Source organism: Schistocerca americana, chromosome 2, assembly GCF_021461395.2.
Source record: "Schistocerca americana isolate TAMUIC-IGC-003095 chromosome 2, iqSchAmer2.1, whole genome shotgun sequence".
In the NCBI taxonomy this organism is placed as follows: Eukaryota; Metazoa; Arthropoda; class Insecta; order Orthoptera; family Acrididae; genus Schistocerca; species Schistocerca americana.
The window spans coordinates 980,872,600-981,016,778 of record NC_060120.1 but is presented as its reverse complement, the minus strand read 5'-3'; the positions used below and the strand labels follow the sequence as shown (position 1 = coordinate 981,016,778).

The window sequence follows — 144,179 nt, the reverse complement described above, 5'->3', positions numbered from 1 at the left end:
AGTATTCATCAGAGTCCAGCTGCATGGTATGAACAGATGCAGAATGAAGGCCAATGACCTCGGTAATCCAGTCGTGTATTTCAAGTGCAGAGGGCTGTACTCGACGGGTGTACTTGTCGAAGGTGAAAATCACGGTGTTTTTTCTCACGGAGTTTGCCATGGTGTTCTGCAGCGAAGAAATCTCGGACAACGTCGAAATCCCAACGGCACTACGTAGAAAGACGAAACGAACGAAGACCAAATGCTCAATTGATAACGCTTAATTCACGTGCGAAACGCCAATAAACGACCACGAAACACGAAAACACTGGCGTAAACACTGAACGTTCACGGAGCAATCTTGAGGAGCGTGCGACCGCTGCGACAGCTAAAGCCAGACCGAGCTACCGTGTCGACACCATTCAGCTATCGTGGCGGACAAGGAACGCTCTGCCGCTGCAGCAGTATCCAATGCAGGTGATCACGTGCCCATTACAGTTGTAGTTGCCGATGTCGTGGTGTTAAGATTGGCACATGAAAGGGTCGTCGGCTGCAGGTGCCCATCGTTAGGTGTGTTCTGTGCACTGTGAGTTTCGACACATTTGTACTCTGTCCAGATTAAAAGTCTGATGTTAGTTCCGCCACAATTCCCCGCCCGTCCTGTTTTACCATTCTGCCCAACCTGGGACGTCCCATATCCATAATGAGGAGTAGCCGCCCAAAGCCATGATGTTAGCTCCGCCACAATTCGCCGTCCATTCTGTTTTACCGGTCTGTCCAGCCTACGACGTAAAGAGGAGTGACTGTCCAACGCCACGACATCTGAACGTGGTTTCACCCTGGTTCCGTCACATGTTCAAGACACCACAGAACTCCTTGAACACCTGTGAAGTCGTGCAGTTTCCGAAACGCTCTTGCCGAGCCTTGGGGCCATCACAATCTGGTCTCGGTCAAACTCAGCTATATCGCGCGCCTTCCCCATTTTACACACGGACAGCACGCTCTCTGATAGTACATGCACCTTGCGTGTGTCTGATTAGCAGTCATCCGAAGCCAGGTGCCGCTGCTATCGGCTGGACGGGCTTATATGGTTAGTAGGTCGGTGGTCATAATGTCTTGTCTGATCAGTGTATATTCAGATTTCCTTAGTGTGTTCGTTTACTGACCAGCCGTGACGTTTCTCCCTTTTAGGCGAACTGGAGGAAAATAGATTATTATAATGTGGATCATTATGAATAAAGACTGTAGTTATAGAAGATAGCCTCCCTGCAATAAACTGAAGAGCTACCTTTTTTAGAAAATTTCTGTGTTGTCACCGCCAGACACCACACTTGCTAGGTGGTAGCCTTTAAATCGGCCGCGGTCCGGTAGTATACGTCAGACCCGCGTGTCGCCACTATCAGTGATTGCAGACCGAGCGCCGCCACACGGCAGGTCTAGAGAGACGTCCTAGCACTCGCCCCAGTTGTACAGCCGACTTTGCCACCGATGGTTCACTGACAAATTACGCTGTCATTTGCCGAGACGATAGTTAGCATAGCCTTCAGCTACGTCATTTGCTACGACCTAGCAAGGCGCCATTATCATTTGCTATTTACCTTGTGATGCATGTACCGTCAGACCGATGTTCACCAATTATGGATTAAAGTGAAGTATTCCAGAAGCTATGTACTATTTTTGCTACTATGAAGACCTTGTCCTGTTCCAGACCTCACGCCATCCTGCGTGAGCTTAAACGCGTGCCTATCGGCTTCCCGTCATAGTGGATTGGCTGTCTTGCCAGTCCACAACAATTTCTGTTCATTTCTGAACCACATTCTGATCATTTGCTTTTTGAGTCATACATGAGAAGCGTACTCTAAACGAAATCTATATCACCACCTTCATGCAGAACAGTTAAACCTTAGCAAAGTACTCACTATAGTAGCAATAAGATAACTAATAGATACACGCTGAGCAAATGTGTATTACCTTTCCTTTCCTTTGACTAATATTATTACACGACAACAGGTCAATAATTAAAGGCAGTTTTTTTTCTACTCCATAAGACTGACGCAACAACGACATGCTTTAACCTTACCGTTAGTCATATGAGTTTCTGAATTGGTCCACTGAACAGATTTATTCTTAGTGATCTCATGGTTATTTTATTGTCAGTGCTCCTTTATCCGCATGCACATGTGAACAAATGAGGGAAATGATTAGTTTTTTATCTTCTATAGGAACTAAACCTGTGGAGATCACCCGCAGAGTACTGGTAAATGGAAATGAGCGTTTGGCTTCATTGGCCGGGAGGCTGCCTTAGTGCAGATCTTATTACATTCACGCCACTTTGGGCGACCTGCGCGGCGGGTGGGTATGAAATGACGATGAAGACAACCCAACACTCAGGCCCTGAGCGGAGAAAATCTCCGACCCAGCCGGGAATCGAACCCGGGTCCCTTAGGACTGTAGTCCGTCAAGCGGATCATTCAGCGGCGGACAGAATGCTGCTGAAATATGGTGATTAGTATCTTGCTTAACGAAAAATTTGTGAGTGAACGAATAGCTTCAAACCTGAACTTCTATCTGTCTGTGGGGAAGAGCGTTTGATACCGTATACCATCCACTTTGAAACGATGATCGTGAGTTGAACTTCAGGCACGGTTCAGCATTTGTAATTGTCCATGGATCTCTAAACTATGACTACGTCTCCTGGATACCACGTCAACTGACACACACAAACAGCGGAACATTTGGAAACGTCGAAATCAGATTTATGTCATTTTGAAGAGGAAGGAGAACAGTTTCGCAGTAGACACTTGAGGCTATTATTGTGAAACACTGGCTCAGGAGCAGAGAATAACGTGGAAACATCCGTCTTAGCCTGCAGAAAAATATTTCAAGCTGATGATGAAAGTGTTTTGTCGTACGACAAGGTCACTGCTGATTCACCATGAAAGCTACTGTAAGCTACTATTAGATCTCAAACTCAAAATCTAAATGAAGAGGACAGACGAATTTGCTTCAGGATAATGTCCTCCCTCACACCGGGAGAACAAGAACCCAGAGCATTCTGAATACTGGTGTTGAGCTGCTTTAGAACCCGCCGTATAGACCTGACCTGATTTCCAGCTTTTTGGTCGGATGGTGAAGCATATGTGTGACTCCAAGTTTTCGTCAGATGGCCAGGTTGTAGAGGCGATGCAAGAATGAATGTGATCGATGCCACAAAACATCTTCAGTGATGGACGTAGGTAGCTTGTGAAGAGATGGACTCAAACGGAGCTTGTCAGGAGATGGCACAAGAGAATACAAGTTACGGGATATCGTGTAAAGAAATCGCGGTACTTGCAACGTTATTTTATCACTGAAAAGATTCTACTACAAATTTCTTCCCCTTGGCACATTATGTTGATTATCCAGTAAGAAGCTATAGATTCTCTCCACAGCTGAAAAAAATTGCATAGTCTTGCACTGATATTACGCGTCGCTGCGATATTGTCTTTGATGTGTAGAGAGCAGAAATTAATCCCGAATACTCTTTATTACCCGGCGGGGTCAGGGATTTTCTCTGCCTCATGATGACTGGGTGTTGTGTGCTGTTCTTAGGTTAGTTAGGTTTAAGTAGTTCTAAGTTCTAGGGGACTGATGACCATAGATGTTAAGTCCCATAGTGCTCAGAGCCATTTGAACTCTTTATTACCTTAATTGATGAGGGGCAAATGAAAACACCTAGCCGTCATTTACTGAACAATTTTCTTTCACCTACTTATTGAAACTTTTACCTGTCGAACAACTTTTGTATGTATTTTTCTTCTACAATATGGAATTATCATTCCAAGTTTCTTTGAAATAAATTTGAGGAGACTTTTGACCTCAGATGTTAAGTCTCATAGTGCTCAGAGCCATTTGAACCATTTGAAATAAAGTTGGTGATATGATGATGAGTCCCCTAAGTGCTCACAAGGAAGTTTACGATGGGCTGATTGATGACGTACCCTAATTGTAGAGTACGGCTTTTGACTTGGACCAAAACCGAAATATATTGCAGGAAAATTAACAGATCCCTAGAAACACAATGTTTGTTAAACTGATCCTCTTTGATAGTGTAACATGCATGATCATCCCTTTGAAAGAAAGCAAGGTCAGTGCATCATACAGTATCACGTTGATCCAACTCAGAGACCATAATTTACATTACAGATCATGACTTGTAGCCGTGAAACTTTTCTGAACTCGATTTGAATTAATCAATATAAGCACATACCTGCAATATTCGACGTTAGTAATTCTTCGGCGATGCTGATTGTCCTGTTCGCTTCTGCAGAAGCCGACTGACAGGCGATAACTAGTGCCGTTATTTGCAGAAATAGCAGTACAATGCAACATATGCTAGCTGCCTTTTCTGTCGATGTGTCCATATCCTGGTACAATAAAAGCGCAAAGTAAAAAAATACTAACTGGATGGATGTCATCAGATTCTGTACCACATGCATAGCGATGACGACGCCGTATACGTCGTTCAAAGAGGACATCACTTTTCTTAATTTCATGTGACAAATTTGAATCTTCGGTATTTGCCTGCAAGGCAGCTTTAAAAGTCTCGGTGTGAGACGTAATTGGTTGACGTCGGGAACGCAACGAACTGCAAATCTCTGGAACACAACTGGTCTGACCCGTGTGGCTTGCTGCATGAATTCGTAAGCGATGTCTGCTATGAGCAAGTTGTTGAGTGATCTGAACTTTTGGCACAGAATCGTACAAAGCGCTAGAAACTGGAGCAGTACTAGTGATATTATGAGATTGTCTATTAGGATAGCCATGGAGAAATACCGCCCTGTACTGATGTAAAGGCTGATGTTGACAGTGTTTGCTAAGGAAATGACAGATGACACGTAAACCAATGTGAATGTCAGTTTTTTTCCTGCTTGTGTAGTGGCGGGTAAAGGAAAATGATCTGCGAGTTGAATGTCCTCCACTAGTTCCATAAAAGTTTTGCAAGAACTGCGAAAGAAGGGTAAGAGGGAAGCTGCCGCCATAGCGGTGCTTAGCGTACAAATGATTGAACCCGCTACTGACCAGCGTTGCCAAAACTGTTCGCCCTTCAAAACCTGTGCCCTTTCTACCCCTTTGAAGCCCGTGTAGAAGACTGCAGTTAACACAGCGCAACTGTAGACACGGGAGCATGTAGCTAGAACACTACTTCGAGGTCGACCCAAGGGGACCCCAGATACGGCAGAGAGGAACAAAACCGGGCGCAAGCCGTTTATTGCGTTCGCCATAGTTCTTTGTGGACGACTACAGACTGCCTGGTCACCAGATGCGATGGGCTCTGCAGTTGGATGGATACTCCAATCGCTTCACGATATGACAATCTTCATCAAAAATGGATTACAAGCAACTGTCGATACAGGCTCAGATGAGTATTATATCCGACGACTATATATATACAGTTCTCCAAACCTCCACTGTTCCTGCCTCTCTTCGTGGTGCTGCCATTTCATTATTGCTTTGTAAGTAAATATAAAGAGAAATATACCGGTCTCGCAATGCTCTTAAAGTTTTTCTTACGTCAAACGTGTCACTTCATTCACTGCGCTTGAAATAACTGTAGTGGCAGCTGAGGAACATTGTTTGCGTAACAATGAGGAGTCAGCTATCAGTTCTTTTCATTTATTTTTTCATTAATTTAGAGGACGTATGCTAGCAGTGTTGGCCTGATAAATAATCGAATCGTTCATTAGTAGGAATGACTCTAAACACAAGATAATTCGTAAATAATGCTCCAGTGCTTTATTAGCAGCTAAACAACCTGTATCTTGGTGATGTTAACAGTTCAGGTGCACTACTGGCCATTAAAATTGCTACACCAAGAAAAAATGCAGATGATAAACGGGTATTCATTGGACAGATATATTATATTAGAACTGACATGTGATTACATTTTCACGCAATTTCGGTACATAGATCCTGAGAAATCAGTACCCAGAACAACCACCTGTAGCCGTAGTAACGGCCTTGATACGCCCGGGCAGTGAGTCAAACAGAGCTTGAATGGCGAGTACAGGTACAGCTGCCCATGCAGCTTCAAGACGATAAAACAGCTCATCAAGAGTAGTAATTGGCGTATTTTGATGAGCCAGTTGCTCGGCCACCATTGACCAGACGTTTTCAATTGGTGAGAGATCTGGAGAATGTGCTGGCTAGGGCAGCAGTCCAACATTTTCTGTATCCAGAAAGGCCTGTACAGGACCTGCAACATGTGGTCGTGCATTATCCTGCTGAAATGTAGGATTTCGCAGGGATCGAATGAAGGGTAAAGCCACGGGTCGTAACCCATCTGAAATGTAACGTCCGCTGTTCAAAGTGCCGTCAATACGAACAAGAGGTGACCGAGACGTGTAACCAATGGCACCCCATACCATCACGGCGGGTGATACGCCAGTATGGCGATGACAAATACACGCTTCCAACGTGCGTTCACCGCGATGTCGCCAAACACGGATGCGACCATCATGATGCTGTAAACAGAACCTGGATTCATCCGAAAAAATGACGTTTTGCCAATTGTGCACCCAGGTTCGTCGTTGAGTACACCATCGCAGGCGCTCCTGTCTGTGATGCAGCGTCAAGGGTAACCGCAGCTATGGTCTCCGAGCTGATAGTCCATGCTGCTGCAAACGTCGTCGAACTTTTAGTGCAGATGATTGTCGTCTTGCAAACGTCCCCATCTGTTGACTCAGGGATCGAGACGTGGCTGCACGATCCGTTACAGTCATGCGGATAAGAAGCCTGTCATCTCGACTGCTAGCGATATGAGGCCGTTGGGAACCAGCACGACGTTCCGTATTACCCTCTTGAGCCCACCGATTCAATATTCTGCTAACAGTCATTGGATCTCGACCAATGCGAGCAGCAATGTCGGATACGATAAACCGCGATCGCGATAGGCTACAATCCGACCTTTATCAAAGTCGGAAACGTGATGGTACGCATTTCTCCTCCTTACACGAGGCAACGCAACAACGTTTCACCAAGCAACGCCGGTTAACTGCTGTCTGTGTATGAGAAATCGGTAGGAAACTTTCCTCATGTCAGCACGTTGTAGATGTCGCCACCGGCGCCAATCTGTGTGAATGCTCTGAAAAGCTAATCATTTGCATATCATAGCATCTTCTTCCTGTCGGTTAAATTTCGCGTCTGTAGCACTTCATCTTCGTGGTGTAGCAATTTTAATGGCCAGTAGAGTACACTGGTAGCGCATCGTTCTTGTAGAATCTTCGGATGCGACGTTTCGGCATTCTTGCTGAGGGCTTTCTCCAGACGCTGATTGCATACAGTGTATGCTACACAGAGTGGCCATCCAGAAACCGCAAGACGACATCAGCAAGACGATCGAAACGTGGAACCCAAATATTGTAGATGAATGATGCGCTAACAACACACATGAACCAATGAAACTTTTCTAGGTATGTGAGGGTATTTTCAATGTGCCAAATTCTCAGACGTTTCGGTCACTGTTGCAAATGGCCTTCCTCAGAGAATCTTTGCTAAATAAAAAATACGCTGAGGAAAGTCATTCTAAAGCAAAAATGCTTTGGGGAAGGCCATTTGCAGCAGTGGCCGAAACATCTGAGAATTTTACGGGTTGACAATACAATCACCTACCCAAAAAGTTTTATTGACTGTGACAACGGCCGCGTGAGTCAATGCTTGCAATACATAAATACCCATGAAGTTTTAAATCCATCGACGACAACAACAAACATTGCGGAAGCCCGTGTTCTTACGTCTTCACTTTGTAATTAGATAGCGTTTCTCACTCCATTCATTCACTCATTCATGCAGACATTGTGATCTGTAAATTCCAACCCTACAGAGATGTGGATCGAGTCACGTTATACATTACCAGGCAGAAGGTAGCACTGCTAACATAACATACACTAACAACAAATTATGAGCAGCGCTAATCTGATCAAACAGATAATCATGGTAATTTCTTGTAGATGATGGCATACATGTACTTCAGCAGCATAACAGCTACTTAAAAGAAAGCCACTCCACGATCATGTTCAACAATATTCCTATGTTGCTGAGTGTTTTACGTGTTCCCATCTCTCGGCATACGCGGAGACGCGCAGTATTGTCGAATGAGATCGTGTTGGTGGTCCAGACGTTATGGCGTGAGGTGACGTAACGTCGCACGGGCGTACTGACTTCCAAATCATTCAACACAGAACACTTACCGGTCAACGTCAATGTGACAATCTACGCCTTCCCATTGTAAGACGTGTATACTTCTATTGTCTATTGTCAAACCACAATTTATGAAAGATGTTTATATTTTATTAATAGGATTAAGTAGGAATAATTAATACTTGTCATTTTGGAAATAATTGTGGTAGCAGGGAATGTCTCCACCAAAGTATTGTTGGCGGGAGAGATCGCTCATTGATACAATTTTAAAAAGGGTGGGAGAGACCGCGTATGGATACATTTTAAGAAAAGAGCGGGAAAGACCGCGCATTGATACTTGGTAGTAGGGATTGTCTGCATCAGAAAGCATTGTTGGCGGGAGAGACCGCACTTTCGCGTTCGTAGGAAGTCAGTAGTAAGCGAGAAGTGAAGCGAGTCGGTAGCAGGTCTGCAGCGAGAGGTTGAGAGGAGCGGTGCCTGCCAGCCACCAACTATGACTTACAAGAGATTATAAACGGATGCACAGAGTCATCAGCTAACTATTATCATAAGAGGAACTAATATTATTGAATAATTTTTTTATTTTTTTTATTTTTATTTATTTATTTATTTATTTTATTTTATTTTATTATTTTTTTTTTAGAATCTCAAGAATAATGAAGGTATGTTTGCGCAATGCTAGTTGTAAGATTATTGTAAAAAGTAAGTCCCATTTGAACGTTTGTAAAATCATTTCATTACCAACAGTAAATATATGAAGAATCGTTTTCAGAATATAATTAATTTTTGGCAGCAATATTGCATTACTGATTATAATCCATCCCAAAAACCATCAGCGTAAAACTTTGCAAAATTTTATTGTTGTGAAGAAAAAGTTTAACTATCAATTACGTAACTTTAGTCAGATTAATTAAAGAATAACGTCAGCTTTGCTATTATGAATAACGTCGGCTTTAGTAATAAATACCGCCACTTATTATGACAGCCCACCCAGCAGCTAATAGAGTATACGAAAACAGAGTAAGTATATTCATGTTGCAGTTCGACGTAGCAGTCAGATGGCGATCGAGTAACAGTTAAAAAGGTAAGGAACAATTTTGGGTTATTGCAGGTAACGACTGAGGGCCTCGACGGCGACACATTCTACGTTTCGTCAAAATAATCAGCAGATCACTTTTAATAACCAGCATTTAAATTTGTATGCGAAGATTTCACTTATTATTATGTAGAAAGGGAATTAATTTCAAAGGGAAGATTTCATTTGTTATTATTAAACAAGAGGTAGAAATACTAAGGGAAGGTTTCATAGGTTATTGTAGAAGGGAAGGTTGCGTAGCAAAAGAGATTAGAGGAGACGGGAAGGTTTCACCATGTGCATCTTTTCAGGACTACATTCAATTGTGGTGTCATTTTTATGATTGACAAGGAGCGTCTTCATCGAGCAGTGCAGGTGGAACAGCTCTTGGAACGAGAAGTTATTAGAGGAATGGACTTTTTGGAAGACGTGTTACAGCACGTCCATATGCATCAACGCCATTGTCAATTGCGCTGGTAGAGGAATGGATCGCTCTACCACAAGTGCTCCTTACCAACACTGTGGTCAGCAAGCAAGCACCTTGAGAGCATGCATCGCCGTCCGTGGTGACCACACACCCTGTTAAGCACCCTCTACCGCCTTTTGTAGTCTGCAGAGGGGCCATTATGAAACGCAGTGACTTCAGTGTAACTATTATCTTTGAATAAATGTGTCAGTTTCGTTTATCTCATTACGTACTTCGTCCAGGCCATTTCTGTAATATGCTGTAGTAGTTCTTTCTATGTGTGGTCCAAATTTTACCTAATTATGTTAGTTTGCCGTGACACATCATGCTAAAGTTTCTTTCGTACTTACGTTTTGCACACCAGTGTACATGGTTCAGTCCCATCAATGTAACCATCTGTCAAAAGCACTTTTACAGTGCGGCTTGCAGGAAAAAATGAGTCAGGTTCTGTATGGTACCAACATGAATATGGAGCCATGCTGACTCCAGTACCGTGGCCAGCCACGCTAGGTTTCTCGGTTGAGGATCCATGGCGCGAACAGCTCGAAAGAGGTGGTCCTACGGATTTGCGATTGGATTCAAGTTGGGGTTGGTTTGGTGGTCAGCGAAATACGGTAAACTCATCATTGTGCTCTCCGAACCACGCATGTACACTGCGAGCTGTGTGATATGTTGCATTGTCCTGCTCGTAAATGCCATTGTTCCGGGGAAAACAAACTGCCTGTGAAGCTGGACATGGTCCCCAAGAACAGACACATACTGGTAGTTGATCCATTGTGCCTTGCACAACGACTAAATCACTTAGGGAATACCACGAAAACATTTCCCAGACCATATCGCTCCCTACTCTGTCTTTGACCATCCTGACGATTGCTGCGCGGCCGTATACACCAAAGGCCATCTCTCCGATGGTGTATAACAAGTGATTCGACTGGAATGGACACCCCTCACGACCCATTGGACGTCCAGTTGCGGTACTGGAGTATAAATTCCAGCCTTCGTCACCGATGAACAGCAGTTAGCATGGGTGCATGATCCACACACCTGGTGTGGAGGCTCATACACAGCAAAGTTCCCTGAACGGTCGTTGACGAGACACTGTCGGTAGCCCCTTGGTTCTTAAGTTTCTCAACAGCTGCATGTCTATTAGAACGTAAAGGTCTCTTCAGCTGTCGTTCACCCCAGTGACCTATGGCCCAAGGACACTGAATTAACCTCAGCACGGTTTTGGATAGCACAGTTTGCCCACACACGGAATACTTTAACCATGCCAACACACGAACAGTTTACAAACTTAGCTGTTCTGTAGATGCTACCATCTTTGGCTCGAAAGCGAATGATCATACCCTTTCAGATAAGCCACTTTGCTTCCGCATTACGACAACGACTGCTCTGTGTATCCCCATCCCCTCCGACACGCCTTATACACCATCCACTATTAATGCCGCCCCCTGGCGTCTGGAAGTGGTTATTGTAGGTTGACGTCGAACATAGGCTGTGGTCACATTAGTGTGACTGGACCGTGTATAAGACCACCTTTTGTACCTGAGTGGTCAGTGTGATTGACTGCCAAGCAGAGAACCTGGGTTTGGTTCCCGGTACTGCCGTGGATGTTTCCTCGGCGGGAGGACGGGAAGGAGGGTGCATTCAGCATCGATTGCCAGCTGAGGAGCTGCTTGGATGAACAGTAGTGTTTCCAGTTTGTGTAAAGACGACAACGGCTGGGAGAGTGGTGTGCTGACTCCCTCCCCTCCATATCGCATCGATATAATGGCGCTGGCTGATTGATGACACGACAGTCGATTGGGTCTGGTTGCCCGTATGTCGTCAGAACGGCGGTGCTTATGTTTTGTTATCTATAAAAGTGAATCATGTAAAACTTTCGGAAATGGACAGTGCTATTGATGTGTGGTTTTCAAAGAATGGATTGATAGTCTTGGGCTCGTATTGTTAGCTAATAAACAGACTGTAATAATAGTTAGGAAGTGTATTTTTTTTTTTTTTGCAAAAGTACACATTTTTAAATGGAACAATCCCAATTGACATGAAAAAACTGAAAGTAGAGTAAATTAGAATACTGGTGCAGGACGCTAGTGTGAGGCGTTTGCGAAATATCGTATTTTGAAAAATTTTCACACCGACACTTGTTTGTGCCATTCAACCCACGTAGTTGTTGGGTACGATGTTGTTACGTTTTCTTATAGTGTTCTTGTGTGTTCCTCGAATGCACTGCGACTTGCTTATCAGTTAGTGTGTGACAATCCAAGCCGTAGGTCGTGAGAAGACGATGAGATTTATCAATGTAGAGAAAACCAACTTGCTCATGATGTCTAGAGAGAGTAGGAAGATTGCAGTTCGTTCTTGTACGGTGTATGCGGCAAGATATTCCAAAGTCTGTCAACCATCTCGGCATTTATTTATTAACCTTTTCAAATAGTTATGTGAAAGTGTTAGTGTACCACCTTGACAATGTAATAGAAGTACACAAAAGACGACAGAAGAGGAGGAAATTAATATTCTTGGCGCTGTCGCAGTTGATCCACACTTTAGCCCCCGCTTAATCGCACGAGGAAATAGCGTGAGTCAGACAAATGTGTTACGCATTGTCCATCGACATAGGTTTCACCCCTATCACATCTGTCTCCATCAGGAGCTACATGGAACAATTCTGAGAATCATGTTAACTTCTGCACCTGGGCTTTAAGAGAGGATACTACAGACATGTCATGTGTTTTGTATAGTGATGAAGCTACACTTACTTATCACGCCACCGCCGAAACATGCGCTGCTCGTGTGTTGACGATACCCATTTGCGTCGTCAGGTAGAACGTCAGCGTCCATGGAGTGTAAACGTGTGGTGTGGGATAGTGAACCATCGGCTCATCCGTCCGTTTTTCATAGAAGGAACACGTGCAGGGGTATCGCAACCTCGTAACAGAGTACAAACCACGGAGTGGTAGAACACGTTCGCCTGCAGACTAGAAGGAACATGTGGTACCAATATGATGGCTGTCTAGCCCATAGTGGGCAAAACACTGTAGCATGTCTTCACGAACTGTTCATAAATCGTTGGAGTGGACCTGTACCTTGGATAGCTCATTCCCCGGATTTGACGCCTGCAGAATTTTTTTCTGTGGGAAAAGCTGAATGACGCTGTCTACAAGGACATACCAACTACACTCGATGGTACTGAACGACGTAACAGTGCAGCCTGCTCGGATATCGTCACTGAAATGGTAGCATATGTGGAGCACACTGGAAAAGTGTACTGCCACTGCCGGCCATCATTTTGAACACAACATATAAAGATCAGTTGTCTCCTTACCGGTCAAAATCAACATAACTAGTGTATGCACTTCTTTAGTGTGCGCTACCACGGGTATTATACAAATGACGGTTTGGGAACTTTTCGAAACGACCCGCAGTAGAATCCTGGTACAAAAACCACTGACATTCTAATTTAATCGACTTTTAATTTGTTATTGTCAATAGGCAATTTTCCATTTAGAAAAGGCGTGTGTTTGCACAAAAATTATACTGTCTAAGTAATATTACAACCTGTTGATTGGCTTAAAAAAACAAGTCTCTGACTACCAATCCATCATGCAAAAACCGCACATCAGTAGCATTTTCCATTTCCACAATATTTTCGGTGCAAGTTGTAACTGATGCAATCTGTGTAAGTCCCTCAAGAAGCATCTGTAAGATCTTCAATTACCAACTTTACCGATATTCTTATTACACGCTTCTGTAGGATAAATACTGGTTTCAACTTAGTCGCAATGTCCCAGAGGATTATGCCATGGGACAGAACTGAGTCAAAGAATGCAAAATATGCTAGCAAACCCGTCAACCGGTCAACACTGTGAGAGAGGCTTCTGAGTGCAAACCAGGCAGTGCTGAGCTTTTTGGGTAACTTACCCACATGCTGGAGTTACTCCAGTTCATTATCCATCTGGATGCCAGAAACCTATGAAGCATCATCCAGTGTACGTCCATTGGTCTCTGCCTCTAGTATCTCTAAATCACTTTTATTTTTTGTAATTCCACAATGTGACTTTTGGAAAGACTATGGGTTAAGCTATTGGTCGAGAGCAGTTTGAGGCCTGTTCCATTAATCTTCTGGCTGCGAATGGTATGGGCGTGTTTGGGTACATTCTAGTTTTTGAAGAATCCTGAAATGTTCCAAGTAAATTGTTTATGTAGACCAAGAACATAAGTGGCCCAAGTACCGAACCGTGTGGCACACTACATTTCATGTTTCCACATTCTGAATTTAATGTTGTTCCTTTCGTATCATTTCGTAACGTTACACTTTTTCTGTTGTTAAGATACGACTCTATTCAAGCAAGGGGAAGACTTTTAATGGCACCCTGTTTCAGTTTTCATACAAGATGTTTTAATCTACACAGATTCCTTTACGAGACAACATAAAACACCAACAGGACAATTTTTATTGTTTAGTTGTTGTAGAATTGTTTTTGTGAGATCATATATTACTTTCTCAGTAGAGAAGCCTTTAAGGAAGGCAAACTGATGTATTCTTAAGTTGTTATTCTCAGAAAGGTGGTTCAATAATCTGTTGTAAGCTGTTTTCTGAAAACTGTTTGAAAACATTGGCAGGAAGGGGATCTATTTATAATTAGAGGTCAGATGCTTATCTTCAATTTTGCATATTGGTGCATATGTCAATCTTCAATATACACCTTGACTCATCGCCTAGTAACAAACTTAACTGAAGGGTGGCGCTGCTAACTCAGCACAGTAATTTTCTTTTTAGGCTGAGATAACATCATAGTCAGAAAAGTAACAAATTTTTAGTGTCATAATGATCTTTGTAAGGCCTCTAACGGATGACTTACCAAAACTGAACTCCGATGGTGGAATACGTATTCCCTGTCTGCATCTTTTACTGCATCTTGTTTCCGTAGAAAATTTTTTTGCCACTCCATTTTCGAATGCTATTGGGAGGGGTCACTGAATTTGGTAGCCAACGATTTCAATTTTATGTCATCTGTCTCTCTTCTGATTTCATCTGGGAGTTCAACATGATTTGCCGAGTTTATTCGGCTCATTGATAATAATGCATCAAGTTTTCCACATCTTGACCTTTCTTTCTGTTTGTTTGGATCATTAATTTCAGTAGCATTATAGACAGAAAAGTGGAGATAATGGAGCTGTACCACTACTGAAATAAAATAAATTGAACATTGTGTATAAACCTGTTAATTCTTTTATGGCAAATAATTTTATTGCAGTTTTAATGTACACCTTCTTATTGAATTCTATGTGCCTCCTGGAAATTGAAATAAGAACACCGTGAATTCATTGTCCCAGGAAGGGGAAACTTTATTGACACATTCCTGGGGTCAGATACATCACATGATCACACTGACAGAACCACAGGCACATAGACACAGGCAACAGAGCATGCACAATGTCGGCACTAGTACGGTGTATATCCACCTTTCGCAGCAATGCAGGCTGCTATTCTCCCATGGAGACGATCGTAGAGATGCTGGATGTAGTCCTGTGGAACGGCTTGCCATGCCATTTCCACCTGGCGCCTCAGTTGGACCAGCGTTCGTGCTGGACGTGCAGACCGCGTGAGACGACGCTTCATCCAGTCCCAAACATGCTCAATGGGGGACAGATCCGGAGATCTTGCTGGCCAGGGTAGTTGACTTACACCTTCTAGAGCACGTTGGGTGGCACGGGATACATGCGGACGTGCATTGTCCTGTTGGAACAGCAAGTTCCCTTGCCGGTCTAGGAATGGTAGAACGATGGGTTCGATGACGGTTTGGCTGTACCGTGCACTATTCAGTGTCCCCTCGACGATCACCAGTGGTGTACGGCCAGTGTAGGAGATCGCTTCCCACACCATGATGCCGGGTGTTGGTCCTGTGTGCCTCGGTCGTATGCAGTCCTGATTGTGGCGCTCACCTGCACGGCGCCAAACACGCATACGACCATCATTGGCACCAAGGCAGAAGCGACGCTCATCGCTGAAGACGACACGTCTCCATTCGTCCCTCCATTCACGCCTGTCGCGACACCACTGGAGGCGGGCTGCACGATGTTGGGGCGTGAGCGGAAGACGGCTTAACGGTGTGCGGGACCGTAGCCCAGCTTTATGGAGACGGTTGCGAATGGTCCTCGCCGATACCCCAGGAGCAACAGTGTCCCTAATTTGCTGGGAAGTGGCGGTGCGGTCCCCTACGGCACTGCGTAGGATCCTACGGTCTTGGGGTGCATCCGTGCGTCGCTGCGGTCCGGTCCCAGGTCGACGGGCACGTGCACCTTCCGCCGACCACTGGCGACAACATCGATGTACTGTGGAGACCTCACGCCCCACGTGTTGAGCAATTCGGCGGTACGTCCACCCGGCCTCCCGCATGCCCACTATACGCCCTCGCTCAAAGTCCGTCAACTGCACATACGGTTCACGTCCACGCTGTCGCGGCATGCTACCAGTGTTAAAGACTGCGATGGAGCTCCGTATGCCACGGCAAACTGGCTGACACTGACGGCGGCGGTGCACAAATGCTGCGCAGCTAGCGCCATTCGACGGCCAACACCGCGGTTCCTGGTGTGTCCGCTGTGCCGTGCGTGTGATCATTGCTTGTACAGCCCTCTCGCAGTGTCCGGAGCAAGAATGGTGGGTCTGACACACCGGTGTCAATGTGTTCTTTTTTCCATTTCCAGGAGTGTATAATTAAACTACACAGTCAGATATGTTTCATGTCAATTGGATTCTCTAAAACTGAAGATTACATTCTTCTTCACCTTCTTCTTCTTCTTCTTCATGTTCCAGGCCTCTGTCTTCTGTTTGTAGAGCAAGGAAATAACTATGTTTGATAGCTGGAATATAAGACAGCAAATGAAGCATATCCTGCTTTTTCTTTTTCAGCACTTTACCCGAGTGTGGGTAAATTTGTGAAACTGCAACACTACCATAAGCGTGTGGTCTCCCTCTACCACGTTTGGGAGCGAAGTTTACGACGTGGAAGTCAATGCAATCATTCAGTGTTTCCTTGAAGAACATATTGTATGGCTTCCACCATTTTATTTTCAGCCAATTACATGAAACATAGTCCTCATTTTGCTTCCTTCTTACCAATGCATTTTGCAACTGTTTCATTGCTAAAAAGTCAGTATGCTTCATTTCTGTGCGTACAAATTTATTTTTTTCGCCAGTTTTCCTCATTGTTTCAAAAATATCATCTGTGGAGTACAGAAACTATTTCTTATTTAATTGTTCTTCTATGTGGGCAAAATCCCTGTCATTTGGCAGGTATGAGTGACCTGGGAGCAGGAATTTTAAATCATTGATGTTGACATGAAATTAAGGAGACTGTGTCACTTTCATTAGTGTTAGGCCAATGTTTATGTTCCTATTTTGCCCACCTCACGTGTCACTGTACGCAACTACCTGTTTTTGAGAAGTAACATGCTTTTCAGTATATTTCAATAAACAGGTACCAGTACCAATTTCTGTGAACCCCTTGATTCAGATGTTTCATCCCAAAAATACACATCGATTTTGCAGGCAGTTAAATTGTGGCAGCCAAAATTATACATGTTCATGTTTCTTTTGTAGTACAATATCGATGTTGTCAGTTTAGGAAATGCAAGTGGTTTTTGCAGGTCAAAGGTAAACACGAACATCTGGGAATCTGCCTCTTTGCTATATGCCGTGTCTGTAGCCACTGCCGTTCTTGCAGCTTCAGCCCTCCTAAGGTGAAGCTCCTTTTCATTTTAAAGCTTTCTTTTTTTCTTCTGCATTGGTAGCAGCCTCTATTTCAAAGCTCAATTTGTCACAAAAAGAACAAAGGTCTTCACGTGGTGGTCGAAATGACAGGCTGAATGCTTTGTTAAAGATTTTTCGATAGATGTACTCCCCCACAATTCCTTTATTCTGAGATGTGCATTTATCTTTGTACAAATCGTACATTTTGGCCCCACGCAGCTCAGTATTTAAAAACCTTTTTTGGGGATTATCATTCTTTGCATAATGGCTCTCGGAAATTGGAAAGCTTTTGATGTGTTTCTTTACGTCAATGATCAACCCTTCCGGTACAGAGAATTTGTTCTGATGTCTGCCCCTTCAATCAAGGTGAGATGTACCTTCTTCCTTGCTTTTTGTTAAAAGACTGGAGAGTCCTCCATTAGAAATGTCAGTAGTAGTCAAGAAAAACTTCTTGCATACTATTGCACGGTTTCCATTCACATGTAATCAATATTCATAAATCTAGCTTTTCTGAGAACCAGAGCCATCTCTTGGTCATCGACGGTTAACTGAATGATACGTGCATAAACCATTCAGATAACTATTTTGCACTTAATGTCACCCATACCCCAGAAATTGTCAAATAACGTCTTCCCCTCACCCTCCGAAATTTTATTGAAACATTTACGTGCACACCTGCAGTCCACACTGCAAAATGTTTTTGGAGGAATTATTTTACCAGTTGCCGTGACGTATAACTTCCCAGTGTTCCCTTTTTTCTTTAGAATGTGTTTTACATATGTGTCCGGTTTCCTTGCACCCTTCATGCTCCGAGCACGCTTCCTTTTTGTCTGCATATCTGCGGCTGCACCATTTGCTCAGGCATCAGTGACAGTGTCTCCTGTTTCGTCATTTTTTGCACTTTCATTGGAAGTTTCGTCGTCAAGTACTGGTATCTATATTGAAAGTAACACAAGTTATGATTTGTACAGCACCAGATGATTGAAAACATACGTTTATGTGAAATACATTAAGATGGGCACCCTCAGTTTCCACTGTTATTGTCAACATAACCTTCATTCTCGCATGTTTCTTTTTCGGAACAAAATGTCTATAATACTCAGAGAAAAGTAAGTAAATTCTTTTTACCTGCAATCGTTTGGAAATCTGGATCATTAATCGTATCACAGTCACTTGATAATGCTCCTAAATCCATCATCTCCGCAAGAAATAGCAACACGATGCAATGCACAAAAGAAAACGGACTTGTACCACTACCGAAATAAATTCCTGCTTGCTTTCTCTAATGCGTCAGCATTGAGGTGCACTCTGTTGGCAGCTGGAAAAAGCTGGAGCTGTCCCACTATGCAAATAAATTAGAAGCGACTTTTGTGAGTACGTACGTGAGGTTAACTCAAATTTTTTGAAAAGTGGACTTGTACTACTATTGAAATAAGCCGTTCGTATTAGCGCTGAATGAAATAACAGTCTGAAAGTAGGTTGTAATTGAACCAGTTTGGGTCCATAAGAAGCACTTAAATTTTGCTGTGTGAGCCCTGATTTCTTTTATTTTATCGTGATGATCGTTTCTCCCTATGTAGGTGGGTGCCAACAGAATGTTTTCCCAATCGGAGCAGAAAACTGCTGATTGGAATTTCATGAGAAGATCCCGTCGCAACAAAAAACGCCTTTGTTTTCATGATTGCCACTCCAATTCAGGTATCATTTCCGTGACACTATCTCCCCTATTTCGTGATAATACATAACGAGCTTTTGACCTTTTCGATGTCATCTGTCAGTCCCACCTGATGCGGATCCCACACGGCACAGCAGTAATCCAGAATAGGGGGGACAAGCGCGGTGTAAGCAGCCTCTTTAGTAGACCTGTTGCACCTTTGAAGTGTTCCGCCAGTGAATCGAAGTCTTTGGTTTACTCTAGCACAACACTATCTATGTGATCGTTCCAATTTAGTAATTGTAAACCTTAAGTATTTAATTGAATTTACAGCCTTCAGGTTTTTGAGACTTACCGGATAATCGAAATTTAGCGGATTTACTGTAGTACTTCACACTTTTCTTTATTCATGGTCATTCGCCACTTTTCGCACCATACAGATATCGTAACAAAGGATACGTTTTGCAGAGTCTGCTTTGAGTAAAACACAACTTCTTGTTTCCATTTAAACAGGGAAACAGCTTTACGGCTTGTAATGTCTCATTTGCTAATTTTACTTCGACTGTACCACTTTATTCAATTCGACTATACTCTGTTACTCTTCTGTTGACGTACATCATATGATCTATTTTCAAAACATGATTCACTCCGTTCAACTGATTTTACAATGTCATCGGTAAACCTTAAAATGTTATTGCTTTACTTCGAATTTTGTTTCCGTTAGGGCTCCAAGTTATCATTAATATGTGGGTTCCAAATTATCATTCATACGTGAGAAATACCAGCCCCTGTGCTGCGTGTTGTGCTTTGCGGGACACTTTATGACCCTTCCAAATGTTCACTATGCACCAAAGCATATGAAGACTGATTTACTCTTAGAAGCAACTGAGTCATAGATACATACACAGTACAATTAAATAAACCTAATTTGCTTCCTCAGTTAAAACTTAAGTTGTAATGCAGCATTTCCGTACGAAATTACGAGCACTTTAAATTGACTTTACAACAAAACATAAATTTAGAACGAAAACTTAAAGAACAGACATCTCACAAGGGGACATTTATAAGTGGCATTAACGACCTATATGAAACTTTACATGTGTGCAGAAGGAGCAAAATAGTGCAATAATTACTATTTGGTATGCGTCCAGTTTCGCTTTTAACGGGTAAAACACTCCAAAAGGTAGGTTGGGTTTTTGGGGTTATAGGGGATATCTTCGAAACGATGCCTTTGACATAAATGTTGATGGGTAAATTCATACTCTTGAAAACTATGTAATCAACTTCTGTAATAATGTAAAATTTTGTAAAATATCACACCATCATGGATAATTTTGAATAATGAAATCTTTTATTATAATACAAATTAAGGAATACTTAAAGCCACACACATCTCTGTGTAATGAAACTGGTTTCTGAGATACAATTTTTGGAAAATAAGCTGTACACAATGTGCTGTTGGAATTTTTTCGACGTACCTCATTAAAATATCTAAAAAATTCATTGTTATTCAAATTATTTACTTACTTTTATTTTTTATGTTTTAAATTGTTAATTTACGTTTCACATTCGTAGTTTCTTATTTTTTATTTTATTTTTTAGTTTACCATTTCACGTATGCGTCATTTGTTAATTGAAAATGATACATAACTTATTATCATGATAGAAAACGATTACAATAATGATAATAGGTAACGAAACGCATAAGTTAACGAAACGCATAAGTTAACGAAACGCTTAAAACATAAAATTTTTTGTACTATGCACACAAAATGAACGAAACTTCTTCACGTAATATACATGACAGAGAAGACAATATAGTACAAAATTCAGCAGGATTTCAAATTGCACGGTATAAGCTCATTCTGTGTGATGTGCATTTACTGACTGGAATAGAAAAATTGTTGACTGGTTGGTGAGAGAAAAATAATTTAATAATTCTGAAAAACAGATACGCCCGCAATTTGAGGATGATTCTCGATGGAATGTTATAAGCAGCACTCGAAAGGGATTTACGTTAGCGAGAGTTAAGAATAGGTTGTTTTCTAGTGTCATACTTCATTATTATGGTTAGTTTTACGATCTAGAAAAAATACCTGTCTAGCTTTAGATCGGTATGCAGGAGGCGGAGGGCTTCTCTGTTGAGCTGACCTGGAGGAAAGTATTGTTCCTTTTATGTTTTGACCGTGAAATCGGAAAGTTAAGACTGCAAGCTGTTGACAGTGGTGTCAATTATACTCGATTCATTTTTACTTACCGCGCAAGTGGTCATATTAACACTGTCCCAGCCACCCAGGAATTAAACCGCTTCCCCTTTCCGCCTTTTACAGCCTCGAAGAACAGCCAAACTCCTCCGGCTTCTCTACAGTAAAAAGTGCTACAGGACAGCAATAATTTCGTACACCAATTTGCTCACTTGAATCGTTATTATTAAATAACAAACGGAAATATTCCCATCAGTCTAAACTCTCTTCGCCACTAAAGTGTAAAGACACCAGAATGCGACAAAACAAGATCAATCTTAGTATATATACTATTTTTCTGCAGAGATCATAGTACTCCATCTGGCACAGAAATTATTTATTGCAGCTTTTCATCGAGTGATCCTCTAAATTGATTTGTATCAGGCATATTTCAGTACACTGCTAAGCCTTGGCGAAGAAAATTGATTATGTACTAGTGACAGCATCTTGATTGTATTGTTCGTCAAGTGGAGACTAACTTCACAATCATTCAACACAACTAAATCTGCAGACTTTCTCACAAAGTTCTTCCAACACATACTATGAGGTAGGGTCTCCGGGATTCCTATGTTTCAACCGAGATTTAAGGGAGAAATCGTTTGAAATTTTAATTTGCGTCACACAACATTTATTTTTACAATTATTTAAATGTTATTCATACGCTCCCTGTTTATTTTATTGCATTAAGTAAAGCCTGTGGCGTTTTACTGTTTATCACACAAAATCACACACTTTTGTGTGGTCTTTACAAACAGTAAACATAAATGGACTCTTAGAGAACCGAAATTTACGTTATAAAAAAATTATACTCCCTCTGTAGCAAGTAAATTTCCACATAAAACAAAACTGCATTGTTTAAATTAACACACAAAATTTGCACTCGAGAGATAAAAAATAAAGTGTGCAAAATTGTTGCTGGGGTCTATATTATTTTTAACAGACAAATCCCCATCACAGGTGCCCTGAAGTTGTTCCTCTGAATGATGCTCTTGTCTGATAGCAGAATTGTAATCACTCGCTATTTTAAATCCGTCGTATTTTTTTGTCTATTTCTTGATTACGTAACTGACACCTTACTCCGTCCACTGACTAACGATTTCATCAAACTTTGGAAAGTTAAAACTCTCACATCGATCAAAGTTAAAACTCTCACATCAATGAAAGTTAAAACTCTCACATCGATGCGAACACATTTTGTACTATACATTACCGTACTGAAGAAAACATGTGCAGAGTTCACGAGGCACTGTCTAGGAGATCCTAACAAATATCAGTAACACGCGTCAACAACAAACAAAGGTGGTGATAATGCAACCGACAGCAAACCATTTTAAGGTGGGCAGGTTAAGGAGGACAGGGGGGGGGGGGAGAGTATAGAAGCATTCCGCCACAACTGACCTTGGAGAGCGAGGTCGAACATTTTTTTTCCCAGCAGTGTGAGATGCCACACACTGCGAGTTATGGGTTCAAGTCTCACGAAGACTTGTACCCGTTATTTAATACTGAGTGGTTATAATTAAAGAGCAGCTACTAACGGAGGTCCTGTGTGGCTGTAATTATCATATAGCAGCCAAACTTGAGAGATATTCTGATGCACTGAAGAGGAACCGAATTGCGCTGGAAAAAAGTTAGTTCCAATTTTGGCCACCAGGTGCAAATTTGGCGCTGTCAATAGAAAAAGACGTATAGAAATGTTTCCATTGTAATGGATTAGGAACGAGACGTGGGAAGAAATGCCAAACAAGTGAGAAAAGCATAAGGACCTGTGCACAAAAGGTCAAACAACTGAGAAAGGCATAATATTGATTCTGTTAGTAACTGCCTAGTAATCAGTTTGTTCAGTATGAGCAACGGAAACGTTGATGAGATGCTGCATCCTTAAAGTGACTTGATCAACAATTGCTCACGGCAATTCCAGTGAAATTTTAGTAATGTGTTCCTGTATATTGGCTCTCAGATCAGGAAGAAACTGAAAGTGTCCCTGGTAAATGCATTCTTTTAGACACCCCCAGAGCCAAAAGTTACACAGATTAAAGTCAGTTTATTCTGCAGGAGATGCAACTGGCAAACCTCTGGAGATAGCACCTTTGTGGAAGACTGCATGTAAGCAGATCTTTCACTGGGCGGGGAACATGATACGTTGCCCCATCTCGCATGAAAACAATGGCTTCACACAGCTGCGCTCTTGCAAAACAGGAGTCACCTACTCTACAAGAAGGACTTGATTACTAGAAGACGTGACGATTCACTTGACAGGCCTTCTAGTTGTATTCTCTTCAAAGACGAACGTGCCAAGTATGAAAATGCTTGTAAATCCACACCACACAGTCAGATACGACGAGCGTCTCTTTCTGCACAACAAGCGTTTTAACAGGACCCCAAATTTGGCAGCTAAGTGTTTTCACTGTACCCTGTAGTGTAAACTGTCCCTCGTCACGCCACGGAATATGGCCTGGCCACATGTCATCAACCTATACCCGTGCCAGAAAGCGAAGAGCAAACTCAGTGCGTTCCTTCAGACTCTGTGCTTTCAGTTGCTGCACCGTCTGATCTAGTATGGGTACCAGTGAAAAACAGACAATACAACGAAACTTCCTGGCAGATTAAAACTGTGTGCCCTACCGAGACTCGAACTCGGGACCTTTGCCTTTCGCGGGCAAGTGCTCTACCATCTGAGCTACCGAAGCTGTGAGACCGGGCGTGAGTCGTGCTTCGGTAGCTCAGATGGTAGAGCACTTGCCCGCGAAAGGCAAAGGTCCCGAGTTCGAGTCTCGGTCGGGCACACAGTTTTAATCTGCCAGGAAGTTTCATATCAGCGCACACTCCGCTGCAGAGTGAAAATATCATTCTGGAGACAGTACAACCTTCCTTACTATTGACCACTGGATGGACAATTCTCGTGACACTGCTCCAGCACTTGCACTAAACGGGGCACATGTGCATGGCCAGTTACAGCAACAGCAACTTCGTCAGGAACTTCCATCGGCAAAGAACCTCTTCCTTTGCAGGTGCCAAACCAAGCTCTCCTGTGTTTTCAGAATTTCATTATCATGTTCTTTGAACTATTTAATGGTATGGAGCATGTCCTCAAACCACTCATTCGGCGACACTCTCTCAGTGCAGCACTGTATTGCTGCCTTTCGCATAAAACACTTTCACTTACAGAGCACGGTCTATTTCTCGACATTGATACCGTCCGTTCACATTATGGCTTGTCTAACGACAGCGTGGAAGTCGTACCGTCATACAAACACTGTACGGCGTCAGATTTGCACCAGGCGGCCAAAACTGGAACTAATCTTTTTCCAGCGTAAATCAGTTCCAGATTAATCCATCAGCACATCTACTAAGTCCCGCTGCCGTACAATAATTACAGTCCATACTCTACCACCGTCAGTACCTGCACTTTAATTGTAACCACCCGATTTTACGAAAGGATACACTCAGGTCTCTGTGTGCGATCCCTAAAATTTGACAAGTTAACTTAGAACCACTACGCAAAGCAGTCAGTAATTGTTACGAGTTGTTACATATGCTGACGATTTGTTACTTTTAATGCACGCCGACAGCCGAGATATGCCCGAAAATTAATGTGCAAACTACTTGGAATGTTGCGTGAGTGGTGCTCGTAGGTGTACTTCAAGATGGTTGCAGAGTAGTCGACATATATTTTACTGAAAGGGATACCTTTCAGAGATCCTTCGATTAAAATAAACCTGGAGATAACTGGAAGACGTACCGTCAGCCGATATTTGAGTGTACCCCAGGATAAACACTGTACACCATGCCTACATAGAAATTACAGCAAGGAAACGGGAATTCTATAATGAAAAAAATTATTAATAGGGGACACAGGAAGTTCCGTTTGCCCCTGAGTGTTAATAGACTGTTTCATGAGTCTATATCAGCTGCAATTGTGGACTATGCTGCCAGTATTTGGGAGTATAACGTACGACTAGTCAAACTTGTCGCCGCAGTGAGAAAAGTGGAGCGAGAAATTATGCTTTGATGCTGTGGAGCATTCAGCAGCATGTCTACAGAAGTCCTAACTACATCAATAGGGTTATATGCCCTGGACGCACAATGCAAAAATAAGAAAAAAGGCTGTCCTCTAATGGCTTAAGAATAAACAATATGAAAAAATCCATGGAGTTCTCGGAGAACCAGCAACAAGCCCAATAGTAATAAAGACTTTAATGTTCGCAGAATGACAGCAGAGATTGAGCCTCATCAGACTCAGGAAGGAGGATATCTCACTTTCTTCCTGGCGTAGAAGAATGGCTTCAGATGACACATTTTGAACCAAGTAGGGGCTAGTCCACTACCTTACTGGACGTGGTCCGTATCCCTCATAGCTGAACAGAACTGGTAGAAGGGCAACGACCTGCAGTGACTGTGTCGAAATCGCCGCACCAGATCATTTTCTATGGGAAGGTTCCATAGCTGATGACATACCAAAGACTGCTAGGCATCCTTTAAGAGGTAAGACGGTTTATGACATAATTAGAGTAAAAGAAGGCTCTGATACCTAGAATGTTGTAGATGATGCTGTCGCAGGCAAAGCAGGGCATAACAGAAGTCAACAGACACCACAACTGTGACGAATAAGGACTGTATGCGATCCGAGGGAATGCAGACGAAGTCAGATTTCTCTGTCCTCACTTGGCCCTGGAACGGAATAAATGAAGGGAGGTGGTCACAAGTGTATACAAGAAGGCCGAGACGAATCAGTGAAATGTAAGTAATATGCTTTGATCCGTTAGTATGTCGTCCGCAGAAAGCAAAATTTTGCTGGACGCGACAGCATCGCCGATACGCTATGGAATGTACCGAGAAAGTAGATACATTTCGACAGAACTAAATTCTATGCGTGTATTTATATACGTTTCAGACCACGATACAGACAAATAGTGATCATTTGTAATCACAGTAGAAATGTCGGAATACTGGTATTAGTAATAGCAGCATTTTTTCCAGTTATAGTAATAGCATTTGCTGAAAAATAAATAAATAAAAATGTAGGTGGTGGTAGAACCATTAGCCACATTTTTGTAATTGCAATAGTTCTATTATTTGTTATTATATAAGTAGTATATGGTGTTGTAACAGCAGTAATATCCGTAGGTATAATGGTAATTGTAAATTAGTCGAGATAATTTGAAATAACAAAAACCTATGACTCTCTATCACAGTAAGGGAAGACCGAACTGAAGGTGGACAGAGGTGCCGTAGGAAAACAATTGATAGCCATTTAAATGTTAGAGTGATAGTAGTAGAGATAACTAAATAGAAGGAAAGACAGTATTATAAACAATGAAACCCTAAGTTACGTTAATAAATGATTTAAAAAACTATGTTGATTTTCCTTAAAATTCACACCTGCAATTCTGTACGTAACGTAATCAAGGAAGTAGACTATTATAAACACATTAAAAAAATTCTCACAGTCCCTATTAATAAATATAAATAGAACAAATGGTTCAAATGGCTCTGAGCACTATGGGACTCAACTGCTGAGGTCATTAGTCCCCTAGAACTTAGAACTAGTTAAACCTAACTAACCTAAGGACATCACAAACATCCATGCCCGAGGCAGGATTCGAACCTGCGACCGTAGCGGTCTTGCGGTTCCAGACTGCAGCGCCTTTAACCGCACGGCCACTTCGGCCGGCCAATAGAACAAATATCGTACTAGACTAATACGAGAACTCGCTGTCGAATGAGCACATGTCATTCCGCTTTTTTGGCCAAATCATTTTGTTGGAATAGGACGCAAATCGACGTTTCCGTCGATACTGGACTTCGCATGAAAGACTCGATGAGTAGTATTAGTCAGCGATGAATCCAGCTAAACATTGGAAAATACAAATTATAAATATCTGCCTAAACATCAGAGGAAATGCGCTAGACACTTGTAGGAGAGACTCTTGGTATACAGATACAGTGTGTAAACTTTTAGATGGCAGACCTCTCCCTAGTCCTGAATCGGTAGAAGTCGGTAATCGTCGGGAGGCTTCGGTAGGCACGCAGTTTCAACTGCTGCCAACATTACGTAGCTTACTGTGTTGTTCAAGGTAGCCATTGTCGTCTGCTTCGTTATTGTTTTGCGCTGTACTGTTCTGCGTGTTTTTATTGTGAAGTTGTGCTAAACATTATCAAAATGAGTGAAGAGGCAGTTGCTGGCCCATCTCGGGAGATTTTTTTTAGTTATACGCCCGTGGTTTTATATACTTTTTTTAACACGTTTGCGAAACGTGTTGCAAATAGTGTTAGTAGTGAAGAAATAATAGAACAAAACGTCATGCCTGACGCGGCACTTTTTCACGCATCTCGATGTTTACCACGTCATACCTCCTGAATTATATGTCGTAAAGAGACATAAATTTGCCGGCGCATTTATTGATATATGTGGATACTGTATGCGAAATTTGTTGCGATTAGAGTTAATAGTAACGAAATAATACATTGAAACGTCATGCCTACTGCGGCAGATTTACGGTATGTACTGAGAAAATGTAGTAAGGGCCAACCTTTTTTCCTTTCATTATTTTGTGGGAGGTGTCAGCGAGAAAAATTTTCGTCAACGTTTGAAATTGTATGTAACGTTTGTTGCTAGCCGCTAAGTGCTCTCATTCTCAAATAGTGGATGCATAAATCTGGGCATTTTCCCGCGGTGGCATCTCATTGTTTATGACGTCATATCTCCTCAAGAATGTGTCTTATTTCTTTTTTTTTCGGCTAGGAACCTTCGTGGGCGTACGGACAACAAATCACAAACATTTCATCGCAATCGGATGAATGGTTTGGGAACGCACAGAGGACAGACATACATACATTCATTTTTATATATAGAGATTGATAGTTACTTTATACTATATGACCTGTTTAAGTATATTTAAATTTTATAATTAATAGTTTAACATTGCGGGGAATGAAATAAAATCAAAAAGAAATAGCGAACCTGGGTCCTCTGCTTGACAAACCTTTACCTAATCAATTGCGCTACGCATGCTACAGTGACATATTTGTTGAAACATTGTCCATTACGCTTTTAGGGGGTTCGGAGAACAACTCACCAAAGTTTCATTGCAATCGGATGAATGGTTTGTGACCGCATAGTAGACAAACATACATACATTCATATATATACACTCCTGGAAATGGAAAAAAGAACACATTGACACCGGTGTGTCAGACCCACCATACTTGCTCCGGACACTACGAGAGGGCTGTACAAGCAATGATCACACGCACGGCACAGCGGACACACCAGGAACCGCGGTGTTGGCCGTCGAATGGCGCTAGCTGCGCAGCATTTGTGCACCGCCGCCGTCAGTGTCAGCCAGTTTGCCGTGGCATACGGAGCTCCATCGCAGTCTTTAACACTGGTAGCATGCCGCGGCAGCGTGGACGTGAACCGTATGTGCAGTTGACGTACTTTGAGCGAGGGCGTACAGTGGGCATGCGGGAGGCCGGGTGGACGTACCACCGAATTGCTCAACACGTGGGGCGTGAGGTCTCCACAGTACATCGATGTTGTCGCCAGTGGTCGGCGGAAGGTGCACGTGCCCGTCGACCTGGGACCGGTCCGCAGCGACGCACGGATGCACGCCGAGACCGTAGGATCCTACGCAGTGCCGTAGGGGACCGCACCGCCACTTCCCAGCAAATTAGGGACACTGTTGCTCCTGGGGTATCGGCGAGGACCATTCGCAACCGTCTCCATGAAGCTGGGCTACGGTCCCGCACACCGTTAGGCCGTCTTCCGCTCACGCCCCAACATCGTGCAGCCCGCCTCCAGTGGTGTCGCGACAAGCGTGAATGGAGGGACGAATGGAGACGTGTCGTCTTCAGCGATGAGAGTCGCTTCTGCCTTGGTGCCAATGATGGTCGTATGCGTGTTTGGCGCCGTGCAGGTGAGCGCCACAATCAGGACTGCATACGACCGAGGCACACAGGGCCAACACCCGGCATCATGGTGTGGGGAGCGATCTCCTACACTGGCCGTACACCACTGGTGATCGTCGAGGGGACACTGAATAGTGCACGGTACATCCAAACCGTCATCGAACCCATCGTTCTACCATTCCTAGACCGGCAAGGGAACTTGCTGTTCCAACAGGACAATGCACGTCCGCATGTATCCCGTGCCACCCAACGTGCTCTAGAAGGTGTAAGTCAACTACCCTGGCCAGCAAGATCTCCGGATCTGTCCCCCATTGAGCATGTTTGGGACTGGATGAAGCGTCGTCTCACACGGTCTGCGCGTCCAGCACGAACGCTGGTCCAACTGAGGCGCCAGGTGGAAATGGCATGGCAAGCTGTTCCACAGGACTACATCCAGCATCTCTACGATCGTCTCCATGGGAGAATAGCAGCCTGCATTGCTGCGAAAGGTGGATATACACTGTACTAGTGCCGACATTGTGCATGCTCTGTTGCCTGTGTCTATGTGCCTGTGGTTCTGTCAGTGTGATCATGTGATGTATCTGACCCCAGGAATGTGTCAATAAAGTTTCCCCTTCCTGGGACAATGAATTCACGGTGTTCTTATTTCAATTTCCAGGAGTGTATATACCATGATGCCGGGTGTTGGCCCTGTGTGCCTCGGTCGTATGCAGTCCTGATTGTGGCGCTCACCTGCACGGCGCCAAACACGCATACGACCGTCATTGGAACCAAGGCAGAAGCGACACTCGTCGTTGAAGACGACACGTCTCCATTCGTCCCTCCATTCACGCCTGTCGCGACACCACTGGAGGCGGGCTGCACGATGTTGGGGCGTGAGCGGAAGACGGCCTAACGGTGTGCGGGACTGTAGCCCAGCTTCATGGAGACGGTTGCGAATGGTCCTCGCCGATACCCCAGGAGCAACAGTGTCCCTAATTTGCTGGGAAGTGGCGGTGCGGTCCCCTACGGCACTGCGTAGGATCCTACGGTCTTGGCGTGCATCCGTGCATCGCTGCGGTCCGTTCCCAGGTCGACGGGCACGTGCACCTTCCGCCGACCACTGGCGACAACATCGATGTACTGTGGAGACCTCACGCCCCACGTGTTGAGCAATTCGGCGGTACGTCCACCCGGCCTCCCGCATGCCCACTATACGCCCTCGCTCAAAGTCCGTCAACTGCACATACGGTTCACGTCCACGCTGTCGCGGCATGCTACCAGTGTTAAAGACTGCGATGGAGCTCCGTATGCCACGGCAAACTGGCTGACACTGACGGCGGCGGTGCACAAATGCTGCGCAGCTAGCGCCATTCGACGGCCAACACCGCGGTTCCTGGTGTGTCCGCTGTGCCGTGCGTGTGATCATTGCTTGTACAGCCCTCTCGCAGTGTCCGGAGCAAGTATGGTGGGTCTGACACACCGGTGTCAATGTGTTCTTTTTTCCATTTCCAGGAGTGTATATGGGGATAGTATCAGCCCACTTATCCACCTTGCTCTGCGGTACAGACTACACATCAGGAACATGACACAGTTTTCCAGTCCTCAATGTGTATGTAGGTTGCCCTGCATGACACCTGTGTTTGAGAGTATCATCAGCCTACTTTGTCGACATCTTTTGCAGAGGCCACCTGTGCAGATGGACACATCTGACCAGGGATTGGAGAGAAGATGGATAGTCAAAGAGGGGATGGATGAGGTGCTTGGAGAAAAGGGGAAGGAAAGATGAACAGAGAGGAGATGGAGGGGGTTGTGCTGACAGAAAAGGGGGGGAGAATTAAATGGAGAGGAAAGAGATAGAAAGAAGGAAGGAGGTTTTTTTTTTTTTTTGCTGATAGCAGGAGCTGCACCTGTGGACAGACATGGCTGCATACAAAGAGAGGATAGGGAAGAAATGGATAGTGAGAGAGTAGATGTATGTGCTGGACATAGAAATGGGATAGCAGGAGATGGAAGGGGTGGATGAAAGAGATGGACAGAGAGTTGGATGAGGTCAGAATCGACAGTGAGAGTTGGAGGAGGAGATATACGATGAGAGTGGAGATATTCTTGAGGCAGGTGGAAGATATAATGGGGTAGTGTGGAGATGGGAAAGGAAGGGAGCGGGAGGATATGGACAGAGGAAGGGGAAGAGGATGTGGAAAGAGGGAGAGGGAAGAAGATGTAGCAAGAGAAAGCGGCATGGGAGATGGACAGAGAGAAGGCGAGGTGTAGAAGGAGAGAGAGAATGGGAAGGAGGGAAGGACAAATGGGAGGATGAGGTGGGCAGAGATATGGGAGAGAGAAAGAGGTGAACACAGAGATGGGGGTGGAAGAGATGCCTGCAATATAAAGGGTGAAGAAAAAATGCCATAGACAGAGGTCAGCATGCGACTCCTCATCCAAATATAAGATAAAAGTTTATGTAACAAAATCAGCTCAGGTGCATTTTGAAACCGCATTTGCGAAAACGAGGAGCTGTCAACAGGGTCGCATAGGGCAGTGCTTCAGAATGTATAGAAGAATGTATATCACCCCACACTACTGTACGAGCTGTCGTAGCTCTCTGGCTAGACTGCTGGGACCTCAAACTCACATCCACCGTGGAGATAAGGTTCGAATCCTCTTCAGGTTCCATTTTTATTTTTTAGACCCCCATTTCCTACTTCTCGTCGTTTATAAGCAGGACATAAATTTTTCACATGGTAATAGCCCATCACATGACAGTGGGTCCATTAAACTGCATGTATGTTTGTACTTACATCGCTGTGCACAACCATGACTGGTCGTATCAGGTTCATACATGGCGACTTCCCAATGGAATACACAGATGATGTGCATCTAACAACCAAGTTTCCATTGTTGCGCATGTGTATTCTGCTCAGTACCCTCAAAGACACCATCCCGATAAGAGTGTTTTCGTTGCCCCGAACAATGCCTTCACGAAACTTGTAACTTTCGTCTAAAAGGAATTGACAGAAGTGGTCGAAGAACTAAATGTACTCCACAGAAAGAGGACGAGATTCCTGATACAGTTCACCAATCACCTCACAAAAGTACCCATGATATTGCAAGACAGTTCAGATATCTCAAAGACTGGTTGCTGAAGTGTTGCACGGTGAAGAACGGCATCTATATCACTAAATGTTAACTCTGTACCAACGGCTAGAAGACAATAGTCGATAAGCACAGTATTGTGAATGGCTTTTGCAACAAGTGGTAGATAACGAACATTTTGTAAATAATGTGATATCGAGTGACGGATCTAGCATCACTAGTGATTGCATTTTCAAACTCCACAACTGCCATTATTGGTCATAACGGTACCCACATGTCGCCCATAAACATAGCTTTCAAGCACGCTATGGCATAAATTGTGGGCTGTAATCGTGCAGTGAGTACTTTGACCCCTTATCTCTTGCTGGACAAGTTGAATGCTCCCCTGTATCGTACATTTATTTCCATTACTTTGCCTGATGCATGTGAAAACGGTCTACTTGGTGTTCAGCGACAGCTGTAGTTTCAGCATGATGGTGCACCGTCAAACTTTAGAATGAATGTATGTAATCATTTAAATGAAGCGTTTCCAGGGAAATGGATTGATTGCAGAGGTCAAATTTTCTGGTCTCCACCTTCCCCGGACTTTAATCTATTAGATTTTTATTTGTGAGGACACTTATAGGAATAAGTTTGCTCACTCTGCCCACGGATGTACACAACCTAACAGTATGGGATCATGCCGCTTTGGCAGTGGTGGATGCATGTGTGTTGCGTAGGGCCCGGCAAAGTATAATCCAGCAAGGGGTGAAGTGTTTGCAAGTGCAAGGTGGTCACTTTGAATAGCTTTTCTAAAGTGAACGCTGCTCTTACGTGTATGTAATGGTTGTGTGGAGGTAAGCTTGGACGTCAGACATACAGAGCGGACTCATTGTGTGTAATATAAAGCGCAATCTAGTGTGGCCTGCCTACTGTGTTTCCTGTACCTCACTGAATACAGACGATACTACTGTATCCACTGTTATTTTCTGTTAGCTTTATTTGTTGGCCTTATTGGTGTCATGGACGAAACAAATCGGTCGTTTACATCTGTAAGAAGTTCATGTTATGTCTTAAACGAACACTTCTGTCCCGAACTATGATGAGAAGTCGAATGCCAGCTGCCAAGTGCGGCATTTCTTCCTCACCCTGAAAATGTTGAAACATTGTTAGTAAAAATCAAGAAAAGTGCTTCACTGGTTATCTTCAGATTTTTACACGATACTCTAATGAACATTTGTACAGTCTTGGGCTATATATTTGTGTACACACGGTAATTTTTCCACCGTGTACAAACTCTAGGGATTCATCAGTGGGAGGATACGGAACAAAAAAGGTCTAATGAACTTATGTCCAGAAATGCATGGTTTCCATGCTAACTTATTCAATCATACATTGTTACAGATACTGCCGTCTAATAGATGCTGTACCATGCAGGGGCAGCTACAGTATGTGTTGGAAATGATTTGCTTGTGCCTCAACTCACACTTTTACGCGTCGTAGCATGTTCTGTCTCACTCGTTCACATCGGCCAGGCTGCATCCGAACAGTGTCAAAGGCAACATGAATACACTGCTCCGGTGTCTACACATCTGTAAGGGGCTCTGCATACACGGAACTTTTGAGATGGTCCCATAACCAGAAAGCGCACGGGTTGAGATCCGGTGAGCGAGCAGGTCATGCCACTGGAAGCCTCGTCCGATTCATCGACTTGGGAAGACACGACTGAGATGCGTCCGGACGTTAATGCCGATATGGGCGGGAGCACCGTCATGTAGCAGCCACATAATGCTTCCAGTCATCGATGGCACTTTTTCCAGCAGGGGAGACAAAGTCACCCAGAAGAAAAGCCGATAGTTCCTGCCTGTCAGGCGACCTGGGAGGAAGCCTGGCGCCAAAATACGCTCGCCAGTTATCCAGGCCTACACATTCCATGCAGCTCTACTGTACGATTAAATGATGATGGCGTCCTCTTGGGAAAAATATTCCGGAGGTAAAATAGTCCCCCATTCGGATCTCCGGGCGGGGACTACTCAGGAGGACGTCGTTATCAGGAGAAAGAAAACTGGCGTTCTACGGATCGGAGCGTGGAATGTCAGATCCCTTAATCGGGCAGGTAGGTTAGAAAATTTAAAAAGGGAAATGGATAGGTTAAAGTTAGATATAGTGGGAATTAGTGACGTTCGGTGGCAGGAAGAACAAGACTTTTGGTCAGGTGATTACAGGGCTATAAATACAAAATCAAATAGGGGTAAAGCAGGAGTAGGTTTAATAATGAATAAAAAAATAGGAGTGCGGGTTAGCTACTACAAACAGCATAGTGAACGCATTATTGTGGCCAAGATAGACACAAAGCCCATGCCTACTACAGTAGTACAAGTTTATATGCCAACTAGCTCTGCAGATGATGAAGAAATAGATGAAATGTATGACGAGATAAAAGAAATTATTCAGGTAGCGAAGGGAGACGAAAATTTAATAGTCATGGGTGACTGGAATTCGTCAGTAGGAAAAGGGAGAGAAGGAAACATAGTGGGTGAATATGGATTGGGGGGAAGGAATGAAAGAGGAAGCTGCCTTGTAGAATTTTGCACAGAGCATAACTTAATGATAGCTAACACTTGGTTCAAGAATCATAAAAGAAGGTTGTATACCTGGAAGAATCCTGGAGATACTAAAAGGTATCAGATAGATTATATAATGGCAAGACAGACATTTAGGAACCAGGTTTTAAATTGTAAGACATTTCCTGGAGCAGATGTGGATTCTGACCACAATCTATTGGTTATGAACTGCAGATTGAAACTGAAGAAACTGCAAAAATGGGGGAATTTAAGGAGATGGTACATGGATAAACTGAAAGAACCAGATGTTGTATAGAGTTTCAGGGAGAGCATATGGGAACAATTGACAGGAATGGGGGAAGGAAATACATTAGAAGAAGAATGGGTAGCTCTGAGGGATGAAGTAGTGAAGGCAGCAGACGATCAAGTAGGTAAAAAGACAAGGGCTAATAGAAATCCTTGGGTAACAGAAGAAATATTGAATTTAATTGATGAAAGGAGAAAATATAAAAATGCAGTAAATGAAGCAGGCAAATAGGAGTACAAACGACTCAAAAATGATATCGACAGGAAGTGCAAAATGGCTAAGCAGGGATGGCTAGAGGACAAATGTAAGGATGTAGAGGCTTATCTCACTAGGGGTATGATAGATACGGCCTACAGGAAAATTAAAGAGACCTTTGGAGAGAAGAGAACCACTTGTATGAATATCAAGAGCTCAGATGGCAACCCAGTTCTAAACAAAGAAGGGAAGGCAGAAAGGTGGAAGGAGTATATAGAGGGTTTATACAAGGGCGATGTACTTGAGGACAATATTATGGAAATGGAAGAGGATGTAGATGAAGACGAAATGGGAGATAAGATACTGCGTGAAGAGTTTGACAGAGCACTGAAAGACCTGAGTCGAAACAAGGCCGCGGGAGTAGACAACATTCCATTAGAACTACTGATGGCCTCGGGAGAGCCAGTCATGACAAAACTCTACCATCTGGTGAGCACGATGTATGAGACAGGCGAAATACCCACAGACTTCAAGAAGAATATAATAATTCCAATCCCAAAGAAAGCAGGTGTTGACAGATGTGAAAATTACCGAACTATCAGTTTAATAAGTCACAGCTGCAAAATACTAACGCGAATTCTTTACAGACGAATGGAAAAACTGGTAGAAGCCTACCTCGGGGAAGATCAGTTTGGATTCCGTAGAAATGTTGGAACACGTGAGGCAATACTGACCTTACGACTTATCTTAGAAGAAAGATTAAGAAAAGGCAAACCTACGTTTCTAGTATTTGTAGACTTAGAGAAAGCTTTTGACAATGTTAATTGGAATACTCTCTTTCAAATTCTGAAGGTGGCAGGGGTAAAATACAGGGAGCGAAAGGCTATTTACAATTTGTACAGAAACCAGATGGCAGTTATAAGAGTCGAGGGAAATGAAAGGGAAGCAGTGGTTGGGAAAGGAGTGAGACAGGGTTGTAGCCTCTCCCCGATGTTATTCAATCTGTATATTGAGCAAGCAGTAAAGGAAACAAAAGAAAAATTCGGAATAGGTATTAAAATTCATGGAGAAGAAGTAAAAACTTTGAGGTTCGCCGATGACATTGTAATTCTGTCAAAGACAGCAAAGGACTTGGAAGAGCAGTTGAACGGAATGGACAGTGTCTTGAAAGGAGGCTATAAGATGAACATCAACAAAAGCAAAACGAGGATAATGAAATGTAGTCAAATTAAGTCGGGTGATGCTGAGGGAATTAGATTAGGAAATGAGACACTTTAAGTAGTAAAGGAGTTTTGCTATTTAGGGAGTAAAATAACCGATGATGGTCGAAGTAGGGAGGATATAAAATGTAGACTGGCAATGGCAAGGAAAGCGTTTCTCAAGGAGAGAAATTTGTTAACATCGAGTATAGATTTAAGTGTCAGGAAGTCGTTTCTGAAAGTATTTGTATGGAGTGTAGCCATGTATGGAAGTGAAACATGGACGATAAATAGTTTGGACAAGAAGAGAATAGAAGCTTTCGAAATGTGGTGCTACAGAAGAATGCTGAAGATAAGGTGGGTAGATCACGTAACTAATGAGGAGCTATTGAATAGGATTGGGGAGAAGAGAAGTTTGTGGCACAACTTGACTAGAAGAAGGGATCGGTTGGTGGGACATGTTTTGATGCATCAAGGGATCACAAATTTAGCATTGGAGGGCAGCGTGGAGGGTAAAAATCGTAGAGGGAGACCAAGAGATGAATACACTAAGCAGATTCAGAAGGATGTAGGTTGCAGTGGGTACTGGGAGATGAAGAAGCTTGCACAGGATAGAGTAGCATGGAGAGCTGCATCAAACCAGTCTCAGGACTGAAGACCACAACAACAACAACACATTCCAGATGCACCCATGCTGATGATTCTCTGTCACCGTACCATGAGGGTTCTGCATAGTGTCCCACATACAACTGTTATCAAAGTTGAAGATATGACTCGGCGTAAAGGTGGCCTCACCTATGAATTGAACGGATGACACAAATCCCGGAAACGTTGTTGCCTGTGAAGAAATCAGAGACAAAACTACTTCCGATTTGGAAAGTCTGCCGCAGTACTTGATAAGGATAGCAACAATTGCCATGGGAAATGTTCCGATCGCTCGTCTAGCGTACCCTATACTGCAGGGCCAACTGCCTCGTACTGACATGGCTGTCGTCTTCCACAGTGTTATTCACATTTTGTACTAAGTCTGGGTGTCCAAACGTTTCAGGTACGTCCTCCATGATTTCCTGCTTTTTGAAACTACCCGCTCTCACACAAACGGCCAAACCCTGTTGCAAACACTGAATGCTGTGGATGCTGTCGCCGGGGATAGGTCTCCTGACACAACCTTGCTCCCCGCCGCCCGTTGCAATTCGCCTTTCCGTGAGTAAATACCGTGTCGGAAAGCCCTCTATTCGAATACGGAACCGCTATGTACAACGCCTTATCACATCGACTAAAAGGTGAATCAGCAACAGAAGTGAATCGGACACAACATTACCAATTACTATGGCAGTAGAGGGCGCTAGGACGTGAGGTACGAGGCACAATACCACTCTGTACGAGGAAAACATGCATACTGTAACTGTTGCTGCATGGTAGAGCGCGCATTAGACCACGGTCCCTGTGACAAAATACACTGCTGGCCATTAAAATTGCTACAGCAAGAAGAAATGCAGAAGATAAATGGGTATTCATTGGACTAATATATTATACTAAAACTGACATGTGATTACATTTTCACGCAATTTGGGTGCATAGATCCTGAGAAATCAGTACCCAGAACAACGACCACTGGCCGTAATAACGACCTTAATAGGCCTGGGCATTGAGTCAAACGGAACTTGGATGGCGTGTACAGGTACAGCTGCCCATGCAACTTCAACACGATACCACAGTTCATCAAGAGTAGTGACTGGGGTATTGTGACGAGCCAGTTGATCGGCTACCATTGACCAGACATTTTCAGTTGTGAGACATCTGGAGAATGTGCTGCCCAGGGCAGCAGTCGAACATTTTCTGTATCCAGAAAGGCCCGTACAGGACCTCCAACATGCGGTCGTGCATTATCCTGCTGAAATGTAGGATTTCGCTGGGATCGAATGAAGGGTAGAGCCACGGGTCGTAACACATCTGAAATGTAACGTCCACTGTTCAAACTGCAGTCAATTCGAACAAGAGGTGACCGAAACGTGTAACCAATGGCACCCCGTACCATCACGCAGGGTGATACGCCAGTATGGCGATGACAAATACACGCTTCCAACGTGCGTTCACCGCGATGTCGCCAAACACGGATGCGACCATCATGATGCTGTAAACAGAACCTGGATTCATCCGAAAAAATGACGTTTTGCCAATCGTGCACCCAGGTTCGTCGTTGAGTACACCATCGCAGGCGCTCCTGTCTGTGATGCAGCGTCAAGGGTAACCGCAGCCATGGTCTCCGAGCTGATAGTCCACGCTGCTGCAGACGCCGTCGAACTATTCGTGCAGATGGTTGTTGTCTTGCAAACGTCCCCATCTGTTGACTCAGGGATCGAGCGTGGCTGCACGATCCGTTAGAGCCATGCGGATAAGAAGCCTGTCATCTCGACTGCTAGTGATACGAGGGGTTGGGATCCAGCACGGCGTTCCGTATTACCCTCCTGAACCCACCGATTACATATTCTGCTAACAGTCATTGGGTCTCGACCAACGCGAGCAGCAATGTCGAGATACGATAAAACGTAATCGCGATAGGCTACAATCCTACCTCTATCAAAGTCGGAAACGTGATGGTACGCATTTCTCCTTACACGAGGCATCACAACAACGTTTCACCAGGCAATGCCGGTCAACTGCTGTTTGTGTATGATAAATCGTTTGGAAACTTTCCTCATGTCAGCACGTTGTAGGTGTCGCCACCGGCGCCAACCTTGTGTGAATGCTCTGAAAAGCTAATCATTTGCATATCACATTATCTTCTTCCTGTCGGTTAAATTTCGCGTCTGTAGCACTTTATCGTCGTGGTGTAGCAAATTTAATGGCCAGTAGTGTACAAGGGAAACTAGATGATTAAAAAATGGTCTCTTGCACGGAAACCAAGTATTTCCGGACATAAATTTATTATACCTTTACCCTTTAATCGATGAGTCCCTAGAGTTTGTACATGGTGGAAAAAAATTACCCTTGCATATTTCAGGGAAACATCGTTAGAAAAAATCTTTAAAGTTTCTTGACCGATTTGCTTCAGGTATATATGAGGTTGCAATTAATGTTTGGATGGGTTCAAACTATATATATTTGTTACGGGATATTTGTTACTGGCATAGATATTGTTTCTCCTTGTAAATAATTTGGGGAGAGGGTGGTGAACAGAGACGGGGGAAGGAGGAGGAGATGGACAAACAGGGGGGGAAGATGAAGATGGATAGAGAGAGGGGGCATGAGGACGTTCGGACACATATCCAATTCCGATACATATTTCGCAATTGTCAAGCAGTACTAGCTTCACTGGTGTATTAAAAGCATGATTTGCATGCAGACTGTCTCTTCATGAGGGTCCACGATTCTTGTTATGATACTTTGAATCTTAAAAAAAATTGACCTTCAGGTCGATGTAAAGTCATATAAAAAAAACACATCAAAAAAAGTTTTGTATCCCCCCAGTTCCCTGAACTCCTGAAGACAGACGTTGACTGTGGATATTGTATCACAGACACAATCCCTTTGACTGTTCAGAGATGTTACTAAACTCGCACAAAGATGTAAACAACTATGCATGAGCAGCGCCTATTAGACGCAGGGGGTCCGACAGCCGATCAGTTCCAGTCGTTCCACCAGGACGGAGGTCCACGGCTCGTGTTGTCTTTAGTCCAACCATGACTAGACGGTCAACACCGCGTTTCGATCGCGTGCGCATTGTTACTTTGTGCCAGGAATTGCTCTCAACAAGGGAAGTGTCCAGGAGTCTTGGAGTGAACCAAAGCGATGTTGTTCGGACATGGAAGAGAAACAGGAACTGTCGATGACATGCCTTACTCAGGCCGCCCAAGGGCTACTATTGCAGTGGATGACCGATACCTACGGATTATGCCTCGGAGGAACCCTGACAGCAACGCCACCATGTTGAATAACGCTTATCGTGCAGCCACAGAACGTCGTGTTACGATTCAAACAGTGCGCAACAGGCTACATGATGCGCAACTTCACTCCCGACGTCCATGGTGAGGTTCGTCTTTGCAACCACGACACCAGACAGCGCGGTACAGATGGGCCCATCAACATGCCGAATGGACCGCTCAGGATTGGCATCACGTTCTCTTCACCGATGAGTGTCGCATATGCCTTCAACTAGACAATGGTCGGAGACGTGTTTGGAGGCAACCCGATCAGGCTGAACGCGCTTAGACACACTGTCCAGCGAGTGCAGTCAGGTGGAGGTTTCTTGCTGTTTTGGGATGGCGTTATGTGGGGCCGACGTTCGCAGGTGGTGGTCTTGGAAGGCGCCGTAACGGCTGTACGACGCGTGAAAGCCATCCTTCGACCGATAGTGCAACCATATCGGCAGCATGTTGGCGAGGCATTCGTCTTCATGGACGACAATACGCGTCCCGCATATCTTGTTAACGACTTCATTCAGGAAAACGACATCGCTTGACTACAGTGGCCAGCTTGTTCTTCAGACTCGAAGCCTAACGAACATGCCTGGGATAGATTGAAAAGGTCTGTTTATGGACGACTTGACTCACCAACATCTCTGAGGGAGCTACGCGGAATCGATGTGAGGAGTGGGATAATCTGGACCAATAGTGCCTTCATGCCACGGCGAATACAGGCATGCATCAATGAAAGAGGACGTTCTACTGGTTATTAGAGGTACCGGTGTGTACAGCAATCTAGACCACCACCTGTGAAGGTCTCGCTGTATGATGGTAGGTTCCGGAACTCTCGGAACCGAGGTGATGCAAAACTTTTTTATGTGTGTATAATATGCACTAATAGTCATATCGCAAATACGACGAATGGGTTGGTTAATTCCGTAGCAGTGACATCACAATACATTCATTTCTGCCAGCCAATGTCGAACTGACAGCAGGTTGACATGTGCTGTTTGTCACCGTCGAGCAGGAACAGCATTTGCGCGTCTCATGTTATTTGGATTGTCAATGAAAAAAAATAATAATTGCGTAACGTTATTCTTTTCATTCGATATTAGAATTAAAACATCCATAGACATAATGAGAAGACGTTCAAAGGGAACTCGTTAATTTGATAAAAGTAAACATTAAGCAGATCTCAGCGGTGAGGAGATAAGGAAGAAATGATTTGTTCTTTGAATCGTAATTCTGTTCATTGAAGGGTTAGTATTCACACGTACATTACAAGATTAGGAAATCAATTTACCTGAAATGTCCCAAGGGGCTGCTTCTTCGTCTTACGCAAACGAAGTTATCCATAAACTGATATACACCATCTTGATGTTAAAGCGTTTGTCTTACGACCACTACACACGCAAATTACAAATTTATGAAATTAATTTACCTGAAAACTCCCAAGTGCCCGCTTGTTATTAGATAAACAAACTCATCCACAAAGTGACGTACGTCAGCCGCCATACCTGTTGTTCCAACGGTTCTGCCGCAAGTGACATCATAAGGCAATTGTTCTCCGTAGGCAGCAAATGTATAAAAGCGTTACCAGAAACGTATCTGCCAGAATCGATTTAACTATCAGGCAATTGAGAAAACGTGCCCGTGCGTTGTGTTACGGCAGTCGTATCCTTCATGTGCTGCGTGTTACTATTCAAATTCCTTCAATTAGCCGAGCTCTTTCGGACTGATATGGTTAATACATCTTTGAAGAGTAAGCGTTCGATAGAGTACTTTTAGTTCCCCGGGAGGATCAAACACAAGGCAGTACAGCCTCAGTCTGTACTCGTCCACAGAGAGCTATGGCGCCACTCCTGCAGACCGGAAGACGTGCGGGTGTAGTTAAGATCCTGCAGCCGCTAATTTTACTGACTGCGCTCTCTGGAGTACCTCTGTGTCGACCACGTGGCGTTTTTCTAGCTTCCTGCTCCCGTGTCTACACTATCACTGTGTTAACAATAGTGTTGTACTTAGGTTACAACAGGATACAAGAAGCGTATTTTTTACTGGAAGAGCAGTTTTGGCACAAATGGGCCATACCAGGTTTAGTTATTTGCACATTAAGCACCACTATGTCAGCTTCTTCTATACTGCTCTTCTCGTGTAACCGCAAAAAAACGTTCTTGGAATTTACCGAGAACATCCACTTCATTGACATCCTTGTTGGATTCACTGCAGTGCAAAGAGACGACAGATTAACATTACCTCTGGTTTGTATGTCATCTTTCATTCTCTCAGGTTCTGTTGCCACCATCTGTTTTTACGTCGTAGCACGACGACACTTTCTTGCATCTGTCGTTGTTAACAATTTTGTGACATTTCTGATCGTAATCCAGTTTGCAGTAGTTTCTTCATTCCTCTGTCTAAGATTCAGGACACTCAATGCTGCACTCAAGGAATGCTTTCAGTATGAACTCCAGGACTGTCGGTCACGTGATACGTCATCTGTGTTTAAGAGAACCGCAGTCCGCTGTATTCCTTCTATGCACCAATTACACGTTACTCAGAGGCGCCTGCCACAAGCGAGAAAGCGCGTACTGGAGATTCAGGTTTGCCATATGAAACTAAGGAAACTGGTTTCCTCTGTGACTGACACATACGCTGCCATCATCGCTATACATCTAGTACAGAATCTAATTACAAGCATCCAGTATGTATTCTTCGCCATTGTATGTTTATTATATTGTCCGACAGAGACTACGGCAGAGAACGTAATCTTCATATGTTATAGTGTTATATTGTTTCTACAAATAGCAACGTTAGTAGTTATCTGCCAAGCGACATCTGCGGAAGCGAACAGCACAATCACAATCTCAGAAGAATTACTGACTTTGACTATCGCAGGTTTGTACCCGTATGATTTACTTTTCTGGCTTAGATAAAACTCATTGTTTTGTCGAGGTATAGTGGGAGTGGTTTTGGTCGGGGGAGGGGAGGGGGCGGTATGGTTGATGGCGAGGCGGGTCGTGGGAGATAGAGCAAGAATTCAAATATTTTCAGTCATAATTTTTTCTCTAGATGGAATGAAATAAAATTGTTGAGCACAAAATGTTTCGGAGGTACTATTCCATTTTCGAAGACTACAGCGGACGTTTTTGGGTGTTACATCCGTGACAGTTTATTTCAGAACAGTAAAAGCAGGACAGAGTTGATAGTTCTATGAGAGAAGCTTTTCAGACGAGATGAAGAAACAAACTTGTGGTTTCTTTCATTTGACTATAATCACTTTTTCGCAGTTGGGCATTTCACTTCTCTTCTCTTCACCTCTTTCTAAAACTTATTTAGTATGCTAACATTGCTTGATTCATATTCGAATGTTGAACTATATACTTCTCAAAGAAAGTATTAAACTGAGACGAGTAATTTAAATCACTCAGTATGCTAATAAATTTGTCAAACCTCGTGTTATGTAAGCAAAAACATAAAAGTGTCACACCTACAAAAATCATTTTATAACTTCATCCGTTGATGTCTCAGAATGTGTCCTCTCAACCGATCCCTTCTTTTAGTCAAGTTGCACCATAAATTTCTGTTCTCTTCATTTCTATTCAATATCTCTCCAGAAGTTACTTGATCTACCCGTCTAATCTTCATCATTCTTCTACAGCGCCACATTTCAAAGGTTTCTGTAACCTTTTTGTTCAAATTGTTTGTCGTCCACGTTTCACTTCCACATAAGGCTACGCTCCAGACAAATGCTTGCACAAGGGTCTACATCTACATCTACATACATATTCCTTAGGCCACCGTGCGATGCGTGGTGGAGGGTACCCTGTACCACTAATTGTCATTTCCTCTGCTGTTTACTCGCAAATAGAGCGATGGAAAAAGACTGTTTGGACGCCTCCATATACGCCCTAATTTCTCGTATCTTATCTTCGTGGTCCTGACGTGTGATGTAAGTTGGCGGCAGCAGAATCGTGACAGTCAGCTTCAGATGTCGGTTCTCTAAATTTTCTCAATACTGTTTCTCGGAAAGAACGTCGCCTTCCCTCCAGGAATTCTCAGTTGAGTTCCCGAAGCTTCTCCATAACACTTACGTGTTGTTCGAATCTACCGGTAATAAATCTAGCTGCCCGCCTCTGGATTGCTTCGATGTCTTCCTTCAGTCCGACCTGTTACAGATCACAAACACTGGAGCAGTGCGTCCTACATGCGGTCTCCTTTACAGATGAACAACTTTTTCCTAAAATTCTCCCAATAAACAGAAGTCGACTGTTTGCCTTATTTGCCACAATTCTCACATGCCCTGACCATTTCATATCGCTATGCAACGTTACGCCCAGATATTTAAAGGACTTGACTGCGTCAGGCAGGACACTAGTAATACTGTATCCGAACATTACAGTTAATTGAATGAGATTTTCACTTTGCAGCGGAATGTGTGCTGAAATGAAACTTCCTGGCAGAGCAAGACCGTGTCACGCCCGGGTTCCAGGGTTCGATTCCCGGCGGGGTCAGGGATTTTCTCTGCCTCGTGATGACTGGGTGTTGTGTGCTGTCCTTAAGTTAGTTAGGTTTAAGTAGTTCTAAGTTCTAGGGGACTGATGACCATAGATATTAAGTCCCATAGTGCTCAGAGCCATTTGAACCAAGACCGTGTGCCGGACCGAGACTCGAAATCGGGAGCTTTACCTTTCGCAGATAAGTGCTCTACCATCTGAGCTACCGAAGCACGACTCACGCCCCGTCCTCACAGTTGTGCTTCCGCCAGTACCTAGTCTCCTGCCTTCCAAACTTCACAGAAGCTCTCCTGCGTGTAGCTAAGCCATATCTCCGCAATATCCTTTCTTCCAGGTGTACTAGTTCTACAAGGTTCGCAGGAGAGCTTCTGTGAAGTTCGGAAGGTAGGAGACTAGGTACTGGCAGAAGTAAAGCTGTGAGGACGGGGCATGAGTCGTGCATAGGTAGCTCATATGGAAGAGCACTTACCCGCGAAATGCGGAGGTCCCGAGTTCGAGTCGCGGTCCGGTACGCGGTTTAGATCTGCCAGGAAGTTTCATTACAAGTTTATTCTTCCTACTCAACCGCATTAACTTACATTTTCTCGCATTTAGGGCTAGATGCCATTCATCATACCAACTAGAAATTTTGTCTAAGTCGTCTTGTATATTCCTACAGTCACTCAACTTCGACACCTTACTGTACAACACAGCATCATGAGCAAACAGCCGAAGATTGGTACCCACTCTATCCTCCAAACCATTAACGTATATAGAGAATAATAGCGGTCCCATCACACTTCCCTGGGGCCCTCCTGACGATACCCTTGTCTCTGATGAACACTCGCCGTCGAATTATTTAAGAAGTCTTCTAGCCACTCACATATCTGTGAACTTATTCCACATGCTGGTACCTTCGTTAATAGTCAACAACGGGGCACAGTGACAAACGCTATCCGTAAATCTAGAAATATGGAATCTGCCTGTTGTCCTTCATCCATGGTTCTCAGTATACCACGTGAGAAAAGGACAAGCTGAGTTTCGCACGAGCGGTGCTTTCTAAAAACCATGCTGATTCGTGGATATAAGATTCTTAGCATCAAGAAAGTTTATTGTAGTCGAACTGACAATATTTTTTAAGGTTTCTACAGCAAACAGAAGTTGGGGATATGTCTGTAATTTTGCGGGTCCGTTCTTTTACATTTCTTATATATTGGACTCACCTGAGCTTTTTTCCAGTCGCTTGGGACTTTGTGCTGCGTGAGAAATTCACGTTAAATGCAAGCCTGATAAGGGCCTAATCCCGTAGAGCACTCTTTGTAAAAACCAATTTGGATTCCATCCAGACGTGGTGATTTATTTGCTTTCAAATCTTTCAGTTGTTTCTCTACGCCAGGAATGCTTATTACTACGTCGTCCATGCAGGAGTCTGTCCGATGGTCAAATGATGACATATTCGTACAGTTCTCCTGTGCGAACGATTTCTTGAACATGAAATTTTAAATCTCAGCTTTCGTTTTGCTATCCTCAGCTGCTGCAGCAGACTGGTCAACAAGAGACCGAATGGAATCCTAAGGCCCGCTTAGCGAATTTACGTACGGCCAGACTTTTCTCGGATTCTCTGCCAAATTTTTTTGCTAAGGTGTGAAGGTGGTAGTTGTACTCTTCGCGCATAGATGTTTTCACAGATGCACGAATCTTCACTAACCTTCGCTTGACGTCATTTGTGCGTCCCCTTTTGAACCAAGAATGCAACAGCCTCTGCTTCCTCAGCATCTTACGAATTTCGTTATTAAACCATGGTGGGTCTTTTCTATCCTTTATCCACTTACTAGGCACGTAACTCTCCAGACCACGATTTACAATCTGCTTAAACTTTGCCCATCATTCCTCTACATCTATCTTAGTGGACCTAAGTGATGCTAAATTTAGAAATTTTTGGTAATATTTTATGGGACCAAACTGCTGTCGTCGGTCCCTAAGCTTACACACTACTTAATGTAACTTGAACTAACTTATGCTAGGGACACTGCACATACCCACGTCCGAGGGAGGACTCGAGCCTCCGACGGGTGGGGGGGGGGGGGGCGACGGGGGGGGGGGGGCAGCTGCGCGAACCTTGACAAGACGCCTTAGACCACGCAGCTACTCAGCCGGCTAAGTGATGCCAAATCACTGTCTAAGTGAGATATTAACAACTGCTTATCTGCTCTATCTACCAGAAATACTTTCATAGCCTCCTTAACTGATTTGCTAACTTTAGTAATCATAGTTGTTATAGTGACATCATGATCCCTAATCCCCGTTTCTATACTGACATTTTCGATACGGTAGCTACAGGGTCTTGCAGACGCTTCATTATGTATTCGATGTTAACAAATTTCTCTTCTTCAGAACCACTTTTCTTGTAATTGTCAGTTTATATTTTATACCTTCCTTACTTCAGCTGTCATAATTTATTTTACTGCCCAAATAGAAAAACTCATCTAGAATTTTAGTGTTTCCTCTAATTTCCTCAGTATCATCTGATTTAATTCGACTACATTTCATTACCTTTATTTTGCTTTTGTCGGCGTTATCTTATGTCGTCCTTTCAAGACACTGTTCATTCCGTTCCATTGCTCTTCCAAGGTCTTTGCTGTCTCTGGCAGAATTACAATGTCACTGACAAACTTCAAACTTTTTATTTCTTCCAACTGAACTTTGATTACATCTCCTAATATTGCTTTGGCTAACTTTACTGCTTGCTCAATGTGCAGGTTGACTAACATAGCTTACAATGCTGTCTCACTCCCTTGCCAGACACTACTTTCCTTTCATGATTATCGACTCTTGTAACTGCCTATGGTTTCTGTGCAAATTGTAAATAGTCTTTCGCTCCCTGTATTTTACCCCTGCTACCATCGGAATCTCAAAGTCCAAGTCTACAAATGCAATAAACGTATGTTTGTCTTTCCTTAACACATCTTCTAAGAAAAATCGTAGGGTCAACGTTGCCTCTCGTGTCTCTACACATCTCCGGAATCCGAACTGGTATTCTCTGCTGAGGTCAGGTTCTACCAGCTATTCCATTCTTCTGCAAAGCATCAGCTTTAGTGTTTGTCAATTAAGATTTATTAAAACTGATAGATCGGCAATATTCACTCTTGTCATCACCTCCTTTGTTTGGAAACGGAAGTATTACATTCTTCTTGAGGTGTGAGGTATTTTATCTGTCTGATACATCTAGCGCACCAGAGGGAATAGTTTTGTCCTGATGGGCTCTCCCAATGCTGTCAGTAGTGCTGACGGTTTGTCGTCTACTCTAGGCGCCTTGTTTCGACTTAAGTCTTTCAGTAGTCTGCCAAATTTTACTCGCACTTCATATTTCCCAACTCATCTTCATCCACGTCCTCTTCTCTTTCTACAATATTGTCTTCAAGTTCATCTCCCCTGTACAGGCCCTCTATATACTCTTTCCACCTATCAGTTTCCCTTCTCTACTTGGTACTGGTGTTCCATCTGAGCTCTTGACCTTCGTACAGCTGTTCTTCTTTTGTCCGAAGACCTCTTTAATTTTCATGCAGGCTGAATCTCTCTTTCCCGTAGTTATATAGGTTTCTGTGTATTCTTACATTTATCATCTAGTGATTCCTGCTACGTTGTTTCTTTTCTTTTACTTCCCGTCACATTCATTTTTAAGGCTTTCTTATTCCTTTTTTCCTCTTTCATTTTCTGGCTGCATTTTTACATCCAACGATTTCTATTAGGCCTTGTCTTTTTACCTATTTGGTCCCCTGCTGTCTTTACTGTTCCATCTCTCAAAGCCACCAATATTCGCCTTCCATGTATACCTTTCCCCTGGTGTAATCAATCGTTGCTTAATACTCCCTCTGAAACTTTCACCAAGTTCTTATTCTTTTAAACTGCCCAGGTCCTACGTCCATAATTTCCTAGCTTGTTGCAGTTTCTGCAGTTTTAATGCACAGTTAATACCGAACAAATTATGGTAAGAGGCCAAAAGTGCCACTGGCAAGGTCTTACAGTTTAAAATATGGTTCCAAAATCTCTCTTACAATTGTATAGTCAGTCTGAAACCCACTGGTGTCTCGAGGTCCCTCTCAAGTATACGACTTTCTTTCATGGTTCTTAAACCATATGTTAGCAATGATTAAATTGTGCTCTGTGCAACATCATACCACGTGCCATCCTCTTTCATTCCTTTCTCCTAGTCCATATTCGCCTACCGTTTTTTCTTGTCTTCCTTTTCCCAATGTCAAATTCAGGTCTCTGATCACACTTAAATTTTCGTCTCTCTTAACTATATGAGTAATTTCTTGACTCATCACATATTTCTTCTGTCTCCCCATCATATGCGCAGCTAGTTGGCATATAAAGTTGTACTACTGTGCTGGGTGTGGGCTTTGTGTCTATCTCGGCTACGATAATGCGTTCACTATGTTGTTCATAGTAGCTTACCCGCCTTCCCATTTTCTTATTCATTATTAAACCTACTCCTGCATCACCCCTATGTGCTATCGTATTTATAACTATGAACTCACCAGACCAAAAGTCCAGTTCCTCCTACAACCGAACTTCGCTAGTTCCCACTGTATCTTACTTTAAACTGTCCACTTCCCTTCTTAAATTTTCTAACCTACCTCCCCATTTAAGAGATACAAAATTCCATGCTGCGTCAGGTACAATGCCAGTTTTATTTTTCCCGATGGCGACCTTCTCCTGGGTAGTCTTCGCTCGGAGATCAGAAAGGGGGAACTAAATTACCTTCGGAATACTTTACCCAAGAGGATGGCTCTGAGCATTATGGGACTTAACTGCTGAGGTCATCAGTGCCCTAGAACTTAGAACTACTTAAACCTAACCAACCTAAGGACATCACACACATCCATGCCCGTGGCAGGATTCGAACCTGCGACCGTAGCGGTTGCGCGGTTTCATACTGTAGCGCCTAGAACCGCTCGGCCACTCCGGCCGGCCCCAAGAGGATGACACCATCATTTAACCGGCATTAGAGCTGTATGCCCTCGGGAAGAAGCAGATAATAATACCTATAACCGTCAATGTAGGTCTTGAAAACGGAACTATAGCTGCTAAACACATTGAATTTAGACAAAAAGAGAAAAGTATTGTTACTGAAGGCGGTATGTTGCTAGTTAAAGTAGTCCTAATTTATAACGTACAGAAATTAATATCCTATGGTAGTATGTTGTTCATAAGTAACGATTTCACTTATTTTGCAAAATGGCGCAGTTGTAATTGTAGCAATAAATAAATCACTTTCTTTGCTCACTGACGAACATTCACTTTATGACGCGTTTCCTAATACGAGGCCTGTTCAGAAAGTAAGCTCCGATTGATTGCCAAATTGAAACCACAGTGAACATCAGAAATGTTTTACTTGTAACAATTAGCTACACCTTTCAGCTACTTCTCTACGTAGTCGCCGTTCTGACTTAGACTTTTGTCATAGCGTTGTACCAACTTTTCAATAGCCTCATCATAGAAGGCAGCCGCCAATGCTTTCCGCCAATTCTCCACGCTGGCCTACACCTCGTTGTCTGTGTCAAAATGTTGTCTTCTAAGACAGCGGTTCATGTGACCAGAGATGAAACTCAGGGGGAGACAATTGCGGACTGTATTGTGGGTAATCTCACATTTCCATTTGAAAACGATGCAGGAGCATCTTCATTGCCCCTGCAGAATGCGGCTGAGAATTGTCTTGAAGAAGAAACAGCACGACAGTTATGTAATGTTTGCTGCATAGCTTCAGGCGAAATTTCTCACCAGGCCCTCGTACTTGGCGGCAGACACTATTTGATAGACATCTTTACGCACTCACTGCGAGCTCAGAAATGAGAAGAGCGACGTGATGCTAACTGGGGTTATACTAGAGACACTACCCAACACATCTGTGCAAGGTTTATCGGATTTTCATAGTCGTTTCCATTTCGCGACCGATCGGAGCTTACTTTCTGAACGCCCCTCGTATATACGTCATCAAATCTATGGTGCAAAAGAAAAAACATTTACACCTTGGACAAGAGAGATAACTAACTGTCAAACGAAAAGGAACACTTCATGCACATACCACTAAAATTAATACAGACTATCTCGTTAAACTATGCTCAGTGTGTACATAGCCGTAAGATTTACGGAGAAGATAAAAACTTGTAACACTACATGCTGATGGGCAACTACGCTGCTACTTGAAGAAACAACAGGACCTTAAGGATGATCTAGTTCTGCACAAAAGATAAAAATCTCAGTATTTTAATATTCAGAAACTACTTTTTTTTAAATTCGTGATTCATTTATGCCACCAGCTGACGTTACTACCAATTAACGCTCAACAGCGTGAAGGAAAACACAAATATTCACAAAAGCTAGAAAGTTAAATATACGAATTTATCAGAAAAACATGTAATTTTTTTACAAAAATGGGAAACGTACATGAACGATGTGCACAATCCAGTACTCATATTAGTGGTATGCTCAGGAAGAGGTCTATCTAGCCTTATAGACAAGGTTCAGTCACATTAACGTGACCCCGCCTACGTTTCGATTCAGTGTGCAATAACCACTAACATATGGTATATGACAGCACTAGCAGTGGAGCGTACGTAAAGCGAGTCACAGAGAGAGAGAGAGAGAGAGAGAGAGAGAGAGAGAGACGGAAAACTGCAGTCGTTGTCGTTATACGGAAACTGAGTGATTTATCTGACATCTAAAACAGCAGAACCCCTGGGTTTCGGGCCAACGCTACGTTTGTAAACTGTTCATGTGCTGCCGTGGTTAAAGTGCACCGTGCATGGCAGAATGGCGCTAGAGAAAACTGACGCTGAGGCAACAGTGGTCCACCATGGGCCACAGAAGACAGGGGTGAACGACAGCTGCTGAGATGTGTACCGGCGAATAGCAAATGACAAACGAAGTGAACCAAACGGCTGCCTACAGTGTCTCCTAACGACCGTCCAGCTAACGCTGCTGCATACGTGCCTCCACAGCAGGCATCCTGTCCATGCGCCCCTGCTGACTGCTGTTCGCAGCCCAGCTGTACGTCCACTGAGGTGCGACAGATGGCCTTTTCACACGAATCACGTTTTTTTGCTCCACTGGATAAACGGCCGTTGACGGACACGGCGGAGAACGTCTGAAAGCACACGTTTTGTGACCAGGAGGGAGCGTTATAGTCTGGAGAATCTTTTCGCTGCATTTCCTGGGTGGTCTCGTCATTCTGGAAGGACAATAAATCAACACACGTGTGCATCTATTCTTGGGGCAGTGTCTACCCCCACATGTAGTTTGCTCTTTCTCGGCACGATGGCGCCTACCGGCTGGACAATGGAACGGGTCACACACCTTGCAATGTATGTGAGTGGTTCGGGAAGCACCAGAATGTGTTTTCTGTACTCTTCTGGCCAACAAACCCCTCGGATTAAAAACCTACTCGAGAATCTGTGTGACCACGTCCATCAGCCTGTTCACGCCGTGGGTCCTCAACCGACAAGCCTAATGCAGCTGGTCGCATTATTTCCAGAAACTCATTGACTCCCTTGCAGGACATCTCACAGTAGTTCGCGCTGCAAACGGTGGTTATTCAGGCTTTTGACAGATGGTCAAATTAATGTGAATGGAAAGTGTACCTAAATCGCTCATATCTATGTGAAAATGTTTCTGCTCTTGCACCATAGATGTGATGTTGGAGGTATTTCTAAGTAAAGGCTGCAGCCGTTAAGACAGTTAATTTATCTTATAACCTAAATGAAATTGTCAGAGACCTCTTAACACGCTTCAGATCTCTAGCGAACAAAAAGCTTTATTTACCGTTCTAATCAGATGTCCGTTGTAGGTAGATACGAACCAAGTGTCGCTATTTAACCATTTCTAAATTTCTTTTATTGTGACGCCAGTAAAGAAGGGAAGGGTTGAAGAGTACAGATTGATGTCCAATTGACAACGAGTTCATTAGAGATAGAGCACAAGCCCAAATTGGGCAACAATGGGCAAGGCATCAGCCGTATCTTTTTCATAGTAACCATCGAGACATTCACCTGAAGCGGAATAGAAGAAAACCAAAACCTGTATTACTGGACGGGTATTTGGACCGTACTCTTCATGAGCACGAACCCACTGTCTTAGCACTGCGCCACGTCGCTCCTTAGCATAACTGGGGATGATTACTGCTCCGCTAAACGCTAGTCTTTTCACAAATGGCTCTTCTGTTTTACCGTCATAACTACACCGGGCCTTGAGATAAAATCTCTTCTTCTTAGAAAGGCAGCGCATTGCAAATTTGTTGGCTCAGTCTGGAGTGCTTATTGAAACGGTTTGCTTGCTGGCAGTAAGTAAATTACTCAAAATTTTGACATAACTTGTACAATAGCTACCGAAAAAACGCAGTACTTTAGACTTTTTCATAATCTATTGTCACAATGAAGCAACCCGAAATGTCCAGTGTGACGTTTTTGGAATAACTATGTAAATATGCTACCTAACTCTTGTGAATGTGGTACTAAAAAAAACCGAAATATGTAATGTAATATTTCATTAAGGCACTGGTTGCAGCTATTTCCAGCTATAGCTGATTTTAGGTACTGTAATGACTTCCAGAAACGTCCACTGGAAATAGGGCTAAATTAATTAACACATATTAACCATATGTGTGTTTAAACGCTGTTGACTAAACTTTACACAGACCTTTCTAGAAATATCTACATCAGTAACAGTCATCATTAGAACTGCGCAGTTTCAGAAAGAATAATGAACTGTCATATGCTGTAACGTGGCTGATTTCCCATTTCAATAATTTGGTATAGCAAACATAGGATGTTCCAAAGCTTTAACCATGTCTATGTCTCGCATTTCTCAACACGGTGCTGCTTTTTAATTATAGGGGCATTCCGATAACTTTATATTCTGTGAGATCTGGTAGTTAATACTAGTGTACCCTTGTCCCCTAATTTCACTCTGAAATATTTGTCTTTCAGTTGTGCTTAAGTAAATGTAAGTCTTTGACACACACAATATTTCAGTTATCGAGTAAACGTTTTGGTCGTTGTAGAGTTGTGGGTATTGTGCTGGCCATCCAATTCACCGACAGTCCCGTTATTAATGCTGACTGATTAATATAATAACTCAAGGCATGATTCATTCCTGTAAAGAAAAATCACGATGGTAGCTATTGTTCCGTGCATTTCGAACACTTCGACTGAATTTTGCCGCAGCCCCATCTTAAATATACTACACTCGTTCTCTTATGTGCAACGAACTTTTTGTGTGCGAAATTTCCGCACCAGAAGTTTGTAAAATTACTTCTGATGCTCCATATATAAGTTTTTAAGAGAAGGAGGATGTTAAAATCCTGATATTGTTTTGTAGTTAACCTCAGCAGTAAAGAGATTTGCACGTACAAACATATATTCGTCTATGTATTGCAGTTTTGTTTTGTTTTCCCTTTGACAGTTCCCGCGAAATCGTCGGTGAATTTTTGCTATCGAACAAGCGAAGGCATATGCTCAAGACCGGAGCAACAAGTTCGCAAGCGGTATCTGCATCTAGTATCCCATGTAGTCCGGCGGATGGCAGTGTTGTCTTACACTTGGTCTACATCGTAGTTGACAATAGGGAAGTTCTGTGCTCCGATTGAAAATGCTACTTGCATCAACAAGGCACAGAAGTCAAATGAAATCACGATGTAACTGCAAGACTGAATCTGCATTAGTTAAGTGAGAAACTTGTGTACACCACATTCTAGAATAACCGTCGTGTCATGTACAAATACAAAATATTCTCAAAAGAATCCTATGCTTGCTACTTTTAACGGCAATGCACTACCTCATCGAAAATTTTGTTGCGCAGTTATTACAGCGGAAACAAAATATCAGTTTTGGTAGCACTAAAAACTATTATTCTAATTATTGTAGTATTTCCTGTCGATATCTCGGTACGAAGCAATATTTTAATAATGTTTCAAAGATAATGAATTTTAATGGCCACCCGCACTTTATGTGTACATCCCCACTAAACAGAAGCTGTACTTGCTCCATTACAAAGTTAGCGGAAATTACTGTCGAAGAACTAACCTCTATTAACATCTTCAACTCGATGACTGTAAATACCTTAAATAAAGGACTCCGGTAGGATTGAGTCGGTTTAGTACTATTGGGAATAACACCGATGAAACTTAATAAATAACATTGGTATATTCTGAAAACACTTGCTCTGTCTAGAGCGACAAACATTTTACTCAATAGACTGTCTTTAGCGAATGGCACAATGTTTCCCAGCTAACACCCGTTCACATTCAATAGGCATGAAAAGCGGCGGTCGTTACTGTTCAGTTTACTCAGCATAAGTACAATCGAATCGTCAACACCTCACTCACCACACGGTACCTCTGTATATCAGCCAGCAACACACAAAAATGAGAATTGAATACCAAGTCAAAGTTCTCGGAAACAGTCTTCCGAAACTTTCATAAAACAGGTAAAAATCTAGCCTCACTTTACTTCAGTGCTAAATAATTGGTTTACATACCGCGCTGTATACAATATGAAGTGCTCGCACATCAGAAGCCAATCAAAGCGGAATAAGCTCTGTACAAAATTCCAGGTGTGATCGCTCAAAACAGACAACAAAGGGGCGCTCCATAGTTATCGGCGCAGTTGACAACCGCAGACTGACAGCTGCACTGCGTCCAAACTTTAAACAATTTCGCTGTTGCTCGCTCGATTGTAGTTTTTTATTAATGCGCCAATCAGCGAGAAACATTCGCAGCAGACCGTCTTATAGTGCAACAGTTATAAATTATGTGCCCATGTGGTTACTGTAAAATAATCTTATGTTATCTTGTAGAGTCTTTCTACTATATATAAGATAAAACTACTACCAGGCCAACATCGGGAATTACATCCCTCCGCTATTCTCCACATCTGCTACACCCAGATCCGACCCAACCTCTGTTACATGGATTTCCACCCCACCAAATCCTCGAAAGTCATGCAGTCCGTCTCGCTTTCCACATCCGTTTATCTTCCCCCACCTGGATCCTGCTGTATACCATGTCATCAAATTCCAGCCCTCCTCATCGAACACCTCTGCATCTCCTATACTATCTGCAAACTAGATTTCAGCCACCCCATTGTCTCTTCTGATCGCCAACCCTGGTATGATACCGTGCCATCACAAACACATCCCTCCATCAATAGACCTACACTCATTCCATATTGTACTGCAATGCAACTTCAACGGAGTCCCTCTCCAAGACGATGACACACTCTTCCCCACGTATCCAACTCCACATCAGTGATCTCCTTTTCCCTCTCCATCCATCTCCATCCCTTTCCTCTCATAACCACTGCCCCGCTCACATAACACACTACTCCTCACCCTCTGTCTATCTCATCGACTGTATTTCACACTTCACCTTTACTCCTACCTCTCATCTCTATAGTTTTCCTATCTATGGAACCCCTATCTTTCTGTGGATCCCTCAATCCCACGGAATATACACCCTCCTCCGGCAATACTTCTCACCCTAGCGCAAGTCCTTTAGATTTTAAGTGAATGTGCAGTGCTTCAGTACTTTTATCAGAATTTCATCTTCCTGTGATGTGTTTATAAAAACTATATATTTTCGTTTTATTCTGTCCGCCATTGATTTTTAATTTAACATAAAACAGCCTCAAATTTAATTTCTATTTCTCATTACGAATCTTTTTTAAATTCCTTGGCTGAAGAGCGGAGAATTGTACCTCAGAGACCACCGCAGTCCACCTGGGGGGGGGGGGGGATGAAATAACAATAAATTAAAAAAGTTCTACTATAATATTCCAATGTTAATCATTTTTATTTTTTGTACCACATTTCTGGCAATATGGCTTTAAATTGTTTTGGCAGTATGATTCATAAACCAAGGGAGAAAAAGAACCGTAAGTTTGATCGGCTGCAACTTTCCATTCTGATCGTTACCTTCGTTTCTGTGTATCAGATGCGTCCTATAGAATCACCCCATTTACGACATACACACATATTTACGCCTGGGCAAACATACTTTTTCTTCTACTAGCACTTCCGAAAAAAAGTTGGAAGCACTGACTCATGCATGTGTTCAACACTGTAGACAATTAATGAAGGTCCGATCATGTGGAATATTTTCTCAGATGCGATATTGACTCTAAAGGTTTTGGTAACAAAAACCATTGTTTCGTCCTGGGAGCTGAGTGCATATCAGTGGTAAATATAACATCAGAATTATCACTGGGAAGTGTGGTAAGACCACTACCGTTCTGGATGTTCATAAACGATCTGTGAGAGGACGAGCGCCAATGTGAGACAGTTTTCTCATGTCTCTGCCGAGTACTGACAAGTGTCATCGTTGAGTTTATGTAGAGGAATTTGGAGTGACTAGGGCTGAATTTCTATTTGGTATGAAGTATGTGGTATGTTTTAAATGTGGATAAACCTAGGTCAGTGTGGATGGATAGGACGAACTATCCCGTTATTTTCGAATACCGTATAAATTTTGCCCCAGTAAACTGCGTAACTTAGTCACACCGACGAAGGGTTCATAGTGGTAGACCAACTGACTTGCATGTTGTAGGATCTTTGTCAAATCCTCATCTGCCCATCCAGATTTAGATTTTCTGTAGTTTCCCTAAATGGCTTAAGACAATTGCTCGAATGATTCCTTTGAATAAGATGCTACCAAACTCCTCTCCTTTGTATATGTCTGGTGTTTGTAGTTTTAGACATGTCAGAAAGAACATAAACCATATGATGAAATGAAATGGAAATTCTAACATCACCACAACCGGGCACTGAAATGAATTCAACGGCGGCAAGTGAAAATTTATTACAGAACTCAAAACATGGATATCCCCCTTCACGAAAGTCGTCGCCTTAATCTCATCCAATGTCCGAGCACGGTACACGTCTAGCCAAAATTTACAACTTGTTGCACATTACTTATATAGTTCCCCTTGTCCACTACACTTCTTTTTACTTGCATCCTCGAGCTCATTACCGCAAGAGTTTGGAAGAGAGAGTACATCGGCAAAGAAATGATATTAATAGCCATCAAGTTTGTTTTAGAATATGGGTTGGATGGGAACTGTGCTGACACCACTAAAGTTGTTAAGTAGACTTTTGACTTAAAGCGGAGAATCTGTGTTTGACTTCCAGGCTAGTACAAATTTTCTATGGTTGCCATTGAATTGACTTCAGAGCCCCATTGTGGCCGGTGTCAAAATTTCTGTTTCAGTTCATCTAGTGTATTTATGGCTACTTAATTAAGAATAGTGTCTGTTCTTTAGGACATTATATCATTCCAGGTGGATGGACTCCTCCTACTGAACTCTTGAGGGAAACAACGTGAGGCTGCAAACAATGAGAATAGTGGAGAGAGGGCGCAACGTAAATACTGTGCAACAAGCTAGGATTTTAGGCTGTATGGGATGTGTGTTGGACACCTGAATGTTTAGGGCGACCAGTTACATAAAGTGGCATATATGGGTTCGAATCCCAGTTTAGCTCAAATTTTCACTTGTTGCCATAGAATTCATTTCATGCTTTATTGTGGCCAATGTCAGAATTTTTGTTTCATTTCATCTCCTCGTTTCGTTTGCTACTCTGAACTTGCGGTCTTTCTCAACTAATCTAGTCGCTGATGAAATTATAAACCCTAGTCTAATATCTGGGTTTGTCAATGCAAAATTACATGTGACAGAACGAGAATATTAATTAAGTCAGTTATACCGGAGGCTAATAGATAGTAGCTCTACACTGGAAGAATTCTGGAAAACCATAATGCACATATGAAAGAGACTTTGAGCAGAACGCTTTTCAGTCACCTTTCTTAGATCTGGACGATTGCTTACAATCTGCTCCAGGTAGGATTAAAGGAAAACATCGACACAACTGAGAGGCGCACTTAAAGACTTATTGCTAATCTTTATGATCAGTATGACAGCATCACGGAAATGGCCACTGAATTTCATTGGGAACCCTTGGAGGGAGGACGATATTTTCGCAAAATATGGTTCAAATGGCTCTGAGCACTATGCGACTTAACATCTGAGGTCATCAGTCCCCTTAGAACTACTTAAACCTAACTAGCCTAAGGACATCACACACATCTATGCCCGTAGCAGGATTCGAACCTGCGACCATAGTGGTCACGCAGTTCGAGACTGAAGCGCCTAGAACCGCACAGCCACACCGGCCGGCGCATAATATGGATGAGCATTTGTGACCAATTGCAGAACTATTATACTCTCTCTAGTATTCAACTTCTTTTAAGGGCCATAAGGACGAAAGGCATACTAGCAGTCATTTTTCCCTCACTCTGTTTGGGAGTGAAACAGTTGCATAGTCACCTAGCAATGTAGTGTACAGCGACCTGCAGGGCATGTATGTAGATTCAAACCTAGATCCTGATTGCCAATCATTCTCACATGCTTCCTTCCGCTTCGTCTAATGAGGGCATAACTAGAAATTCTACAAGACAAGTAAAGAATAAGTCATGTCTTTAATTAGTACTTTTATTGTGACCCAGTGACTGCAGTCAGTGACAGGTTACCATCTCGACAGGTGGCGGCAGTGATGAGCTGTCCCAGCAGCTGCGCCAGCTGTCTCACCAGCTGCGCTGCTGCCCTGTCACGTTCAGCGCGTGTTCCCTGTTCAGCGTGGATGGCAGACTGCTGACGGGCTACGTGGCTGCCGTCGTCACGTACGCCATCATTCTGCTGCAGTTCAGCATTCAGCCGGCTGCAGACGATTTGCTGGCCCCATCTGCTTGCACTTGTGCTGGCGAGACATGAAACAGTAACGTTACAGCTCTCAATGAAGTGTTCCAACTGCCTTTCACATACTCAGGATCTCTGTCCCACAACTTGCTGTAGTAACAAACTTCTACTTGTTAAACCACCAAAAAACAAATGTTTCAGATGTGGCACTGTATACAAAAATTGTTGTTTAAATTGATCAAAGTTTCTTTTCTGTACCGTCATCAGTCGTCTGATGGTTGGATGCGGCGTACACAAATATCTCTAGTGTGCACATCCTCCTTATCTCACAAGGAGACCACACCGCATCTGAATTTTGTATTTTTGTATCTTTATGGCATCCAAATTCACAAATCCAGTATCAGTCAGCAGAAGAGCTTCGAAGAAACTCTCAAAAATTCTCAGTGCAATCAATGTTGAAGTTTCCTTAGCATTGTATAAAACATTGTCAGACTTCTTGTCCCGCTAGTTCAGGGTAAAACCTAGAGATTCCGACGATTACCTCCATCGTCTTCGTCTGAAGCAACTGACAGTGAAAACTGCTGCTGTGATGGCATTACATAGCCGGTAGACGGCTTCTGAATGGTCGGTAACTGTGTAAAGCTGTCGCAGATGGTGTCTAAGTCTGCGCTAGTTGCGCCATCACTGCCAGTTTAGCGTAAATATTGCGACGAATGTCTCTGGCTCTTGCCTTCTTCAAGAACTCGCTTCCATGCACTGCTAAGATTACATCCGCTTTCATAACTGAAAGTTTTGTAATACCTTATGATCCCTACAGCCTCTTTAATTACAGAGCCCAAGTGTGTAGGAAACTGGAACAAAAAGCATAAAAAGAAGAATGTGTGAGAAATCCTTCAACCGTGACAGCGGATATAATCTTAGTGGTGCACGGAAGCGAGCTCTCGATGGATTAGAAGACCCAGAGTTATTGGTCGCAATATTCGCGCTAAGGCGACAGTGGTGGCGGGATTAGCGGCAAACGTTGACACCATCTGCGACAGGTTTATGCAATTATCGACCTGTCATAAGCTGTCTACGTGCTATTCTGTATAAGGCCACCACAGAAGCTGTTTTGACAGTCAGTTGCTCCAGACAGAAACGATAGAGGTAATCGGCGAAAGCTGGAGATTTTATCCCAAACTGATGCGGCAAGAAGTCCTTCAATGTTTTGTAGGACAGTACGGTTGCGAAAGGCTTCGTTCTCTTTCCTGAGTATGTTTAATTCTCTGAATTTATTGCGATTTTTCACGAGGTATGTCTTTTCTGTGGCAGAATGCTCGTTAACTATGTTTGCAACTTAAAAATTTAAATCATAGTGCTTGTTCTACAAGCATTTCTATGAAGCGTAATATACATGAAGGTGTAAAAAAATAATCGTAGTGTTCTTTACTTTAAACCGTATTTAATTCTCTTATAAAAGATCAGTAGTTAAAAATTTATATTTGCAATAAAATCTGGAAGTTGTTATGCAATATGTAATTAGAAATATGATGGTGTGCATTTTAATAAAAATTATAGTTAGAAATATATATGTACCATACTTCTGTGAATTTTTTATTCGAATGACGTACGTAGCGAAATGAACGAGAAAAAACAAAAAACAAAAAAATCTGAAGGAATAAACATTGTTGACAGTCCACAACTGCCGTAACTATTACGAAATTTATTCGCTGATTGCGATTTCTTTGGTAACAACTACAGCAGATCTAAGTGTACTAACTATTCGTGACTCGGGAAAAGTTGTGCTGGACCAGGACTAGAAGCCGGATTACCTGCTTCTAATGACCAGTCACATTAGCCATCTCTTTTTTTGTTTTTTATTTTATTTGGTGCAGTGATTTTATTCCTAAATTGAATATATGTCTGTTCATGATACTTACAGTGTCTTTGAACATGGCTGCTCTTCAGCAAGTATGCTTTCAAGAGCTTCAGTGGATTACGAATACCAACAAAATACAGGCTTATTAAACCTTGACCATGGTTTCAATAGTTTTAAGACTGTCTTCTTCAGAAGGTATTCCACCTGTTAACAATATTAGAACACATAAGGTATCATTAAAACGAAATTAAAAATTACAGGAAACGCTTACAAATAATTTTAGTGAAATATAATCATGTAGAATCACATTATCTATTTCCAGTGTGGGAGTCTTAGACTGTGCCTAGTACATGTGCATGTTATCCACTTAATCACCATTTAAAATAGATCATTTGAATGTAGTAGCCCTCTACTGTAGAGATTTGTGTTAAAACTTTTTAAAATATCATAATCCAACAACGTATAGTGTGTCACTTGAGAGATACGTATGTATATTGCATTAAATAGAAAACATGGTATCAGATCCTACAGAGTTACCATCTGTAGGATCCGATTCCACGTTTTATACTTAGTGTCATATATATATATATATATATATATATATATATATATATATATATATATATATATGGTGTTCACAGGAGATGAACTTTGGCTTCAGACCTGAACACGAGTGATGACATTGAGTTTTGTTTCACCTAGTTTTCAGAATAAATCTTGTAAGTTGCAATTAATTCCATCTTTCCATTTGGTAGTTTGTACATGGGACACAACATACATCACACTTGTTTGCAGCTGTTTCAAACTGCATCGCACTGATGTTGCTCAATAACCGCTTTGCCTTGGGTGTTTACAGAGATTAAAATAACCTTGCATCGGTCGAAGTCTTCAATGAACTTAGTCATCTCTCTTTGGTAACAGCCACAGAATAAGAATACCTATGGAGTTAACGTTGAATAACGCGCATATCGCCAACGTTAAACGAAAACAGTCACGAGACGTTGGTATGACGCTGCTATTTACTTTTTTCTTTAATATTACAAAAGAGTACACTTGGTTTTCACATATTTATTTATTAGTAACAGCAGTGGTGATGTATTGGTACTGCTGCAAAACAATTCTAAATGCGTCAAAACAAGGAAAGTTACTTTGCATAGGCAAGCAGGCCAAATTGCACTGAGGAGACAGAAGTCATGGTACAGCGATTTGCACGTATATGGATGACGGTAGCATCGCGTCAACAAGCTACAGAAGGGCAGTGCATTGATGACGCTGTAATTTGTACGCAGATGATTCATGAGAAAATGTTTCCGACGTGCTTATGGCCAGACGACGAGAAGTAACAGACTTTGAACGCGGAACAGTACTTGGAGCTGGACGCATGGCCCATTCTACTTCGGAGATCATTAGGGAATTCAATATAGCGAGATTCACAGTGTGAAGTATGTGCCGAGATTACCATGTTTCAAATATTTCCTCTCATCACTGACAACGCATTGGTCGACGACCATCACGTAATGTTCGAGAGCTGTGGCATTTGTGTAGAGTTGTCAGTTCTAGTACCTTCCGCTGCGGAAGTCGAACACGCGCCAGAACAAATGGACGTGGTCAGCCCATAGAGGGCTCCGCCTCCACGGCGGCTATTCTGCGCAGTGGCTCTCGCGCAGCGAGGGCACCACCGGTAAGCCACGTGCAGACAGTGGCCAATAGCCGCTCCCTCCGGTTTCGTATATAGGGACCCGCTCTGCCCTAGTCCAGTCAGCCTGGTACTCGCTCTGGACTGCGTTTCTATCGCGGAGGTACTGCGTTCTGGTCGTTGCTCGTTGTTGACGTTTGCCCGGCTCTGGTTCCGAGTGGATTTACTGTGTGTGTTGTGGTTTCCACAAGCCTCCGTTGTTTATCACTTCCTAGTTGTGTCGGTCATAGTCGGTCGTGGTCGGTTGTTGTTAGTTGTCGTTGGCCTGTTGTCCCACTCGTCCTTGTGTTTACCCGGTGGTGCATACTCCACCGCCGGCGGCTTCCCCGCCTGGCGGCTCCGATCCGCAGCCCAAGGCGTTCCCATAGTTGGTTTTGGTTACTACATCAATGCTAAAAGACAAGCAACACTGCGTGAAATAACTGCAAAAATCATCTCTCACGAACAGGTAGTATATCTATATCCAATACAGCTGACGTCAAAAAATTCACAATCAGTGAATAAATACCGTAAGTTCTTTTTTTTAACTTCACGTATTTTATTATTCTTGGAAATGTTTCAACTACAGTCAAAGAATTCACAATCAGTGAATATATTCCATAAGTGATTATTTTCCATCTTTTCTTCTGATTTTCTCAAGAATTTTGTAGCGCTGCGCCGAACTACGACTACTTTGGTTGACTGGTATTTGAATTTTGAACTTCACGTACCACAAATATAAAACAACATTTGCACCTAGCATCTCAATTATTTGTGGGATATTTTACAACCTTTTCCATGTATCTGGCAGTTACAAGCTGCTGCACACTGCTACATTGACGTGTTGATATTTTTATAGCGGAGTCTTAACTGTTGGCAGCAACTGTACATGATAAAAAGATTGAACATTGACAAATGTATAAGTGAGGTTTCCACTGTGGAAAAATACTTCTGCTACAACTAAGAGACAGTAAAAATTAGCGTACACAGTTGTAGCCAGTGGGTCTGGAACAGTTAAACTATCATCCTTCCAACTCATATGGAATAAGATAAACTTTTTTGAAGGTGGTATTCAGTTTATGTGTACCAAAGTGTTAATGGACTATTTGTTCATGATACACAGTTAATGTAAGTAAATGATGCAGCAGTTTACAGCTCTGAGGCATAATCACACAAAGCAGTAAGGGTTATTACAATAACAGGATGTAGTGTTTTAAGAAAAAGTAAAAGAAATGTTGCAGTATACGGTATATATACAAAGAGATGCTAATGTAAAATTCAATATATTTCACTGTAAATTTATAAGGATATTTGAAAGTATTTTTCCAAAAAATCTCCGAGAAATTCCATTAGAAAAAAAGTAAACCAAGGATTAAAATGTTTTGTAAGAGGGAAAGAGATGTTTGCATAAATGCCACAAGTCAAGATCCGACATTACTTCCATACTACAAAATTACTGTAATATTTAAGGAAATTTATTAAAATGTCCAGAAACATATATACTCTGATAGAAATTAAAAATTTAAGTAGGGAGATAAAAACTATATGGGTATTGTAAAAGGGAGGCACGACAACCTGTCATTCTACACGATACCACAACGACCAAACCAAATGACAAATTTGCAATTATAATTCACAACTTGCAAGTACTTGTAACAATCGCATTCTAAACATAGCAGAATCATAAAATTAAACAGTTTATTTGAAAAGGCAATAGCGTATATTAACAACATCATTCAACAAACGTTTAACCACCAATACACTTCACTGAAGATAACGGAGTTACAAAAATTCTGAAAACCTAAAACTGATATGGTGTTACAATTTGAAACAGAATTTTCAAAGTTATTCTAGCTTAATAAATAATGTACTTAGTAATATATGTAATGCATCATTGGCACAAGGAATTTTTCCAGACATATTAAAATAAGCTATTGTTAATCCTCTATATAATAACGGTGAGAAGATTTGTATGATGTGATAGAAGAAGACACAGGAGTCGATTTAGAAGAGGTGGGGGATCCACTATTAGAATCAGGATTTAAAAGAGCTTTCGAGGACTTAAGATCAAATAAGACAGAAGGAATAGATAACATTCCATCAGAATTTCTAAAATCATTGGTGGAAGTGGCAACAAAACGACTATTCACGTTGGTGTGTAGAATGTATGAGTGTGACGACATACACCCTGACTTTCGGAAAAATATCATCTACATAATTCCGAGGTCGGCAAGACCTGACAAGTGCGAGAATCATCACATAGCTTAACAGCTCATGCATCCAAGTTGCTGATAGGAATAATGTACTAAAGAATGGAAAAGTTAATTGAGAATCTGTTAGATGACGATCAATTTGGCTTTAGGAAAGGTAAAGGCACCACAGAAGCAATTATGACGTTGAGGTTGATAATGAAAGCAAGACTAAAGAAAAATCAAGACAAGGATTTGTCGACCTGGAAAAAGAGGCCGACAATTTAAAATGGTGCAAGATAATAGGACTTCTGAGAAAAATAGGGGTAAGCTATAGAGAGAGACTAGTAATATACAATACGTACAAGAGACAAGAGGGAATAATAAGAGTGAACGACAAAGAATGCAGAGCTCGTTTTAAAAAGGGGGTAAGACAGGAATATAGTCTTTCGCCCTTATTGTTCGATCTATACAGCAAAGAAGCAATGATGGAAATAAAAGAAAGGTTCCGGAGAGGAAATAAAATTCTAGGTGAAAGGATATCAATGATAAAATATGCTGATGACACTGCTATTTTGAGTAAAAGTGAAGAAGAATTATATGATCTGTTGAATAGAATGAACAGTCTAATGAGTACAGAATACGGATTGAGACTACATCGAAGAAAGACAAAAGTAGTATGAAGTAGCAGGAATGAGAACAGCGAGAAACGTCAGGACTGATGGTTACGCAGTAGTTGAAATTAAGGAATTCCGCTACTTCGGCAACAAAATGACCAATGACGGACGGAGCAAGGAGGACATCAAAAGCAGACTAGCACTACCAAAATGAGCCAACAGAAGTCTACTAGTATTAAACGTAGGCCTTAGTTTGGGGAAGAAATTTCTGAGAATGTATGCCTGGAGCACGGCATTGTATGGTAGTGAAACATGGACTGTGGGAAAACCGGAACAGAAGACAATCGGAGCATTTGAGACGTGGAGCTGCAGACGAATATTGAAAATCAAATGTACTGATAAGGTAAGGAATGAGGAGGTTCTGCGCCGAATCAGAGAGGAAAGGAATACTTGGAAATACTGACAAGAAGAGGGGACAGGATAATAGGACGTTGTTAAGACATCAGGGAATGACTTCCATGGTACTAGAGGGAGCTGTAGAGAGCAAAAACTGTAGTGGAAGACAGAGATTTATTTATTATTTATTTTTCATTTATTTATTTGTCGAGTAAAGACCTGCTGCCTGTTATTATGTAGCAGGTCGTACATTGTGTGATTTTATATATTTTATCACACAAATTCAGTTTTATTACTAGTACATTTTTTGGTTGAAAACTTTGTGAAAGCACAAATTTTAAAAAATACGTAGCAGAATATATACATAATATACTCAATTCTGTTTAAACTTGTTGCTAACTTAGCTAACGATAATAAATAAGATACATAATAGGTTTTGGATATATTTTAAATTTATTAAAAGTGTATTTAATGGAAGAAACAAGAGATGACAATTGGACTTAGATATGATGCGACAATTCTTCCCTTTATACCTTCTGCGTGCATCGTTACATATATTACATTTGTTGTCTTGACAGTGGTGATACTTAATTTAATGTGTTGATTACTTGGGTCATATTGTGTTTCCAAACTTAAGGTAACAGTGAAAATTGGAAGTAAATTTAGAATGTCATAGTCAGCTACATCATGTGCGAGGGCTCGGTAAAACTTCGAGCCAGTCGCGCCTGATGCAGCGAAAAAAAGAGGAAATGCCATATCTTCAGATTGTATCAGATGCTATGAAACCGTATTACAAACAGCTACATAGAGAGTGACACTTTCAGATTGATTCGATTTAGTGTTGTAGAACCTTTGTATCAGTTCTCCACTTGTTTAATTTTGTCGCGTCTTCCCCTCTTCAGCCAGTATGCAGCTCCTCTGTGGCGAATTGTAATGTCTATAGGGACACCTCCCAGTACCACGCTCAGTGCCTCAATCGAGGTCGTGCCGAAAGCCCCGGAAATGCTGAGTAGAACACTCTCCTGGCCTCGCCTCTCAATGGTTTCATGCGTACCAAAGCATAATCGATGTGCCCAAGCACTAGCTGCAAAACAATTTATTGACTCAAAGAGTGCTGTGAAACATGTCCTCATTGTCTGAGGGGGTAGTCTGTATCTTATAGTGCTCAGTCTTGTAAGTTTGTGCTTAAGTTTAATTGCTTTTTTGTCAGTCTGGCATGTTCGTTTAAGCGTAAATGTTCTTCAATATAAATGCCAAGGTGTCTTGTCACAGCTTTCCTTTTTATAGATATGTTGATGATCTTTATAACTCGATTTATTTTCACCGTACTTCTTAGAAGTGGGTAAACAGTTTTGTTTGTTGCTACTGTGAGGTTGTTGTTCGTGTACCATTCACCGATGAACGCGAGGAGCCGCGTTGCTTTCCCCCCTAATTGGGAGCTGTAGTTTGCAGATACCATGAGCAGAAGGTCATTAGCGTACGTAATCATCCCGTTGTCTTCTAGTGTATTCAGTAGAGGTTTTGTGGCTGTGTCCCAGAAAATTAGTCCGTATGTGAATCCTTGCGGACGACCCTTTGTTATGCTCTTTATAACTTTTCGGCTGCCAGTCTTCCATTCCACTATCCTGTTTTTACAATAATCTCTAAGGTTGCTGTATAGAGCAAGTGGAACTATTATCTCTCTCTGTCTTGCAAACAGCGCCGGCCACCAAAGGTTGTCGAAAGCACCAGCTACTTCAATTAGGATTGCTACTGGGTATTTGTCATGTATTGTCTGTAGCATTTCTATGGCCCTGTTTAATGCGTCGTCGATTGATTTATGTGGTCGAAAACCAAACTGATGTGGACTAAGGCCGAAGAGCTGCAAGTGAGACTGAAATCTGTGGCACAGCAATCTCAGCTATACTTTTGCCACAATGTTAATGAGGAATACTGTTACGTTTGTCTTATCATCAGTCGGGTGTTTGTCCTCCACTTTCTTAATTATAACTGCATTTGCTGTCTTCCACATATTCGGTATTCGTCCTTCACGTAAATCATCATTCAGTAACTCTGTCAGGTATGGTACGATAAGTGGAGAAACTTGTCTGAAGGTTTCGGGGTGGATGCCATCAGCGCCCGGAGCATTTTTGTTCTTTATCTTGGATAACGCCAGTGCAGCTTCCTCACGAGCAAATGGGATGGTGATAGCTTCGTTTTCGTATCGTCATAAAGTAGTCTACGAAGATCGGTGTGCAGTTGATTGTCCTGAGTGTGGTCATCGTCAGGGAGTAGTTTGTTGAGGAGAAACTGTGCTGTGCATCTCCAGCCTCTTGTGGCAGTACCATCTAGTTTCTTCAGTGTTGATAGTACTGTAAGAGTATTTATACGTTCAGTTTGCAGTTTAAACCGCTCCCCCCAGATGATGTTCTGTGAGTTTGTCCTAACATGTGTGTCCGAGTGGTCCTTAATGGCCTTGTGTCATTTTCAAGGTTAAGATCTTCATTTCTTCGTTCACATAATATACGTTTACTGAGGGGGATAGGAAATTTATTAACTGCTTAGTGAGAGAAAAAGAATTTAATATGTTTGAAAATCAGTTACGCCCATAATCTGAGGATGATTCTCGATGGAATCGTTAGTCGCAGCACACAAATGGGATTGACGTTAGCGAGAGAGGTACGAACGGGTTATTTTCTAGAGTCATACTTCATGATTAGAGTTATTTTTACGATCTATAAAAAAATACCTGTGTCGCTTTAGATCGGTATGCAGGAGATAGAGGGCTTATGTGTTGAGCTGACCTGGAGAAAATTACTATAACTTTTAGGTTTCAACCGTGAAATCGGAAAGTTGAAGACTGCAAGCTATCGGAAAGGGTGAGAATTATACCCGCTTAATTTTTAAGTACTGCGCAAGCGGTTATATTGTTACAGTCCAAGTCAGGGAGCAATTAATCAGTTTTCAGTTACCTCCCTTTAAACCCTCGAAGAGTAACTGAGCTTCTTCGCCTTCTTACAGTAAAAAGTTCCATAGACACTAATAATTTTGTACACTGATTTCTTCACTTGATGGTTATTATCAAATCAAACTCTGTCCAACGCTAAAAAGTAAAGATACGAGAATCTGACAAAACATGATCAACCTTAACGTATCTACCGTTCTTGTACAGAGATCATAGTATTCCATGTGGTGCTGAAATTATTTATCGTAACTGATCAACGAGGGATAAACTAAATATCCTCATTTGCATCGGGCATATTTCAGCACACTGGTACGCCTTATCGAAGAGAACTGACTATTTACTGGTGACTGCAGCGTGATTGTATTGTTTCTCAGGTGGACACTGACGTCATAACCTTTCAATAGAGCTAGATCCGAAGATCATCTCACAAATTTCTTCCAACATCGAATGCTGTATACATCCGACTGCTGTATATTATGGGGTGAGGTCTATGTTTTAATCGATATTTACGGCAAAAATCACTTGAAATTTTTAATTTTAGATTATGTAATATTTTACAGTTATTTAAGCGTCGTTTAAATGTTTCTTGTTTATTTAATTGCACTAAATAAAGCCTGTAGCATTTACTTTATATCACACGAAGTCACATACTTTTGTGTGTTTTTTTTTAAACAGTACACATAAATGGACTGTTAGAGAACTGAATTTTACGTTCTGAAAAATTATGCCATCTCTGTAGCAAGCAAATTTCCACAAACAAATTGAATGGTTTAAATTTGTACATAAAATTTCCACTTGATGCGTACAAAAATATAATCTGCAAAATTGACATTTATTGCTGGGGTATATATTTCTCTTATTACCACTCTGAACACATTTGATTTTACCTAACAGTTTAATTATTTTATTGGAGAAACAGATAAACCCCCATCACAGGTGCCCTCAAGTTCTTCCTCTGAATGATGCTCTTGTTCGACGGCAGGACTGTAATCACTGGCTGTTGTAAAACCATCGTATTTTTCTTCTATTTGTTGATCTATGTCACTTACACCTGAATCCATACTGGTTAACAATTTCATCAGACATTGGAAAGTTAAACCTTTCACATTGAAGCAAACACATTTTGTACTACATTTTGCTGTGATGAAGAAAACAGGTGCAGAGTTCACGATGTGCATTGTAGGATATCTTAACACATGGCAGTAACACGTGCCAACAACAAACAAAGATGTGACAATGCAACGGTCAGCAAAACATAGTAGGGTTGGCAAATTAAGGAAGATGGGCGGGAGGAGTATGGAAGCATTCCCCCACAACTGACCTTGGGGAGCCAGTTCCAACATTTTCCCGCTGTATGAGATACCACACTTTGGCAGGTATGGGTTAAAGTCGCACGAAGACTTGTACCTGGTATATTAAACTGGGTGGTTATAATTAAAGAGCTGCAACTGACGGATATCGTGCATATGCCGTAATTATCGTGTGACAGCAAAACTTGGTGGACATTCTAATGCACTAAAGAGGAACCGAATTACGCTGGAAAAAAATTAGTTCCAGTTTCGGCCACCAAGTGCAAATTTGGTGCTGTGAATAAAAGAAAGACATATAGAAATGTTTCGAATGTAATGGATTAGGAACAGGACATTGGCAGAAATGTTCAAACAATTGAGAAAGGAATAGCGATGATTTTATTATTAACTGCCTCATATTCAGTTTGTTCAAGATGAGCAACGGAGACGCTGATGAGATACGGGCATCATTAAAGTGACGTGATCAGTGAAATCTGATAATGTGTTCCTGTATAGTGGCTTTCAAATCAAATAGAGACTGAAAGTGTCCCTGGTAAATGTGTTGTTTTAGATATCCCCAGAGCCAAATGTCACAAGATTGAAGTCACGTGATGTTGCAGGCCATGCATCTGGAAAACCTCTGGAGACTACACATTTTTGGAACGTTGTATATAAGCAGATCTTTCACTGGCCGAGCAACATGAGACAGTGCCCCATCTTGCACAAAACAGTGGCTTCATAAGCTTCGTTCTTGCAAAGCAGGAATCACATACTCTACAAGGTGGTGTCGATAACATGCAGATGCCACGATTCATCTGACAGGTCCTCTAGGTGTATTGCCTTCAAAGAAAAACCTACCAAGAATAAATCCACATCCCGCAGTCCCATATGAAGAGTGCAGTGGCAACATGTGTTTTAACAGAACCCCAAATTCGGCAGTTCTATGTTTTCGCTGCAACCTGTAATGTAAAATGTACCTCGTACTGCCACAAAATATAGCCTGGCTACATGTCATTTACTTTATCGTGTCAGAGAGCGAAGAGCAAATTCAGAACGTTGCTGCAGATCATGTGGCTTCAGTTTCTATAGTCTGGATCTTGTATTCATGCCAGTGAAAAATAGACAGAAAAATTGGATGGACAATTCTCGTGACCCTTCATGAGCACTAGCACTACCCGAGGTACATGCTGCATGGTCAGTTACAGCAACAGCAACCTCGCCAGCAACTTCCACCGGCAAAGAACGCCTTCCTCTTTCAGGTGCCACACCAAGCTCACCCGTGTTATAGAATTTCATTATCATCGTCTTCAAATCATTTAATGACTTCAGGCCTATCCTCAGACCACTCAGTCAGCGATACTCTTTCAATGCAGCACTGTATTGCTGCCTCAGCTGTGGCTGGCTGGTGTTGATGCCGTTTGTTCTTTGGCATTTTGTCACAATCGAGTGGCGTCTTATTTCTCCCTGGGTTACTACCATAATGAGTTGCTGACTTGCCTCTGTCAGTGGCAACAGCAGCGCTTATCGATACTAGTACTTTTGTACCATCTTTGGTGTGGCCGCTATATTTCCGTGTGGTGGTGTTCGGTTGGGACAGAGCAGCGAGGAAGTCCCCCGCGGCGCGTGATCAGGTCGGGATCGCTGGCGGCGTGCATGCACGGTCGGATTGTGAGGCGCTAACTGCGACAGCTACAAAGTTCGTTGCCCACCGAACCTGGACACTGAAGTTGCGTGAACAGTTAACCTGTTATGGAACATCAACTGCTGTTACATCTCTTCTTTCATTGCCAGTTGTTGCTTCCTGTGCCGTTCCAGCTAGCAGCAACGTATGGTGTGTTGGAGTGGGCGAAATTTTGCAGCCGTCTTCCTGTATTGTCTTTAACTATTACGTTGGTTGTTACTTACCAGTGAAGTGCACCAGCGTTATTTTCTGCCTTGTGGCCGTTAACGCCCCAGTTACCTGCCCTGGTCGTTAGCGTAGTTTTCCGGCAATGTGTTTTTCCTCGCCGTGTACTTCGGCAGCGTTTTAGTTCATTTTTTTTCGTAGAGGGGTTATTGTGCCTTGGCTGTTTTTAGACGCCAATTTTGAAGACGTAGTGCTGCTGGTATCTTCCGTTGTCGTGCCGTTGGTATGATGGAAGGGAACTGATTAGGTTGTTGGTCGGTCCTTCAGCTGTCCCTGTGTCGGGTTGTCATCCGATTATTTAACCTTACTCTTGGCTGCCTGTCTCACCTCACCTTATGTTAGAGCTACCTCCTCAGGCCGACCCTTGGAACACGTCTGAGCGCCACTGTTCTGTTGGTTTCAGATTGTGGTTTTCATTTTAGTCTGAAGTCGTGTGCGAGGCCTCCAGCCGACTATTAATTTAGTTTGTTTTAATGTTGAAATAAGGCTTTCAGCAAACTTAAATTAAAATTTGAAGATAGATTTGTTTAAAAACTAAATTTTGAAAGTTTGTTCTGTCTGAAATTCTTGTTATCCAGGCCTTAAACCCTGAGTTGTTTAATGTCCAGTGTGTGGCCTTCAGCCAAGCTTTTACGTGAAATATTTTAATATAAGGCCTTCAGCCGTCTTAAATTAAAACTTGAAGATTCATTTGTTTAAAACGAATCATTTTAAAAATTTGCTCTAGCTGAGGTTCTTGTTATCCAGGCCCTAAGCCCTAAGTTGTTCGATGTCTTGTGTGTAGCCTTGATCCGAGTATTTACGTGATATATTATTTTAAGTAAGGCCTTCAGACTTGTGTACTCTTTAAAGCAATTTTTTATAACTGGTGTTCAGGCCTTCAACCGTTCTTCTTTTTGGTGTGGTTTTGGGCCTTTAACCCAGGAGGTATCTCAAGTTTTCTTAACTAGGCGTTCAGCCACATTGTTTTATTTTGATCCTTTTAAGGCAATATGTAATTAAGTGGTTCTTAGGAAAATAAAAATTTGTGTGTTTTGTGCAACTGACAGTAACTAATTACAGCCCCCTCCACAACCATAACCTGATCCACTCTATCCTGCGAAACCAGATTTCACTACCGTTTACATAAAACAGTTTCACGGAAGTCGCACAATCAAACAAACAACGTACATGTCAGATTTACACCAGGTGGCCAAAATTGTAACTAATATTTTTGCAGCATAAATGGGTTCCAGGTAAACTCATTAGCATATCTAGCAAGTTCCGCTGCCATACGATAATTACAGCCGATACAGAACCTCCGTCATTAGCTATATGTTAATCGTAACCACCTGGCATTACGAAAGGATGCACGCAGGTCTCTGTTTGCAGTCTAAGTTTCAGCGTTAGCTTGGGACCACTACCCAAAGCAGTCAGTAGTTGTTGCATATGATGATGGCTTGTTACTTTTAGTGCACGTCAACAGCCGAGATATGCTAGAAAATTAATGTGGCAAACTACTTGAAATCTTCTATTAGTGGTACTAGTAGGTGCAGCTCAAGATAGTTGCACAATAATCGACATATATTTTACTGAAAGGGATACTTTTTAGAGATACTTTGATCAGTGACACCTGGATGAACAGTGTACTCTCTAAGGTCACATAGAAATTGCAGTAAGGAAAGGGGAATTCTATGACAAATGAATCTTTTTTTTCAATTAAACACTACAGAGTAGCCCACCACCTGGATTACCAAGTTGGGTCGTGTGCTACTTAAAACAAGTAACAAGCCAAACAGCATATGGGTCACTTAGCCATAATGGCTGCTCACAAGTTGTGTTAGTTTGACAAGCAGCCATGCCATTGTCTGCCGCCGCCACGAGGAGGCGGACCTGTTTCTGGTTATTCTGTTGTGGCTGTTTCTCTGTGTGTTTTTATTCTATTTAATGAAGTAAGTGATGCTTGAATTCCAGATAATTAATGGAAACAATATAAATATGTTGAATCATAGAAATAACGGTAGAAAATGAAATTGGAAAAATATTTAGAACTAACTTAAGCTAGATTTACTTGTGTATAACTTTAAATGCAAAAAATTGTTCACAGAGCTATAAGTTGTACATACCCAAAAATTTCTCTATATGGAATTCTAATGAAGGATATCGTTACAATATCAAGATCAACAATGATTAGAAACATATTTATCAAAATACAAATGTCGTGTTATAAAATTTTAGATAAAGATACGAGTAATTAAAAACAGCAAATGGTTAAAAATACTACAATTTGGAACAAGTAATGGAGATTCCATGTGAGTAATATAACTTTAATGCTATAAATGTACTGGAAAGGAAATTGACAAAATGTATAAAATGTCAGACATCACGTTGAGATATAGGATGCAAAATTTCAAAATATAATTTTCATTAATTAAACTAATTAAGACTAAATACATATGTTTCATATATTTTTAAATAGGTTTGTATGTTACGTTTATATGGATGTATACAGAATGATTACACATAAATGATAGTTTATAAAAATGGTACACATAGTACATACGTAGCAAGTGAAGTTACAAGGTTGTGAGCCGAGAGAGGGAAACATGTATATAAATTTGTGTGTCTCGATCAGTCTTAGGATCTTATTAACCGTGTCATAATGAATGTAGCCCTTCTGCAACGTTTGTATCAGAATTTCGTTTCAATCTGTTCCTGTGTCCGTGCCTGTGTGGGAAATTGTGTCTTGCCATGAGTTGCGTTGTGGTTTTGTATTTATCTGTGTTCTAGTCCTGGCAGTAGGATATTGATTTTTATGTATTTCAAGCAGTGTTCTTGACACTGCATCAACTAAACTATTAAGAGTATTCCATTTATCGGGACCACGGTGAATTGTGCAGATATCGTCGTCTCTCATAGCAGATCTTGCGTGGTCTAGTAAATTACAGCTTAGTACAATATGTTCAGGTGTTCCTCGATTGCCACATGTACATATCACGGTTTGCCTTGGCCCCGTACGGTATAGATACGCCATGACAAGGATCCACATGTTTTAGTCTTAGCTCTCTGACATATTTGGAGAGAAGGAGAAGACACGACGCCGTTTATGTGATGTCTCCCATTCTCTTTGTCACGTGTCTATTTTCCATTTGTGTAAGTGTTGTTTGGTTTGCATTTTTCTCTTGTTATTTAATCATTGTTTCTAGTTCACCTTGCTTCAACCAATATGAGGCAGCTCTATAACGAATAGTGAGGTCTATTGGACATGTTCATAAGACTACGTACAGGGCCTCCACTGGAGTTGTGCTAAAGGCTCCGGATATCCTAAGTAGTATTATTCTTTGTCCTCTCCTGGCTATTGTTTTGATGGTCGCTAATGAAAGACGATGTGCCCAGGCACTAGAAGCGAAGCATGCAATGGATTCAAATAACGCTGTATGATAAGTCCGCATCTGATAGTCTGAACTGTATTGAATTTAATCTCGCAAGTTTATGCTTGATTTTAGCGGTATTGTCTACAGTCAGTTTTGTGTGTTCATTGAAGGAGAGCCGTCAATCTAAATAAAGTCCTAAGTATCTTGAAACCTGCTTCCTTTGTATCTTTATGCTATTCAGTTTTGTGCTTGATTTCTCAATAATACGTCCTAAGGCAACAAGTGAACTGTTTTCCTGCTATTTTCAATTTTTTATGATTACACCAGTAACTGATCGTCTGCAATGTTTGTGTACATTTGTTGTCTAGTTACAGTCTCGACCGTGCAGAAACTACAACCAAAAGGTCGTCCGCATAGGCGACGACACCTTCTGTACGAGTGTCCCTATCCAAAATTACCAAACGGGGCTCAATTGCTACATCCCACACAATCGGCCCGCAGATTTATTCCTGTGGGCAACCCTTGGCTATTCTCTTAACCACCTTCTGTGTCCCTGCATTCCATTCTACAATTCGTTCTCTGCAGTAGTCCGTAAAGCTGGAATACAGGGCAGTAGGCAATCGAATTTCCCTTAGCCTAGCAAACAGTGACGGCCTCCAAAGATTATTGAAGGCTCTGACAATACCAGTAAGTACAGAGACTGCATATTTCTCTATCGTGTTGCCCACTATTTTTAAGGCGCAGTTTATGGCGTCATCTATTGATTTATGTTCTCTAAATCCATATTGGTGGGGTATTAGGTCGAAAAGGCGCCCATGCGCCTGTAATCCATCACATAGGAGCCTCTGCTTCACCTTGGCAAGTGTGTTCCGGAGACAGACAGGTCTAAGTTTTCGGGTCTGTCGGATCCCTGTCTTCAGATGTTATAATAACGATTGCGTTTGCCGTTTTCCAGAGTGTAGGAACTCTTTCTTGTACATTTAGATATGGGGTGATCAATGTACTGGCATTCTTCGATGTTTCTGTGTATATCCCATCGGGGCATGGTGCCTTTGTATTCTTAAGTTTATCTACTGCCAAAGCTACTTCTTCCTGCGAGAAGGCGTAACGTCTTTCGGATCTTCGGTCTTGGCTGACGCACAGCGGTAGAGCAATGAGACTTATTTCTTATGTATCGGTATCTACGCTACAAACAGAACATTGATGAACTAAATTCGCGACTTGTGCGAGATATTTACTTCACCAAATATCGTAATTAAATCGTTTATAACTGATGGTTTATCTATTGCTATTTAAATATTAAAGATAAGTTCAAATCAGTCCAGCGACACCAAATTCCCTATACACTGGTTGTACTCTCAAATCTATAATCAGTCGTAACAGTGTTATTAATTCCTAACGTCAAGGAGTTTCTATATAAGCGCCGAGCGCTTCAGTGAAATAATATCGCACCACGTTATCTCTATAAATAATATTGTAAAACTTGGATGATAAATGCGTGAATTGACACGATATGCTGGTTTATTACACAATATTAGTCACTTCCTAACGGAGCCGTGAGGAAGAAGCTTTCCCAGGTGTTGGGGGGAATTATAAATTATATACTTCGTAACTATCGCCAAGTTCCACAGTTCATTAGTTATTACGAATGAAGTTGTCTATCTGTGTTCACTTCCTAAATAGTGTTAACTTCAGGTTATCTAATCAAAAGTCACTTCTGTCTAATATATGCAAGTCCTCTATCTGAATTCTAAATAACGTAATATTTGAAGTCAAAGTATCGTTTCACTGCGTCATAGTAGATCGCAATAATCAATTCTGAAAAAACAATTAATTGCGCCTACATATACGAGCATTCAAAAGTGTGACCTGCTTCGGCTAACGCTCGTAACGCAGTGACAATGGATTGAATTATCCTTAGCCATTACTCACGAATCTCAAAGAGTACTCACACGGAGTATTCTTTGGGAACGTTGGTTCTACTTTGCGAATTTTAATTATAATGATTTTGCGATTTACTATTATTTTGAATTTTGAGTTTGATTTTACTGGAATCCTATCTTTCTTTCGTATGTCAATAAATTTCTAAGTACTAGATTCCTGATTCAGTTACTGGTTAATATTCAAATAATAGTGTTAACTGGAAATTTGTTTGCTTGTTCATTTTTCATGGAATTTGGAACTTGTTTTGTGAAAATTTCTGGGAATTTTGGAGCTAATTTTTTATTTTCATTTCTCGTCCGAGGACGTGGCATTACGAAGGGGAGGGTGGCACCCTCATTTAAGTATGCGTTTTTCATTTCGTCACATAGGCCACTGTGATGTCGTTCGTCCTCTGTATGTGAGTCATCTGGCAGGAGCTTGTTTAGGAGAACATTTCCGACCACTTGTCATGGTTCCGTCTGTCCGTTTTAACGTTGATAGTACCATCGAGGTTTCAACGCGATCAGTTATTAAATGGTTGTCCCCACAAGTCTTTTCATAAATTCGTTTTAACGAAGCCGGTCCAATGTTTTTGTGTGGTTTTGCAGAGTTCAGTTTTGTTCTTCAGTTTTGCGTCCCAATATTGATCTAGTCTGAGCTGTCGTTCTTGCACTGATATAGCGCTCTGATAGTACTTCCTCTTGTCCTACTAGTCTTTTCGTAATCTTATCAGCGCTAATGATGGAAGCAGAAAGAAAGAATTAAAATTTGTGCCACTGGCGGGACTCGAACCGTCTTCTTGCTTACTAAGCAAAAATGCTAATCATTACAGCAGCGCAGCACTATGGTCAAAATCGCTGCACGAATTACCCAAGTCGAGTGCCCTTCGCATCACAAACTTCAATTCATGTCTTCAACTTATTTTCCCCCTAAATTGTCACTCTTGTCAGAGCTCTCTGGCTTTGGAGTAGCACCCCAGTGTTGGACATAATGTGAAAGTCCTTATTGATCTTATAATTAAAGTTTTCCCTGAGACATTTAAGTCTCATCATTATCGCAGATAAAGATGAGACTTAAATGTCTCAGGGAAAACTTTAATTATAAGATAATCTTGTCAGTTCAGCTGCCCAAGGTCGTTGACGCGTCCGCCTAGCACTGGCCAGTGGGATGGCAGCCGTTTGTGCAAGACTTTTGTTAAGACTTGTGTTTAGAAATCTACACTGCCCTGGATAGCGTTTAATACCGATTCTTCTATTACATTTATTAATTTACTCCAGTGTGCCCTGCCAAAAACTTACTGCTGTTGTTCTGTGTGAGTATTATGTATGTTTGTATAATTGCCTGTATGAATGATGATGGCATTGTGATCGCTGTGTGTCACCCCGTCCATGACTTCCCACTTTCTACATGAAGATGCCAATAGCCCTTGAAGGCCGCCGACCGCGGGCCACGGCACCTCCGAGAACGGTGCTGCCCATGACCCATTGTGTCGCTACACAGTCTGTCGAAGAACAGCACTGCCGGCAGAGAGCACCTCCCCCATCCCGCCAGCCGCACCAGACTCAAAGAGCACCCTGGACGACCTCGAGGGATGTACTTTGCTGGAATATTTGGCGGTCAAGCTGTCACAGGGCTCGTTGGTCTAGGGGTATGATTCCTGCTTAGGGTGCAGGCGGTCCCGGGTTCAAATCCCGGACGAGCACTAGCGTTTTGTGCAAACTGGTCGCACGTCGGTGGCTGAGTCAGCGCAAAAAGCTGCCCGTCAATGTAAAGCTAATTTCATAAATTATGTTTGGTAAGGAGATAACATTTGCCGCAGAGAAATCAGTATTACCTTGGCCTCCAGCATGTTCGCGAAAGGTTGGTGGTTGTCTTGCCCTGTTTAATGAAAATAGATTACAATCATTTATTACATCCTCTACTGTGTGTCCTTTAACATCTGTTTTATCGGCATCCCATACGGTTGACCGTGCATTTATATCTGCTAATATGAGCGGTCTTTTCCCGTGTGAAAATCGTGCAATGCCTCGCATTTTGTCAGTAAAAGTTTCTATGTCGTATGAATATTGGGCATATATAGATGAAATTATCCAAATGTCACGTCCACGTACGATCTTTGCTGTGACAATGTGTTCTGTTTATCACTGAGATAGCCTTGTTACAGTCAAATTTGGGTTCATTAGTACAATTGCTGGCTTAGCATTCTGAGTTCCCACGATTGTGGTGAATTGTATCGGTAGGCCAGTTATTTTACCACCTCGCGTATATGGTTCTTGTAGGCAGGCGATATCAGTGTGTATTTCGCCTAATAACCTGCTGAGTTCAATGCCCACAAGGGTACTTCCCATACAGTCTTTATTTGTTTAACATGACTAGCATTTTGTGTCCGTGTGATAAGTTCCGATTATGGTTGGGGTGTAAGGTCTCGCGATTTAAATTGCAATTCGTATTAGTGAACGTTATTCACTGTATAGTATTCTGTACGTTCAATTTGTCGTTCATAATGCATTTTGTATCATTGGCCTTCGGCCCCCTATCCTTCGCCACAGACCTTGTTCCTGTACTTGCATGGTTTACACCCATTGACTATCTCCTATTTCCAGTCAAATCTCTTGTGCCCTGACTTCGCAAATCTTCCACACATCTGAGTTTTATCACATCGCTTAATAGGGTGTCCAAGTCCCAAACAGTTAAAACATTTCTGTATGGCTACAAAACGTCTAATATTTAATGCTTCAAACCGAAGCAGTGCTTTCATTCAGCAGTAACTGCTGACGAATTTTTGGTGGTTCTTCAAGAACATTGTTTACTGTGCGTTTCCCTCTCAGTCCTGTTTTAAACTTGACTGAGACACCCTCACTAAATTCTTCCCTTGATATGTTCTCGCTGAGATTGATTTCATACAAGTCTTCAAGAAATTCTTCATCTGTTAAGGCCTCTAGTACTTGGTAGACAGCAAGCTGTGGCCTAAATTTTCTAGACTCTAAACACCTAATATTCTGAAGTTGTGCTGCCTTTTCCATTATTTTTGTTTAGTGAGCTTGTGTTTCGGTCGCCAAAATTACAGTATTTGCCATCAATCTTATTGCCTTTAATTTGACTTTGGCCTGTCTCGGATTTATCGTCTTTCTTAACGTTTCCCGTATTGTTTTGGCATCTTTATCATTGTCTGATTTGAAGAAGAGGGTGCTGGTCTGTTTGTATTTCATTTGACTAATTTGTTGCTCCAACTTGCTTTTCAAATTCCTCACAGGGCACAGGCCCCAGCCGTCGCGAAAGACGCTGGAAAGAACTGATTTTTGCATCCCTGCTTCTCGTTCTCCGCTTTCAATTCTGCAATCTCTCTCTGTGAGCCTCCAAGGCGTGCCTGCGCATCAGGGGTGCTCACTGCTGCTAATTCCCTACTTAGTTTAGTGTTTTCGACTCTAAGTTCTATTATTAATAGGGGACAAAGGAGGTTTCGTTTGTCCTTAAGTGCGAATAGACTGTACCATGAGTCTATGTAAACTGCGATTGTGTACTGTGCTGCCCATGCTTGGGAGCACAGTTTACGACTACTCAAACCCGTCGTTGCAGTAAGCAAAGTAGAGCGAAGAATTATGCTACAATGTTGCGAAGCATTGAGCAGCAGATCTACAGACGTCCTAACTACATCAATAGGCGCATATCCCCTCGGCTGTTCTCTATTGGCCGGCCGGGGTGGCCGAGCGGTTCTAGGCGCTACAGTCTGGAACCGCGCGACCGCAGTCTAGTGTGGGCTACCTACTATGTTTTTGGTACATCATCGGATACAGACGATGTTACTATATACACTATTATTTTCTATTGACTATTTGTGTTATGGAAGAAACGAAGTGGTCGTTCCTATCCGTAAAAAGTTCATGTAATGTCTTAATGTTTAAATGAAGGTAACAGTAATAGAAGGAAATACACAAGGTACACGTCCGTGCTCACACTGTACGCTGTTACAGCGTTGTCAGACCCTCATTCTTTCAATCGTCTTCCATTGAACCTATTACCAGGACTAGGTTTACCACACACACTTCTGGCTTGAACTAGGATGAGGAGTCGCATGCCAACCGAGAAGTGCGGCATTTTTTCCTCACCCTGAATAAAGCTGAAACACTGTTAGCAAAAATCTCGAAACGTGTTTCACCGATTTACTTTAAATTTTTACACGATACTCTAATAAACAACTGTACAAACTTCAGCTACATATTTTACAGCGAAACATTGTTACCAAAAATGTCGACAGTTTCCTCAGCAATTTGTTTCAAATATTTACATAATGTTTTAATAAATGTTTAAACAGACTTACATTAGATGCTTCAAATTTTTACACAGTACTATTAGGAACATTCAGACGGTCAAAGGCTATATATTTCTTAAATAACAAGGCATAGGGTTTTTGTTAAAAGCGACTGTGAAAAACAAAATGCTGCGCCATGAAAACGTACAGTTTCGTTTTCCTCCTCACAATCAGTTTTAACTGTGATAGCAGGGCATTTAAACTGTTAAATAATTTTTCCCTCGCATATCTACTGTTCCTCCTTCTAAATAATTTATGGAGAGGTGAAGGAGGAAGAAATGGACAAAAAGTGGGGAAGGCGAGGACGGATCGAGAGAGGGGCAGAAGGAAGTTAGGACGCATATCAAATTCCGATACATATTTCGGAATTGCGAAGCAGTACTAGGTTCCCTGGGGTAATAAAAAATGATTTGTATACAAATCTAAAAGTCACTTCATGGGTATCGATAATTCTTATTGCGATTGTATGAATCTTACATAAAATTGAACGTCTAGTCAATGTACAGTTACATAAAGTATAATATGCACTAATAGTCATGTTGTAAATATGATGCATGGCTTGGTTGACGCCATAACAGTAGTACCACGAGAGATTCATAGGGAGTTGCTGCAATATAAGGCAGGCATAGTCGAACTGACAGTAGGTTAGCGCGTGCTGTGCGTCACCGTCGAGCAGGAACAGCATTTGTGTGTTTCATGTAATTTGAACTGCCAGTGGAAAGAAAAAACAAAATCGTTGCCTAAGTCGTTCTTTTCATCAGATATTAAATTAACCTTAGACATAATGAGAAGACGATCAACGAGAACTCGTTAATGTGATGAAAGTAAACACTAGGCAGACCTCAGCGGTGAGGAGGTAAGGAAGAAATAATTTGTTCTTTGAATACTCATTCCGATCATTTAAGGGTTTGTCCTCACACCTACATTACAAGTTTACGAAATTAATTTAACTGAAATATCCCAAGCGGCTGCTTCTTCGTCTTACGCAAACAAAATCATGTACGCCATCTTGATGTTCAGGAGTTTGTCTTACGACCACTCCACACCGAAATTACAAATTTATGAAATTAATTTACCTGAAAAGTCCCAAGTGCCTGCTTGTTATTATGGAAACAATGTTATCCCACAAAGTGGCGTATGTCAGCCGTCATACCAGTTGTTACAACAATATTGCCGCAAGTCATATCACAAGACAGTTTTTTTTCGTAGGGAGACAACGTGTACAAGGGTAACAACAAACTTATCTGCCAGAATCGATTTAATTATCAGGCAGTAGAGGAAATGCGCCTTTATGATTTGATACGGAAATATCAGTCAAGAGCTGGATTATGCTATTCACTTTACTTCAATGAAATGTTGCGCCGAGCTCTTGTAGACTATTATGGATAATACGTTTTTGATGAAGAGTGGTTCGATACTGCACTCTTAGTTTCCCAGGAGGATCAAACACTGGGCAGTACAGCCTCAGTCTATACTCGTCCATAGAGAGGTATGGCGCCACTCCTGCAGACCGGAAGACGTACGGGTGTAGTTAAGAGCCTGCAGCCGCTACTTTTACTGACTGCGCTCTCTGGAGTACCTCTGTGTCGACCACGTGGCGTTTTTCTAACTACCTGTTCCCGCGTATACAGTATCACTGTGTTAACAACAGTGTTGTACTTAGGTTACAACGGGATACAAGAAGCATATTTTTTACTGGACGAGGGGTTTTGGCACAAATGGGCCCTACCAGGGTTAGTTATCTGCACATTAAGCACCACTATGTCAGCTTCTTCTATACTGCTCTTCTTGTGTAACCGCAGAAAAACGTTCTTGGAATTTACGGAGGACATCCACTTCACTGACATCTTGGTTGGATTTAGTGCAGGGCAGAGAGACGACAGATTAACATTTGCTCTGGTTTGTGTGTTATCTTTCATTCTCTTAGGCTCTGTCGCCACAATCTGTTATAACGTCGCAGCACGACAAGCCTTTCTTACAGCTGTCGTTGTTAACAATTTCGTGACGTTTCTGATCGTAATCCAGTTTGCAGCAGTTTCTTCATTCCTCTGTCTAAGATTCAGGACACTCAATGCTGCACTCAAGGAATGCTTTCAGAATGAACTCCAGGACTGTCGGTCACGTGATACGTCATCTGTGTTTAAGAGAAACGCAGTCCGCTGTATTCCTTCTATGCACCAATTACACATTACTCAGAGGCGCCTGCCACAAGCGAGAAAGCGCGTACTGGAGATTCAAGTTTACCATATGAAACTAAGGAAACTGGTTTCCTCTGTGACTGACACATACGCTGCCATCATCGCTACACATCTAGTACAGAATTTAATGACAACCATCGAGTCTGTATTCTTGGCCATTACATGTTTATTATATTGGGCTGCAGAGGCTCCGGCACTAATAGTAACCTCCATATGTTATAGTGTTACGTTATTTCTTCAAGTAACAACGTTAGTTGTTACCTGCCAAACGACATCTGCGGAAGCGAACAGCACAATCACAATCTCAGAAGAATTATTGACTTTGACTACCGCAGGTTTGTACCCGTACGATTTACTTTTCGTCTTAGATAAAAGTCTGTATCTTGTCCAGGTGTAATGCGAGCGGTGTGGTTCGGGGAGGGGGGGGGGGGAAGGGGGGGGCCTATGTCGAGTCGGCTTATTGGAAATGAAGCAAGATTTCGTGTAATTTCAGTAATAATTTGTTCCTTAGATGGGATGAAATACAATTGTTCATTATAAAACGCTACGGAGGTACAATTTCACCTTCGAGGACTACATCTGATTGTTTTTGGTGTTACATTCGCTTCAGTTTATTTCATAGGAGTAAAAATACGACACGGTTGATAGTTTTACGAGTGTAACGTCTCAGACGAGATCAGCTAACAAAGAAAACATTATTTCTGGTTTCCTTCATTTGACTATAAAATGTCATCTTTCATCACTTCTTCGCAGTTACGCGTTTCACTTCTCTTCATCTCTTACCAAAAGCTAATTTAACATGATAACTTTGCTTGATACAATCAAATGTTGAATTATGCACTTTTCAATGAAAGTAACAAACTGAATTTAAGTCACTCAGTAATCTAATAAACATGTCAAACCTCATATTTTATAAGCAAGAATATCAGAAAATTTAAGTTGTGCACTTATTTAATATTTCTAAAATTTAATGAACCTCTCTCACACCGGCCTGATTTAGCTTCACTGATCAGGACAGTAAAAAACATGCTTATATTAAGGGAATTTTCATTGACAAAGCAGGCTTATCACATTCACACAGTTCAATACTGTTCTATCCTGATTAAATTGAGCTTAACTTAAATTCCATAAGGCAGTGAAGCAATTTCGAAGTCTCGGTGCGACGAAAATTGTCAGTCGATCTCCTGGAAACATTTGTAATAATTATTCACTTTCGGTGATCACATGGGGAAGACCGGAGATCTGCTGGTAAGACCGTGTTAGCCTATTTATTTGAAGTAACTGGATATCTTGAGCATACAAAACGACAGGTTCGTCCAGTGTAAATCAGACGTTCCCCACTGATCCCGTGCAACACAGCGCAGTAAGCAGACACTGTCAATAATAATAATCCGTTAAATAATACGCGAACACACTTACTTTTAGTTTAGTTCATGTATTAAATTCCTTCTCATACAGAATCTCATCAAGATGGCGACTAGCTCAACAATACATACATATACATCCTTCTTTCACGACTAATCGGCAAGAAGTCCCCTATTCTTTTTCCTAAGAGAAAACAGATAGCAGAGAAGCTATTCCATGGAGTAAATGGACGCTCCAAGGAATAATTGGGCTTGAAACTACTTTGCATTGATAATCGGTAAGATAAGAAGAGATATTTCGAGATATGTACTGAGTTATATAATTTATAAAATTTCTGAAAATATCGTGGAGAGACCGCTGCAAGAGACATTACATCGCCCCTCGCAGCGAGCAAAGTTGATATGTATCCACTTTGCGAGCTAACTATTGGCTTAGCTAACTCGTTAGAATTTGTGGAACATACGTTCCCATAAATTTTAAGAAGTTAGTAAGAATTTTTTGATTACAAGAATTGAAAGAGATTTGGTATCTTCGTTACCTAGATACCTAGTTGTTGCTTTCACGTGTACTGACTGGGGCATACCCGCATCCCACGTACACAACCAGGGAAGATGGACTTTAGTTGTTAATCAGGTCTACCTATTCAGGAACTGGCCTTCACAGGGAAACCCCGGAAAACCTGGAGGCTTAGACCCCAACTAGGTATCACAGATGATAGGAAAAACAGAATAATTTAGAAATTTGAGAGTTATCTAGAATTCATAGGAAAGATAAAATCTGCCTCATAGCCAAAAAAAAAATCTTTACACATGCAAATTTTTTACAATCTTCTGAAAAATTTTCTTCATCGATGTCTTGCTGAACTGCGGTGAAACTGATCGAACAGGAACATGGGACACGGCACGGAGGACAGGCGTCGCATTGGCGTACCGCACAGGAGACGTAACGGATTTGAGAGACCAGAAGGAACCTCAGGAACAGGTACTCCGGATTGTGGTATGAAACAATCGAAATTCGTCTAAGGAATGGTCAACTATTAAAGATTCCTGGAAGAGAATGGTTAGTCGAAATTTTCCAGATTCATTTTGAACTCAAATATGGACCTGATCCATCCAATCTTCCATCTGAGGAATGGGAAAATCCATTCAACTTATACTTTCCACACTTAGGTGTCTTAATCGATACTGTAGTTGCACAATATCACAACTCCAGATCGGAAAACAATTTTGAAAACATAGATAATTTCATCCATCTTCTTGAGTAAGCCGAAAGGTTCTAATCCTAATTTTAATTATTTATTTATTTATTTATTTTTCGTTGGCTTTTCCAGGTGGAAGTAGATCTGAATATTTCCTAATTTGGTTTCAAGTACGAATGTGGATAGCATGTCAGAATGTTAAAAACTTTATTATTGGAGACAATTTCCAAAAAAAATTATATCTTACTCATACATGATTAAAATGAAATTTTGCTGAAAGAGAAGGTTTGATTAAGTCTTGCTGCATGACCTCTCCAGCTGAAATTAATTTTTCTCTTTTATACTCCAAATGCCGCATTTTCTCATGAACATATATGAATGCAATATAACAATAAACAAATCCAACTGGAAAATGACACATTATTATAAATTCAATGAAGAACTTTCTTATTAACTCTAATTTTATAAACACACACTAAGCTGGTTAATTAAATTCTCTTGAATTGAATTTAGCTCGCGCAAAAAAAAAAAAAAAAAAAAAAAAAAAAAGCGAGTCTTTATATCTGTGAACAGTAGCAATCGATTCTAATTTCCTAACGCAGTTCATTTGTTCTCCTGTGAACAGTCAGTTTACAAACACTAACTTCACACGCAAGCGCCGTATTCGACCATATAGTTTCAGTAAACTTATTCTCACTGGAGATTAACACTCCCTGAATGTATATTATTTCACACGCACAAGCTTCTTTGGTGATCATCGTGTAGACAGATAAACCGTAAGTCTTCACAGCAGCAATAGCTACAGTTCCACTTACTTTTCTAAATGTTCCTATACTATCACAGAAGCAATCGCTTACTGTTCATTGAACTATCACAGATGCTTGGCATGCTGTCATTTAACCTATCACAGTAGCTGAGGCATACTGTCCTTCGCACTTCATTTTTAACACCCAAATACTTCATACAGACTTTTCATTTAATTTGAAACACTTCTCTTAAAAGTACCTCTTTAGGTCTACATGGGGAAATAATCCTTTTATTCTTCCAGAATCGGGATATGCTAATAAATACGCACCAGGATTCGGTATATCAACTATTATATATGGACCTGTATAAATTAGATTCCATTTTCTGATGGTCTTCTTCAACCTTGATGACTTGATGTGTCTTCTTAAAAGAATTTTTTGTCCGATATTGAAAGTCTGAATCCGTTTGATGTTTCTGTCATGGATTTCCTTTCGCTGTCTTCCTTTCTCCGTAATATTAATGAGAGCATTGCGAATTTTTTCTTCCCATGACATTTTGGTGTCCTCGAGTTTAGGCAAGTTATCTACCCAAAAGTTTCTTTCGTTATCTCTGAACATCAGTTCATTCGGGGTAAAGTTTGTAGAACTATGAGGTAAATTATTATAAATCTGCTCAAACTCGGTCAAATAGTTTATCCAGGTAGTTTGTTTATCATGACAGTACATTCTCACGAATCTGTTTAGTTCTCGAAATAAACGTTCAATTAAATTCCCTTGTGGATGATAGCAAGATGTACATATCTGTTCTATTCCTAGTTGTGATACTAATTTTCTCCATAAATATCCAGTAAATATCTTCGCATTGTCGGAGATTATAGATTTTGGAATCCCTGCATGAGGAATGTAGTCATTTACAAACTTTACTGCGGCAGCTCTTGCAGTTGCTGATTTTATAGGATATAGTTTAACATATTTTGTAAACACATCACAGAATCCAATAGTGTACTTAACACCACCTCTGGCTCTAGGAAGTGGTCCACAAATATAACATGATATAAGTGATCTTGGTGCTTCAGGTATTATTGAGTGAAGCGCAATTTTATTTCCCTTGTTATCCGGCTTAGCCTTTTGACAGACAATACATTTCTGGATGACTTTGTGCACTTTTCGCCTTATATTTGGGAAGTAACAATAATATCTAATCTTATTAGCACACTTAACAACACCAACATGACCCCAGGTCAAATGTGTAAACCAAATTAATCGTTCTTCATATTCTTCGGGTATGCAGACACACCACTTTGGATTCTCAGCCTTCCCAGATTTAAAAAATAAAATATTATTCACAAGCCGGTAGTATTCCAAATTGACCATAGGATTTTGTTGATTGAATTGTATTATAGCGTTCCATCGTCGATCCTTCTTCTGAAGCTGAGCCATTGTCTTACATAAAGGAATATAATATAACTTGTAATTATTTTCTTGAAGAAGAAGCACTGGAAATTGTGCCTTATTATTTACATCCAGTTCAGGTGTTATTCCTTCTGGAGTTCTTGACAACGCGTCAGCTATAATATTTTCTTTTCCGGCTACATGAATAATTTGAAACTGATATTCGTGCAGCGCCAGCATCCACCTTGACAAGCGAGGATGCAGCAACTTACAAGTTTGTAAAAAGGTTAGTGATTGGTGGTCACAATAAACGGCTATCCTTGAGCCATATACATAATAATTAAACCTTTTCAAAGACCAAATAACTGCTAAAGCTTCCAATTCCGTAGTGGTATATGCTCTTTCACAGGTGGATAAAACTCTGCTAGCAAATGCAATTGGACAAAAGGTTTTTACACCATCGATGTACCTAATTTGAAATAAACAAGATCCTAATCCCACATCTGATGAATCAGTGGCTAAACAGAATCCGACATTGATATCAGGGTGGTATAATAACGGAGCATTTATCAGTTGATCCTTAATTTCACAAAAAGCCTTTTCACAATCATTAGACCATTGCCATAGTACATCTTTCCTCAGGAGCCGGTTTAGTGCTTCAGAGTTCATTGCTTGAGTTTTAATAAATCGTCGAAAAAATGAAGCCAAGCCTATAAAGCCTTTCAGTTGTCTTCTGTTTCTTGGAGTTGGAAAATTTTTTATCGCACTAATCTTCGCTTCTATTGGAAGAATCCCGTTTGCATTAATCATATGTCCTAAGAATTTAATTCTCTGTAGAGAAAATTGGGATTTTTTTAGATTTGCAGTTATACCAGTTTGTTTGAACACAGCAAAAATCCTCCTAATAAGTTGTACATGTTCCTCCCAAGTTTTAGAGGCAATTAATAGATCGTCCACAAAAATTTTTATTCGACTACGTAGTTCTGGTCCTAGGGCATAGTCCAACGCAGAAATAAAAACTCCAGAGCTGATATTGAGACCAAACGGAACGACCTTGAACTGATAGCTTCTCCCTCCATACATAAAAGCAGTATATTTTCTTGAGTCCTTGTCTAACTGGACTTGCCAGAACGAACTTCTCAAATCAATACTGGTTAAATAGGATACATCTTGAAATTTCTGTATTAACTCATCGATGTTCTCCGGATGTGTGCGCATAGGTACTATAATTTTGTTAATTTTCCTTGCATCTAATACCATTTTCCTCCTGGCTTTGGTACAACAAGCAACGGAGAACAATATGGGCTGTTCGACGGTTCAATAAGATTCCAGTTTAACATTTTTTGTATCTCTTCCTGGACTGATTGTTTTAATCGCCAGGGAATGGGATAGTGTGTGCGGCAAAATGTCTTATGGGGCTTAATCTGTAATGTACAAACATATCCTCTAATAATTCCGGCCTTTTCGTCGAAAACTGACTCATATTCTGATAATATATTGAATAATTGTTCCCTCTGACTATCCTTTAGGCAATCTAACTCAGCAATTTTCTGTTCGACTGTTTGTTTGAAATCCTCTTCTTGAATCGACTTGATCGGTAGTCGGCACATAATATTTTCAGCACAAATCAACTGCACAGCAGCACCACGGAAATATCGCTCATACTCTGCCTCCTTTCTCAGTAAGATCAGTGTAACAAATTGATCTTCGATTTTAAAATGCACCTTTCCTTCTACCAAGTCCAACTTGCAATTGCAGGCTTGCAAAGTTCCAATGCCAAGAATACAATCTACTAACAACTTTTCCGCTACAAGGAATGTGCGTTGTTTAGCTACATTTCCCAATTTTATCTCTATAAGCGTTTGTATCTTGACGTTCCTGGATTTTGCTCCCACTGCACCTATAACTCAGCAATTTTGTACTGGTAGGACAGGGATTTTCTTAATTTTACTAATTCTGCGAAACAAAGTTCCGGATACTACGTCTGTAGATGAAGCTGTGTCCAGTACAACATTGGTTAAAATTCCTCCCACTTCTGTGATGATCTCAGGCACAGGCCTCTAAGTCTCTTGTCAATTCATCTGTCATTAATTCGCCTTCATTACATCTCAACATTTCCACGGAATTAATTTCGTTTAAAACAGGTTTGCCCCTTTTGTATTCCCCGGCCGACTTTACGGAGCATGAAGCGGCCCTCTTCAGTTTAAATGTCTATTATTATTTCCTCTTGAATCATCTACTACTTCTGTTATGACTGGTTGTTGTTGATGACTAGTTGTGTTATTTGCTTCAAATCGAGTGTCAGAATTTCTGTACGCATTATTATTATTTGAAAACTGCTGGTTCTGATAATCTCTTGCATTTCCAAACATTGGGTTGTATCTGCGACCTGTTCGATTGTCTCTGAATCTGCCCCTCGCAGCACTGTTATTGAAATTTCCATTTCCACTACAATTGTTTCCGTTGAATCTCTGACTATTCCTAGTATAATAATTATTAAATCCGTTTCCGTTCCGGTTTGCGTTTGGCGCCTCATTCGCTCTCCTCTGCATAACCGGTTGTCTTGGCCGATGTTCATCTTCCTCGATCATATCTATAGTGTGAAGCGTAGTCATGAAAGAGTCAAGGTCATGCTCATTAATATACAGCATTCTATTTCTGATGCTGGGCGGAAGTCGAGATTTTAATATACCAATCACGTCTTGTAGAGGCATAGGCTTATCCCAATACCGCGATTTGTTTATATATTTCTCGAAGTATTTCTTTAAAGACCCACGTGAAAAGGAAAAAGGTTCCGGGTATAATACCTCCTGCCTTAAACGTTCTTGTACTTCTTCAGACCAGTATTTGGATAAAAATGCTCGTTCAGAATCTTCATATGTGTCCCAAGTTGAGATCATATCAGGTGCCCACATAGCTCCTGACCCCTGAATATAACCGGTCACGAAACTAACCTTTTGCCACTCACTCCAATTTTTTGGCACTACTCCCCTAAAACTTCTTATAAACACTACGGGAAAAACATTTTTCTTGTCTGCGTTGTAGATCTGGAATTGACATTGTTTCGGCATTTTCTCCTTATTGCTTTTACAGTCTGTGCTTGATCGGGTAAATAATGTAGCTTCATTGATAGATCTTGTCATGGGTTCATTCCCTTGCATGTAAATCTTCTCGAGATAGATTTAAAGATCTCTCAATGTTTTCTTTCCATTGTCCAAGTTCTTCGCCTAGTTGTTCTTCGGCTTCTCGAAAACTTTTATTAAATAAATTTTCTTCAGAATTTTCGGTTATAGATTGTATAGCTGCTCTGACCGTATGTTCAATATTGTCTGAAGAAATGCTTTTCCTTTCTAAACTTAACTGCGAGAATTTTCCCGCGAGAATGTTTACCTTATGATCAACCTCGTCTTGTCTCTCCTTTATGTTATTTATGGATTTATCCAAATTTTGGATGTCCTTCGGGATCTTGTCTTGTGATTGTCTCAAATCCCGCATATCTGCTGACATCTCGTTTACTTGTTGCTTTAACTCATCTTGAACTTCAACTAATACCGGAATTACTGCGATAGAACATTGCATCTGTTCTTGTGCTTGAACTATCTGTGGGATTGACTCGTCCTGCTCTTTAATAGTAACAAGCTTAGTAGCAACATACTCAGTTAGCTCTAGGCGTAACTTCTTCGCATTTTCATTACACTGCTGAGTGACTTGCTCAATTTGAGCAGCTAATTTTAATTCTGTCTTTTCATTCTGAATTTTCAATTCTTCCGCAGTTTTATTTAATTTATCATCAAGTTTCTGGAAACTCTCTACTAATTTATTATTTAATTCCACTTTATTGGCTGCTAATTGTACATTTATTTCGTTTTTAGTCTCTATTTGCGCTTTAGTTAAGTCTGTTACATTTTTGGCTAACAGTGTTAACTGCTGCATGATTACAGTCAATGGGTTTATTTCGTCCTGCTCAGATGACATCGAAACACTTAAGCTTTGTTGTGGGGCCTGACTAATGCTGCCGCGAGGCACTACTCCAGTTAAGCTAGCGTGTAATGTTTCACTAACCTCAGAAACAGCTGAGGGCTGTTGTGATTCGCTCTGCTGTTGCATTGCCATTTTATAAGCCGACCTAGTAAGAACCATTAATACACCGAACAACAAATATATAAAGTCACTCGCATCTGAGTTAATAATGTCACTGACCTAAATTTTGCATAATCCTCACTTATAATAAACACTTCCTGTCTAAAGTTCAACTCAACATTCACTTAATGAAGCTGATTCAAACCGATAGATATTTAAATAGTTATTCTACATTTCTATCTACAAAAATTTAATTGTATATTGTCTGGCCTGAACGACGTTCTCGTAGGTTGTGGCGAAATTGTGACTTCTGGAACAGGCCTCGTCTTCTTTTCTCTCGTGCACATGCTACATAAAATTCACACAATGTTTAAGTAATGCTCAAAAATGTCTCCTGTCACAGTGAAGCCAAATTTAATATTTCTAAAGTTTAAAGAATCTCTCTCACACCGGCCTGATTTAGCTTCACTGATCAAGATAGTAAAAAACATGCTTATATTAAGGGAATTTTCATTGACAAAGCAGGCTTATCACATTCACACAGTTCAATACTGTTCTATCCTGATTAAATTGAGCTTAACTTAAATTCCATAAGGCAGTGAAGCAATTTCGAAGTCTCGGTGCGACGAAAATTGTCAGTCGATCTCCTGGAAACATTTGTAATAATTGTTCACTTTCGGTGATCACATGGGGAAGACCGGAGATCTGCTGGTAAGACCGTGTTAGCCTATTTATTTGAATTAACTTGATATCTTGAGCATACAAAACGACAGGTTCGTCCAGTGTAAATCAGACGTTCCCCACTGATCCCGTGCAACACAGCGTAGTAAGCAGACACTGTCAATAATAATAATCCGTTAAATAATACGCGAACACACTTACTTTTAGTTTAGTTATTGTATTAAATTCCTTCTCATACAGAATCTCATCAAGATGGCGACTAGCTCAACAATACATACATATACATCCTTCTTTCACGACTAATCGGCAAGAAGTCCCCTATTCTTTTTCCTAAGAGAAAACAGATAGCAGAGAAGCTATTCCATGGAGTAAATGGACGCTCCAAGGAATAATTGGGCTTGAAACTACTTTGCATTGATACTTTGCTCCATCATAAATGAAACTGAATCATTCGAATCAAGTAGTACAGTCATGAACATTTTAACTAAGAGCAACAGCGGCAGCTTTTCCACCAGTGCGGAAGAGGAATATTTTGTGACCAAGTGAAGGTAACGACATAGTAATACATCATTTGCTCCTTAATCTACATTGAAGCGTCAAACAAACGGGTATAGGTACACGTGTTGATATACAGAGATACGTGAAGAGGCAGAATGCGGCGCTGTGGGTGGTAACGTCTATACAGGGTGTTACAACTTTCAGGAAACATTCCTCACACACAAAGAAAGAAAATATGTTATGTGTCCAGAAACGCTTACTTTCCATGTTAGAGGTCATTTTGTTACTTCTCTTCATATCACATTAATCATGGATGGAAACACACAGCAACAGAACGTACCAGCGTGACTTCAAACACTTTGTTACAGGAAATGTTCAAAATGCCCTCCGTTAGCGAGGATGCATGCATCCACCCTCCGTCGCATGGAATCCCTGAAGCGCTGATGCAGCCCTGGAGAATGGCGTATTGTATCACAGCCGTCCACAATACGAGCACGAAGAGTCTCTACATTTGGTACCGGGGTTGCGTAGACAAGAACTTTCAAATGCCCCCATAAATGAAAGTCAAGAGGGTTGAGGTCAGGAGAGCGTGGAGGCCATGGAATTGGTCCGCCTCTAGCAATCCATCGGTCACCGAATCTGTTGTTGAGAAGCGTACGAACACTTCGACTGAAATGTGCAGGAGCTCCATCGTGCATTAACCACATGTTGTCTCGTACAACAGGTAGAGTATCCCGTATGAAATCATGATAACGTGCTCCACTGAGCGTAGGTGGAAGAACATGGGGCCCAATCAAGACATCACCAACAATGCCCGTCCAAACGTTCACAGAAAATCTGTGTTGACGTGATTGCACAACTGCGTGCGGATTGTTGTGAGCCCACACATGTTGATTGTGAAAATTTACAATTTGATCACGTTGGAATGAAGCCTCATGCGTAAAAAGAACATTTGCACTGAAATGAGGATTGACACATTCTTGGATGAACCATTCGCAGAGCCTGCACACGCTGTACATGGTACGGAAACAACTGGTTCTCCCGTAGCACTCTCCATACAGTGACGTGGTCAACGTTACCTTTTACAGCAGCAACTTCTCTGCTGCTGACATTAGGGTTATCGTCAACTGCACGAAGAATTGCCTCGTCCATTGCAGGTGTCCTCGTCGTTCGAGGTCTTCCCCAGTCGCGAGTCATAGGCTGGAATGTTCCGTTTTCCCTAAGACGCCGATCAATTGCTTCGAACGTCTTCCTGTCGGGACACCTTGGTTTTGGAAATCTGTCTCGATACAAACGTACCTCGCCACGGCTATTGCCCCGTGCTAATCCATACATCAAATGGACATCTGCCAACTACGCATTTGTAAACATTGCACTGACTGCAAGACCACGTTCGTGATGAACACTAACCTGTTGATGCTACGTACTGATGTGCTTGATGCTAGTACTGTAGAGCAATGAGTCACATGTCGACACAAGCACCGAAGTCAACATTACCTTCCTTGAATTGGGCCAACTGGCGGTGAATCGAGGAAGTACAGTACATACTGACGAAACTAAAATGAGCTCTAACATGGAAAAAGCGTTTCCGCACACATGTCCACATAACATCTTTTCTTTATTTGTGTGTGAGGAATGTTTCCTGAAAGTACCTTTTTGCAACACCCTGTATTAGACACCAAGTGTCTGGCGCAGTTGTTAGATCGGTTGCTGTTGCTACAATGGCAGGTTATCAAGATGTGAGTGAGTTTGAACGCGGTGTACCGTGAACGTCAGGAACCCAGTAAAGCGTCGCTGCTGCGGAGAAAGATCCTGCCAGAAGGCTGACGACTGAAGAAAATCGTTCAAAGTGACCGAAGTGCAGCCCTTCCGAAAATTGTTGCAGATTTCAATGCTGGGCCATCAACAAGTGTCAGCCTGTGAGCCATTCAACGGAACATCAATGATATAGGCTTTCGGACCCGAAGGAACACACTTGTACCCTTGACTGCACAACACAAAGCTTTATGCCCCGTCTGGGTCCATCAACATTGACATTGGACTGTTGATGACTGGAAACATGTTGCTTGCACGGACGAGTCTTGTTTCAAATCGCGTCGTGCGGATGGAAATGTGAGGGTAAGGAGAGAACCTCATGAATCCATGGACTTTGCATGTCAGCAGCGGACTGTTAAAGCTCGTGGAGGTTCTGTAATGGTGCGGGGCCTATGCAGCTGGAGAGATATGGGACCTCTGATACGTCTAGATAGACTGACAGGCGTCACGTCCGTAAGCATCCTGTCTCATCACCTGCATGCATTCATGTCCATTGTGCATTTCAACAGACTTCGGCAATTCAAGCAGGCAGCGCAACACCCCACACGTTCAGAAATGTTCATAGTGCCTCTTCTGAGTTTCAACAGTTCCGCTGGCCACCAGCCAGCCACCCCCCCCCCCCCCCCTACCCCATTAACATTGAGCATATCTGGGATGCCTTACAACGTGCTGTTCAAAAGAGATCTCCACCTCTTCGTACTCTTACGGATTTATGGATAGCCCTGCAGGATTCATGGCATCAGTTCCCTCCAGCACTACTTCAGACATTAGTCGAGTCCATGCCACGTCGTGTTGCTGCACTTGTGCGTGCTTCCGGTGGCCCGACACGATATTGGGCAGTTGTACCAGTTTATTTGGATCTTCAGTGTACCAGTCAGAAGAAGTTAACAGCTGTGTCGTTCATTTACTACTGATTGATAAGCTGAAGCATATCTTGTTGTTGTTGTGGTCCTCAGTCGAAAGACTGGTTTCGATGCAGCTCTCCATGCTACGCTATCCAGTGCAAGCCTCTTTATCTCAGAATAACTACTGCAACCTACATTCTTTTGGACCTGCGTACTGTATTCACCTCCTGGTCTCCCTCTACCGCCCTCCAATACCAAACTGGTGATCCCTTGATGTCTCAGAACGTGTCCTCTCAAGAGAGTCCTTAATTTAGTCAAGTTCCACAACAAATTTGTTTTCTCCCCACTTCTGTTCAGCATGTCCTCGGTAGTTGCATGATCTACCCATCTAATCTTTATCATTCTTTTGTAGCACCACATTTCAAAAAGCTTCTGCTATCTTCTTTTTCGGACTGTTTATCGTCCACGTCTCACTTCCATATAAGGATAAACTCCAGACAAATGCTTTCAGAAAAGCCTTGCAAATATGCCTTGGATATGTATTCGATGTTACCAAATTTCTTATCTTTAGAAATGCTTCTCTTATCATTGCCATTCTTCATTTCATATCCTCTCCACTGCGGCTGCCATAATTTATTTTACTGCCCAAATATAAAACTCATCTAGAGTCTTAGGGTCTCCTCTAATTTCCTCAGAATAATCAGATTTAGTTCAACTGCGTTCCATTACCTTTGTTTTGCTTTTGTTGACGTTATCTTATCTCCTCCTTTCAAGACACTGTTCATACAGTTCAGTTGCTGTTCCAAGTCCTTTACTGTCTCCGGCGAATCACAATATCACTGACAAACCTCAAAGTTCTTATTTCTTCTTACGGAGCGTCAATTACTTCTCCAAATATTTCTTTGGTTTTCTCTACTGCTTGCTCAATGTACAGATTGAATAAATAAGTTACAATCCTGTCTCACTCCCTTCTCAACCACTGTCTCCCTTTCGTGACTTTCGACCCTTGTCACTGCCTTCTGTTTTCTGTACAAATTGTAAATAGTCTTTCGCTCCCTGTATTTTACCCCTGCTACGTTTAGACTAAGTCTACAAATTCAATAAACGTAGGTTTGGTTTTCCTTAATCCATCTTCTAACAGAAGTCGTAGGGTCAGTATTCCCTCTCGCATTTCTATGCGTCTCCGGAAGCTGAACTGATATTCCCTCAGGTCAGGTTCTAGCAGTTTTTCCTTTCTTCTGTTGAGAATTTGTGTTAGTGTTTCTCAACCATGATTTATTAAAACTGGCTGGCCCTCCCAAGGCTGCCAGTAGGTCTGACGTGTTGTCTATTCGAGGGGCCTTGTTTCGTATTAAGTCTTTCAGTGCTCTGTCAAATACATATCGCAATATCATGTCTCCCATCTCATCTTCATCTAGGTTCTCTTCCCTTTCTGTAATATTGCCTTCAAGTTCATCTCTCTTGTACAGATCCTTTATATCCTCCTTCCACCTTTCAACTTTACCTTGCTTTGCCAGTATCTCATCTGGGCTCTTTATATTTGTACAGCTGATCTTCTTTTGCCCGAAGGTCTCTCTAATTTTCCTGTAAGCTGTATCTGTCTTTCTTCTAGATATATACGTTTCTATATCCTCACATTTGTGATGTAGTAATTCCTGATTTTCTTTCATTATTAAGGCTTTTTCATTGCCTTTCATCTCCTGCTGCATTTTTATCTTTCCTTCGTACATCAATTAAAAGCAATACAGCTTGTGATATCCAAGGATTTCTGTGAGACCTTTCTTTTTACATATGTGGACCTCTGCTGTCATCTCTCTAAGCTACTAATATTCGTCTTCTACGTATATCGTTCCCCTGGTGTAATCAGTCGTTGCCTAATGCACATGTACGCTCTGAGACTCTCACCAACCTCTGATTCGTTTAAATTATCCAGGTCCCACCTCAGTTTCCTGCCTTTTTGCAGTTTCTTCAGTTTTAATTCAGAGTTCATATCCAATACACAACGGTAAGAGGCTATATGTGCACCTGGAAACGTCTTACAGCTTAAAATATGGTCCCAAAATCTGTGTTAATGTTGTATAATCAATCTGAAACCCTCTGGTGTCTCAAGGTCTGTCCCAAGTATACGACCTTCCTTCAAGGTCCTTAAACCATGTTTTAGCAATGATTAAATTATGCTCTGTGCAACATTATACATTTTTCCTCCTCTTCATTTTCCTACTATAAAATTCCAATATCCCATCAAAATTAAATTGTCGTTTCCCTTAACTATCTGAATACTGTCTTGACTGACATATTTCTTCAGTCTTATCGTCTGTGCAGATAGTTGGCATATAAAGTTGTTCTACTGTGTTTGGTGTGGGCTATGTGTATCTTGGCTACGATAATCCGTTCACTATGCTGTTCATAGTAGCTTACTCTCATTCCTATTTTCTTATTGATTGTTGAACCTACTCCGACATTACTCTACTCGATTTGGCATTTATAACTCTCTGACAAGTAAAACGTCAGTTTTGTTTCTCCTTATGACGACATATTCCTGAGTAGTCTTTGCTCGGTGATCCGAATAGGGAACCATTTTACCTCCGGAATACTGTACCCAAAAAGAGCTCCATGCCCTCGCGAAGAAGCAGATATAATAACTAAAAACGTCAATGTAGGTCTGTAAATGGAGCTATAGCTGCGAAACACATAGAAGATAAACAGAAAAAGAAAAACGTTGTTACTGAAGATGGCATATTTGTAGTTAAAGTACTCCCAATCTACAACCTACAGTAATTAATAGCCTACGGTTGTATGTCTGTTCATAATGTATCGATTTCATTTCTTTTACAAAATGGTGAAGCCTTAATTGGAGCAGTAAATAAATCGGTTTCCTTGTTGAATAACGAAAATTATAACGCGCTGCCTAATATCTCCATCATCAAATCTATGGTACAAAAATATTTACGCATTAGAAGAGAATGATAACTAATAGTTAAACCAAAAGGAACACCTTATGTATGCACCACTAACACTAATACAGAATTTCCTGTTAAGCTGTGTTCACCATGTGCATAACCATACGAATTACTGACAATATAAAAACTTGTATTGCTAGATTCTAATGGCTAACTACTCTGCTACTTGAAGAAAAATAACAGGGCCACAAGGACAATCTAGTTCTGCACAAAAGATAAAAATCTATGTACTTTAATGTTCAGAAACAATTTTTTTAAGAAATTCATGATACATTTATGTCACCAGGTGGCGTCGACTACCACTTAACGATCAACAGCCTGTAGGAAAGCACAAATGTTTACGAAAGCTAGAAAGTTAAAAATACAAGTGCACAATTCAGTACTGAAATTAGTGGTATGTTCAGAAAGTGGTGTATGTGGCCTTATATACACGCTCCAGTCGCGTTAATGAGACCACCGCCAATGTTCCACTTCAACGTGCAATATCCACTCACAGACGGTAGATGGCAGCACTAGCAATGCAGCATATACAAAGCGTGTCCGAGGGACATGGAAAACAGAGCAGTCGCTCTAGTTATATGGAAACAGAGTGATTAATCTGACGTCCAAAACAGAAGGACCGCTGGGTTTCTTACCAAGGGTGGAAGCATTTACGCAACTACTACGTTTGTAAACTGTTCACGTGCTGCCGTGGTTAAAGTGCACCGTGCGTGGCAAAATGGCGCTAGCGAAAACTGACGAAGACAGGGGTGAACGACAGCTGCTGAGATGTGTACCGGCGAATAGCAAGTGACAAACGAGGTGAACCAAACGGCTGCCTACAGTGTCTCCTAACCACCGTCCAGCTAACGCTGCTGCATACGTGCCTCCACAGCAGGCATCTTGTCCATGCGCCCCTGCTGACTGCTGTTCATTGGCTGCACGCTAGCAGCCCAGCTGTACGTCCACTGAGGTGCGACAGACGGCCTTTCCACACGAATCACGTTTTTTGCTCCACTGGATACATGGCCGATGACGTACACGGCGGAGGACGTCTGAAAGCAAACGTCTCGAGACCAGGAGGGAGCGTTATAGTCTGGAGAATGTTTTCGTGGCATTCCCTGGGTGGCCTCGTCATTCTGGAAGGCACAATAAATCAACACACGTATGCATCTATTCTTGGGGACAGTCTCTACTCCCACATGGAGTTTGCTTTTCCTCCACGTAATGACATCTACCAGCTGGACAATGCAACGGGTCACACACCTTGCAGCATATGTGAGTGGTTCGGGATGCACCAGAATGAATTTTATGTACTCTCCTGGCCTCGGATTAAAAACTTACTCGAAAATCTGTGTGACCACTTCCATCAGGTTGTTCACGCCGTCGGTCCTCAACCGAGAAGCCTAGTGCAGCTGGCCGCAGTATTTGAGTGGAAACCTTCCAAAACCTCATTGAGTCTCTTGCTGGACATCTCGCAGCAGTTCGAGCTGCAAAAGGTGGTTATTCAGGCTTTTGACAGGTGGCGACATTAATGTCACTGAAAAGTGTACCTAAATCGCTTTTTTCTATGTGAAAATGTTATTGCTCTTCCACCAGAGATGTGACGATGGAGGTATTCCTAAATAAAGACTGCAGCCGTTAAGACAATTTATTTTGTTACCTAAATGAAATTGGCAGGGACCTCTTAACAGACTTTACATCACAAGTGAACAAGTAGCTTTATTTACCGTTCTAATCAGATGTCCGTTGTAGGTAGTGATGAAGCTCAAGTATCGCTATTTAATCATCTCTGGTGCTCACCCTGTCTAACACATCGTTTACTCGTAGGTATATGCACAACATTAATGGTCTTACCACACTTCCTAGTGGTACTTGTGACACCACATTTGCCACTGCTATGCACTCAACGCCCAGAACAACCAATGGGTTCCATTACCAAAACTCTTAGAGTCAATCACGGATATGAAACATATTCCACATGATCGAACCTTCATTAACTACCTGCAGTATTGGGCGCATATAACAGTATAAGTCAGTGCTTCCATTTTTTCTTCAGTGATACTATAAGAAAAATGTGTTTGCCCAGACGTAAATATGTGTGTGTATGACAAATAGAGTGATTATATAAGACGCAGCAGTTGCACTGAATCGAGAGTAGCGATAAGAACGGAGAGCGGCAGCCGACCAATCTCATGGTCCTTTTCCTCCTTTGGTTTATGAAGCGTGCTGCCAAAACAATTGAAAGCCATATTGCCAGAAACTTCGTACAAATAATGAAAACCATCAACAACTTTTTTCCTTTATTGTTATTTCATCCCCTTCGCCCCATATGGGCGGAGGTAGGCTGTCAGCGGAACAGTTCTCCGGTCTTCAGCCAGCCGATTTAAAAATGATTTCAATGACAAACAGAAATTAAAATTGAGGTTGTTTTCTATGTTAAATTAAAAATCAAAATCGGATGGTTAAAAAACTAAAATATATACATTTCAAAAACATATCATAGGAAGATGAAATTCTTCTCATAAAAACACGGATGAGAGGGTAATATTACATAGGGTTCAGTAGTGTGGGTAAAAAGATAGGGGTCTGTTAGACAGTGAAACTATGGAGATCCGAGGTAGGAGTAAAGGTGTATAGTGGGAAATACAGTCGGAGGTAAAGATAGAGCGTGAGGATTAGTATATTGTGTGAGTAGAGCAACGCTAATGAGAGGAAAGGGATGGGGATAGTCTGGAACCGCGCGACCGCTACTGTCGCAGGTTCGAATCTTGCCTCGGGCATGGGTGTGTGTGATGTCCTTAGGGGACTGATGACCTCAGAAGTTAAGTCCCATACTGCTCAGAGCCATTTGAACCTATTTTGAGCGTCACACTTTGAATTTTGTACAGAGCTAGTTCCGCCTTATTTGGCATGTGAAGTGCCACCATATCAAACTGTGTATGTAAAGCAGTTATTTTGGACACAAGTAAAGTAAGGTAAGGATTTTACCAACGTCATGAAAATTTCTGAAGACTCTGTTTCCAAGAACTTTGACTTGCTGTTGCGTTCTCTTCTTTTTTTACGGGAATGAATCGCACTGGGAGTTATTACAGTAGTCAGTCAACATTAATAATGAGTTTTTCAGTGAATGAGATGGCCGACACAATACCCACAACACTACAGCAACCTAAAATTTTACTCGATAACTGTAATACGATATCAGTTAATGATTTCCATTTACATAAACACAACTAAAAAACAAATATTTGAGAGTGAAATTGGGGGACAAGAATATACTAGTATTAATTACCGGATCTCACAGGTAACTAAGAAAGAAGCACCGTGTTGAGAAATGGGAGAAAAAGACAATTTTAAAGTTTTGGAAAATCAGATTATTAAAATGGGAAATTAGCCATGTTCCCGCATATGGTAGTACGTTATTCTTTCTGACACTATGCAGTTCTAATGGTAACTGTTGCTGGTCTAGATATTTCTAGATAGGTCTATAGGGAGTGTAGTTAACAGCGTTTAAACACAGACATATGATCAATACCTATTAATTAATTTAAGCTTGTTCACAGTGGATATTTCTGACCACCATGACAGTATGTTAAATCAATTATTGCTGAAAATAGCAGCAACCAGTCCCTTTGCGAAGTATTTGTTTCACTTCGTAACATATTTCGAATCTATTTTAGTACCAACTTCACAAGACATAGGTGGCATATTTACATAGTTATTCCTAAAACATCGGGCTGGATCTTGCTGGTCGCTTCATTGTTACAATAAATTAAGAAAAAGTCTAAAGTAGTGCGCTTTTTTCGGTAGCTGTTGTACAAGTTATGTCGGAATTTTGACTCATTTCCTTACTGCAGCAAGTGAATCCTTGTAGTAAGCACTCCAGACTGAGCCAACACTCTGGCATTGAGCTACATTTCTAAGAAGGAGAGGTTTTGTCTTAAGGCCCTGTGTAGTTATTGCAGGAAAACAGAGGAGCCGTTGTCAAAAGACTAGCGTTTGGTGGGGCAATAATGATTCTAAAGAGCGACAAGGCGCAGTGCCACATTGGGTTCGTGCTTAGGAGGAACAGTGTTCAAATATCCGTCCAGTAATACAGGTTTAAGTTTTCTGTAATTTGGCTTCAGGAAAATGTCTGGATGGTCCGTTTGAAAAGGATGTGGCTGATGTTCTGCCCCATCGTTGACCAATTTGAGCTTGTGCTCCGTCTTTATTGAACTCGTTCTCAATTCGACATCAAACTATAATCTTCAACTCTTCCTTTTTTCAGTGGCGTCACAGCTGCACTGCGTCCAAGCTTTAAACAAATTCGTTGTTGCTTGGTAAAAGTTACATGAACTCACATGACAACTTTTAAATTTTCAGTAACAGTGTTATCGTCAAATGACATGTTTACTGTTCAGTGAATCAAGAATTTATGGTATTATCTTGACTGATGGAACAATAAATGTGTCATTTGACGACAGCAATGTTGCTGAAAATTCAAAATTGGTCATTTGAGTTCATGTAACTTTTACCATTATGATGAAGATAGAGCTACCAAAACCTCGTTTATGTTTTTTAAAACAGTTTTGTGCAGTCGGTTGGCAGACTGATACATTTTGTGTAATTGCATACACGGTTGCTGAGTGCACAACTGCAAAATGTTTAAAATATCACTGTATTAATTGTGCACTGTAAACTGCGTAACTTAGTCACATCGGGCGAGGGTTCACATTGGTAGGACAACTGAATCGAATGTGGTAGGATGGTGGTCAAATATTCATCAGCCAATGCAGCTTTAGATTTTTCCCTAAATGGCTTAAGACAAATGCTCGAATGATTCCTTTGATGGTTGGTTGGTTGGTTGTTTGAGGTTTAAGGGACCAAACAGCAAGGTCATCAGTCCCTAGTTTCAAATATGCTCCATATTGCTAATGGGACATTTCAGTAAAGTCAGAACAATAAAACGGAAAAAGGGAAAAACATAAAAGGGCAGTCATGTTGTCACTGGTAAAAAACAAAATGAGGGAAGTCGGCAAGAGAACGAACCCAACACTATGCTGAAGCAGCATAGGCAAGACCACCTGTGACTTACAAGGTACAACTGCTATAATGTAGAAAGTACGTATGGGAATAGAAAGACTAACCAAGCCTTAAAAAAAAGGGTAAAAACAGAGTAAAAGGGGAAGAAAAGAGGATTTCGGTCAGGGAGGTGAATCGGGAATCTCCGAACACTGCTTACAGTGGGAGACACTCAAACACTCACCGCCCTACCCCAACACCAGAGAGAGATTAAAAACCTTAAAACTGAGAATAAAAACCACTTTCCCGGAGGAAACCGAGAACCAGAGAGACCATCCGGGAATCGTCAGCCAACATCAAAGGTAAAGTGTGGGGGAGTCTGTACTGAGCACACAGAGCCAAAAGAAGGGGGCATTCAACCAAAATGTGGGCTACTGACTGGAAGGCTCCACAACCACATAGTGGGGGTGGCTCATCACGCAAAAGAAAACCATGGGTCAGCCTGGTATGGCCAATGCGGAGACGACACAGTGTGGTCGAGTCCTTTCGGGAGAGGTGAAAGGAAGAACGCCACGGGCCTGGTGTCACCTTAATTGCACGAAGTTTATTAGACAGGGAGTAGCCTCCCAAGAATTGGCCCATGACTGTGCGAAGTGGGATTTGATGTGAAGCCGTAAATCCGCTGCAGGAGGGGTTACAGAAAACGGGGGTAAGTAACTGCTCCCCCAGCCAAACGATCAGCGAGCTCATTACCCGGGATACCCATATGGCCAGGGACCCAAAGGAAGTCAATGGAACAAGCAGCACGGTGAATATCAGCGAGATGGTCATGGATGGCAGAGACCAAGGGATGGCGCGAAAAACACTAGTCAATAGCAAGAAGGCCACTCATCGAGTCCGTACATAACAAAACGCGGTTGTGTTGGGACTGTTTAATAAAGGCAAGGGCCCGGGAAACTGCCATCAATTCCGCAGCAAACACCCCACATGTAGGTGGCAGCAGATGGCATTCCGTTCCAACAGAGGACGTGAAGGCATACCCAACATGATCAGCAGATTTAGAGCCATCAGTGTAAAAAACAACAGCATCCCGAAACTCCCATGAAATTTGGCGGAAAAAGGAACGGAACACCACCGGGGGGGATGGCATCTTTCGGACCTCGGCGGAGATCCATCCGAATTCGAGGCCAAGGAACTAACCAAGGAGGGGTGGAGGGGAGGGAGCGAGGAAGACAGGACAAAGAAGGAAGCTGAAAATCACGCAAAGAGACGCAAGGCGCAGCCCAACCGGTAAACCCACCTGAGGGCGGGAGTCGGGTGGGCGACGTCCATGATCTGGAATCAGGATAGAATAGGGAGGATGAATGGGAGAGGAATGGATACTGAGTGCATAAGACACCAGAAGCTGGGACCGCCGAACAGAAAGGGGGCGGGGGGTCCCAGCTTCAACCATTAGACTAGCAACAGGGCTAGTAGGGAAGACACCGGTGGCCAAACGGATACCACGATGGTGGACCGGATCCAGCACGTGCAGTGTGGAAGGAGCAGCTGAACCATAAACTTGACAACCATAGTCCAAGCGAGACAGAACTAGAGCACGATAAAGACGGAGGAGGAGGGAACGGTCCGCACTCCAAGAGGAGTGGGCAAGGAAGCGAAGGACATTGAGTTTACGGAAACATCCTACCTTCAGAAGTCTGATATGGGGCAGCCAAGTGAGCCTGTTGTCGAAAAGAAGACCCAGGAAACGAAACTGTGGAACCACAGGCAATTGTTGTGCAGCGAGATAGAGCTCTGGATCGGGGTGGATCGTAGTACGGCGACAGAAGTGGACCACCCGCGATTTTAAAGGAGAGAATTGAAACCCTTGTGAGAGGGTCCATGCAGAGGCACGCCGTATAGCCACCTGGAGCTGCCGTTCTGCAGATGCCATCGAGGAGGAATTAACCCAAATGCAGAAATCATCCACATATAGGGCAGGGACGACCAAGAGACCGACAGAGGCCACAAGTCCATCGATAGCAATGAGGAAAAGAAGGACACTCAAGACAGAACCCTGTGGGATGCCCGTCTCCTGGGTCCGTGGAGAACTAAAAGCAGTACCAACTCGAACTCTGAATGACCGATGGATCAGGAACTGGCGGATAAAAATCGGGAGTGGGCCCCGAAGACCCCACTGATGAAGGGTAAGTAAGATGTGACGGCGCCAGGCCGTGTTATAGGCCTTGCGAAGGTCAAAAAACACTGCAACCAAATCGCGGCGCTGGGAAAAAGCCTGCCGAACTGCGGATTCCAAGCGAAGTAAATGATCGATTGGAAACCGTCCCTCTCGAAAGCCACACTGGTAGGGGGACAATAGATCCCGAGATTCGAGGACACAATTCAGCCGACAGGCTACCATCCGTTCAAGTAACTTACAAACAACATTGGTCAAACTAATTGGCCGATAGCTGTCAACAGATAGGGGGTTCTTACGAGGCTGAAGGACAGGAACCACAATGCTATCCCTCCAGTGAGAAGGGAAGTCACCCTGGAACCAGATACGGTTAAACACCCGAAGAAGATGTTGCCGTTGTGGAGCACTGATATGTTGAAGCAGTTGGTTATGAATGGAATCTGGGCCAGGGGCCGTATCATGAGAAGAAGATAGAGCAGAAAGAAATTCCCATTCAGTAAAAGGTTCGTTGTAAGATTCTGAAACATAAGGTGGAAGCTTCAGCCCGCTGTTTTTGATGAAGGAAAGCAGCTGGATAGGAGGCTGACGCTGATGCCACTGCAAAATGGGTCGCAAGATGTTCTGCAAGAACAAATGCCATCTGGGAGGTGAAAGCCTGGGAGGGTGGACTGCCGATGGTAACCTTGGAGAGAGCGAAGTGTAGCCCATTCCCGTGACAGAGGAACAGTAGAACCAAGGGAAGAAACGAATCGTTCCCAACATATCCGCTTGCTCTGTTTGATTAAATAACGGGCTCTTAAAGTGTTGCAAAGCTCGACGGCGATCACGGATGGCAATGGCAATGGCTGTACTCCACCACGGGACTTGCCGGCGACGAAATGGTCCAGATGAGCGCGGGACAGCAAGGCTAGCAGCGTGAACAATCGCGTCAGACACGTCACGTAGGACGTCATCAACACAACCCGACAAAGAGGGAGAAAACTCGACCTGTGCAGTGTAAAGAGGCCAATCGGCGCGTTGGAAAGACCAACGAGGTAATCTGTCCATCGGGGAGCGGGAAGGGAGCGTGATAATCAACGGGAAATGGTCACTATCACAAAGGTCGCCGTGTGGCGACCAGTGTAATGAAGGGAGGAGAGAGGGAGAAGAAAGAGAAAGATCAGTGGCAGAAAAGGTACCATGACCGGCACTGAAATGAGTAGGGGAGCCATCATTAAGAAGGCACAGGTCGTGGTCTGCAATAAATTGGTCTAGTAAGGCTAGTGCGCCCGTCCGGGATAACGCGCGGCTGGCACTGTGAAATTCTAAGTCCCTTATCTGCTGACGCGCTATCGCGCGTCTATAAAAGCGAGAGCTGCCCGCGCAGCGGATCATTCGCGCTGCTGCTGCTGCACCGGCAACTGCATTGAACGCTGCCAAGATGCCTTACAGAAGATACCGTCGTCGTGCAAGACAGACAATATATAAAACAATTGAAGACGTCGAAATGACAACATCGGCCGCCGACAAGGAAAAGAATACTATCAAGTCTGTCGCCGCGCACTCTCTACTGGATGGACCCGCCGTATTCTGTGGTTGCAGATTAAACTTTAGTATTGATCTCAATGATACCTTCTCCCATGGTAATGGTTGGTTAACAGTTGCAATCGTACGAGGAGGTCTAGATGGAAAGGTACTGACCCACAAAGGATGATGAGCATTAAAATCACCAAGGAGGAGGAAGTTGCTGAAGAAGGGCGGTTAAGGCAGCAGGTGTAAGAGTCCTGTCAGGAGGGAGATAAAGATTGCAAACCGTGACCTCAGAGTCTAAATGGACCCTAACAGCAACCGCTTCCAATGTAGTTTGAAGAGGAATCCACGTGCTAGCAATGTCTGTACGGACCAACGTACAAACGCCACCAGAAGCCCGCAGGGGTCCGACCCGATTTCGACAGAAAACACGGAACCCACAGAGGGTCGGTGAGTGAGCATCAGTAAAATGAGATTCCTGGAGAACCACACAAGCTGCAGAGTAAGACGAAAGAAGGGATTTCAATTCCGGAAGGTGACGATAGTATCCATTACAATTCCATTGGAGAACCACAGAACGATGGTTTAAATGGGGGCTGAACACGCTAAATCCAGTCATACCGCCGGGTCCCCAACCGTCACCGACAAGGAGGGGGCGACATCCATGAACGACAGGTCAGAATCCGGTTGTGAAGTCGGGGAAGGGACCTCCGGTGACACCAGAGGCTCTTTGTCCCGGGACTTATGTTTCTTCTTCTTTTCAGGATGAGATCGAGGAGGGCTGTGTGGCATAAAAGAGCCAGCTGCAGCAAGATCAGGAACAGAAAGAGACCGGGCCAGACCTTTGGCCTGGAAGGTGCCGGGAAGGGGCATCCCGGGAGAGGCGCCCTTGACCGGCAGACGCTGAAGGAGTGGGATACTTCTCCGGCTGGGGAGGGGGAGCAGCGCCCCTAGGAGAAGGTGCGGGAGCCGCAGGGGAGGGGGTGAGGAGAGGGGTCTGGGATGGGGGTAAGGAAGGGGGAGGAAGAGGGAGGAAGGGGTGAAGATGTAACCAAGGCGTAACTAGATGTCATGGACACAGGGTGAAGTCGTGCATATTTCTTACGGGCCTCTGTGTAGGTTAAACCAGCGAGGGACTTATACTCCTGTATCTTTTTTTCCTTCTTATATACTGGGAAATCTGGTGAACGTGGAGAATGACTACCATGACAATTTACACATACAGGAGGGGGAACACAGGGACTCCCCTCATGGAGTGGACGTCCACAGTCACCACAGAGAGGGGCCTGGGAACAGCGGGAAGACATGTGGCCAAAACGCAAGCACTTAAAACACCTCATAGGAGGCAGGATGTACGGCTTCACATCACACCGATAGACCATAATCTTAACTTTCTCAGGGAGGGTATCCCCTTCAAAGGCCAGGATAAAGGCACCAGTATCAATCAATACGATTGTCTTTAGGACCCTTCTGAACACGCCGAACAAAGTGAACACCCCGCCGTCCGAGATTGTCGCGAAGTTCCTCATCGGTTTGAAGGATGAGGTCCCTGTGAAAAATCACACCTTGTACCATATTTATAGACTGGGGGGGGGGGGGGGGGTAATGGACACAGGAATTGTGCCAAGATGGGTACAGGCACGAAGGGCCGCAGATTGGGCAGCTGAAGCAGAGTTTATCAGCAATGAACCTGACTGCATCTTGCTCAGGGAGTCCACTTCGCCAAACTTGTCTTCAATGTGTTCCACAAAGAATAAAGGTTTGACTCTGGTGAAAGTATCTCCATCAGTCCTGGTGCAAACTAGATAACGGGGGAAAGGTTTTGCCCCTAGACGACGGGCCTGACCCTCTTCCCAGGGGGTAGCCATGGAAGGGAAGGCCGAAGGGGCAAGAGAAGCAGCACTTGAGGAATCAGTTCCACATAGAGAGACGGCCGCAGAAGCACAGCCAGAGTTCTGGACCTGTATGCGTTTCATTTGCATAGCGTCCGCCCTGATGCCACCAACTCTGATCAGGGGCTCTCCTCACAGGCGCCACCCAGCCACAGCAAGGGCTGTCTGGCACGGTGGCCATTGCTGGGAGTTCCGATGCTCCAGGATGACGAGCAACCACTCCAAGGCATGCATGAGGAGGTCACAGCTCAGGTATCAGAAGTGTGATCCCTGTGTGTTCAGGGGGCTCAACCAAAAGGGTACATAGCGACCCCACCATACGCGCTGGCTACCGTGCTGGCTATGCACCCTAGTATCAACGACGTGAAAGAAAAGGTGGAATGTACTAGGAGGGCGCACGTCGGAGACACTAGGTAAGGTGCTCTTCCCCAGATGGCTCACACTACGGAGGAGAAATTTTGTAATGGACGTCAAACCCCAGAGGGGGACCAAGGAATGCCAAAAGGAGGAGATGATTACGCAACAAAGCCGAATTGGAAAACCAACAGAACCAGGAGGATAGCGGGGCCAACATAAGCAAGGACACCAAGAGAGGGAGAGGAGAGGGCGAGGGGAAAGGAGCAAGGAGGGGAAAGGAGGGTAAGGGAAAGGAAATGCAGCCCTGGAGAGAAAGAAGGCTGCAATGGCTCGGGGCCCTGTGCTCGCCACGTACGTATCTACAAAAGAGTTGTGGACCCCCTGGGGGTGATTCCTTTGAAAAAGATATGACCAAACCTCCCCTTTCTGTAAGGATTCAGGAGAGAGATTGCACCCACGCAGAAATAATATTAAGAGCCATTAAGTGTAGTTTCGAATTTGGGTTGGATGGGAAGCTTGCTCAGATAGTCGACGCAGATAAGTCGACCATTTGCGTAAAATCTGGGTCTGAGTCCCAGCCTAGCACAAATTTTCACTTGTCGCCACAGAATTCATTTCAATGCCTGATTGTGGCCAATGACAGAATTTCTATTTCATTTCATCTCTCCATGTCTTTTGCTACTCCGAACTTGTGGTATGTCTCTAGTAACCTAGACTTTGATGAAGTGTTAAACCTTAATCTACTATACAGGCTTAGCAGTAAAAAATGTGGCACAAAGAGAACATCAGGTCAGTTATAATATAGGCTAACGACCAACAACACTTCACTTCATTGGAAAAATTCTGGAAAACCATAGTGCACCTATAAAAGAGACTTCGAGCAGAATGCTTTGAGTCACATTTTTGAGTTCTGATCGATCTCCACCAGGTAGGAATAAAGGAAGACACTGACTCAATTCAGAGGCATAATTCAAGATATATTGCAACTCTTTGGGATCAGATGAGAGCATCACAGTAATGGGTGAGTCTCATTGGGAATCCTTAGAGGGAAGATGCAGTTTTCGCTAAAGACAATTGAGCATTAGTGACCAGTTGCAGGACGATTATACTGTATCAAGTAACCATCTCTTTTAAGTACCATAACGGCAAAATAAAGGGGATGAAGGCTCCTGCAGAATTTGGGAGTGGAACAGCTGCACAGTAAAACCGTCAATGCAGTGTACAGCGACTTCCAACGCCTGTAGTAGAATCAGATTTAGATCCAGATAGTAATTCTCACCAAATGTTTCCTTCCACTTCTCCTACTAAGGATATAACTAGTAATTCTGCAAGACAAGTAAACAGTAAGCTATACTTTTAATACTTTTATTGTGACATAGTGACTACACTCTGTGACACATTATGATCTCGACAGGTGGCGGCAGTGAGGAGCTGTCTCAGCAGCTGCGCCAGCTGTCTCACCAGCTGCACTGCTGTCCCGTCGCGTTCAGGGCGTGTTCCCTGTTCAGCGTGGACGGCAGGCTGCTGACAGGATATGTGGCTGCCGTCGTCACGTACGCCATCATACTGCTGCAGTTCAGCATTCAGCCGGCTGCAGACGATGCGCTGACCCCATCTGCTCGCACTTGCACTGCCTAGACATGAAGCAGTAGCGTCACAGCTCTCAATGAAATATTCCAACTGCCTCCCGTATAATGTGTGTCTCTATCCAACAATGTGTTGTAGTAACAAACTTCTACTTATTAAACCATTAATAAAGAAATGTTTCGGATGTGACACACTATACAGAAATTGTTGTTCAAAATGATCGACGTTCCATTTCTGTTCTGTCATCATCAATTGTCTGACAGGTAGATGTAGGGTATCACAAATTTCTCTAGTGTGGACATCCTCCTCATCTCACAAAGAGACCATACAGCATCGGATTTCGGCATTTTTGTACATTTCTGGTATGTAAAGTCAGCCGGAGCAATCCGATGGGACTCACAAATTCTCAAGGTAATCGACTTCGAAGTTTCCTAAGCATCGCATAAAATATTCTGAGACATCTTGCCACGTCAGTTAGGGGTAAAACCTCGAGGTTTCGACAATTACCTCCATCGTCATCGTCAGAAGCAACTGGCAGGCAGAACTGGTGCTATGTTGGCCTTATATATTTGGTGGATGGCTTCTGGTTGCTCGGAAACTACGTACAGCTGTTGCAGATGACGTGAACGTCTGCGCTGGTGGCACCACCGCTGCCACCCTAGCGTAAACATTCCGACGAATATCTCTGGCTCTTTTCCGCGTGGACAGCTCGCTTCAATACACCTATAAGGTTACATCAGCATTCACAGTTGAAGATTTTCCCACACGTTCTTATTTCTACAGCCTCTTTAATTACAGGGTGTAAGTTTAACTTCCCACACACCACTATTAATATTCTTCGGTTCTGCAGAAGTTTTGAAAGCTTCGAGAGGCATAAGATATACAACAGAAAAACTTTTTACGTATCTTCATTTTCTTTCTTGTTCTTGGCTGCAGTTGTCGCATCCATAGATACATTCTTGCGGCTGAATTTTGACTTAGTGGGTTCAAGACGACTAAATAACTTACGAAGATTTGCCTGCATTACTCTTGAATTTTATACTGTCACATTTTTCAATATCACATCATCTTTACAATTTCAACTTCTATCACACCGCAAATTACATTGTTAATGTCAATCCTAAAACACGTCTGTTTCCATCAGAGGCTGTCTGTGGATATTGTATCGCAGCCATAGTCCCTTTGACTGTACAGAGATGTCACTAAACCCGACCAAAGATCTAAACAACCAAGCATGTGCAGCGCCTATTAAATGGAGGGTCTCCAACAGCGATCAGTTTGTAAGTAGGCTGTTTAGATTTTTATGTTGGTAACGCCACGTAGAGCTCTGTATGAATATCACTGACTGTGCTGTGTGCAGTCTGCGGCTCGTTTGCATTGTTGGAATATTTGCTATTGTAGTGTTGGGCAGTTGGATGTGAACAGCGCGTAGCGTTTCGCAGTTGCAGGTGATCCACCAGCAGTGGTGGATGTGGGGAGAGAGATGACAGAATTTTGAGAGCGGACGATCTGGACGTGTGTCCATGAGAAACAGTAAATTTGTAATACTGGATATCATGAACTGAGATAGATATATATATATATATATATATATATATATAATGATGACTTTTAATATTATTAAGGTAAATACATTGTTCTCTATCAAAATCTTTCATTTGCTAACTATGCCTATCAGTAATTAGTGCCTTCAGTAGCTATACTCTTTTATTTAGCTGGCCCACACATACAAAATGCTTTACGAAAGACAAGTTGAACGTACAGAATACTATATAGCGAATAACGTTCACAAATACGAATTGCAATTTAAATCGTGAGATCTTACACCCCCAACAATAATCGGAACTTATCACACGGGCACAAAATGCTAATCATCCTAAACAAATAAAGACTGTATGGAAAGTACCCTTCTGGGCATGGAATTCAGCAGGTTATTAGGCGAAATACACGCTGATATCGCCTGCCTGCAAGAACCATATATGCGAGGTGGTAAAGTAACTGGCCTACCGATATGACACTCGTGGGAACTCAGCATGCTAAGCCAGCAGTTGTTCTAATGAACCAAAATTTGACTGTAACAGGGCTGTCTCAGCGATAAACAGAACACATTGCCACAGCAAAGATCATACATGGACGTGACATTTGGATAATTTCATCTATATATGCCCAATATTCGTACGACATAGACCCTTTTACTGATAAAATACGAGGCATTGGACAATTTTCAGACGGGAAAACATATTAACAGATATAAATGCACGGTCAACCATGTGGGATGCCGATAAAACAGATGTTAAAAGACACACAGTAAAGGATGTAATAAATGAATGTAATCTATTTTCATTAAAGAGGGCAAGACAACCACCGACCTTCCGCGATCATGCTGGAGGCGAAAGTAATACTGACATCTCTCTGGCAAAGGTTGTCTCCTTATCACAAATAATTAAGTGGTAAGTCATGGACGGGGTCACACACAGCGATCGCAATGCCATCATCACTCTCACAGGCAGTTCTACAAACATTCATAATACTCACACACAACAACAGCTGTAAGTTTTTGGCAGGGCACACTGGAGTAAATTAAGAAACGTAATAGAAGAATCGGTATTGAACACTATTCAAGGCAGTGTAGATTTCAAAACACATGTCTTGATAAAAGTCTTGCACAAACGGCTGCCATCCCACTGGCCAGTGCCAGGCGGAGGCATCAACGACCTTGGACAGCTGAACTCACAAGATTACCTTATAATTAAAGTTTTTCCTGAGACATTTGAGTCTCATCTTTAGCTGCGCTAATGATGAGACTTAAATGTCTCAGGGAAAACTTTAATTATAATATCGATAAGGACTTTCACATTATGTCCAACGCTGGGATGCTACTCCATTGCCGGAGAGCCCTGACAATAGAGACAATTTAGAGGGAAAATAAGCTGAAGGCATGAATTGAAGTTTGTGCTGGGAAGGGCACTCGACTTGGGTAATTCGGGCAGCGTTTTTGACCACAGTGCTGCGCTGCTGTAATGATAAGCATTTTCGCTTAGTAAGCAAGATGATGTGGGTTCGAGTCCAGCTCGTGGCACAAATTTTAATTTATTCTTTCTGCATCCATCATTATCGCTGATAAGATTACGAGAAGACTCGTAGCACAAGAGGAAGTACTATCAGAGTTCTATGTCAGTGCAAGAACGACAGCTGAGACTAGATCAATATTGGGATGCAAAACAGAAGAACAAAACTGAACTCTGCAAAACCAGACAAAAATATTGGACCGGCTTCGTTAAAACGAATTTACGAAAAGACATGTGGGGACAGCCATTTAATAACTGATCGCGTTGAAACCTCGATGGTACCGTCAACTTTAAGACGGACAGACGAAACTATGGCAAGTGGTTGGAAATGTTCTCTAAAACAAGCTCCTGCCAGATGACTCACATACAGAGGATGAATGACATCACAATGGCCAACGCGACGAAATGAAAAACGCATACTTAAATGAGGGTATCACCCTCCGCTTTGTAATGCCACTTCCTCGGACGAGAAATGAAAATTAAAAATTAGCTCTAAAATTCCCAAAAATGTCCACAAAACAAGTTCCAAATTCCATGAAAAACGAACAAGCAAACAAATTTAGAGTTAACACTATTATTTGGATATTAACCAGTAATTGAATCACGAATCTAATACTTAGTAATTTATTAAAATACGAAAGAAAGATAGGATTCCAGTAAAATCAAATTAAAAATGCAAAGTCATAGTAAATCACGAAATCATTATAATCAAAATTCGCAAAGTAGAACCAACGTTCCCAAAGAATACTCCTTGTCAGTACTCTTTGAGATTCGTGAGTAATGGCTAAGGATAATTCAATCCATTATCACTACGTTACAGCCGAAGCAGGTCATACTTTTGAATTCTCATATATGTAGGCGCAAGTAGATTGTTTTTTCAGAATTGATTATTGCGATCTATGATGACGCAGTGAAACGATACTTTGACTTCAAATATTACGTTATTTAGAATTCAGATAGAGGATTTGCATGTATTAGACAGAAGTGACTTGTAACTAGATAACCTGAAGTTAACACTATTTAGGAATTGAACACAGATAGACAATTTCATTCGTAATAACTAATGGACTATGGAACTTGGCGATAGTTAAGAAGCATATCATTTATAATTCCCCCCAACACCTGGGAAATCTTCTTCCTCACGGCTCTGTTGGTAAGTGACTAATACTGTGTAGTAAACCAGCATATCGTGTCAATTCACGCTTTTATCATTAAAGTTTTACAATATTATTTATACAGATAACGCGGTGAGATATTATTTGACTGAGTGCTCGGCGCTTCTATAGAAACTCCTTGACGTTAGGAATTAATAACACTGTTACGACTGATTATAGATTTGAGATAACGACTAGTCTACAGGGAATTTGGCGTCGCTGGAACTAATTTGAACTTATCATTAATATTTAAATAGCAACTGATAAACCATCAATTATAAACGATTTAATTACATTTGCTGAAGTAAATATCTCGCACAAGTCGCGAGTTTAGTTCAACAATGTTCTGTTTGTAATGTCGATACCGATACATAAGAAATAACAATCTCATTACTCTACCGCTGAGTGTGAGCCAAGACCGGAGATCCGAAGGACGTTACACCTTCTCGCAGGAAGAAGTAGCTTTAGCCGTAGATAAGGATACAAAGGCGCCATGCCCCGATGGGATATACACAGAAACATCGAAGAACGCCAGTACAATGATCACCCCATATTTTACTGACCTTTTTAAGGAAGCCCTTGTACAAGGAAGAATCCCTACACACTGGAAAACGGCAAACGCAATTGTTATTATAAAATCTGAAGACAGGGATCCGACAGACCCGAAAACTTATAGACCTGTCTGTCCCCTGGACACACTTGCCAAGGTGAAGGATAGGCTCCTATGTGATGGATTACAGGCGCCCAGGCTCCTTTTTTGGCCTAAGACCTCACCAATATGGAATTAGAGAACATAAATCAACAGATGACGCCATAAACTGCGCCATACAAATAGTGGGGAACAAGACAAAGAAATATGCACTCGCTGTACGTATTGGTATTGCCTGAGCTTTTGATAGTCTTTGGATCTTTGGAGGCGGTCACTGTTTGCTAGACTAAGGGAAATTCGATTGTCTACTGTCCTGTATTCCAGCTTTATCGCCTACTGCAGAGAAAGAATTGTAGAATGGAGGCAGGGACACAGAAGGTGGTTAAGAGAATAACCAAGGGATGCCCAAAGGGATAAATCTGCGGGCTGATTTTTTGGGATGTAGCAATTGAGGCCCTGTTGGACGTTTTGGATAGGGACACTCGTACAGAAGGCGTCGTCGCCTATGCGGACGATCTTTTGGATGTAGTTTATGCACGGTCCAGACTGCAACTAGAAAACAAATGTATACAAACATTGCAGACGATCAGTTACTGATGTAATCAGAAAAAATTGAAAAAGCAGAAAAGCAGTTTACTTGTTGCTTAAGTGCATATTATTGAGAAATCCAAGCATGTAACTGAATAACGTCAACATACAAAGGAAGCAGGTTTCAAGATACTTAGGACTTTATTTAGATGAACGGCTCTCCTTCAATGGACACGTAAAACTGGCTGCAGACAATGCCGCTAAAATCAAGCATAAATTTGCCAGATGAAATTCAATATAGTTCCATCACTACTGACGCTGGGGACTTATCATACAGAGTGATTTGAATCCATTGCATGCTTCGCTTCTAGTGCCTGGGCGCATCACCTATGCCTAGCAATCATCAGAACAATAGCCAGGAGAGCACAAAGAAGAATGCTACTTAGGATGTCGGGAGAGTTTAGCACAACACCAGTGGAGGCCCTGTATTTAGTCTTACGAACACTTCCAATAGACCTCACTATTCGTTATAGAGCTGCAAGGTGAACTAGAAACAATGTTTAAATAACAAGAGAAAAAATGCAAACCAAACAACATTTACATAAATGGAAAATAGACACGTGACAAAGAGAATGGTAGACATTAAATAAACGGCGTCGTGTCTTCTCCTCCTCTCCAAATATATCAGAGAGCTAAGACTAAACCATGTGGATCCTTGTCATGGCATGGTTCACTACTTGACTGGGCATGGTCCATACTGAACGTATCTACACCGTACGTGGCCAAGGCAAACCGTGATATGTACATGTGTCAATCGAGGAACACCTGAACATATTGTACTAAGCTGTAATTTACTTGACGACGCAAGACCTGCTGTGAGACACCACGACGTCAGCACAATTTTCCGTGATCCCGATAAACGGAATAGTCTGGTTGATGCAGTGTCAAGAACACTGCTTGAGTTACATAAAAATCAATATCCTACTGCCGGGACCAGCACACAGATAAAAAAACAAAACCACAACGCAACTCATGGCAAGACACAAGTTCCGACACAGGCACGGACACAGGAACAGATTGAAACAAAATGCTGATACAAACGTTTCAGAAGGGCTAAATTCATTGTGACACGCTTCATAAGATCCTACGACTGATCGAGACACATAAATTTGTATACGATGCATGTTTCCCTCTCTCGGCTCACAACCTTGTGACATGACTTGCCATGTATGTACTATGTGTGTACCGTTTTCATAAACTATCATTTATCTATAATCATTTTGTATACATCCATATAAACGTAACATACAAACCTCTTTAACAATATGTGAAACATGTGTATTTAGTCTCAATTAATTTAATTCAATAAAATTATATTTTGAAATTTTGTGTTCTATATCTCAACAACACGAGATGTCTGACATTTTATACATTTTATCAATTTCCTTTTCAGTACATTTATAGCATTAAAGTTACATTACTCACATGGAATCTCTACTACTTGTTCCATATTGTAGTATTTTTAACCATTTGCTGTTTTTAATTACTCGTATCTTTATCTAACAATTTATAAGACGACATTTGTATTTTGGTAACTCCCTGTTTCTGATCATTGTTGATATTGATATTGTAACGATATCCCTTATTGGAATTCTATATAGAGAAATTTTTGGTTATGTACAACTTATAGCTCTGAACAATTTTTTGCATTCAAAATTATACACAAGTAAATTTAGCTTAAAGTAATTCTAAATATTTTTCAAATTTCATTTTCTATTTTTATTTCTATGCTTCAACATATTGATATTGATTTCATTAATTGTCCAGAATTCAAACATCACTTGCTGCATTAAATAGAATACAAACACACAGAGCAACAGCCACAGCAGAATAATAAGAAACAGGTCCGCATCCTCGTAGCGGGGACGGACCGTGGCATGGCCGCTTGTCAAGCTAACATAACTTGTGAGCACCCATTGTGGCTAAGTGACCAATATGCTGTTTGGCTTGTTACCTGTTTTAAGTAGCACACGACCCAACTTAGTAATCCAGGTGGTGGGCTACTCTGTAGTGTTTAGTTGAAAAAAAAAAACAATAATTTCATTTGTTATAGAATTCCCCTTTCGTTGCTGTAATTTCTATGTGACCTTCGAGTGTACAGTGTTCATCCAAGTGTATACTGAAATATCGGTTGACGCTTTGCCTTCCAGTTATCTCTTGATATATTTTAATCAAAGGATCTCTAAAAAATTTCCGTTTCAGTAAAATATATGTCGATTATTGTTCAACTATCTTGAGATGAACCTACGAGTACCACTCGTGCAGTATTCCAAGTAGTTTGCCACATTAATTTTCTAGCATATCTCGCTCGTTGTCGTGCACTAGAAGTAACAAGCCATCAGCATATCCAACAACTCCTAACAACTACTGACTGCTTTGGGTAGTGGTCCTAATGCTGAAACTTAGAGACACCAAACAGAGACCTGAGTGCATCCTTTCGTAATGCCAGGTGGTTACGATTAACGTGTAGCTAATGACGGAGGTTCTGTATGGGATGTAATTATCGTATGGCAGCGGAACTTGGTAGATATGCTAATGGGTTTACCTGGAACCCATTTACGCTGCGGAAATATAAGTTACAATTTTGGCCACCCGGTGGAAATCTGACACGTGCGTTGTTTGTATGATTGTACGACTTCTGTGAAACTCTTTTATGTGAACGGCAATGAAATCTGGTTTTGCAGGACAGAGCGGATCAGGTTATGGTTGTGGAGGGGGCCGTAATCAGTTACTGTCGGTTGCACAAAACACACAAATTTTTATTTTCCTAAGAACCACTTAATTACACATTGCCTTAAAAGGATCAAAATAAAACAATATTGCTGAACGCCTAGTTAAGAAAACTTGAGATACCTCCTGGGTTGAAGGTCCAAAACCACACCAAAAAGATCGGTTGAAGGCCTGATCACAGGTTGTAAAAAGTTGCTTTAAAGAGTATTCACGGCTGAAGGCCTTAAAAATATTTCACGTAAATACTCGTATGAAGGCCACACACAAGACATTAAACAACTCAGGGCTTAGGGCCTGGATAACAAGAATCCCAGAGCAAATTTTTAAAATGTTTCGCTTTATACAAATGGATCTTCAAGTTTTAATTTAAGACGGCTGAAGGCCTTATATTAAAAATATTTCCAATGAAAGCTTGGGTGGAGGCCACACACTGGACATTGAACAACTCAGGGCTTAAGGCCTGGATAGCAAGAATTTTAGATAGAACAAACTTTGATAATTTAGTTTTTAAACAAATCAGTCTTCAAATTTTAATTTAAGTTGGCTGAAAGCCTTATTTCAACATAAAAAAAACTAAATTAATAGACGGCTGGAGGCCTCGCACAGTACTTCAGAATAAAATGAAAACCACAGTCTGGAACCAACATAATAGTTGTGCTCAGACGTGTTCCAAGGGTCGGCCTGAGGAGGTAGCTCTAACGTAAGGTGAGGTGAGACAGGCAGCCAAGAGTAAGGTTAAATAATCGAATGGCAACCCGACACAGGGACAGCTGAAGGACCAACCAACAACCTAATCAGTTCCCTTCCATCCGACCAACGGCACGACAACGGAAGATACCAGCAGCACTACGTCTTCAAAACTGGCGTCTAAAAACAGCCAAGGCACAATAACCCCTCTACGAAAGAAAAATGAACAAACAACTAAAACGCTGCCGAACTACACGGCGAGGAAAAACACATTGTCGGAAAACTACGGTAACGACCAGGGCAGGTAACTGGGGCGTTAACGGCCACAAGGCAGAAAATACCGCTGCTGCACTTCACTGATAAGTAACAACCAATGTAATAGTTAAAGACCATACAGGAAGACGGCTGCAAAATTTCGCCCACTCCAACACACCATACGTTGCTGCTAGCTGGAACGGCACAGGAAGCAACAACTGGCAATGAAAGAAGAGATGTAACAGCAGTTGATGTTCCATAACAGGTTAACTGATCACGCAACTTCAGTGTCCAGGTTCGGTGGGCAACGAACTTTGTAGCTGTCGCAGTTAGCGCCTCACAATCCGACCGTGCATGCACGTCGCCAGCGATCCCGACCTGATCACGCGCCGCGGGGGACTTCCTCGCTGCTTTGTCTCAGCCGAACACCACCACCACCACACGGAAATATAGCGGCCACACCAAAGATGGTACAGAAGTACTAGTGTCGATAAGCGCTGCTGTTGCCACTGACAGAGGCAAGTCAGCAGCTCATTATGGTAGTAACCGAGGGAGAAATAAGCTGCCACTCGATTGTGACAAAATTCCAAAGAACAAACGGCATCAACGCCAGCCGGCCACAGCTCAGGCAGCAATACAGTGCTGCATTGAAAGAGTATCGCTGACTGAGTGGTCTGAGGATAGGCCTGATGTCATTAAATGGTTTGAAGACGATGATAATGAAATTCGAAAACATGGGTGAGCTTGGTGTGGCACCTGAAAGAGGAAGGCGTTCTTTGCCGGTGGAAGTTGTTGGCGAGGTTGCTGTTGCTGTTGCTGTAACTGACCATGCAGCATGTACCTCGGGTAGTGCTAGTGGTCATGAATGGTCACGAGGACTGCCCATCCAATGGTCAACAGTACGGAAAGTTTTGCTGTCTATTTTTCACTGGCGTCAATACAAGGTCCAGGCTGTACAGAAACTGAAGCCACATAGTTTGCAGCAGCGTTCTGAATTTTCTCTTCGCTCTCTGGCACGATAAAGTAAATGACATGTTTCCAGGCTATATTTCGTGGCAGGACGAGGTATATTTTACATTACAGTTTGCAGTGAAAACACAGAACTACCGAATTTGGGGTTCTGTTAAAACACGTGTTGCCACTGCACTCTTCGTATGTGGCGGTGGTATGTGGATTCACAACCACTTTTATTCTTGGTACGGTTTTCTTTGAAGACAATACACCTAGGCTACCTGTCAGATGAATCGTGGAATCTGCATCTGCATGTTATCGAGACCGCCTTGTAGAGTATGTGATTTCTGCTTTGCAAGAACGCAGCTTATGAAGCCACTGTTTTTGTGCAAGATGGGGCACTATCTCATGTTGCTCACCCAGTGAAAGATCTGCTTAAATGCAACCTCCCAATAATGTGCTGTTTCCGGAGGTTTTCCAGATGCATGGCGTGCAAGATCACCTGACTTCAATCTTGTGACTTTTGGCCCTGGGGATATCTAAAACAACACATCTACCAGGGAAACTTTCTGTCTCTATTTGAGCTGAAAGCCAGTATACAGGAATACATTATCAGATTTCACTGGAACTGCTGCGACCAATTGTTGCTCACGTCACTTTAATAATGCAGTATCTCATCAGCGTCTCCGTTGCTCATTTTGAACAAACTGAATATGAGGCAGTTAATAATAAAATCAGCATTATGCCTTTCTCAGTTGTTTGAACTTTTCTGCCCAAGTCCTGTTCCTAACCCATTACATTGGAAACATTTCTATATGTCTTTCTTGTATTCACAGCGCCAAATTTACACCTGGTGGCCAAAAATGGAACTAATTTTTTTCCAATGTAATTCGGTTTCTCTATAATGCATTAGAATGTCCACCAAGTTTTGCTGTCATACGATAATTACAGCCTACGCAGGATCTCCGTCAGTTGCTGCTCTTTAATTATAACCACCCACTTTAAAATACCAGATAGCGCTAACTGACTTTAACCCATACCTCACGATGTGTGGTATCTCAAACAGCGGGAGAATGTTCGAACTGCCTCTCCAAGGTCAGTTGTGGCGGAATGCTTCTATACTCCTCCCGCCCATCTTCCTTAATTTGCCAACCGTACTATCTTTTGCTGACGGTTGCACTATCGCATCTTTGTTTGTTGTTGGCACGTGGCACCTCGTGAACTCTGCACCTGTTTCCTTCGTTACGGCAAACTGTAGTACAAAATGTGTTTGCTTCAAGGTGAGAGCTTTAACTTTCCAATGTTTGATGAAACTGTTAACCAGTATGGAGTCAAGTGTCAGCGATTTAGATCAATAAATAGAAGAAAAATACGATAGTTTTACGACAGCCAGTGGTTACAGTTCTGCCGTCGAACAAGAGCATCATTCAGACGAAGAACTTGAGGGCACCTGTGATGAGGGTTTACGTGTTTCTCCAATAAAATAATTAAACTGTTAGTTACAATCAAATGTGTTCAGAGTGGTGATAAGAGAAATATATACCCCAGTAATAAATGTCAATTTTGCAGATGATATTTTTGTACCCATCTAGTGGAAATTTTGTGTACGGATTTAAACCATTCAATCTTTTTAGGTGGAATTTGCTTGCTACAGAGATAGCATAATTTTTCAGATCGTAAAATTCGGTTCTCTAACAGTTCTTTTTGTGTGTACTGTTTAAAAAAACACACAAAAGTATGTGACTTTGTGTGACATAAAGTAAATGCTACAGGCTTTATTTAGTGCAATTAAATAAACAAGAAACATTTAAACGACGTTCATAATATACAGCAGTCGGATGTATACAGCATTCGATGTTGGAAGAAACTTGTGAGATGATCTTCTGATCTAGCTCTGTTGCATGCTTAAAATATCAGTGTCCACCTGAGAAACAATACAATCACGCTGCAGTCACCAGTACATAGTCAGTTCTCTTCGCTAAGGCTGACCAGTGTACTGAAATATGCCCTATACAAATGAGGATATTTAGTTGATGAGTTACAATAAATAATTTCAGCACCATATGGAATACTACGGTCTCTGTAGAAGAACAGTAGATATGTTAAGGTTGATCATGTTTTGTCAGATTCTTGTGTCGTTACGTTGTAGCATTGGACAGAGTTTGATTTGGTAATAACCATTCAAGTGAAGGAATCAGTGTACAAAATTATTAGTGTCCATAGAACCTTTTACTGTAAGAAGGCGAAGGAGCTCAGTTACTCTTCGAGGGTTTAAATGGAGGTAACTGAAAACTGATTAATTGCTCCCTGGCTTGGACTGTAACAATTTGACCGCTTGCGCGGTACTTAAAAATTAAGTGAATATAATTCTCACCCTTTCTGATAGCTTGCAAAGTTTCCGATTTCACGGTGAAAACCTAAAAGAAATAGTAATTTTCTCCAGGTCAGCTCAGCACATAAGCCTCTCATCTCCCGCATACCGATCTAAAGCGACACAGGTATTTTTTTCTAGATCGTAAAAATAACTATAATCATGAAATATGACACTAGAAAATAACCCGTTCGTATCTCTCTCGCTAACGTCAATCACATTTGTGCGCTACGACTAACGATTCCATCGAGAATCATCCTAAAATTATGGGTGAAACTGATTTTCAGACATATTAAATTATTTTTCTCTCACTAAGCAGTTAATAAATTCCCTATCCTCATCAGTAAACGTAAATTACGTGAAGGAAGAAATGAAGATCTTAACCTAGACAACGACATAAGACCAGTAAGGACCACTCATACACACATGTTAGGACAAACTTACAGAACATCAACTGGGGGGAGCCGTTTAAACTGCAAACTGAACGTATAAAGACTCGTACAATACTATCAACACTGAAGAAACCAGATGGTGCTACCACAAGAGGCTGGAGGTTCACAGCACAGTTTCTCCTCAACAAACTACTCCCCGACGATGGCCACACTCAGGACAACCAATTGCACATCGCCCTTCGCTGACTACTTTATGACAGTACGAAAACAAAGGTATCACCATCCCATTTTCTCACGAGGAAGCTGCCCTGGCGTTATACGAGGTGCATTCAAGTTCTAAGGCCTCTGGTTTTTTTTCTAATTAACTACTCACCCGAAATCGATGAAAGTGGCGTTACTTCTCGACTTAATCGCCCTGCAGACGTACACATTTTTCACAACGCTGACGCCATGATTCCATGGCAGCGGCGAAGGCTTCTTTAGGAGTCTGTTTTGACCACTGGAAAATCGCTGAGGCAATAGCAGCACGGCTGGTGAATGTGCGGCCATGGAGAGCGTCTTTCATTGTTGGAAAAAGCCAAAAGTCACTAGGAGCCAGGTCAGGTGAGTAGGGAGCATGAGGAATCACTTCGAAGTTGTTATCACGAAGAAACTGTTGCGTAACGTTAGCTCGATGTGCAGTTGAGTTGTTTTGGTGAAACAGCACATGCGCAGCCCTTCCTGGACGTTTTTGTTGCAGTGCAGGAAGGAATTTGTTCTTCAAAACATTTTCGTAGGATGCACCTGTTACCGTAATGCCCTTTGGAACGCAATGGGTAAGGATTACGCCCTCGCTGTCCCAGAACATGGACACCATCATTTTTTCAGCACTGTTGGTTACCCGAAATTTTTTTAGTGGCAGTGAATCTGTGTGCTTCCATTGAGCTGACTGGCGCTTTGTTTCTGGATTGAAAAATAGCATCCACGTCTCATCCATTGTCACAACCGACGAAAAGAAAGTCACATTCGTGCTGTCGTTGCGCGCCAACATTACTTGGCAACATGCCACACGGGCAGCCATGTGGTCGTCCGTCAGCATTTGTGGCCCCCACCTGGATGACACTTTTCGCATTTTCAGGTCGTCATGCAGGATTGTGTGCACAGAACCCACAGAAATGCCAACTCTGGAGGCGATCTGTTCAACAGTCATTCGGCGATACCCCAAAACAATTCTCTCCACTTTCTCGATCATGTCGTCAAACCGGCTTGTGCGAGCCCGAGGTTGTTTCGGTTTGTTGCCACACGATGTTCTGCCTTCATTAAACTGTCGCATCCACGAACGCACTTTCTACACATCTATAACTCCATCACCACATGTCTCCTTCAACTATAGATGAATTTCAATTGGTTTCACACCACGCAAATTCAGAAAACGAATGATTGCACGCTGTTCAAGTAAGAAAAACGTCGCCATTTTAAGTATTTAAAACAGTTCTCATTCTCGCCGCTGGCGGTAAAATTCCATCTACCGTAAGGTGCTGCCATCTCTGGGACGTATTGACAATGAACGCGGCCTCATTTTAAAACAATGCGCATGTTTCTATCTCTTTCCAGTCCAGAGAAAAAAAATCGGAGGCCTTACAACTTGAATGCACCTCGTACAAAATAAAGAACAAAAAGCCTCCGGGCCCTGATGGCATCCACCCTGAAACCTTCAGACAAGCTCCTCCACTTATCGTACCATACCTGACAGAATTACTGAATGATGATCTACGAGAAGGACGAATACCGAATATGTGGAAGACAGCAAATGCAGTTATAATTAAGAAAGCGGAAGACAAACATCCGATTGACGATAAGACATACAGACCAGTATGCCTCATTAAGACTGTGGCAAAAGTACAGGAGAGATTGCTGTGTGACAGACTTCAGTCTCACCTGCAGCTCTTCGGTCTTAGCCCACATCAGTTTGGCTTTCGACCACATAAATCAATCGACGGCGCATTAAATAGGGCCACAGAAATGATACAGACAATACATGACAAATAGACATTAGCAATCCTAATTGACGTAGCTGGTGCTTTCGACAACATTTGGTGGCCGGCGCTGTTTGCAAGACATAGAGACATAATTGTTCCACTTGCTCTATACAACAACCTTAGAGACTACTGTAAAAACGGGATAGTGGAATGGAAGACTGGCCGCCAAAAAGTTACAAAGAGGGTAACAAAGGGTAGTCCGCAAGGATCCATAAGCAGACCAATTTTCTGGGACATAGCCACAGAACCACTACTGAATGTACTAGAAGGCAACGGGGTGATTGCGTACGCTGATGACCTTCTGCTCATGGTATCTGCAAACTACAGCTCCCAATTAGAGAGGAAAGCAATGCGGCTCCTCGCGTTCATCAGTGAATGGTACATGAACAACAAACTCACAATAGCAACAAACAAAACTGTTTACCCACTTCTAAGAGGTACGGTGAAAAATAAATCTAATTATAAAGTTCATCAACATATCTATAAAAAGGGAAGCTGTGACAAGACACCTTGGCATTTATATTGATGAACATTTACAATAATTAACGACCATGACAGACTGACAATTAACAAAGCAATTAAACTTATGCACAAACTTGCAAGACTGAGCACTATAAGATAGAGACTACACTTTCAGACAATGAGTACATGTTTCACAGCACTCTTTGAGTCAATAAACTGTTTTGCAGCTAGTGCTTGGGCACATCGATTATGCTTAGGTACGCATAAAACCATTGTGAGGCGAGGCCAGGACAGTGTTCTACTCAGCTTTCGGCACGACCTCGATTGGGGCAATGAGCGTGGTACTGGGAGGTTTCCCTATAGACATTACAATTCGCCGCAGAGAAGCTGCGTACTGGCTGAAAAGGGGAAGACGCGACAAAATAAGAGAAATAACTGGACAAGACATGACGGACAAGCGGAAATCAAACGAGTGGAGAACTGATACAGGGCAGACAGAATAGAACACAACTGACAAAGGAAGACGAGTCTACTCTTTCTTCCCCAGTATACTAGAGCAGATGAATTTGAAGTACATAAATCCAATACGCGGGATGGTGCACTTTCTCGCGGGCCGTGGCCCGTATCCTGTGCATTTCCACAGGTTTGTCCTAATACCGACTCGCGCTTGTGACTGTGGTGAGAACGGCACACCGGAAGACAAAGTTCTCATCTGACATGCCCTAAGACACATAAGACCGTGTTTAGAAAACCAGGACATGGGACAGTTAATACACAGACAAGATGACTGGAGCTTTATAAACAACATCGCAGTCGAATTACCGCGAGCACTGTATGCGACATACAAACAGGAGAGACCATGAGCTAGAATAAGACAAGCTCCACATCCGACAGATCAGCAGTACGTAGTAAACGACACAGACATAAGCACATACATGGAGTCGGTTGCCATATCACACACAGGAAGTGAAGACGAGATAAACATACAAACATAGCAAAAGTAAGCAAAGGTCCTACAACACTAAATCGAATCAGTCTGAAAATGTAACTCTCTATGTACACTACTGGCCGTTAAAATTGCTACACCAAGAAGAAATGCAGGTGATAAACGGCTATTCATTGGACAAATATATTATACTAGAACTGACATGTCATTACATTTTCACGCAATTTGGGTGCATAGATACTGAGAAATCAGTACCCAGAACAACCACTACTGGCCGTAATAACGGCCTTGATACGCCTGGGCATTGAGTCAAACAGAGATTGGATGGCGTGTAAAGGTACATCTGCCCATGCAGCTTCAACACGATACCACAGTTCATCAAGAGTAGTGACTGGCGTGTTTTGACGAGCCAGTTGCTCGGCCACCATTGACCAGACGTTTTCAATTGGTGAGAGATCTGGAGAATGTGCTGGCCAGGACAGCAGTCGAACATTATCAGTATCCAGAAAGGCCCGTACAGGACCTGCAACATGCGGTCGTGCATTATCCTGCTGAAATGTAGGGTTTCGCAGGGATCGAATGAAGGGTAGAGCCACGGGTCGCAACACATGTGAAATGTAACGTCCACTGTTCAAAGTGCCGTCAATGTGAACAAGAGGTGACCGAGACGTGTAACCAATGACACCCCATACCATCACGCCGGGTGATACGACGGTATGGCGATGACGAATATACGCAATGTGCGTTCACCGCGTTGTTGCCAAACACGGATCCGACCATCATGATGCTGTAAACAGAACCTTGATTAATACGAAAAAATGACGTTTTGCCATTCGTGCACCCAGGTTCGTCGTTGAGTACACCATCACAGGTGCTCCTGTCTGTGATGCAGCGTCAAGGTTAACCGCAGCCATGGTCTCCGAGCTGATAGTTCATGCTGCTGCAAACGTCGTCGAGCTGTTCGTGTAGATGGTTGTTGTCTTGCAAGCGTCCCCATCTATTGACTCAGGAATCGAGACGTTGCTGCACGATCCGTTACAGCCATGCGGATAAGATGCCTGTCATCTCGACTGCTTGTGATACGAGGCCGCTGGGAACCAGCAAGGCGTTCCGTATTACCGTCCTGAACCCACAGATTCCATACTCTGCAAACAGTCATTGGATCTCGACCAACGCGAGCAGCAACGTCGCGACACGATAAACCGCAATGGCGATAGGCTACAATCCGACCTTCATCAAAGTCGGAAACGTGATGGTACGCATTTCTCCTCCTTACACGAGGCATCACACCAGGCAACGCAGGTCAACTGCTGTTTGTGTATGAGAAATCGGTTGGAAACTTTCCTCATGTCAGCACGTTGTAGGTGTCTCCACGGGCGCCAACCTAGTGTGAATGCTCTGGAAAGCTAATCTTTTGCAAATCACAGCATCTTCTTCCTGTCGGTTAAATTTCGCGTCTGTAGCATGTCGTCTTCGTGGTGTAGCAATTTTAATGGCCAGTAGTGTAGCTGTTTATACTAATGTTTCATAGCATGCGATACAGTCTGAAGTTGTGACATTTCTTCTTCTTTCGCTGCATGAGGCGTGATTGGCTCGAAGTTTTACCGAGCCCTCGCACATAGTGTAGCTGACTATGGCATTTTAAATCTACTTCCAATCTCCACTGTTACTTTTAGTTCGGAAACACGATATGACCTAAGTAATCAATACATTAAATTAAGTATTACCACTGTCAAGACAAAATACGTAATAGATGTAACGATACACGCAGAAGGTATAAAATGAAGAACTGTCGCATCATATCTAAGTCCAATTTTCATCTCGTGTTTCTACCATTAAATACACTTTCAATAAATTTAAAATGCATCCAAAACCTGTAATGTATCTTACTTATTATCATGATCTAAGTTAGGAACAAGTTTAAACAGAATATTATGTATATATTCTGTTACCCATTTCTTAAATTTGTTCTTTTATAAAGTTTTCAACAACAAATGTACTGGTAATAAAACTGAATTTGTGTGATATAACATATAAAATCACACTGTGTACGACCTGCTATATAATAACATGCAGCAGGTCTTTACTTCACAAATAAATAAATGAAAGATAAATAAAAACAAATAAATAAAAAATCTCTGTCTTCCTCTACAATTTTTGCTCTCTACAGTTCCCTCTAGTACCATGGAAGTCAGTCCCTGATGCCTTCACAACGTTCTATCATCCTGTCCCTTCTTGTTGTCAGTGTTTTCCACGTATTCCTTTCCTCTCCCATTCGGCGCAGAACCTCCTCATTCCTTACTTTATCAGTGCATCTTATTTTCAACATTCGTCTACAGCTCCACGTCTCAAATGCTCCCATTATCTTCTGTTCCGCTTCTCCCACAGTCCATTTCCACTACTATACAAAGCCGTGCTCCAGACATACGTTCTCAGAAATTTCGTCCCGAAATTATGGCCTACGTTTATTGCTAGTAGATTTCTATTGGCCCTTTTTGCCAGTGCTAGTCTGCTTTTGATGTCCGCCTTGCTCCGTCCGTCATTGGTAATTTTGTTGCCGAAGTAGCGGAATTCCTTAACTTCAACTACTTCGTAAACGGCAGTCCTGACGTTTTTAAGTTTCTCGCTGTTCTCATTTCTGGTACTTCTCACTACTTTTCTCTTTCTTCGATCTAGTCTCAATCCATATTCTGTATTCATTAGACTGTTCATTCCATACAGCAAATCATATAATTCCTCTTCACTTTTACTCAAGATAGCAATGTTATCGGCATGTTTTGTCATTGATATCCTTCCACCTTCAACTTTATTTCAACACCGGAACCTTTCTTTTATTTCCATCATTGCTTCTTCGCTGTATAGATTGAACAGTAAGGGTAAAAGACTACATCCCTATCTTACACCCTTTTTAAAACGAGCTCTGCATTTTTTGTCGTCCAGTCTTATTATTCCCTCTTGGCTCTGGTACATTGTGCATATTAAAAGTCTCTCCCTATAGCTTACCCCTATTTTTCTCAGAAGGCCTAATATCTTGCACCATTTTAAATTGTCGGACTCTTTTTCCAGGTCGACAAATCCTATGAACGTGTCTTTATTTTTCTTTAGTCTTGCTTTCATTATCAACCTTAACGTCATAATTGCTTCTGTGGTGCCTTTACCTTTCCTAAAGCAAAATTGATCATCGTGTAACAGATTCTCTATTAACTTTTCCATTCTTTTGTACATTATTCTTATCAGCAACTTGGATGCATGAGCTGTTAAGCTGAGTATGCGGTGATTCTCGCACTTCTTGTGGTGTCACCGCCAGATACCACACTTGCTAGGTGGTAGCCTTTAAATCGGCCGCGGTCCGTTAGTATACGTCGGACCCGCGTGTCGCCACTATCAGTGATTGCAGACCGAGCGCCGCCACATGGCAGGTCTAGAGAGACTTCCTAGCACTCGCCCCAGTTGTACAGCAGACTTTGCTAGCGATGGTTCACTGACAAATTACGCTCTCATTTGCCGAGACGATAGTCAGCATAACCTTCAGCTACGTCATTTGCTACGACCTAGCAAAGCGCCAATACCAGTTACTATTGATGCTGTAAAACATGTACCGTCAAGAGCGATGTTCACCTATTATGGATTAAAGTTAAGTATTCTACCAGTTACCTCCTTTTTTCTGAAGTCTAAAATCCGTGTCCTGTTCCAGACTCACGCCAGCCTGCGTGAGCTTAAACGCGTGCCTTTCGGCTTCTTCCTAGTGGGTTGGATGTCTTGCCAATCCACAACACTTGTCAGGTCTTGCAGACCACGAAATTATATAGTAGATATTTTTCCGAAAGTCAGGTGGTATGTCGTCACACTCATACATTTTACACAGCAACGCGAATAGTCGTTTTGTTGCCACTTCCACCAATGATTTTAGAAATTCTGATGTAATGTTATCTGTTCCATCTGTCTTATTTGAGCTTAAGTCCTCGAAAGCTCTTTTAAATCCCGATTCTAATACTGGATCCCCCACCTCTTCTAAATCGACTCCAGTTTCTTCTTCTATCACATCATTCAAATCTTCCCCCTCATAGAGACCTTCACTGTAAGCTTTCCACCTATCCGCTCTCTCCTCTGCATTTAACAATGGAATTCCCGTTGCACTCTTAATGTTACCACCCTTGCTTTTAATGCCACCGAAGGTTGTTTTGACTTTCCGAAATGCTGACTCAGTCCTTCCGACAATAATTTCTTTTACGGTTTCTTCACATTTTTTACGCAGAAATTATGTCTTAGCTTATCTGCACTTCCCATTTATTTCATTCCTCAGTGATTTGTATTGCTTTATTCCCGAATTTTCCTGGAATTTTTTGTACTTTCTTCTTTCGTCGATGAACTGAAGTATTCCTTCAGTTACCCATACTTTCATCGCACTTACCTTCTTTGTACCTATATTTTTCTTTTTAACTTCTATGATTGGCCTTTTTAGGGATGTCCATTCCTCTTCAACTGTACTGCCTACCGATCTATTCCTTATTGCTGTGCTTGTAGCCTACAAGCGTATCTCGTCGTTTCTTAGTGCTTCTGTAGCCCACTTCTTCTCGTATTGATTCTACCTGACAATCTCCTAAACTTCAGCCCGCTCTTCATCACTACTACGTTGTGTTCTGAGTCTATATCTGATCCTGGGTACACTTTACAATCCAGTATCTGATTTCGGATTCTCTGCCTGATAATGATTTAATCTAGGTGAAAGCTTTCCGTATCACCGGGCCTTGTCCAACTATGCCTCCTCCACTTGTGGTTCTTGAACAGAGTATTGGTATTACTAGCTGAAACTTGTTACAGAACACAATTAGTCTCTCTTCTCTCATATACCTTGTCCCATGCCCATATTCTCCTGTAAGCATTTCTTCTGCTCCTTCCCCTGTAATTGCATTCAAGTCCCCTATGACTAAATGATTTTCACCTCCCTTTATGTATAGTATTACCTATCCAGTATCTTCATATACATTCTCTATCTCTTCATTTTCAGCTTGCAACTGAACTATCGACGTCGGTGTTGGGCTGCTGTCGATTCTGATAAGAACAACTCTATCTCTGAACTGCTCACAGAAAGACATTCTCTGCCCTATCATCCTATTAATAACGAAGCCTTCTCCCGTTACACCATTTTCTGCTGCTGTTGAAATTACAGTATACTCGTCTGATCAGAAAGAATTGTCTTCTTTCTGTTTCATTTCATTGAGCCCTAATATATCTAGATTGCGCCTTTTCATTTCCCTTTTCAGATTTTGTAGCTTCTCTACCAGATTCCGAATAGGGGGGGGGGGGGGGGGTTGAGCCCGGGACCGAGGACGTTTCGATCAGAAATCAAAGATGCTACCCCTAGACCACGGGTGCTTGGACAAATGCGAATTGAAAGTAGACTAGACCTATTTTGAAGATCACAGAAACGTATTTCCTTTTACACCATCATGTTATCAGGCATCTCATAACGTAAAACGTCTTAAGAATCTGGAAGTCACGCGCACTAACAGTGATTTATCAGAGAAATTTCTTGTTATAGCTTTGAACAAATGAGGTCACGGTCTTTCCTGATCTGAAATCCGTTACCAAACTGATGTTCTTCTTGATTTCGGCTTTGCACTTACTAATATCACATACAGTTTTGTTCTGAAGAATCGCATAGAGATGATCAATATACGCAAATGTTTCACTGTAAAGGCGTAACAGGAACAGGAACAGAGTTTTGTTAAGAATGCTGTGCAAGCCAGAAGCCCTGTTGGACGACTCTGCATCCCAGTCTTCAACATCTGCGGTGATATTTTAGAAAATGTCTTTCAACTCATTGTATTTATGACATATTATCTGAGCAGCTCGTGAACTGAAATTCCAGAGTAGTACTTGTCTGAGGCAATCTAAATGCTTTATTTTCTAAAAGGTGTATTGCTTTGGAGATTTAGTAAATGGATGCGACGTTATAAAATTTAAATCAAACGCCTAACTGCTTTGGTACTTTTAGAACAATGTAACAGGGCCAGGTTAAGTTTATCAGCATAAAAGTGCAAAACTGTGGTTCATGGACATCTTTTTATCAAAATTTTGGACACCTTCATGTTTCTCTGACATTACTGGGGCTCCATCATATGTTTGTTTGACTCACTGTTCCATCAGTAGCTCCTCATCCATTAAGTCCTTTGAGTACAATTTGTTTTAAACCCTGAGCAGTTTTGTTACTAGACACATTGTGAAAACAAATAAATCTTTCAATGGAACAACCTTGTGTGCAAAACCTGAAAACAATACTCATTTATGTCTTACAAGAAAGTTACAAGACTTACAACAAACTCAAATGATTGTAACTCTTCAATAGTGCGATTATTCAGACCTTGGTAACCAATTCAGTTAATTCGTTTTGAATTGTACTGGATGTTCCTTTGTACCCACAAGTGCTCTGCAAGTGATCACGAATGAACTCTTCCTGTACAGACAAAAGTTCCAATAATTGTTGTTGCAGCTTTCATCTTCAAAGTGTCCTCTGAATGCATACTCTAGCTTTCCCAAGAAAGAAGCTGCATCAGAAAGTCTCCCGATTACAAATATATAGTGTTTCACAACCACATTACGCTTTATGGCTAAAAATTTGGCGCTTTCAGAAACTGCATGTCCAATTCGTCGATGTCTCAACAGCTGAAAACTTTCTTGACTCTAAAGGTGCCTTCATTACGTCTGGCGATTCTCGGATTTTCTGTCAAAATTTTTTGTCACACGTGTTCCGATAGAAGCTGACGACCATTCTCTTCCGATCTAAAATCCACTAGACAAGATGCATGTGCGACAGTACAATTTATTTGTTACAGAGCAACCTCTAGGCCAAGGATACATTTTACACCAAGAAAATTGTAATTTTCTGTGTTGTTTCACATCAACTATTTTAATGTCTAAGTGTGACTTGCACTATTTATCTTTATAAGCGCAATTCAGGTGATACAAAAACCCCGATGTCATCTAAAAATGCAGTACTTCACGGAATAATGTAGGTAGAGAGGTAATAATTGACACATGTCCGCCCCCGATAGCTGAGTGGTCAGCGCGAAAGAATGTCATCCAAAGGGCCCGGATTCGATTCCCTGTTGGGTCGGAGCTTCTCTCCGCTTTTCTCCGCTTGTCCAAATCATCATAATTTCATCCCTTTCGACGCACAAGTCGCCGAAGTGGCGTCAAATCGAAACACTTGCGAACGGTCTACCCGACGGTAGTTCCTACTCACACGACATTTTATTTATTGACACATATGCTTGAAATGACCTGGAGTTTTATTGAAACCACAAAAAAGTGCGCGAAATGAACAAATGTCATATGATAGGAAAACGAAAATAATCATAAAAATTGATTTTTAGCGAATACAGTGTCCTTTATGACAAATGGTTAATGTGTCGGCTGTCATTCATCAAGAATACCTGTAGTCGAGAGGCAATGTTGTGAACAGCACTGTACAGCGTATCAGTAGGTATGGTGAGAAACAGCCTTCGAATAGTTTCTTCTTGCATACCTAATGAAGTCGGGTGATCGCGGTACACTTGCGACTTCAGGTAACAGCACAAACAAAAATTACACAGATTGATGTCTAGGACCTGGAATGCCAAGCATGACGGAAATAGTGCCTCAGCATGCGATCCTCAACAAAGGACGTGCGCGAGAGGTCTTTCACACGTTTATTAATATGGGGTGGGGCGTCATCCTGCATAAAAGCAGGTGTTTATCAACTAGAATAGGGATGATGCGATTCTGTAACATACTAGCGTACCTCGGACCATTATGCAGCGTCACTGACGCTTTGCTCTCCACTGCAATCGGCTGGCCGGGTTTTGCACCCATTTTTGTTCCAGTAAAACCCCATCTCATTTCAGGCATGTGTGTCAAGATTTACATCTCTACCTATGTTATACCGTGATTAGTGCACTTTCCAATGTTAACGGACTCTTCGGCCACGCTGCACAGCCAATCACATACACTAACGAATTATACTACTTAAACAACCTTTTTAAAAAACTAGAACCGAACAGGGCGCAAAATAACCACAGCTGAGGCAAGTGTCAGTGCCACGCTCCTACGACACACGTGACTGCCTTCCGCCCTGTCAGCTGCCACATGGAAAGAGTAGGTTATTTCTAGATACCTCCAGAGAACTCTTAAACGGGATAGGATGCATAAGGCAGTGAAGTCTCAGCTTGTGGATGGATCGAAAGAAATTGTAATATCAAACAAAAAAAAAAACTCACTGTGTTTTCAATGCATTGTTATATTCTAATTCTAATATGAAGTTTTCTTCAAAATTCTGGGTCGGGTAAGCCTCAAGAGCGTCGCCACTGCGACGCACCAGGTTGAAGATAACTATTTGGTAGAATAGTGTCCTGCTCTGTGTAGTAGTCCGCAACTGCCTGCTACACATCCTCGACCGACACGAATCGTCGACCCATCAGAGTCTTTTTTGCGGGACCAAAGGCGTGAAAATCGCACCGCGAGAGATATGAACTATAGAGCGGATACTCGAGCGTTTCGTACTTGATTTGGCATACATCTGAGTTACGTCATTAGCGACATGAGGACGCGTATTGTCATCAGGCATCAGCACCACTTGTACTTTTCTGCATTGGATTTAGTCGTCTACAACAAGGTGCTGCAGTAAGTTGCTGCCTTCAATAATGAAACACATTAGGTGCTTTAGGCAAAAAGCCTTGGACGAGGCTGCCTCCCATACCGACTGGCATCTCGTTTAGAATCACAAGCAGCACGTAACTTGGAGCACCATTCCACAATGCTGCTTTTCGTCACACATGCTGCCCCATACGCATTCTCCATTCTCCGATGGATGTCTACTGGTGTTTGTCCTTTGGCAGGCAATACGTTGGTGCTGTTGGGACGCATATGGTTCAAATGGTTCTGAGCACTATGGGACTTAACATCTGTGGTCATCAGTCCCCTAGAACTTAGAACTACCTAAACCTAACTAACCTAAGGACATCACACACATCCATGCCCGAGGCAGGATTCGAACCTGCGACCGTAGCAGTCGCGAGGTTCCGGACTGCGCGCCTAGAACCGCTAGACCACCGCGGCCGGCGGACGCATATGGTAATAAAGCCGCCATAGTTCACGTTTCCACATTTCCCACACGCACATCAGAAAGTCAAAAACAGCGCACTAGTTCCTTCCCTACAAGTCGGTGCATATACAGGGTGGTCCATTGATCGTGACCGGGCCAAATATCTCACGAAATAAACGTCAAATGAAAAAACTGCTAAGAACGAAACTTGCTAGCTTGAAGGGGGAAACCAGAGGGCGCTATGGTTGGCCCGCTATTGGCGCTTCCATAGGTCAAATGGATATCAACTTTGTTTTTTAAATAAGAACCTCCATTTTTATTACATATTCGTGTAGTACGTAAATAAATACGAATGTTTTATCTGGACCACTTTTTTCGCTTTGTGATAGATTTCGCTGTAATAGTCACAAACATATGGCTCACAATTTTCGACGAACAGTTTGTAACAGGTAGGTTTCTTCAATTAAAATACAGAACGCAGGTATGTTTGAACGTTTTATTTCGGTTGTTCCAATGTGATACATGTACCTTTGTGAACATATCATTTCTGAGAACGCATGCTGTTACAGCGTGATTACCTGTAAATACCACATTAATGCAGTAAATGCTCAGAATGATGTCCGTCAGCCTCAATCCATTTGGCAATAGGTGTAACGACATTCCTCTCAACAGCGAGTAGTTCGCCTTCCATAATGTTCGCACATGCATTGACAATGCGCTGATGCATGTTGTCAGGCGTTGTCGATGGATCACGATAGCAAATATCCTTCAACTTTCCCAACACAAAGAAATCGGGGACGTCAGATCCGGTGAACGTGCGGGCCATGGTATGGTGTTTCGACGACCAATCCACCTGTCGTGAAATATGCTATTCAATACCGCTTCAACCGCACGCGAGATATGTGCTGGACACCCATCATGTTGGAAGTACATCGCCATTCTGTCATGCAGTGAAACATCTTGTAGTAACATCGGTAGAACATTACGTAGGAAATCGGCATACATTGAACCATTTAGACTGCCATCGATAAAATGGGGGCCAATTATACTTCCTCCCATAATGCCACACCATACATTAACCCGCCAAGGTGGCTGATGTTCCAATTGTCGCAGCCATCGTGGATTTTCCGTTGTCCAGTAGTGTATATTATGCCGGTTTACATTATCGATATTGGTGAATTACGCTTCGTCGCTAAACAGAACGCGTGCAAACCATCTGTCATCGACCCGTAATTTCTCTTGTGCCCAGTGGCAGAACTGTGCACGACGTTCAAAGTCGTCGCCATGCAATTCCTGGCGCATAGAAATATGGTACGGGTGCAATCGATGTTGATGAAAACCGACGTTGTGAGATTCTCGATTCTCGCGCAATTTGTCTGCTACTGATGTGCGGATTAGCCGCGGCAGCAGCTAAAACACCTACTTGGTCCTCATCATTTGTTGCAGGTCGTGGTTGACGTTTCACAGGTGGCTGAACACTCCCTGTTTCCTTAAATAACGTAACTATCCGGCGAACGGTCCGGACACTTGGATGATGTTCCCCGATACCGAGCACCATACATAGCACACGCCCGTTGGGCATTTTGATCACATTAGCCATAGATCAACACGATATAGACCTTTTCCGCAATTGGTAAACGGTCAATTTTAACACGGGTAATGTATCACGAAGCAAATACCGTCCAAACAGGCGGAATGTTACGTGATACCACGTACTTCCACGTTTGTGACTATTACAGCGCCATCTATCACTAAGCGAAAAAAGTGGTCCAACTAAAACATTTATATTTCTTTACGTACTACACGAATATGTTACAAAAGATGTGGGTTCCTATTAAAAAAAAACGCAGTTGATATCCGTTTGACCTATGGCAGCGCCATCTAGAGGGTCAACCATAGCGCCATGTGGTTTCCCGAGTTTCATTCTTTGTAGTTTTTTTTCGTTTGATATTTCGTGAGATATTTGGCCCGGTCAGGATCAATGTACCACCCTGTATACGCGCATCGCAGTCATGCAACGCTGAATGTAGGCTGCAGCAATGGGCAGATGGAAACTTTTTAATCGCCCCTTGTACTGCGATACTATACCGCTTGACAATTGCGTAGGAAGAGAGACGTTGTTGGAGAGGAATAATCACAGGCGGTGATGGGCGACATTAAACACAGTACATATATAATAGATGTAGAGTGATATACTTTTAACGAAAAATGGTACAGATTTCACCGCGTGGGAAAGCAGCATAAGAGACATGGTTAATGTTCCTGTTTCAAAGAGGTCAGGATCCAAATATAAATGCTGATATTGCACTCTGTAAAGAATATGTCGTCCTCGGCCAGTAATGCATATTTTGCACGTTATGCTGGCTACCAGACTGTTGAAGAGTCCTTGGAGGATACTATTCCACTATCTCTCAAAGCGGTTTTAAGTTGTTGAACAGTTCAGGGAAACTGTGTTCTTTGAAAACACTTCCGCATGAGCATCGAAGGCATTCGCTTTCTTGACTATGGTGTGGTTGAAGTGGGATGCATTTAACAGGTTTCCGAGCATACAAACCAGCCTGATTTTATCGGCGCGAAATTGTTCCGTACCGGTAGCATTTGCAGGGTCTGCAGCGATCTCTCTAGGAATGGGATGTCTGTTCCTTTTCTCCTCTAGCGCTACGTTTCCATCGTCTCGTGCTGTGGTGGTCCCTCTACTACCACCGGCACGTTTTTGCATTGCTTTTCCACCTCGAACGGCCTTTATTAATAGCGAGATGACACTCTTGGACACACCCACTACTGTGGCCACAGCAGTGGCCCTTCGACGTGCGTCGAGCCGTCCAACTGCTCGTCCACGATCCTAAGCACGAAATGTCGCACTAATCGGTTCACTACAGTCTTCGTCAAACACCGTACTGTTTGAACTGTCGAAGGCATACAGAGTGTTTGTGCACAGTATTCGCTGCAATGAGCACGTCTATATTTCTCTTTACTATCATTGGTCGGTTGTTCTGTAGCAATTGTCAGTTGTGCAGTAGCAATTGGCAGTTGTTTCTTAGCAAGTGTCAGTTGTTCCTTGGCATTTGTCAAGCAGCGTAAATCACAAATCAAATTAGTTTGTATACACAAATGTACGCCATTGAATACGCTACATACTAACTTGCCAGCTGAAATGGTTAGGAGAGACTCTGATTATGTGAAGATGTTCTTGCCCTCAATGTTGGAACTGAGACTCTCATTATGTGAAGATGTTCTCGCCCTCAATGTTGGAACTGAAGGCGCCAGTTACTTATCAAACGCTGAAATGTTGGCTACTCGTAAATCGCAAATATACGATACATATACTCATAATATAAAACTGAGTGTAAGAGAGAGCATTCTTAAAGTGAAATCCAGTAAAAATAACGTAATTGTTGGCACAGGTGAGCCAGACGAACACCAGAAACGTGATAAATGACGCCCACCTGAATCCGCTAAGTAATCCACTTCAAGTGTACATCTAGCATACCTACACGAGTATCTATTGAATTTTTTAACCAAGTTTCGCTTTGAAAAGTATACATCTAACAGTCATTGTGTGAAAATTGACAATCCTATATCGGCGATTTTCAAACTACCTCTTAATACGTCTATGCAGTTACAGGGGACGTTCATAGAAAACACACTTTAAAAGATGGACGAAGTCACTAGTTTTGAAGACAAGGCAATGAAATTTTCTACCGTGATTTACATGTAACTATCACATTTACTGTTACATTCCTTGGATTATGTACATTTACCTTATTTACAGGAATATATATATATATATATATATATACCTTTTCCTCATAAATTGTTCATTAGATTTCTACAAAATTTTCTCTGTTTAATCTCTTTGCATATAACAAGCTTCTCTCAGACTTCTTGAATATATCGAATAGGAAAATTTTAATAATTATAGTTTTGTAAGTAGAATACAAAATTCAAAATTCATAAAAGTTCCAAGCCTCATATCTCAGCTTACACTTAGAATTTCCATATTTACTCTTAAAACAATATTTCTTGGGTTTATAGAAACAAGTGTACAAAATTTCGTAATTCTAACCTTCACAGACTCTGAGAAAAAGGTACACACATTTTAGCTACGTCAATTCGAAGTTCAACCTGATGTTTTTTGTTATGTCACCTCTTCAGACGGCCTCAGATTTGGACTCAGCGCACTCTTTCACTTCAAGGCCCCACTTCTGTTTTCTTGTTGTTTGCCTTCTTTCTTTTACCAGGTCTTCAACCGACTTCTCAACTGCAGAGGGACGGTATAAATCTATTTCTCTCAAGATGTGAAGTTTCGTATCTTAAAACGTATTCCCTCTAATACTTTCATCCTCCCTACGTTCCCATCATTTAATAGAATAACTGCATCGTCAGTAGCAATTCTGACAGCTGCAGCAGATGAAAATGGTATTTTAGGGCATCGTTTTGATACGAGTGAATTCAGAGACTCATTTGGATTCTGGGGTTTGTTTCTAAGATACGAAACAGTCACCCGTGATATGTAAAACTATATATATATGCGATTTAAGAATAGCCAACATTATAGTGTTTGATAATTAACTCCTTCAGTTCCATCATTCAGAGCAAAAATATCTTCATATAGTGAGAGCCTTTCCTAACCTTTTCTGATGACAGGTAAATAAGTAGCGTATTCAAGGGAGTACAGCTGTGTATTGTAATGCCACTTCCTTGCACGAGAAATGAAAATCAAAAATTAGCTCCAAAATGCCCAAAGATTTCCCCAAAACAAGTTCCACATTCCATGAAAAATGAACAAGCAAACAAATTTCCAGTTAACACTATTATTTGGATATTAACCAGTAATTGAATCAGGAACCAATGCTAAGTAATTTATTAACATACAAAAGAAAGATAGGATTCCAGTAAAATCAAACTCAAAATTCAAAATCATAGTAAATTGCAAAATTATTATAATTAAAATTCGCAAAGTAGAGCCAACGTTCCCAAAGAATACTCCGTGTGAGTACTTTTTGAGATTCGTGGGTAATGGCTAAGGATAATTCAATTCATTGTCACTACAGGCAATAGTTGGAAGCATATAATTTATGGTACTTTGCGATAGTTATGAAGCATATAATTTATAATTCTCCCCAACACCTGGGAAAGCATCTTCCTCATGGCTCTGTTAGGAAGTGACTAATATTGTGTAATAAACCAGCATATCGTGTCAATTGACACATTTATCATTAAAGTTTTACAATATTATTTATAGAGATTACATACTGCGATATTATTTTACTGAAGCGCTCGGCGTTTATATAGAAGGTCCTTGACGTTAGGAATTAATAACACTATTACGACTGATTATAGGTTTGAGATTACAACCAGACTATAGGGAATTTGGTGTCGCTGGAACTAATTTGAACTTATCATTAATATTTAAGTAGAAACTGATAAACCATCGATTATAAACAATTTAATTACGACATTTGGTGGAATAAATATCTCGCACAAGTCGCGAGTTCAGTTCATCAATATTCTGTTTGTAACGTCGATACCGATACATAAGAAATAACAATCTCATTACTCTACCGCTGAGTGTTAGCCAAGACCGAAGATCCGAAGAAGGACGTTACAAAAATGCCGCCCATAACGTGGGACTCGATCACGAAGAAACCGTCACAATTGACGCACTAAACGCGAGGCTAGATCTATAAGACACCTACAAGCGTCCGGTTACAAAAACCTGACTTCTGAAGTAGATTAAACTACAACTCAAGACAGGCGTAGGCGCTTATTTTGCGCCACATTCTCCACCGACGCAGAACTTCGAGTCGACGTCGCAGGACGCAGCCCGTACCAACCTACAGCGACGCGCCGACTATGAGAGCGACGACGTGTGACGCCGTGAAGATCGGGGGAAGCTGAGGCTGCCTAAAGCTGACTGCGCGTCCGTTGTCTCGACTCAACCCAGCAACAAACAGTAAAGTACAGTACAACTCAGGTTAGTTAGTAGTAGATGAACTCTTGTTTTCTGTGTGTTGTAGCACTGGAATCTTTGTACCAATGAATATTAGTAGGATATTGTGTGCACCTACATAGACAACTGAATAAGTATTACTAGATAAATAGGTTTTGTAAACTGGTATTTGTCAAGTATTATTCTAGATGTCTAAGAGAACCAAGAAAAGTAGATTAGGATCTGACAAAGAGGAATTCGTTATTAGAGAAAACCCAGTGGGAGAGATAAATGAAAATGTACAAAACATTACTTCTGTTGACCCTGAAATTGAGTCAATAGAACGAATGAATGAACTGAACATGCCCACAACTTCCGATGATGAAATTGAGAAAATTCCGGACGTTGTTGAAGCGCAGGTAACAGTAATAAACAAACC

The 144,179-nt window shown here is 42.1% G+C and overlaps 1 non-coding gene across 1 annotated transcript; it reads left to right on the top strand.

Annotated features, from left to right (window-relative positions):
- Window positions 1–79,495: 79,495 nt before the first annotated feature.
- Window positions 79,496–79,568, top strand: Trnap-agg. The gene has a single exon. It is a non-coding gene; the product is annotated as a tRNA-Pro (tRNA).
- The last annotated feature ends 64,611 nt before the right edge of the window (window positions 79,569–144,179 follow it).